This window comes from Malaclemys terrapin, chromosome 12 (assembly GCF_027887155.1).
Source record: "Malaclemys terrapin pileata isolate rMalTer1 chromosome 12, rMalTer1.hap1, whole genome shotgun sequence".
NCBI lineage: Eukaryota > Metazoa > Chordata > Testudines > Emydidae > Malaclemys > Malaclemys terrapin.
Window position 1 is genome coordinate 26840065 of NC_071516.1, and position 101564 is coordinate 26941628.

General features: G+C 48.5%; 2 protein-coding genes across 2 annotated transcripts; both read right to left on the minus strand.

The window, feature by feature from the left end:
* Positions 1-15998: 15998 nt before the first annotated feature.
* Positions 15999-57244, minus strand: MAP1LC3A (microtubule associated protein 1 light chain 3 alpha). Its single transcript, XM_054045847.1, has 4 exons — positions 57051-57244; positions 36631-36686; positions 18986-19092; positions 15999-17121 (listed from the first exon to the last, which is right to left on the minus strand). Exons 1-4 carry the CDS (start codon positions 57088-57090, stop codon positions 16959-16961), a joined length of 366 nt encoding a protein of 121 aa, XP_053901822.1. The 5' UTR covers positions 57091-57244; the 3' UTR covers positions 15999-16958.
* Positions 57245-71230: 13986 nt separating this feature from the next.
* DYNLRB1 (dynein light chain roadblock-type 1) lies at positions 71231-79051 on the minus strand. The gene is made up of 4 exons (XM_054045599.1): positions 78945-79051; positions 74649-74724; positions 73107-73274; positions 71231-71778 (listed from the first exon to the last, which is right to left on the minus strand). The coding sequence occupies exons 1-4, from the start codon at positions 78945-78947 to the stop codon at positions 71735-71737; spliced, it is 291 nt and encodes a 96-aa protein (XP_053901574.1). The 5' UTR covers positions 78948-79051; the 3' UTR covers positions 71231-71734.
* Positions 79052-101564: the final 22513 nt, after the last annotated feature.

Here is a 101564-nt window from a genome sequence, read left to right on the forward strand (position 1 = left end):
CCCTTTTCATCCTCTTAATCCTAATCTCAGCTGGCATGCGGGAGCCCTGGAGCTGCAGTGTCCTGCCATGGGCAGTTGTCATGGCAGCAGCCACTTTCTCTCCTTACCCTCGGTGTGGGATAAATGAGGTTTGTTTTGTTCCAAAGCGGATTGCCTGGCACAGGGGCTTCTCCTCCTCATGAGGCACCTCTCCCTGCTTGTGGAAGGCAGGATCCTGAGTTCAGACCCAGCTGCTCTCGTGGATTATATAAAACCTAGGGCCATGGGCTGACCCTTTGCTGATGCTTTTTTAGAAAACATTTCTGCCCGTCTTTGGCATCCTTGAGGTTTTCAGAATTAGAAAGCCAGCAGCCTCGATCTCTTTCTGTCGGATTACCCAGAATGGGCATGTTTCCTCCAAGACCTGGGGCCCATCTGGGCTGGAGGGAGGGGCGAGCTGTGGGTATGAAATAGCTTGTGTGTGTCTCTCTTGGGGTCAAAATCAGAAACACCCACCCTCTTCCCCTCAGAATGGCTGAAATCTTAACTGAGATCGCTCCAGGCCTATGGCTGGGGTCACATGTTCGCAGGCTTGGCTTGATTGCTTTAAACCCCCATCGTGTTGCGGAAAAGGCTCTATGCAGCCTGTTTGACTGATGCTGGAGCTGGCTAGCTGAATGTTTGAATGGCAGCTGCCAATCTGTGGGGTGCAGGCTGCCGTCTGGCTGGGACTCCCCCATCCTGGAACCCATAATGAATTTTCTCTTGCAATGACATTTTTTGCTGCTTTCAGCTCCATGGCCTTATACTGGCAGGTCTTATTCTAGGCAGCTACATTAGTTCCAGCATTGGAGGGTGGATTTGGAATCTCACTTGCAGTCTGGTCCTCACATCTACATCTTGTGTGATTTGACAAAGTGAGTGATTTAATATTGGTCCCTGAAGGTCCCAAACTGCTCTAGGGATCACCGGTGGCCTGCAGACAGCTGGCTGGGGGCATGGCACTCGTTGCCTTCTAGCTTGGAGCTTTATACTGATGCCCATCACCATAGTCTCTGGGCATCTTCCAGGTTAAATCAATAACACATTAAACCAATCCCTAATGGACTTCAGGGAGTCTCTGGCCCATCTCCCTTTATGGGGTCAGAACTCCCCTTGGAGTCATAGGTGCTGACTCTGTGAGTGCTCTGGGGCTGGAGCACCCACAGAAAAAAAATAGTGGGTGCTCAGCACCCACCAGCCACAGCTGTTCAGCAGCAGCCGCCAATCAGCTGTTTGGTGGCTGGGGGAGGTACTGGGAGGAGGGCAGAGAGCAGCAAGCGGTGGGTGGGCAGGGCCTCAGGGGAAGGCTTGGAGCGGGGGCAGGAAGAGTGGGAGTGAGGACAGGCCCTCAGGGGAGGGGGCGGAGAGAGAGTGGGGTGAGGACAAGGCCTCAGGGTGGAGCTAGGGTGGCCAGACAGCGAGTGTGAAAAATTGGGACGGAGGTTGGGGGTAATAGGAGCCTGTATAAGAAAAAGACCCAAACATCAGGACTGTCCCTATAAAATCGGGATAGCTGGTCACCCTACGTGGAGCACCCCTGGGGAAAAATAAAACTCAGTGCCTATGCTTAGATTGGTTATTTTTAGGAGGCCGGCGGCTTGGGAATGAACGGGGTGCTTGCGTTGTGAGTGTCACTTAGGTGGAAAGACTTTCTCAAAGAGGAACACTTTGCAACAGCGTTTCCTAAAGATGGTCAGACTTGGGTTCACCTGAGCTCTTCTGGCATGTTGTTCCACCACTGGATCCCCGCAACAAAGCACCCTCTGTCCCGAGCTGTCCATGCTTCATCTTGGCCTTTGTGATCTGCATGGTCTCAGAGAGCCACTGTCCCAGCGGCTGATTGATCAAAATTTGCTCTTTGATGTAGCTGGGGCTTGCTCCATGCCTTGCTCTGAAAACCATTCAAAGTAACATTAGGAAAGTTAGTTGCTGTGGTTGCCACCTGGATGCGATGTGTTTGGTGCCCATAGCCCCTCCCATTTGCAATCTATTAAGTCTCCGCAGGGGGGAAGAGAGCTTGTTCTGTGCAGAGCGTGCAGCTAACTCCATGGGTTGGCTGCCTTTGGAATGTGATCTAAGATTTCCCCCAGTAGTTTTGGCTTCACTCCAGAGCACGTTGTGGGCTGTACTGAACAAAGTCGCTTAGGGGCTACAGAGGGAAAAATGCTGGAATGACCTTTCTGTGGCTGACCTGAGTCTTTCCTAGAAAGAGCCCGGGCTCCGCAGCACCAGGAACCCAAGGGCCGCTCCAGCTGGCCTCCCTGGACAATGGGTAAAGCAGGAGTCCTGGGGGTGGCCTGAGCGTCAGAAGCACGACGCAGAGCTGAGCTGCTGTGCCGATGAGCTTACAGCCTGATTCTGCAAGGGGAGGAAGGGCCAGCTAATGCGTGTGTGCATTCAGCAGCAGGCAATGTGGCTAAAGGGACACCGCCAACATGAAAATGAAATCCCTGCGCTGCATTAACAATACCCCTGCATGTTTGAAGAGCACATCCCATTTGTATTTCACCGTTTCTCTCCTTTTGGTACAATGGGCCTAGTTCTCCTCTTGCCTCACACCTTGGATCATCCTTCACACCAGTGCAAAGGGACTCACTCTCCAATCAGAATCCTCCAGTCCTATGGTTGCCAATTTTGATTGGACGTATTCCTGGCGACTCCAGGACAATCCTGGAAGGTTGGCAACCATATCCACACCCTCCCACCACTGATGGCTTCTTGTAGCCACTTGGCTCAGGTGTGGATTACAGCACAAGGTACCAAATGGTGCTAGCCTGCTTGGTTTTGTTTTGGTTCTGAGCAGTTTCACTTCCTAGGCTTGCTGCACTGCCTCCCTGTAGGGAGGGGTAAAGGACAGTTATTCACCTTCTCATAACTGTTGGTCTTTGAGATGTGTTGCTCAAGTCCATTCCAATTAGGTGGGCACACACCACGTGCACAGTTGTCGGAAAGTTTTTCCCCTAGCAGTTTCCCCCTCGAGTTGGCTGTGGAGCCCCCTGGAGTGGCACCTCCATAATGCTCTATATACGACCCAGCGCCTCCTCAGTTCCTTCTTGCCGGCTACTCTGACAGAGGGGAAGGCGGGTGGGTTTGGAATAGATATGAGCAACACATCTCAAAAAACAAATTACGAGAAGATGAGTAACTGTTCTTTCTTCTTCGAGTGATTGCTTGTATCGATTCCAAGAAGGTGACTCCCAAGCCTTACCTAGGCGTGGGATCGGAGTTATGGAATCGCAGATTGGAGCACCGCTCTGCTGAAAGCTGCATCATCGCTGGACGATGGCGTAATGAAAGGTGAACATATGTACCGAGGACCAAGTCACTGCCCTGCAGATTTCTTGGATTGGGATTTGGGTCAGGAATGCTGCCGCTGAGGCCTATGCCCATGTGGAGTGTCCTGTAAGTGCCGGGGCTGGGATCTTGGCCAACTCGTAGCATGTGCGGATGCAGGACCAGGAAGATATTCTTTGAGATGATATCGGGAGTCATTTCATCCGGTCAGCCACCACGATGAATAGCTGGTTCGACTTTCTGAACGGCTTAATGCGTTGGATGTAGAAGGCTAGCGCCTGCTGAACATCCAGAGAGTGCAGCCTCTGCTCACGGTTACTGGCATGAGGCTTAGGATAGGAAACAGGCAGGAATATGTCGTGACACGATCTTAGGAAGAAAGGCCGGGTGAGACCTAAATTGCACCTTATCCTCATGGAAGACCGTATAAGGTGGGTCAGAGGTGCGGGCCTTTAACTCAGACACCCTGCGTACTGAGGTAAAAAGCTACCTTGCACGACAGATAGAGGAGGGAGCAAGTCGCTAGCGGTTCAAACGGGGGCCCCATTAGTTTGGAGAGGACCAAGTTAAGGTCCCACACAGGGACTCTCCGTCTAATCTGGGAGTGGAGGCATTCCAGGCCCCTGAGAAAACATCCCACCATGAGGTTGGCAAATATGGAGCGTCCAGACACTCCTGGGTGGAAGGCTGAGATAGCAGCGAGGTGTACCTTGATGGATGACGCTGCCAGGCCTTGTTGTTTTAGGGGTAGGAGGTACTCTAGGATGAGTGGTATAAGCACCTGGATTGGAGGGGTGTGATGCTGGGCACACCAGCAAGTGAACCTTTTCCACTTAGCTAGATAAGTGGCCCTGGTGGATGGTTTCCAGCTGCCAAGTAGGATTTCCCGTACAGGTTCCAAGCACAGAAGTTCCATAGGGTTTAATCATGAAGCTTCCAAGCTGTGAGATGGAGAGACTTGAGGTCTGGGTGGAGCAGGTGACTGTGGTCCTGAATGATCAGGTTCGGGTGGAGTGGCAATGCAATCGGGGCATTCACTGACAGTTCCAAGAGCGTGGTGTACCAGTGTTGTTGAGGCCACACCAGAGCCACCAGAATTACCTCCACTCTGTCCCTGCAGGCCTGGAGAAAACCTCGTGCACCAGAGGGAAGGGGGGGAAGGCGTACAACAGGCGTCCTCCCCAGGGTAGCAGAAATGTGTCTGTCACTGAGCCTGGGCTGTGATTCTGGAAAGAACAGAACATTGGGCACTTCCTGTTGCTGGGGGTGACAAACAGGTCGACCTGGGGAAACCCCCACCTTTGGAAGATGGAGTGTTGACGTCCAGATGGACTGACCACTCGTGACTGTGGAATGATCTGCTGAGGTGGTCTGCCAGGTTGTTCTGAGCCCCTGGGAGATAGGACTCTTCCAGGTGAATGGAGTGAGCTATGCAGACTCCCAGAGCCTGAGGGCTTCTCAACACAGAGGGGAGGAATGGGCTTCACTCTCCTTCTTGATGTAAAACACGGCAGTGGTGTTGTCCAGTCTCACTGCCACGCACTGGCCTTGCAGCTGGGCCCGAAAAGTTTGGCATGCTTGGTGTACCACCCTGAGCTCATTGATATTGATATGAAGGGAGAGCTCATCCCGAGACCATAGTCCCTACGTTTGTAGATCTCCCAAATGCACACCCCAACCCAGAGCTGATGCATCCGTTACCAAGGACAAGGCGGGCTGGGGGCTGTGGACAGGGACTCCGCACACCATTCGAGGTTCAAGTCACCACTGGAGGAACTCAAGTATGTGCTCTGGTACTCTCACTACTAAGTCCAGGTTGTCGCATCCCGGGCGATAGGCTGACACAAGCCACACTTGCAGGGGTCTGAGCCTCAGCCTGGCCTGCCGGACCACGTAAGTGCAGGCTGTCACATGGTCGAGGAGACCTAGGCAACCCCTTGCAGTAGTAGTTGGGAATCACCTGAGGCCTTGAATGATGTTTGACATGGCTTTGCATCATGTCTCCGGCAGAAATGCTCATGCCTGCAGAGTCCAGCACTGCTCCGATGAACTCTATTCTCTGGGTCGGAGACAAGGTTGACTTGTTCACGTTGAGGAGGAGGCCCAGTCTCTCGAAAGTGGATCTGACGAAACGGACCTGAGATTCCACCGGCTCCCTGGTGCACCCCCTGAGCAGCCAGTCATCTAGGTAGGGGTATACCACACCTGCCTCCTCCGGAGGAAGGCTGCTACAACCACCATGCACTTGGTGAACACTCACTTGGTGAAACAACCAGTGGGGCCCCTTGATGATCGAGATACAAAAGGAGGCTTAAAGATGATAAAGTCATTGCAGAGAAACTAAATGGATTCTTTGCTTCAGTCTTCACTGCTGAGGATGTTAGGGAGATTCCCAAACCTGAGCCAGCTTTTGTAGGTGACAAATCTGAGGAACTGTCACAGATTGAAGTGTCACTAGAGGAGGTTTTGGAATTAAACTTAACATTAACAAGTCACCGGGACCAGATGGCATTCAACCAAGAGTTCTGAAAGAACTCAAATGTGAAGTTGTGGAACTATTAACTAAGGTTTGTAATCTGTCCTTTAAATTGGCTTCTGTACCCAATGACTGGAAGTTAGCTAATGTAACGCCAATATTTAAAAAGGGCTCTAGAGGTGATCCCGGCAATTACAGACCGGTAAGTCTAACGTCGATACCTGGCAAATTAGTCGAAACAATAGTTAAGAATAAAATTGTCAGACACAGAAAAACATAAACTGTTGAGCAATAGTCAACATGGTTTCTGTAAAGGGAAATCGTGTCTTACCAATCTTTGAAGGGGTCAACAAACATGTGGACAAGGGGGATCCAGTGGACATAGTGTACTTAGATTTCCAGAAAGCCTTTGACAAGGTCCCTCACCAAAGGCTCTTAAGTAAAGTAAGTTGTCATGGGATAAAAAGAAAGGTCCTTTCATGGATTGAGAACTGGTTAAAAGACCGGGAACAAAGGGTAGGAATTAATGGTAAATTCTCAGAATGGAGAGGGGTAACTAGTGGTGTTCCCCAAGGGTGGGTCAGTCCTCGGACTAATCCTATTCAACTTATTTATAAATGATCTGGAGAAAGGGGTAAACAGTGAGGTGGCAAAGTTTGCAGATGATACTAAACTGCTCAAGATAGTTAAGACCAAAGCAGACTGTGATGAACTTCAAAAAGATCTCACAAAACTAAGTGATTGGGCAACAAAATGGCAAATGAAATTTAATGTGGATAAATGTAAAGTAATGCACATTGGAAAAAATAACCCCAACTATACACACAATATGATGGGGGCTAATTTAGCTACAAGAAGTCAGGAAAAAGATCTTGGAGTCATCAGGGATAGTTCTCTGAAGATGTCCACACAGTGTGCAGAGGCGGTCAAAAAAGCAAACAGAATCATTAAAAAGGCACTAGAAAAGGTTCAGAAAAGGGCAACTAAAATGATTAGGGGTTTGGAATGGGTCCCATATGAGGAGAGATTAAAGAGGCTAGGACTCTTCAGCTTGGAAAAGAGACTAAGGGGGGATATGATAGAGGTATATAAAATCATGAGTGATGTGGAGAAAGTGGATAAGGAAAAATTATTTACTTATTCCCATAATACAAGAACTAGGGGTCACCAAATGAAATTAATAGGCAGCAGGTTTAAAACAAATACAAGGAAGTTCTTCTTCATGCAGCGCACAGTCAACTCAGGGGGCTGTTGGTAGACTGAATGGGAGGCCCGTGAACTGATAATGTTTGTGGTCGACCACAAACCTTAGAAATCGCCTGGGCGTGGGGCAAATGGCTATGTGAAAGTACGCGACTTTCATGTCGAGGGCAGTGTACCAGTCTCCCGGATCCAGGGAAGGGATAATCGTGCTCAGGGGGACCATACAGAACTTCAACTTCACCATGAATTTGTTGAGTCCTCGCAGGTCTAGAATGGGTCTGAGACCCCCCCTTTGCCTTGGGGATTAGGAAATAGCGGGAGTAGAATCCCTTTCCCCCTGAGGAACCTCCTCCACCGCTCCTAGGGCAAGAAGCGACTGTACCTCCTGGATAAGGAATTGCTCGTGAGAAGGTTCCCTGAAGAGGGATGGGTTGGGGGGGGGGGGAGAGAGGGGAGGAGCAGAATTGAAGGGAATATCCCACTTCTTCCGTGCGAAGAACCCAGTGGTCTGATGTTATTTGGGACCAAATGTGGTAGAAGTGAGATAGACGATTCAGAAAACAGGGAAGGGTCCGGTGCTGAGACAGGTGCTTTGTCTTCGGTCACACTTTCAAAATGACTGCTTTGAGCCCGACAAAGATTTAGTTGGGCCCTGTCCTGCCCAGACTGAGGATGGGATGGCTTGCACCAGCCATTTCTGCCCCTGTGTCTATAGGGATCCTGCCTCGGCCAAGGAGGATATGATCGCTGTTACTGGGGTTTGGGCTTAAAGGGTTTTCTTGGGGTTGCTGGGGTGTGCATACCCAAGGATTTCACTGTAGCCCTGGAATCCTTTAGACTATGCAGCCTGGAGTCTGTCTGTTCAGCAAACAGACTAACCCCATCAAAAGGCAGGTCCTTCATAGTTTGTTGAATCTAGGGTGGGAGCCCCCAGGCCTGCAGCCATGGGCTATGCTTCATGGCGATTCCTGAGTGCAAGGTGCGGACTGTCGAGTCCGCAGCATCCAGTGAAGCCTGTAATGAGGTCCGTGCCACTGCCTTGCCCTCCTCGACAATAGCCCCAAACTCCTCTTTGGACTCTGCTGGTAAGAATTCCTTAAACTTCAGCATCGAGTTCCAGAAGTTGATGCTGACTGGCAATCCTGAGTTGTAATCCCCCTGTGGAGTATACTTTGCGTCCAAATAAATCCAAGTGCTTGACGTCCTTGCATTTAGGCACTGGGGCTTGCTGTTCCTGCCTCTCCTTCTCATGCACTGCAGCCACCACCAGGGCACAGGGTTGCGGGTGTGTGAATAGGTATTTGTACCCTTTAGAGAGGACGAAATAGTTCCTGTCCACCCCCTTGGCGGTGGGAGGGATGGAAGCTGGGGTCTGATAAATGGTCTTTGCATTGGCCTGGATAGTTTTGATGAGTGGTAGAGTGACCCTAGATGGTCCCTCCAGTGCCAGGATATCCAACATAGGGTCCTCTGACTCTACCAACTCCTTGGCCTGCAGGTTCATATTTCGTGCCACCCTGCGTAGGAGTTCCTGGTGGGCACAGCTATCTATAGGGGAAGGCCCGGAAGTGGAGGTGCCCGCCACAGCCTTGTCCAGGGAGAAAGACGAGGAGGCCAGAGGGGGAACTGGGTCCTCCTGACCTTCCTGGTCTCCGGTACCCTCTGTCCTGCCTCTAATCCAGGGTCAGCCACCCAAGGGTCAGGATCAGGAACAGGGATGGGTTCTGGGGAAAGTGGTAGGGCTGGTAACTCCTCTGCACCCCTCGGGAGCCCCTGGACTGAATATCCTGGGCCTGGGGGTATGCCCAAGGGGTCCAAAATGGCCACTGCGCTGGCCCCCGCCATGGTGCGTGCCATGGTGTCATACCCCTGTATGGGCGGTCTGCCCTGTGTCGGCTTGCATCGGGCCCACACCGAGACTTTAGACCCCATCTCTGAGCCCGAAGATGTGGACCTAGACTGCGAGGCCAGGGCGGTGCCAAATGCTGTTGGGCTGGGGAGCGCTGCCGCGAGGCTGGGGAGTGGTGCCACGAGCGGGGTCTGCGCGGTGACCTGGAACCGTGCCGAGATGGACTGCGCCAGGACCAGGACCTGCTGCACGATGGCAATCGATGCCGTGATCGGCCCAGGGACTCTGAGTGGTGCCAGGACTCCAAGCAGTATCTTGTTTCTGGTGGCACTGAGGGGCGGAGCATTGCAGGCTTTCCATGGGAAGATGCTGCATGCTGTGGGCATCGGGGGCTTGGCGCGAAGGGCCGGAGACACGGTGCTATCATGTCTGTGAGGTCTCTCGCAGCCTCAAATGTGTCTGGGTGGAAGGCAGTTGTACCTCCTCCACCACCTGACATGGTGAGTCCAATTGCACCGAAATCAACTGTCCCACTTGCGGGACCGAAGTCGATGGTGCCAGCTCTGAGGTTTTTGGCACTCGGAGCTCCTTCTTGGGATGCGCCCCATTGGCCAGTTACGAGGGGTGGGTCCCAAAGTTGGGGAACCACTCCTCCCTTGTTTCTGACCCAGGGAATGTGACTGGGACCGAGTCCTCTCTAACTGTTTCCGCCCTGGCGAGCGGCAGTGCTGCGGGTCTTGTCCAGAGTCCTTCCATGGTGTTGTCTCTGCCGCTGCTGGGGCACTACACACTGATGCACTCAGCGCCAGGTCCTGCCACCCTAATGCTGGTTGTGGTCTAACTGCTGCCTCCACGAGGAGCTGTTTCAGTCTAAAGTCCTGCTCCTCCTTCGTTCTCGGGCGAAACCCTTTGCAAATCCTTCACTTATCCACCTTGTGTGTTTCCCCCAGATGCTTTAAGCAAGCGTCATGGGGGTTGCCCATTGGCATAGGCTTGTTGCAGGACCTGCAGGGTTTGAACCCCTGGGACGTAGGCATGCCCTAAGTCTCCAGGGAGAGCGCAGTCAGGGTGGAGGGAACCCCCCACCCCGACTGAACTATTAACACTGCACTACACTAATAACAAACCAAGGAAAACAAACACTCAAGTAGATAGAAACTAGGGAAATGGAGAGCTTGCTGAGCAAGATGACACAGTTCCAACGACCGTCACTGGTGGGAAGCAGGAACTGAGGTGGCGCCGCGTTGGCAGGGTCATGTATCGAGCACTATGGAGATGCCACTCCAGGGGGCTCCACAGTCAACCCAACAGGTGCTGCTAGGGGAAAAACGTTCCGATGACTGTGTAGGTGGTGCGTACACATCTAATTAGAATCGATATGCGCAGTCACTTACAGAAGAACCAGCGGTATCCCCCAGGGGTCTGTACTGAGCTCAGTGCTGCTCAACATATTCATAAACTATCTGGGAAAAGGGGTAAACAGTAATGTGGCAAAATTTGCAGCTAATACTAAACTATTCAAGATAGTTAAGTCCCAGGCAGGCTGCGAAGAGTTACAAGGGGATCTCACAAAGCTGGGTGACTGGGCAACAAAAAGGCAGATGAAATTCAATGTAGATAATCACAAAGTAATGCACATTGGGAAACATAAGCCTGACTATACATACAAAATGTGAGGTCTAAATTAACTGTTACCCTGCGAGAAAGATCTGAGAGTCATTGTGGATAGTTCTCTGAAAACACCTGCTCAATGTGCAACAGCAGTCAGAACAACTACCAGACGGTTAGGACCCCTTTGGAAAGGGATAGAGAAGAGAGAAAATATGCTAATGCCACTCTATAAATCCATCCACACCTTGAATACTGCAGTTCTGGTCTCCCCATCTCAAAAAAAGAGATTAGAACTCAAAAAGGTACAGAGAATGTGGGACTGGGGCAGCCTGCACTGGTAATGCCAAGATCAGGGCAGACTGCACAAGGGAGAGCAGATACTCCCAAGACTGGTGGGTAACACTGAAGTTAAACCTCTCAACCAGTCACAAACTGCGTTTCTGATCCCTCACACTGGTTATCCAGTAGCAAAAAAGAAATTTCCCAACCCCCTTTATTGCATTCCAGTCTCTGGCTTCCAATCAGCACCTAGGCCCAGTACAGTGAGATGTTATTTTAAACTCTGCTCACAGAAGGGCAACAAACATTATTAAGGATGTGGAAAAGCTTCTGTAGGAGGAAAGATTAAAAAGACTGGGACTTTTCAGCCTGGAAAAGAGACAACTAAGGGGACGTACGATAGAGAGCTATAAAATCATGAATGGTAACAAGAAAGTGACTAAGGAAGTGTTATTTACTCAGTCACATAACACAAGAACCATGGGTCACCTAATAAAATTCATAGGCAGCAGATGGACCTTTGGTCTGACCCAGTATGGCTGTTCTTATGTTCTTATGTGTTTAGGTTTCCAGCTCTTCTAGGAGAGTTTGCCCAGAAGGCGAGTGCCTGGCTGGCACCTGTATGTTTTTAAGTTCATGAAAGCATTATTCCTATTAGCGTCTGTAAACCCCCCGTCATTTAGAGCTTACACATGCTAGCCTGGCCCTTTGTAAAAACTGCTGTAACACTCTGTGCCTCTCCCCTCAGCACCCCTCAACCAGTGGGACTGTTTTGTTTTAATGAGGCGAGAGCAATGTGGGGGGAACATCTAGACTCAGCTCGTAGCTGAGGGGGACCAAGCCCTGTGGAAGGGTTACCTGGGCAGCATTAGCTTGCTGGTAATAAAGCAGTGCAGTATCGGGAGGTGGCCTAAATGCTCCTAGGGCTGCGTGGGGCTGGCTGTTCTTAAAGCCCATTGGCCTGCACAGCTTCCCAGACTGCTGGGGCAGGGACTTTTACTCACCCACTAGAGGCTGTTACTCCACTGAAACCTAGCGGGGCCAGCAGCACGCCCTGCTGGGCACTAGCGCAGCCATGTCAAGCGACACAGAGCAGGTGCAGCCTTGTGTGGCACTGCACCTGGCCACGTGGGCTGCCTGGCAGCTCAATTAGACCCAGCGAAGCGCAGGCCTGGGTGAAGGGCACTACCATTGGCTGCTCCCCTGAAGGGAGTTTGTCACTTTAGACTGTGGCGCCCGTCACAGCAGGGGTTGTGTCCTGTGCCGTATTTATACAGCACCTGACACTCTGGGGGCTGGGTTCTGACCGAGCCCTTTGGGTGCTATCACAATATAGAGTTTTACTGGGCTTTCCTCTCCCTCCCCCCCCCCACCCAAAAGAAGCATGCGGCAACTGCCCCGGCCCAGTGAGTTGGATGGGAGAAGTGCTGGCAACTCAAAGGGTTGTGGCAGGCCTGGGGGCAGATGTGGCCGCTAGCAGGTGCCAGTCAGGCCTTCGCATGTGCAGGCACGACGCAAGAGTGCAGGAAAAATCCCTCAGGAGGCTCGTTGGGCGGGGTGGGGAGGGGGAGAGCAGGGCCGGGGCTAGTGTACTGTGACAGAGGGCATGGTTGGTGGGTGGGGCTGTGCTCCCTTACAAGCCTCAGATTGGCAGCAGGCAGAAGTGGCCATAGCAACCACCAGGACACATGCAGAGCCCCACCACACCTGGCTGGCCAGTTCCCCAGCTGCGGGGCGGGAGCTGAACCCCCAGTGCCCTCAGATGGTGAGTCGGGGGCAGGGGGCTTTGTGGCTGGTGGCTACCAGAGCTGAGCGTGAGATCAGGCTGCACTGTGTGACCCAATGGCTTAGCGCAATGGGCACAAGCAGCTTTGCGCTTCCCTGGCCTGTGCTAGCCTCATGCACCTGCCACAAGGAGTGCAGCTGCTCCCAGTTGCTTTCTCTTTGGCAATGGGGGCAAACGGGAGGCAAGGCCCGGACTTGCTTGCCTCACAGAGGTGGTGAGATGCAGCTTTGCTGGCACATGAGCGCTAAGGAGCCCACAAAATGTGAGCTCAGCCCTTATCCAGCAGGCGCCAGGTTCCGAGGGCTCACCCTCCTGCTAAGTCAGACATACACAACACGTGGGAATGGGACTGAAGCAAGCAGAGTATCCCTGGCACACCCTTGAGGGGTACTAGAATGAGCGCAAAGGCACTAAGCATGAAGGATGCGCACGGGCAGAAAGGCCAGCACATGGGTAGGGCTGTCTCAAAGTGGCACGCAACGTGCGCCTGGCGAGGCTGGCCCCTTTGGTAACAAATGGCAGGGTGGGGTGTGCGTTTGGGTGTGAAAGAGTAAGTGTGACACACGAGCTGAGTGATTATGAGCCAAACAATTTTTTCCCCCTTACTGCTACAACAAAGTAACAGTCACTCAAGGAACCATGTTTTTGGCCAGTTCTGAGTTTTGTTTCAAACTTTGTCACCAAACGTGCAACTAGATGTGCCCCCCCCCAAAATGACACACTCTTTTTGGGGGTGAGGAAGGGACGCAAATTTACTCAGTCTTATAAAATGTTTTTCACCCAGCGCGATTTACTCGGCCATGGCTGATTACACTGTGGGTGATGGTGGGTAACCAGCTTGCCCAACAACTAAGCTGCTTTTAGGTGTGTGTGCATGAACTGATTAAGAAGGGGGCCAGTAAAGGGACATTTTTAGCACTAATGGACTGGCTGGGGTCTACCGAGGCCTGAGCCTGGTGATGGGCTGCCTGTAAATGCCCATGCTGGAGCAGAGCGTGGCTGGGTGAGGTAATAACTGCTATTGGCCCAACTTTCAAGCTTACACAGCACTCTTCTTCCCCTCCTTGAGAGTTTGAACACTTGGCTCTGGCACCAACAGCAGCTGGGCCAATAAAGCAGGTGGAGGATGAATGGCAGGGAATGGTATTAGGACCAGGATTTGTTAACGTCATCATTAATGATGTGGCAGCGAGCATAAACAGCAAGGTAATGAACCACCCAGCCACCGTGAACTGCAGAGGCCTCAACGTGGCAGTGAGAAGAGACAGAGAACACAAGGGTGCAAGCGACAACTATGATTCAGTTTGGGAAGCTGCAGGAACACATGTGAGGGGAGAATAACCAGTGCTGTAAGACCTAGCCAATGGAGTCTGCCGGTAACTCCCCCATGACACTGTACTGCAAGATGGTGGCAAGAGGCCAGTAAAGTTGGGGCTGCAAAGAGTGGCCCACGCCACAATGCTGTGCTCCATCATGAGCTACTGGTTCTCAGCAAGACGCAGGGTGGGTGGGCTGAGGCTCGGTGAAGAGGTCAGTGCAGCTGCAATATTTTCAAGCGGCCGTGGCTGTGCCTTTGTATAGCAGGGTGAAGCAGTGACAGTGTCTACAAAGATATTAACAGTAGGAGGGCTGGAGAGGAATTCTTTAGGTTGATATAAGCCAGGGCTTGAAAACACACAGGGGTGTCAAAGAGGTGAGGAACCGCTCCCAGATCAGTGGCATAGGTAGCATTTAAGCTTCCAGTTTTAAGTGGCTAGCACCTGTGGTCGTGAGGAAACCTTCCAAACTACAACCCCAATACAAGTCAGCTGCTCCTGCTCAGGGCTTCCCTTAACAGCACAGTGCAATTGTAAGTCACCCCCTCACCCAACCACTCTGTGCCACCATTCAGGACCCCATGTGAATGTTGCCAGGCTCGAGCAGTGAACTAGCATGAGATTGTTCTTTAAAATCTCATGATTTTTAAGCCAGCCAGAGCCTCACATCTGTTCTTGGCCTTCTGCTTTGGGCCTAACACACATTTCCTCCCCCGCCCCCTAAGCTTTTCTCCACTGCCATGAGGGCTAGAAACACACTTTGATATTCTCACATAATCGGATGACTCCTGGAGCTCTAGGACAAAATGCCACATAGTGCACTGAGGCAATGCTGTAGCCAGCAGTGAAAGGAACAAGACTCAGGTTGGTTTTACTCTGCCAGTGCAATGGAAGGTAGGAGCAGCATTTGGGACGAGTGATAGTCAGAGGGAAAGAGGACCAGAAATTAAAAGGTTGGGGGAACAGCTCCAGTAAAAACAGTGTGATCCTCTCCACCACCCATTCCTCCTTACAGCAGCTCTGAAGGAAGAGCAGTGAAGAAAGCTCCTTCTGTTCCAGAAGCCAGCACTGAGTAAGGCTTCAAATGTACCAGACACCCACTAGCCAGCAGCTTACATCAAAGAGACTGAATGGCACCAAGGGGAAGCATCCTCAGAGGAATTGCAGCTCCCCTCGGGATGGGAGATTCTTACCCCAGCTTCTCCCTGGCCCTTAGCTTCCCTATTGGCCTGGAGCAAGAAGACACCTGGTAACTTTTCCAAGCACAGGCCTGGGAGTGGGATGAAGATTTTTTAAAAAGGGGGATAAGTTAGGCTCAACATTAAGCAAGGCTTTGGAGCAGTGAGCTGCAGCGCGACCTGAAACTGCCTCCCAAGGGAAGCAGTGCAAACCCCTCTCTAAAACTAGCATGTGACTGAGCACTAGAATATGAACCAGGACCAATCCTCCCTCGGAGAAAAGTGGGGGATTCCAATGGCTTCCTCTTCTACCTTCTCTGGGGCCAATCGCCCTCTGGCACTAGGGTAACTCAGGGGGTGACTTCCGCCTGAGACCAGTGGGAGAGAAGAATCAGGCCCCTTTGTTGTAGAGAAAGTCAGGCCACTAGCAGGCATCCTACATGAATCTGCCAGCAGCAAGCAGGTTTAAACAAGGTACGAGATAGCAGGTAAGCAGCATCATTTCCCTCCCCCCTGGCAGACAGGCCTTCTCTGGTCTCTGCAGATGCCAATGCAGCTTAACAGCTTGGTTCAGGAGGGGACTCCAGAGAACTGAGCACAGGAGAGATATGTAATCCCCAGCGTTTACAGAGCACTTTTCAGCAGCAGATGTCAGGGTGCTTTACAAAACAGGATCATTATCTCATTTTACATATGGGGAAACAGAGGCACAGGCCAGTGAAGTGACTGATCCAAGGTCATCCAGCAGGCCAGTGGCAGAGCCAGGAATAGAATCCAGATCTCCTAGGGCAGCACTTGCCACCCTTGACCATACGGCCTGGGGAAACTGCGCCAGATCCAGTACCAACAGCCTTGTTTAAACCCAGATGCAGCTGGCATGGCTCCACTACCACCATGGGCTTTGGACCGTCCCTTCCCCAACTGCTGGGGGATGCTCACAGTGAAAATGAATGAGATGGGAAAAGAACATTCCTCAAGACACAACTTGAATTCATATTTATTTGTATGTATAATGTATATAGACTTTTGTATCGCTTTAACTGGGTGGGTTTTTTCATATACATTTCTTTTGGTATAGTACATGAAAAAAAGGAAAAAATGTAAATCAGTACATTCCTCAAGGGTCTCTGCCACAACGGGACCAAAACACCCCATGCAAGAGAGAGAGGGGGGAGGGGAGTTGTTTTTTTTTAAAACAATTCCAAAGAAGAAGAATAAAGGAACTCAAGGTCCAAAAGTTGCCAGAGAAGCAGTGCTGTATGTGTATAAATTAGGCTAACTCCACTCTGCTGCATTTTAAAGTGCAAAGAAGCTCAGTTTATTTATCTACAGAATACAGGCAAATTATTCCCCTCCCGCCCCCGGTTAAAAAATAAAAACCAATAATAAAATAAATCTAACAGATATACATTATCCACAGTCCTACAGACGCCTACACCTACTCGGTAGCACCAAGAATTTGATATGCGTGTAATTAAAATCAATTAAAACTCAAGAGCAATGATTTTGTTTGTTGGCTTGTTTTTTTTTTGCAGACTTCCTGCCCTTTAATTAAATTTTCAGAGGACAAGCCCGCCCACACACACACTACAAGTCAAGGAGATGGCCCCCCCTTTGACTCCATCACCAGCCCAGGCTGATTTGGCATTAGGCTAAGAACAAATACACACACACAGCTGAAGTTCCTGCTGAGGAGGAGGTGGGGTGGGGAGGTGAGGGACTAGTGCTGTGCCTGGGGCAGGGGGGTGGGGGAGGGGAGGCATGAGTCAAACACTAGCTTTGTCTGTGCCTTTACAGGGGTGAAGTCGATATGGGGGCTGGGGGGGCGGGGGGGGGAAGAGGGTCTGCACAGCTCCTGCGCCGTGAGCCTCTGGCCACGTCATCTTCCCGGGGTGGGGGCCATGTGCAACAGTTTCAGTTTGTCCCCGCGTGCTGCGCATCCGTTTCAGTAGCCGAAGGTCTCCTGCGAGGCATAGACCATGTAGAGGAAGCCGTCCTCGTCTTTCTCCTGCTCGTAGATCTCCGAGATGGGGGTGGAGACACTCACCATGCTGTGCTGGTTCACCAGCAGGAAGAAGGCCTGGGTAGGGTTCAGCTGCAGGCGGCGCCTGCGGGTGACAGAGGAGGGAGGGGTGGTTAGACCAAACGAGGAACGGCAGGGAAGGCAGTGGAGCAGTGACCTCCCTGGGGAGCTGGAGGCCCTCCAACTGTTCAACAAGGCCAGGCCTGGGCGCTCAGCCTCCCTTGGCGTGACCCAGAACTGCCCTCGTGGGAAGGGAGCCTTTGCCCATTAAGCTGGGCCCATTCCAGCCTGCCCAGCCAGGCCCACCTTCTACCAAGGCTCTTGCTTTGATACGTGGCCCTCCCCGTGCTTCTAGGGGGGAAGGGCTGAGCCGCTCTGGCGCTGGTGCAGCCGAGGGGGCTCGGAAGCCCCTTTCGCTGTGGCCCCCAAGCACTACAGCCTCTGGCAGGGCATGGGGGGCAGGAAGGCACTAGCTGTCCTCTCAGGCTGAGCTCTCTCCAGGTTTGAGCCATCACACTCAACCCCCTCGGGTTCCCAGGGCTCCTGGTAATGCAGCATTTAGGGCAGGAATGCCACTGTGAGGACGCTGAGAAAGTCACCGGGAACTCCGAAGCCTGAGCCGGGCACCCAACCTCCTGGTACAACCAATGGGGACAGACGGGATGCCTCACTTCAGCTAGCCAACGGGAGATGCCAAATCACTGGTGCTAAGCCCCGCCCCGCTCTGAAAGGAACCCCTCCCTTTCAGCCCAGTGGTTCAGGCACAGACCTGGCCCGTGGGAGAGGCCTGGTTCAAGTGAGGGCAGAAGGGATTTGAAGCGGGATCTGCCCCCTGGGCTATTGTGATGTGGGCTCCCTCAAGCTCTCCATGGCGGATAATGAAAAGAATCATTGGAGCAGAGGAAGTGGATCCTGGGTCTCACTTCCCAGGTGAGGGCTCTAACCACCAGGCTACACAGTCACTCTCATGCTCACTCTCTCCGTGGCCCAGTGTTGAAGCTGTTCCACTGCGGATACGATCCCTGGGCCAGAGAGAGCAAGGCCGAGCTGGTGGTCAGAGCACTCCCCGCCCACTAACATGGCACTTAGGCGCCCACGCCCTTTTGTGGCTCTAGCTCTTACTGCCTCCTGAAAGACTCTCCATCCGAGGCTGCTGCACCTGCTTCACCCCCTCCCATTGCACCCCTGCCCCTGAGCGGCCCCCTGAGGCTGGCAGCATCCTCCCACGATGCTTATAGCCTCAGAGCTACACTCACTGAATGGGCTTTCCGAGCAAGGCAGCATCAAGGGATCTGAGCGCTGGAAGGGGAGTCAACAACTTCCGAGCTCCAGTCCTGGCTCAGAAATCAACCCCCTCTGTGGCCTAGGGCCTGGCCCTACCTCTCTGCTCCCACCTCTGTTACCAAAGAGCCAACCCATGCCCCATCAACGCAGGGCATGCTGCAGAATAGGGCTCTCCCACCCTCACGCTGCCCTCCCAAGAACCCCTCTCCTGCCAGCCAGGAGAAGGATGACTATCACACTCTGGGCTGCAGCAGAGCATGGCCCCACAGGGAAATGGCGGACGGCAAAGGGCAAGGAATTGGAGAGGACGAGGTGGCTTTGCTTCTGGAAGCTCAGCACAGGCACCCACAGCAGGAGGGTGGGGATGGAGGGAGGACGATGGGGCTTTAATGTAGCCTGAGCCCATCGCAGCAGGCAGCAGACACGGTTGCTTCCTTCTGTAAGGCGATGGCTGCAGGGCCTGGGTTCCAAACCCCTCCCAGGCCCTAGAATCCATCCACCACTTGGTGACAGCCAGGCAGCTTGTCCATTGCTCCCTTCCCCCACATCGGTGGCCAGTTCCCATTGTCCCAACCCAGCACGGCCACCCCATCCTGCGCCAGGTCACACGGCCAGGGCGGGGCAGGAGGGGTCATGGTACCTTCGCTTTGGGCTGTCTCACTTACCGGATAATTTTTACCAATTCGCTCATATTGACATGGTCAGGGACTAGAAATTTGGTCTTATCCAGCACAGGCAGCTGCTTCTCCCCCTTGTATCTTTCAATGATGACCTGGGGAGAGAGAAATGGACAGAGTCAGGCCCCACCTGCAGCTGCCAACAGGCCAGTCTAACAGGTGCCACCATCTCCGTGAAGACAAGTGCCTGCATTAACCCTCTGAAAGCCGGAGAAGAGCGGCAGCTCCTCCAGCAACAACAAAGGAGTCTTTCAGCAAGTTCCCCCCCTGAACATTTTATCCCGGAGCCCCACAGTACTGACAATCTCCCCCCAGGGCCCCTCTGGCTGAATGACTTATTTTAGATCCATACCAAGAAAGAACAAATGTAAAGTTGCCACGAGAGCACTGGTGTGGCTCCCAGTTAAGTGTGTACTGGAACGAACACAACCAGCTGTCTGTTCCGTAGATGGCAGAGAGCTTAGAAATCAAAGATATGCAGAAAAGGGGCACCAGGACCAGAGCTGAACCCCACACACAGTTTAGAGACACTTATTTTGTTTCTTTTGCTCTAAGCAGAAAGGGAACAGCAGGAAATATAACCCTGCTCCCTAACCACAGGCTCAAAGCAACCTCTTCCTGCTCCAATCATCAATGAGCACAAGGCCTGCCCACCCTCCAAGGTGCACTGGTTTAATACCACACCTTTAGTTAAACCGGTGCAACTTCCATGTTTAGACAAGCCCCGACAGTGCTGGTGCGGCACCTCCTCCCACACCATGACAATGGTCTTGCTGCTGACAGCACATAGCTCCCAGGAGCAGTCAGGAAAAGCAGACTGACACGGGCCATTCTGTACTCACTCCATCCCCAGGAGATTGTTTGGAGAAGGGAGGACGAAGGACAAGTGAAAAAAGCACCCAGTGAAAGTGACATGGATGGTACAAACGTTTGGATTACAGGAAGCAAATAGGGTGCTGTGTCCACCCCAGAGGCAGCTACATTTCAGCTGTGGGTAAGTCTAGCAGCATGTAGAGTGCTCTGGGATCCTTTGAGATAAAAGGGGGCTAATAAATGTACGATTGCTATTTCACCATGTGCTACTGTGATAAGCAGACGGACAGGGAAACCTGTCCACAACTTCACAAAGTCTATCTAGGCTGCTCTCCATGAGGGTTAATGTCCCAATAGCAGAAGGGTTACAACATGCAGGGGGCTAGGCACTTGGGCAGGGGGTTACACAGAAATCAAAGCTACACAAGAGGAAAAAAATCAAATGATCCAACCCTTCACCCTCAAACCCTGGTAAAAGAATGAGGGGAATATTCAATAGGGAGAAGGAAAGGGCTTTAAAGTAACCAGACTGGATGGCTCAGGGGCTGAGCGAGACGCCCGAGTGCAGCTCAGAATGAATTTGTTTCTATGACCGAGTCACAAACCTCTTCAACCACACCAGGGCCAAGAGAGTTTGCTGTAACTGAAGGGCAAGGGGGCCAGCAAAAGGCAGGGCGTCCTCAGGGCAGGGCATCAGCAGAAACGGCAAGAACAGGCTCAGCCTGGTTTAGGCTGCTCCATACAGGAAAAAGTAGCTGGGGAATTTAGTCAGTCTGTGAATGGAGCCTGCAGCCCTTGTAAGCAGATCGGACGTGGAAGCGAGAAGTGACACAAAGAGAGAGCCAAAGCTGGGAGAAGCTGAACAATCCGCTGCGATGTTCCATTTGTTTTGTTGGTTTCGTTTTATTTGCTGCGGTCTGTTTTGTTGACATTTGGGCCAGGAGAGGATGAGAGATCAGTGGTGGTCTGCTGTAAAATGAGCCCAGCTCCACTGAAGTCAATGAAGCTATGCTGATCTACCACAGCGGAGGATCAGGTTCAAAGTCAAGTGAGAAAGCAGCCCCTCCCACTCAGCAGCTGCAGGGAATTTCCTTTAATCTAGCTCCTTCTGCCCCATTCTCTTTCCCCCTCCCCCTGGCCCATGTGGGGTGTCTGGGAGGCTCTTATTTCCTCTGAAGTGCTTTCCTTGCATCCACTTGGGCCTGGATACTCTCCAGGATTCCAACTGTCGCACGGTGAGCAGGATCTCGGAGTGCACTGTGCCCTCACATTACCATGGGAGAATGGAAGGAGCCAGGCCATCCTGCCCCTGCTGCAAAGAAAGCAGGGGTCCGAGGTGTGAACTGAAAGTGAGACAGGAGAGAATTGGTCATTTCTTTTGAAGGGATAAACTACAATCCAATTGGCTGAGGCAGAATCATGGAGTCATTCATTGCTAGCTGTGTAGTAAACTGGTTTTACCTTGTCTCAAATCAGCAGGACGGAGTTTGTGTGGATACTTTGTTACCTCCTCTAGAATGACTAAACACAATTAAAACATGCCTATTGTGAGGTGTGCACAAATACATACACCAGCTGAGCTGGATCACACAATCCAGTTGCAGGGAATCTGTGGCATGGGGCAAGACCTGCCCACTGCATACAGAATATGCAATGGGCTGATGACCATCTACCATCGTGCTCAGACAAAAATCTCTCCCCTAAAGAGCACGCTGCAGCCCAGGCTGGGCTGGACTGGACTGAACTGGCTCTCAGGGCAACCAGCACTCGGCTCAAGGAGGCTCCAGAGTTTTTGAAGAATCAGAGCTTCTGTTAGGCAAGATTTTAGCTCACAGAGCTGTGAAGGAACCCTCCCTAATGTGAAGCAATGCAGTGCCGTTTTCCTGACTCTGCAAATAGCCTGGAAAAACAGCTGCACACCAGACGTGGGCTACCCCAGTTATACAAATGGGGTGTGGCTGATACTGAAAGCTACTAATGACTATTTACATGTCACCACACAACTATTTCACTGACTGTTTTAGCAGAACACCCAGCTACTCTGGGCCTGAAGGCAGGGCCTGGGATTTAGGCAGAGATCAAGTACTACCCCGTTATTTTCTGGTCTGATCCCCACTGTCTGTTTCCTGACGCTCTGATGAGGTTACTTTGTTTTGCACATCCCAGAGGGACATTCTCTGTCCCTCCATGGGAGCAGAGCAAGCATCACACCTGGCAGAGCCGTGGTGACAATCAGATCAGGTAGTATGGAATGGACAGGTGCACACCAGAGTTCAGCAGCCTGCAGTCAGCAGGCAGGAAGAGCACAGGGAAGATATTACAGCATGCAGCTGGAAGGGGCTTGGGGCAGAGGGAAAACTGACTGAAGGCCCCAACCTATATCGCTTCCCTTGGAGCCCTACTGAACAGGGCAGCTCCCACATCCCAATGGGAAAACCAATTTTCGTGGCGTGGAGCAACCAAACGCTGCATTAAATATCCCATCAGAAACACCTCCCCGGGCCAGAGCGGGGATTTTTGCTTACCATCTATCAAGGCAGACAGTAGGATCTAGGACTAGCCACCTGTAGGGTACCTGCCCACTTTCAGATGACGCCAGCCTCAACTGCCGGGCAGCAGGAAGAGAACAGAGTAGGGATGCAGTGCCAAGAAGAGGAGTGGGGTTGTGCCTGGTTTGAGATGCAAGTGATCAGCAATGTTCAGAGAGCACTAGGAAATGGGCTGCAGGGAGTTGCTCTGTCCAGCACTTTATTTAGGACCAGGGTCCATGCTGCTGAAACCCTGAGGGGCGAGTCACAGTTTCTGACCCCGCAAGGGGTGCAATACAAGAGCGTCCCAGGCACAGAATCTCTGCAATAGTCTCCTCATTCCCTGTACAGCCATCTGGACTCTTTCCCTTCTGGCCAGGTTCCAGTATTTCCATCCAGAAACTGGAAGTGGGCCACTGGATTCCAACTAGTCAGCAAATGGCAGCACAGATGAGAGTGTCTGAGGTGGAGAAGGGCAGGACGGAAAGCTGGAAGTAGCTTAGGCAGCTAGGAGAGGCAGGAATTTCTCTCAGTGGTCTGAGAGCAGACTGTGTATATAAGTAACCCTTCCCTTCTGCTGCCCCAGCCTAGCACCATCTCCCATGGCCAGAAGATGCAGAGGCCACCAAGAGTCTGATATTTGTTGATGTTGCAGCAATTCCCAAATCCTGCTTCAGCACAGGGGGCTGCACTGGCTGCCTTCTTGAGGTTCCCTCCCACATTTCAGTGCTCAGACCGTGCAGGGTGTTTATTAAAAAGAAGGGACGTATTTGGAAGTTTATGCGGATATTTCCATGGATCCTCTTCTCAGCAGCCAGCAACTAGCGTCAGGGTATTTCACTGTCAGTATCCATCGATTTCCCTCCAGCCTGCCATGCTACAAACCTTAATTTCAGCGTAGAGATTTATAAGAAAGCTGCTTCCTCTAAAGCATCACAGACTCTAGACAGATTTTTGAATTAAAAGAAACAGTAAAGAAAAAAAGGCCAAGATTTGTTTCTTTAAAAATTCATCACTTATTCTTCCTCTTTAAAATAATTCAACTAATCTAAAGAACCAGCTTCATTTCACTGACAGAACAAAAGTAAAAGACGAATTTCAGTCTCCTCCCCTGCACATTGCAGCCTCAGGTGTCCGCTCCTCTCCCCACTTACAAACAGGAAGCCTCACAGTGACCTTTAATTGTAGGGGATTTGGGAAGGAGAGGAGACTGAATATTTGCCTATTAGGTCACATATATTATATGAAACTGAACGTGCATTTCACACATTTCAATACTCCAGTCCTTAGTATGGATTCTCACACATTATACATTTGTGCTAGAGGAATAAAAATGCAGAAGCATAGTTGGATCCCCAAGCCCCAGTGGAGAGGCACAGAGAGAATGTGAAGATGGGGCACATTAGGGAAAAACAAAACAAAACAAAAATTACAAACCAAAGGGGCATCTTTCTGTCTAGGCACAAAAATGTTTTAGTCTCAAAATCTTTCTTGTAAGAATTCCAGGGCTTTTGAGGAAAAAGTAACAAATTAAAACGAGGTAGCCAGACATTATATATATGCACGTATATATTACATACACACATATGAGAAAAAGAACGTACCAAAAAAATCCACAAGAACAGCAACTTCAAATTGTCCATTACAGCTGTCCCCCTGTTGGATTCCTTTCTGTTTGTGCTGAGTGGCTGGGCCCCCCCCCGGCCATGGAACTGAGCAAAGTCACAGCCTGGCCCTGCTCATGGAAATGGCTTGTGCAGACTGACTGGAGCCATTGCTCTGCTCAGGGAGGTGGGGGCTTTTTCGCTCCTTTGTCAAGCTTCTTTGTTCAGACCCGGCTGGGTGTAGGGTGCTCTGCCCAGGTATGCAAGACCTAAAGTGGCCACATAGCTGAGCATATGAGTCATACCTGTGACTCAGAACTTGCCCAGACATGTCCTGTGCCTACCTGCAGTTTTCCCGGTCTTCTCTCCTGCCCTGGATTAAGGGGAACCAATCAAAGTTACTGGCGGGAAACTGCCTGAGTTTGCCTTTAAAACCAGACATTTTCTGATCCGACCCCCGGAGAAGGTCCTTGCTTTGCCACCTGGTCTGATCAGCTAGGGGTCTTTGGGGGGCCCTCTCCCCGCTCTCATTTGTTTTTGAGCGTACCCCCGTTTTTAAACTCCCCTCCCACGAACAACAAAATTTGTGCCTGGAGATCTCCTGATTATTGTAAGCGAATCGAGTCCTCTCTGCGTCCTCTGATGCTACTGCCGTTCCTGCTGCTGCTTTGGGGATTGGTAAGGAAAAACCTCTTGCAGACTCCCCTGGTCCTAGCTGCTGGCTTTCTCAGGCAGACCCAAGCTAACTCCTTGGTCTGTATCTGTAATCTGCTTCTAGCTCCGCAGCGCCTTTGCTGCTAGAAATAAGCCTGGTTGCAGCCACCACTAGTTAAACACCCCCACTCCCCCTTGAAGCTGTATCCTGGGCACACACCACTCTGCTCTCTGGAACTACCCCTGGTATAAGGTGCACCCATTAGGTTAGATTTAGCCTTTAGTCTAGATAAATTGTAATTTCATTTTGCATAGTTGTGGTTAAGTTAGGTTTAGAAAATTGCTTGCATTGTACTCTGTAAGTTAGGCTTAAAGAATTGTTGCATTGTGTTTTGTTACTTGTACTTGCTAATTTGTGTAGTCTTGGTTAAGTTAAATCATAGATAAGCTTTTGCTGTGTTCTGTATAATTGTCTCTCTGCTGTTTAAACTTGAGGCCTGTCTGCTGTGTGTGTGTGTGTGTGTGTGTCTGTCTCTCTCTCTCTCTCTCTCTCTCAATCCCTTCCCCCACGTGCTCACCCTGCTCCTATTGCTGCCAAACCTCAATTGTATTACTGAAGTCTAGCATAAAACCCCATTGGTTACCCTTTTTCTCTCTAACACCCCTCACATTTTACATTTACACCACTGTGACACATTTTTACCTAGAGTTGTTGGTTATTTAACACATTTTACCCATAATTGTTAGTTGGTTATATGCTGCTGTGACACACCCTTTACATAGAAATTGTTAGCTACCTGTTACATTTATACTTCAGTGTTAATTGGTTACCAACTGTATTGTACCCCACTATTGAAACCCCCTATCCTATTTACTAAAAGAAACCCCTCCTCAATTGTATACCTTAAACCCCATACTCCTCACTATTGAATTTTCTGTTTTTGCATTTTCTTAATAAAGTTTATTTTGCACCCCACCAGTGCAATAGTTGTCCCCCAAAATCCCCTACCTGCTGGCAGGGACACAAATGTCTTTAGAAATAAAAGCATTGAAGAAAACGAATACTGTAGAAAGAGAAAGGATGAGGAAAAACTGGGATCAGATGCAGGATGTAAACCAGGGGAGGGTGGTGGTGGTGGTGGTAAGAGTCTGTTCTGTAGTAGCAAAGAGTCCAGTGGCACCTTTAAGACTAACAGATGTGCATCTGACGAAGTGGATATTCACCCACGAAAGCTTATGCTCCAATACATCTGTTAGTCTTAAAGGTGCCACAGGACTCTGTTGCTTTTTACAGATCCAGACTAACATGGCCACCCCTCTGATACTTGTTCAGTAGTAGTAATTTTTTGTATGCATTTCAAAATGAAAATCACATCACAGTATCTCAAATGAAAGCAAAAATGAAGCTGGAGATTCTTCCTTAAGTCCCCTGGGCAGATAGGAGCTGGTCATCCCCTCCTCCCATTCACCCCCAATCCAGGGGGAAATGAACATGTGGCTGGATAGGTCTTTATCCCCATTTACGAGGAAGAGAGAAAAACGAAAAGGAAGATGAGTGGCAATAAAGAGAAAGAAAGTAGTTGTTCACCCCATATGGGACTTGAACCCACAATCGCTGGCTTACGAGGCCAATGCCATATCCATTAGGCCACTGGGACCACACAAACTAATGTCAAGGAGGGCTCTGAAGAGACAGGTCTGAAGCTCCTGGGGCATGCCACAGGGGGAAAGGTCCGACTTAGAGAGTGCAGGATAACAGACAGGGCTGTGTCCACAGCACTGTTTTTAATTACTGCTATAAATCTCTTATGAGGTGTTTATATTTTGTCCAGTAAAAGTTAGTTTTGAATTTAACTGAAGACTCTTGTTCTCCACAAAAGTTGTCATGAATGTTTACTGGTAGATGCCTCTGGCCAATTACAAATCGAACAAACAGAACCTGCTGGCTAGCAGAGATTCCTCCACAAAAACCCATCGACAGTTTTGCAGAGTGGTTATTCATTCAGTAACCACTCCCTTTGCATGAAAGGAAATTACTTCATAATTGCGTGACTGAGACAGGAGTCCAAACCCATTGAGCTCTCAGGATGCAACAGACTCACACTTTGGAAAAGTTCTCATCTAGCCCAAACTTGTGTGGTTGGATCGCCTTTAATTTTATTGCATGCCGTATTGTTGTAGCCATGTTGGTCCCAGGATATTAGACACACAAGGTGGGTGAGACAGTATCTTTTATTGGACCAACTTCTGTTGGTGAGAGATGAATTTAAGCTCCCAGGCTCGAAAGCTTAACTTTGCTAGACACTAAAAATCATGGACTGAATAGACACACTGGATTTATGGCTTATTACAACCATCTATAGCCCTCTGACATACCCCACCCCACTACCTTTCCCTCCCTTCCATCCCCCCCACCACTACTGGAGAGGTGTTAAATGGCCACTTCACTTTGAGTGGTCCCTTGAAATATGTTAACTACTTCTTCTAAACTATCTGTTCCAGATTGCATTTAGCTGCAACAGTGAGTACATTTCCCAGACCTGAAGAAGAGCTCTGTGTAGCTCAAAAGCTTCTCTCTCTCTCATCAACAGAAGTTGGTCCAATAAAAGATGTTCTATCTCACTCATCTTGTCCCTTTAATTTTATTGTTTATTTTTAAAGTGACTGCAAGTTACAGTCAAATGTTTAACAAAGGAGTTTTAGAGTAGCAGCCGTGTTAGTCTGTATCCGCAAAAAAGAACAGAACAGGAGTACTTGTGACACCTTAGAGACTAACAAATTTATTAGAGCATAAGCTTTCGTGGACTACAGCCCACTTCTTCGGATGCATACAGAGTGGAATAAATATTGAGGAGATATATATACACACACACATACAGAGAGCATAAACAGGTGGGAGTTGTCTTACCAATTCTGAGAGACCAATTAAGTAAGAAAAAAAAAAAACTTTTGAAGTGATAATCAAGATAGCCCCGTACAGACAGTTTGATAAGAAGTGTGAGAATACTTACAAGGGGAGATAGATTCAATGTTTGTAATGGCTCAGCCATTCCCAGTCCTTATTCAATCCTTTGTTGATTGTGTCTAGTTTGCACATCAATTCCAGCTCAGCAGTCTCTCGTTGGAGTCTGTTTTTAAAGTTTTTCTGTTGTAATATAGCCACCCGCAGGTCTGTCATTGAATGACCAGACAGGTTAAAGTGTTCTCCCACTGGTTTTTGAGTATTATGATTCCTGAGGTCAGATTTGTATGCATTGAAAAGAAGCCCTTGAGGAATTTCACCATGATTTCAATAATTTCCATCCCACCATCAACCTCAGCCTAGATCAATCCACACAAGCGGTCCATTTCCTGGACACTACTGTGCTAATAAGCGATGGTCACATAAATACCACCCTATACCGGAAACCTACTGACCGCTACACTTACCTACGTGCCTCCAGCTTCCATCCAGGACACACCACACGATCCATTGTCTACAGCCAAGCTCTAAGGCTTGGTCTACACTAACCCCCCAAATCGAACTAAGGTACGCAACTTCAGCTACGTGAATAACGTAGCTGAAGTTCGAAGTACCTTAGTTCGATCTTACCTCGGTCCACACGCGGCAGGCAGGCTCCCCCGTCGACTTCGCGTACTCCTCTCGTTTAGCTGGAGTACCGCAGTCGACGGCGAGCACTTCCGGGTTCGACTTATCGCGTCCAGACAAGACGCGATAAGTCGAACCCAGAAGTTCTATTGCCAGCCGCCGAACTAGCGGCTGGGTATAGACGTACCCTAAGATATAACTGCATTTGCTCCAATCCCTCAGATAGAGACAAGCACCTACAAGATCTCTATCAAGCGTTCTTAAAACTACAATACCCACCTGCTGAAGTGAAAAAACAGATTGACAGAGCCAGCCGAGTACCCAGAAGTCACCTCCTACAAGACAGGCCCAACAAAGAAAATAACAGACCACCACTAGCTGTCACCTTCAGCCCCCAACTAAAACCTCTCCAGCGCATCATCAGAGATCTACAACCTATCCTGAAAGATGATCCTTTACTCTCACAGATCTTGGGAGACAGACCTGTCCTCACTTACAGACAACCCCCCAACCTAAAGCAAATACTCACCAGCAACCACACATCACTGAACAAAAACACTGACCCAGGAACCTATCCTTGTAACAAAGCCCGATGCCAACTCTGTCCACATATCTATTCAAGTGACATCATCATAGGACCTAATCACATCAGACACACCATCAGGGGCTCGTTCACCTGCACATCTACCAATGTGATATATGCCATCATGTGCCAGCAATGCCCCTCTGCCATGTACATTGGCCAAACCGGACAGTCTCTACGCAAAAGAATTAATGGACACAAATCTGACCTCAGGAATCATAATACTCAAAAACCAGTTGGAGAACACTTTAACCTGTCTGGTCATTCAATGACAGACCTGCGGGTGGCTATATTACAACAGAAAAACTTCAAAAACAGACTCCAACCAGAGACTGCTGAGCTGGAATTGATATGCAAACTAGACACAATCAACAAAGGATTGAATAAGGACTGGGAATGGCTGAGCCATTACAAACATTGAATCTATCTCCCCTTGTAAGTATTCTCACACTTCTTATCAAACTGTCTGTACTGGGCTATCTTGATTATCACTTCAAAAGTTTTTTTTTTTCTTCTTACTTAATTGGTCTCTCAGAATTGGTAAGACAACTCCCACCTGTTTATGCTCTCTGTATGTGTGTATATATATCTCCTCAATATTTATTCCACGCTGTATGCATCCGAAGAAGTGGGCTGTAGCCCACGAAAGCTTATGCTCTAATAAATTTGTTAGTCTCTAAGGTGCCACAAATACTCCTGTTCTTTTTAAAGGAGTTTTAATTAACATAGAGGTTAGCTGAAAACTGAGATTGCTACGCTACATATGACCCTTGTACAACACACATAACAAGAACTTTATAATTCAAATACCCTAGGCCTTAAGAAGTATGGCTATAACCAGTCAAGGTAACTTAAATAAATATTCCATTACCACTACAGCTCCAAACTTTCAGTTAACAATACTGATATGTAAACATTCACTTTAGATTAGAATTTCAACCACCTTAATTCTGCCCCTGCCCTCCAGGATACACACACTAATTCATACACTATATTCTGCTTTTGTAAAGCCACCCATTATAATAATCTGAAATAAAACCTTTACAGTTCATTACCCCTTGTTGCATGATCTGTGTAATCCTGCAGTTTGCAAGGACAGTATGGCACTAGGTCAATATGAACATCAATCCAGAAAGACCATCTTGTTTCATCTTACAGAAGATCGTTGACCCCTTGCCCTTTGTTCCTTTAGCTCATGAATGACTCTGGGTGTCCCTAAGCCTCTGATTGCCAGAAGCTGGGACTGGACAACAGGGGATAGATCACTCCGTAATTGCCTTGTTCTGTTCATTCCCTCTGAAGCATCTGTCACCAGTGACTGTCAGAGACAGGATACTGGGCTAGCTGGACCATTGATCTGACCCAGTATGGCCGTTATACGTTCTTATCTGCCTGTGGGAGAATTAGTAGTTAGCTGCATTATTGTAGCATGCAAGAGTGCTGATCTTGAATCGGGACCCTGTTGTGTTAGGCACTGTACAAACACAGAACAAAAAGACAATCCAGGCTCCAATCCCCCACACAGCACAGCCCACACAAGCTTGTCTCTGTGGAAGACATGGCTGGCAGTAGTGTCTGGAACTCTCCACACTTCTGGACTTGTCTAAGCCTTTAGATCATGGCTGGACTTTTCCAACTGTACCATACCTGGGCAAGAGGACAGCACAGCCTCCAAATCATGGCATTCTCTCACCTTGTGCCTGTTCATCACATACCCTGCTGTTACTCTAGATCACGGTCCTGAACCTGCAGGTGCAGACAGGTGTCAGGATCACCCTGCCCTTCTCAGCTTGCTAAATGGATGAGGTGGTCTTGTCCAGGCCCAGCTAGATGGGGCCTGGAGGGAGAGGAGGCAGCTAGGAAGGTGCCATTATGCAAAAGGTTGAGAGCCCCTGCTCCATCAACACTCAGCTGAACATGACATGCATAAAGTAACAGAGGGTCCTGTGGCACCTTTAAGACTAACAGAAGTATTGGGAGCATAAGCTTTCGTGGGTAAGAACCTCACTTCTTCAGATGCAAGTAATGGAAATCCATTGATTACTTTTTACAGATTCAGACTAACACGGCTACCCCTCTGATACAGGACAAGCATGACACTGCTCCCTGTTCTCAATAAAACTGGCTCATCTCAAATTCATTATGAAACTACAATACTACAAACGTGCTGGTAACGTCTACCTAGCATCCCGGCCAGCCAGGCCTCCTCCAACCCTCCAGCAAGTCAACTGTAACTTCATCACCACCTTCCACTAAGACACACACTGGGTGGCTGAGCTTGCATCTGAACAACAGAGACAACAGGGGAGATTTTCAGAGGAAGTTGCATGCCTGACTGCCCTCTGTGCCTTTGAAAACATTCCCCAGATCAGTGTGTTCAGGGGAGTGAAGTTATAGGTCACAAGACAATCACTAACCACTCACCAGGCACGTCACAGGCTCTAACCTCCGACATGGGTTCTGGGACCAGTCAATCCATTTCCACTCTCATCACAGACCCTCTCCATGCTGGATAGAGGGGCAGAACTATGGTGCTGAACAAAGTGCTGCATCTAGCAGAGGACTGCTCCATTACGAGGTCTGATGACAGCACTGCCCCTTCCATGAGACAGGCCTGCGGTCCCCTTGAGGTTGCAAGATTTTGTGATGGGCTGATTTTCTGTGACAAACCAATAGAGGATTTAGGGAGGATCTTGGAACTGCAAAGGAAGGGGGATCTCTAAAGAATAGTCCCTCTCTCATGGCTGCTCCTGCTCCCCCCTTCCCTTCCATCTATACTTCACTTTGACAGCCAAGTTCTTTAGCTGCAGGGAAGAAGCGATTAGAAGGTGGCAGCCAAAATAAGAGGACCCGCATGTATGGATGCAGCTCTAGTTATTATCTGGGATTCAAATAGATGCAAACAGCAGCAGATCCTGCAGGCATAGGTAATTCATATGCTAGGACTACAGACCGGAGAACAATAGCACAACTCTGCACTCTCTAGTGCCTTCCTTTATGGACATGGTCCATTCATCTGGCAGTGGTTTGTTTCTCAATCATGTCTAATGGGAATGGAGGCAGACATCTCTAATTATCAGCCACTGCAGCCGATAGAAACTGCCATCTCAATTACAATGGCACTAGTCTGAGAAAGATGCCTGGCTGTTGGGGCGGCAGCTGGTTAGTGCCTCCAGCATATGGTCCGTCGCAACAACTTCTAGGGATTTTGTTTCAAGGACTCAGCTAACATTTGAATAAGCAGACTAAGGGGTCGCAGGGCCAGGTGGTTTGGAGGCAACTGGAACATGCCTTATTCAGCTATGGATGGAATTATAAAACCAAAGATTACACCCTAAAAGAACCACAAAAGACACATATAGAAGTGCCTCCCTCCTCCTTTCGCATGTTGCTCATCTTCTTAGATTTCAAGTGCCTCAGGGTCTACTCTGTAGAGTGCCTAGCACAAAGCAGCCCAGATCCTGATCAAGGCATCTGGGTGTTACCTAAGGAATAACGGGAATGTAATGCAGGCGAAAGGCCCTGAAAAGAGCCCTGAGCCAACACTACAAAATAGCACATGCGGCCTCACACCTCCTCATCCTGGTTTTGGAGGGACAGGCTACGGGGGCGAGGGGATATTGCCATCTTCATAGAATCAGAACTGGAAGGGACCTCGAGAGGTCATCTAGTCTAGTCCCCTGCACTCATGTCAGGACCATCCATGACAGATGTTTGTCTAACCGGCTCTTAAAAATCCCCAATGATGGAGATTCCACAACCTCCCCAGGCAATTTATTCCGGTGCTTAACCAGCCTGACAGTTAGGAAGTTTTTCCTAATGTCCAACCTAAACCACCCTTGCTGCAATTTAAGCCCATTGCTTCTTGTCCTATCCTCAGAGGTTAAGAACAACAATTTTTCACCCTCTTCCTTGTAACAACCTTTTATGTACTTGAAAACTGTTATGTCCCCTCTCAGTCTTTTCTTTCCCAGACTAAACAAACCCCATTTTTTCATGGCCCACCCAATCCTTGGCCTCTCTGTTCTAACGGTGATTTGTCCCAGCCCACTCTGTACTGAAGAGGGGTCGATATCCTATTTCGCTCTACTCCAGTTCAGATACTCCCCTCATCCCCCTAGTCTCTGAGCTCCTCTCAGAAGCGCATGAATACATTGTATGAAGTATCAGAGGGGTAGCCATGTTAGACTGGATCTGTAAAAAGCAACAGAGAGTCCTGTGGCACCTTTAAGACTAACAGATGTATTGGAGCATAAGCTTTCGTGGGTGAATGCCCACTTCGTCGGATGCATGCATGCATGCATCCGACGAAGTGGGCATTCACCCACAAAAGCTTATGCTCCAATACATCTGTTAGTCTTAAAGGTGCCACAGGACTCTGTTGTTTTTTACATTGTATGAAGTCAGTGCATTATGCAGGGCATATACATCACATTCCTTTGGGAGGCAGGTTTCCTACTGTAGCCACAGACCTGCATGCTGGGCGGAATACAGCAGCTCACTCAGAAGGTATTTTAAACCCCACAAGCCTCCCATGAACAGGCTTGGAATCTGGAGTAGCTGCCTAAAGAGCATGGACTCAGACCCAAGAGAAGAGCCTATGGAGAAAGACAATTGGGGCAGAGGGAGAGTAGCTTGGCAAACTCCTTAGAAGCCATCTATTGCTCAGGCTGGACAGAAAACAAACCTGTTGTACTCCCCCAAGGAAGTCACAACCTCACAAAGCTCAAGGACCAGGTTCACTGCAGTGCAACAGGACTCAGCACAAGGAATCATCAGTTAATGGTCCCAAACACGACCTTACAATAGAGTTAATGCAGTATTATCGATACAGGCCTAAATTTTCAGAGACCTCTTCCAATGTTGCTGGAGCAATTTTGTATCCACAATTAAATGCAGGTGAAAAATTGCTATTAACTGGGCCCACAATCACTCCCATTTAGAAACCTGACTACGTAACTGCATCTGCATCTACTTGCAAGCACACAAAAAGCATGTGCAATAGCAGAAGGGCTGAGGCCTAGTTCAAAATCAGGCTCAATGTAAGACAGAGATCCTGTTCACATCTGAACTGGCACTTCCCAACAAAAGCACTGCCTAACACCAAACTGGGGCAGGAGCCCGGCAGGATGGTAGCCACTCAGAAATTCAGGCTTTCCTTGGGTTTCCCATCTAAACAACGACCTTACTATGCTTTGCTTTTGAGATGTGACAAGATCACAGCCCAGAGTGACATGACTACAGGCTTTAAACTATTGTTGTATGTAAAGTAAATAAAGTTTTTAAAATGTTTAAGAAGCTTCATTTAAAATTAAATTAAAATGCAGAGTCCCCCAGACCAGTGGCCAGGGCCCGAGCAGTGTGAGTGCCACTGAAAATCAGCTCGCGTGCCGCCTTCGGCACGCGTGCCATAGGTTGCCTACCCCTGTTCTATCCCATTAGCACCCCACACTATGCCATAAAATCAGCTACTAATACCCAGCATAGACAGGGGAGCTGGAGGGAAGGGAGATGGACTCACTTCAACCGTCATAGATGACCTTCATGCCATGACTCCATGAGACAGCAGCGAATTTACACAAGAGAATTCCATGTGGTCATGTGTTTGGAAGCCGGTGACCATGGCCAGTTCAGCAAGGAGTGATGGCGCTGGGTGTATGGAAAACCAGAAGGTGAGCGGCCTGATGTGGAGAACATTGGAGGGGACCAGAGGAAGAAGATTCTACCCAAGCAGTAGAAGTGCTGAAGGATGCTTTGGGTTGGCAGTAGAGTTTGGACAGATAAGCAGCCTCGCAGCACAGTCAGAAATGGAACTGTGACTCAGCCATGAAGAGGTGCATGGCTGCACAGTTTTCTTCTCAATCTCACAAGATAAGTATGGTTCAGCCTTATCAGAATTTGGATGGGAGCCCAAAGAAAAGCAGCTGCAGGAAATGGGTTTGGTGACTCAGGAGGGGGCACTCTTCTCCACAGGTCTGAGGAACCAGTGCTCCAGTGTGGATTGAGAGAGCCCTGTACTGCTGGTACCAGCTCCTGGATGAGAAAAGTTGACGTCCTGACAACTTATTGCCCAGAAAGATCCCCCAGCACCTTTTAAGTGTAAAAGTGCTAACCTCAGTGTCCTGCCAAGTTCTGTTTAGGGAATTAAATTCCAGCCCGCAATTTCGACAGGGCACTTCATCCACAGATTATAAAGCCAGAAGGGATGGTTGAGTTTGAACTGCTGTATATCACAGGCCTCCCTGAATTGATTCCAGTCTGACTAGAGCAAAACATCCAATCTGATTTTAAAAGTGCAGTGAGGCTGATGTGTGGAGAGGTTATGTGATTTGCCCAAGACCACAAACTGGCAGTGGCAGAGCCATGAAGAGAGTCTGGGAAACCTTAATTGCCAATCTTGTGCTCTCACATTGAGCGAAAAATCCATTTCTACAATTAAACATAGGGTGCTTTGGGAGCTGAGCAAAGTCCTGTCTCCCGCCATGTTGTTGTCACTTACTGGTATTACACTAGCACCACACATCAGCCTCACTACACTTAAAAATGGATATTTTTACTTATTTGTGGGATGGAAAATTAGTATTTGAGAAGTGCTTTGACTTGGAGATCCTTGAGCGTAAGGTGCCACACAGACAAGCTAAGTACCATCCCTGTATTAATAATGGGGTGAAATTGCCCATGACGGCAGGAATGGTGTACACAAAGCAAGACGCAGTTCCTGCCTTAAAGGGCTTACCATGCAAGTAGACAAGACAGACAATGTGTGGGAGGAGGGAAGCAGTAGTATCCCCAACAGAGACAGTGATTCAGTGACTTTGCCCAAGGTCACATAGGGAGTCTGAGCTGGGAACTGAACCCAGATGAGACGGAACCAGAAGCCTGAAGCCATCCAAAGACAGGTGCTAACCAGACAAGAAGCAGATCCTGTACTTTCACGTGGCACGTCCCCCAGCATCACGAATGCCAATTCAAGCCAGTCCTGGGCCCGTTTTAGTGGAGTTCAAAAGCAAGCAGCTACCGAGCAGAGAATATTCCTCCCCACTGACGGGCACGTCCACTGCGGGGCTAGAACAAGCTCAGACAGGCCAGAGAGAAAAGGAAGTTATGGAGGGAGAGCGCACGTGAACCTTTCAATTGCTGACAGTATCCTAAGAAACATGCGGGAAGCCAGGACATAATCCAACAGGGACAAATCTAGACAGTCAAAAAGCAGCAGAGGCTCTTGAACACCTTCTGGTGTGTCAATAGCAAGGCTTTTGGCCAGCACTTCACTTCGATACCATTCAATCCTGGGTGTCACCTGCACGTTCTATTAGGCCATGTTGTGTCCAATTAAGCAATTGACGGGGGGCATACCACATAATGGATGCAAAGAATTATCCAGCCCAAAACTCACTTAAATAGAAGATACCCTCCCCCTGTCCTCAGTTGATCAGGCTGAAAAGAGGAGCCATCAAATTACCCAGGACAGGTTAAAGGGTCAGTTACTGCAATAATCAAGCAGGGCATTTTAAAGTCTTGTTCTCAGGCAGGGATGCCACTTAGGTAGTTTGTAGATCAGATCAGCTGTTTGACTCTTAGTAAGGCTGGTGCAGGAAGCGGAAACAGTAATGGCCATCGGTTTGTTCTGTTCACAATGAGATTCTCTAGCACTGAGCAGAGCTCATGTACACAAAAAAAAGACTGGGGAGAAAAGTCCTTTAAACAGTTTAGCGTTGGCTTTGGTGGCCGAAGCATTATAACCATAGCTACTGACTGCAGAGGCTCTGCCCTATGCAGCACTGTCTAACGGACAGCTCTGCTCAGATATCCAGTCAAAATAACTGAACAAAAAACACACAAGAGGGAAGTCTGGCACTTACCGGGATTTTGCTTGGATGCTGCTCTCGGATCTGCTGCACCTCTTTCGAACGATCCGCTGGGAAGGAAAGAGAACAAAGCTTTGAGAAGGAGTCTGAACCAGCGCAGTCGGGCGTTTCAGACCAATACAAAGCAATATTCGTAAGAGCTGAATTTGAAAGAGAGGGACGTGTTGCCGACAGAAGCAGAAATGGAAGCAAGATTGACCCCAGTATTGATAAAACATGCAGAACCATAAGACAGACACGCTCCAAATGTACAGAAGACCACTTAGCACTTCCACAGCCCTTTATAGCCCTAAAACTTTCTACAATACTGACCACTTCTGAGAGGTGAGGACACATTATCTCACTGCGTAAAATGGGGAGACACCTAGGTGAAGTGATTTAAGATACACCACAGGGCGCCCGGATTTTCAGGAGGAGTATAAAGTCAGGCTCCTAAATCCACACCTAGCCACTGGCCTGATTTCGAAGAGTACTGAGCACCCAACACCTCCCCCTTGATCTGAGCAGAGCTCAGCGCTTTTCCAAGTCAGGCAACAGCCCAAATTTTGGGTCCTAATTTATGAAGGTTTTGACCCTCGACTTCCTGGCTCCCAGGCCCACATTCCATCTACACACCCATGTTGCTTCTCCAAAGGAAGAACTGGCCTCAACTTTGATACCCGCTGGCAGGGTTTTAGATGTCACAGCCTAATCTGGCATCCTAAATGATGCTTCTTAGCAAGAACCACTTGTGTCACCATCACAGATTTATAGCTACAAGCACTTTCTGTTGACCATGAGAGAATTCACTCCCAATCTCACTACTGAAGCAGGACAAAACAGAGAGGAAGAGATAAAGGAGAGGAAATTTTTGCACAAACATCTTCTCCATTTCAGTTCTGTGCCCTTCAAAATCTGATTTCCCACAAGGTGTGGCTCTTATTCCAGTGAAAGCAACAGGCAACAAGTCAGATTCTTCATTTTAATTTGAGAATTTCAGAGACGCCTTTGGCTCAGGACGTTCCCCATTCCCTTCAGTACCTTTAGAAACAATGGGACTACCAAAATAGAGACCCCAGACATAGCCACCGAACACACTGCTGGGCAGGCTGGGTAATAGGGGGAGCAATCAATGGAGAATACAGACTCTGGGTTAGTTTAGAGAACAGAGTGACCACCAGCTCCATCCTTAGGAAAGACTAAACAGCCCATCCTACACCAATCAGCAGGCATGCACGGGATGTAGCAGTTATGTTTCTAATGTTTGTTTTATGTTTTTCATCTATTGGAGCTTTTATTAATGCTTCTGAGCGCCATTTATGGGGCCAAATAAAGCAGGGTGTCATCTTCTAGTGGTATTTCAGTTCCTGGATGGTGAAAATATCACAAGACAACCAGATTTCATGATATTTCACTCCAAAGGTGCCTCCCCCTTGGGGAAAAATATCCCTTTTATACCCATAAAAACTAAATGTAAATACCAAGATGTTTGGGTTTATTAATGTTTATCCAAACACTAAGACAATCCTCGCAACACACCCATTCCACAGACACCTACAGGACAAAGACACTGCTTTACCCAAAAATGGATTGGCTGTTTCTCCATTTCAGTTTTGCACTCTTCAGAGTTTGCTTTTCTGCAAAAAAAGCAAGGAATCATTTCCATTTCCCAAATTACTGCCACACAACTATAATCTCGGGAAACCCTTTTGATCTGCAGTAGGTTACACAGAAACTAGCATTATGTTAGGAGGAGCCATACAGTACCAGTGATCCAATTCCAGCAGAATTCAGCACCTCAGGAAAAAGAACAGGAGTACTTGTGGCACCTTAGAGACTAACAAATTTATTAGAGCATAAGCTTTCGTGGGCTACAGTCCACTTCTTCGGCTGCATATAGAATGGAACATATATTGAGGAGATATATATACACACATACAGAGAGCATGAACAGGTGGGAGTTGTTTTACCAACTCAGAGGCCAATTAAGTAAGAGAAAAAAAAAAAACTTTTGAAGTGATAATCAAGCTAGCCCAGTACAGACAGTTTGATAAGAAGTGTGAGAATACTTACAAGGGGAGATAGATTCAATGTTTGTAATGGCTCAGCCATTCCCAGTCCTTATTCAATCCTAAGTTGATTGTGTCTAGTTTGCATATCACTTCCAGCTCAGCAGTCTCTCGCTGGAGTCTGTTTTTGAAGTTTTTCTGTTGTAATATAGCCACCCGCAGGTCTGTCACTGAATGACCAGACAGGTTAAAGTGTTCTCCCACTGGTTTTGAGTATTATGATTCCTGATGTCAGATTTGTGTCCATTTATTCTTTTGCGTAGAGACTGTCCGGTTTGGCCAATGTACATGGCAGAGGGGCATCCGAAGAAGTGGGCTATAGCCCACAAAAGCTTATGCTCTAATAAATTTGTTAGTCTCTAAGGTGCCACAAGTACTCCTGTTCTTTTTGCGGACACAGACTAACACGGCTGCTACTCTGAAACCTGTCACCTCAGGAAAGCAGACCACAAGTGACAAAGGACAGAGCTACATCCAGTATTGCGGCCCACATGCTGCTCTGCACAGTGAAATACATAAAAGGTCTGGTCCTCGTTCTTTGCAGACCTAAAGCTCCTACTGAAGTCAATGGGCGTTATGCACATGCAAATACAGGATCAAGTCCAAAGCGTATTTGTGCCACAAACAACACTATTTCAATGTGAGACTCAGACAACTACAAACAACCCCAGGCAGCTGCATACGTCAATTTAGCAAGACTTAAGTCCCCCTTTGAAATCGGTTGCTAAGAGATTATCAGAGTCAGAAGGAGAAATGTTTTGTTATGGCAGATTCTGAACGGCGGCATTTTATTATTCCTTAGGACGAGCAATGTAAATAATTTCATTACAGTGTCAGACTAGTGCACTTAGGTGCCCCCACCCCCAAGTCAATCAGAAACTTCAGCACATACACCAAGTCTTCTGTGCACTTCAGGTCCCTCTTTATCGGCTGGAGATGATAAAGTCTCTTTCGACTCAATCCTGAAGCAATGCTAATTGACAGGGGACCGTATCCCAAGAAGCAGGCAGGAGTTATGGCTGCCCCTTCTATCTGGCAGCAGGGATGGGGGGCAGTGCCTTTCCTTTGCCAAGATGCATCTCAGTTGCTGCTCCTGAGTTATCAGGTAGCAACAGCATGCCACAGTGGTGCTCTCTCTGCAGGTGGCCCAGAGAGAAGGATGGCCTAGTGGTTAGGGTGCTAACCTGGGTTATTGGAGACCCAAGTTCAATTCTCCACTCTGCAACAGACAGTGTATGGAACCTTGGCCAAGTCACTTGGTCTTTCTTTGCCTTCAGTCTCCTATCTGTAGGATTGGAACAACAGCTCTGCCCTCCTTCCCAGGAGTGTTGTGAGGATAAGAACATCGAAGACCATGAGAAGCTCAGATACTGTGGTGACAGGGACCCTGTAAGTACCTACATTACAGAGCTGGCTAAAAGGCTGTAGCCTTTCCTCTCTGATCCAGATTCTGCCACAGCCCTGCCTTTGTCACTCTATAATGCGCTATACCAAGGGCTACCCAGCGGGCACCACAGAGAAGCTTCAGCTAGCGCTGGGAGGTGCTGCCCATTCCAAGTAAGCAGGCAGGCTTCTGCGTCACCCTCATGCTGGGCTTTGCTGGATGTCCCTTCACTTTGGGATGAAATTCCAAGGGCTGGTGGTCACAATCTACAGAGCCTGCAAGGTCTAGTGGCAGATTAGTAAAGAAGTCACCTCTATCTTTATGCCCCATCATGTCTCAACTGCTGTCAGTTCCTGGAACAGATGGCTTCAGGGTTTGCTCAGTGCAGCGCCCTTTCCTCTGCCAATTCACCAGGCTTCAGGGCACAGTATAAAGCATGCCTGTTAAACAGGCGTTTGGATGAGTTTTCACATGGCAGAGTGGAAAGATGTGCCAGCTAAGGACAGCAGCCACTGGGTGAAAGCAGCAAGTGCCCTCAGACCTCTGTAGACAGGTGGCGGTGTTTGTTAACTGCAGTTAAGTAATGCAAGGATCCCAGACAATTTATCCTTGACCTACATGTCACCAAACCGGAAACCTTTACATTATCAGAGCTGCAACTATACCCTCTTCCCCAGACCTCTCACTGAAGGGACATGCCAGCAGCTCTGCAATGCTCCTGGCACCAACAAGAGAAGCACCAGATTCAGATGTCACTGAGACTCCTGAGTGAAACATTAAGATCCTGAGCACACGAGCTGAGTGAAAGAGCAGCCTGTTTCCTTGCTCTCACATACATTAATAATTAGGAGGCTAGACCTTTGATTAGTTCCATGGTGTAAGAGTTCAACATGGCAACAAGATGAACACACAAGCTTCTGATTGGTTCTGCCAGGTGAGACTTTATTGCTAGAGCCCCTTGGAAGCCAGGAATATTCTTGTAACATTACATAAACGAGGAAAACGGCTTATTTCTCTTCCAACTGCCGCTTCAGTTACTAGGGAGTTTCTGCAGCGTTTGCAGAGTGCACAAAATGAAGTAATTCAGAGAACAAGCAAGAGGACAATGCCAACTCAGGGCAGGGCCAGAATGCAGGGGTGATACAAAAGTGTTAGTTTTCAAGGAATGATTGTATTTCAATGGAAAAAAAAAAATTTAGGTTGCTCCCTCGGCAGAGAATCCCAAAGCAGCAGCGTTGTGCTAAGGGAAGGGAGACTGATTCTAAAACAAACATTTAAACTGACCCCTGTACTTCCATTGTCTAAACTGACTGAAGTGTAAAATAAAAAAAGTAAACCGCCCATCCAGAAATAGGGAGCATCAAATCTGGTTGTTTAAATTCTTTCCATTTTAATTTGCTGACGGCTGTCAGAAACACTGGGAAGAGGTCAGTTATTTTTAAATGGAGTATTTTAAAACTATTGCTACAATGGGATGCACACACCCTGTCTCTGGGCTTGCCAGAGTTACAGGGACCTGCAATCAATGCAAAAGCACTTAGGGTCATGCAACTGGTCAAATCAGCTCCTGGAGTCAAACGAACGGAGATTCTCATGCAATTTCATTTTTAGACAAGATGTAACTTTCTAGCCCTCAAGGCTGTGGAGAAAAGCCTGGGGGGAAAAAAGATGACTTGGGTGCACCCCAAGAGCTCAAAAACCAGAACGTAAATAAAGAACCCCCAATTTATTATTTTCTTAGAGTCTCATGGACTTTAAACCAATCTTGTTATTTTGGGGGACAGACATGATTTTTGAATGTTTAGGGGTGGCAAACCTACGTTTGTCGCTTTGCTCATAAATAATGAGCCAGGCCACAAATAAGTCGTGCAACCCAAACTCATGTCACTATAACCAGTGTACCACCCTATTCCATCACGTATTCTCCCTAACCGTATATACAGAATACACACAGGTATTATACACGTATTTGTGTTTTTACACCAACACAATTCACATAGGTGCTGTACACACTACTGTGTGCAACCCAAACTCATGTCACTATAACCAGTGTACCACCCCATTCCATCACGTATTCTCCCTAACTGTATATACAGAATACACACAGGTATTATACACGTATTTGTGTTTTTACACCAACACAATTCACATAGGTGCTGTACACACTACTGTATGCATGCCACAGAACCCCTATAACTAATTTAAAGCCACATAAATATTGTATGTTCCAGTATGCATTTTAAAATATGAACAGAGACAGTACATTCTGAAAAGCAATTCTGGATCCATTTAGATGTGAGGAATTACAGAAACATGCAGTCATTATTATTAATATACCTCTGAAAAGGAGTCTTAATCTATCCTTCGGGGGTTCTGCACTGAGTTGTGGCTAAGCGACATCTGCTCAATGTAGTTGAAGCTTTACTGCTCCATTTTTCTCACACAACCACATAAAAGCTTAACCCAGATAACTTATTGGAGACGAGAGGAAAACGCTCACCTGCCTCTTTGCAGAAGGCAATTTACAAAATGCTGCCAAATGAGTCAGGCAGCCTGAAATCAGGAGGGATGAATGAAGGGAAGCAGATACAGACTGGAATTAAATCCATCATCCAGTTGTAGCTATTACCTTTCTCAGTGGAAAGTGATTAGACTGCAAGCAGAAGGGAGAGGAAAGAGTAAAAGAGCAGAAGACAACAGGAGGGCACGCGGTGGTAGTGGGAGCATCACGAGTCCTGATTCTCAGCAATGAAATAAATAGCCTCCCATTGACTTGAAAGGGACATAGATCAAGATTTGAGAATATAAACCTTCCCCTTGGTTAGTTTCAAGTGCTGGCAATCAGCCAGCAAAGAGCTGGAAGCATCTAGGCTCATGCTAGGAAAAGGATGAGTGTGTGATGTTCAGATAGATAAAAAAAACCCTAGATTTTCAACCAGAAACAGATTTTTCCTAATATATACGTTCATTCCTCTCACCAAATCCCCACACACCTCAGCACAAGAGGCAGCATGGAACTAATCTGTGTGGCAAACAGCTCTGCTTCCCATGGGAAAGTGAGGCGCAAAGAAAGTTTAAGACTTGGATGGGCTGTGGAACAAGACAACAGATGTTTGGAACACACCATCTCCTGCCCATCTTGCTAAGCAGGGATGACAAGAGCTAATGGTCTCCGCACAGTGTTTAAATTGGGTTTGGATAATTTACAAAAGCGCTCGGGATACAGATTAGCTGGGTGCCACCAGACTCTTTGTTGTTTTTGTAGATTAGCTGGGCTTTCACTTAGTCGTTATCATTGTTCCTATTTCAAGACAAGGGGAAGAGCAAGTTCCCTCCCTGAAAAACAGACAAAGGTTGTCTTCTGCAAGTGCCTCTCTGTAGCTTTTGCTGGCCTGCTCCTCAGTCTCTTTATTTTCAAGATATTTATAAACTTAAAAGTTACTTCTTCAAAGCAGAAAACCACTTCCAAACAGACAGCTTTAAAACTTACCAAATTTCAAGAGCAAAACAAACAGTAGCATAGAGGCCCAGAGCCTAGGACAGCTTATAACTAATGGACAAAGAAACCATTTCATTTCTAGGGCAATATTTTAAGCCCACACAAGCTCAAATCCACATATGCAAAAACTCACATTTGGTAATGGCTAGAAAGGATCTGAACTATTTGCTTTGCATACAAATATGCCAGACTGCATGCGCACATTTGCAGGGCTTATACTGGGGAAACCACTGAAAAATCCAGCCTTTAAAGTCTCAAGTTTCCTTTTTTGTGGGGGGGCCTTTGCAACATCTCTCTAAGCCATCTTGCAGAGCACAAAAGGCATCAAATCATTTCTGTACAACTGATGATCATCAATACACTTATACAGCACTTTTCATCCATGGACCATGCTTTACAGAGGTGACATCTGTCTCCAAGATGGAGAAACAGACAGTAAGTGATGCCACTTCCCCTATGGCGCACACTAAGCCAGTAGCAGAGGCAGGAACAGCTCCCAAGTCTCCGGCCTCCCAGCCTGGAGCCCCATTCATTGGATCACCCTTTCCCTACTGCTGAGTCATTGGAGCAGTAGATCTGTCTGACCGCAACATACACCTCCCAAGAACAAATGACTGACACGCAAGCCTTATTTTTCCTGGCAGTCAAATTGGTAGTTTGTGTCCTGTGCTCTTGTTATCAGACAGACTTCTGGAACATGGATATTGATTTAACTGGAATGAGAGAGATTTGTTTAGTTTTTCTTGTACACGGTATTTTGCTAGCATCATTAATCAACCTTGCATCATACAACATAAAACCGTGGTGGAGACAACCTCCATCGTCACTGCTATGACCAGATCTACATAAACAAGTGTGGCTTTAAAATTCTGTGCTCAACTAAGGTCCTGCCTAAACTGAAAGTAACAGTGAGCCTTGCTCCAACTAATCAAGCTATTTCTCGATAGCAGTTTTCAATGTGTGCATGTGCAAGATATAAAGCAAGGGAAAGCTAATTCAAAGACAGGAGAACTACATTTAATTCTCACCATTCCTCCAAGCCACCTCCTTGAACCTCACCATGGGAAAACCTGTCCCGGTTAGCAGGATCCTTACCACTCCGCACAGGGCAGAATTTGACCCTACGTGCTTCCTGTATCAACAGCTGCCTTTTCACCAAACAAAAATAAAAGAAGGGTTTGGATTCCCAATGCTAAAGGCTGATGATCAGCCAGAGAAATGGATCTGGGATGGGAACATGTGACCCACAGCCCGGAATTTGGCTAAGGAAGTCTAATGTGATTTGGTGATGTGGCTATCACCTTGCGCTGGTTACCCCCTGCAGGATGTGTGTGAGAGAACCAAGGTGGATGAGGTAATATCTTTTATTGGTCCAACAGATTGTTGCAACAATGGATATAATGTAATAAACCATAAATCCATTACAACAATCTGTAACCCAAACACCCCCTTTTTGTCCTATGACTAGGGCCCTCACCAAATTCACAGTCCATTTTGGTTAATTTCATGGTCATAAGATTAAAAAAAAAAAAATCAAATTTCATGATTTCAGGTATTTAAATCTGGAATTTCAGTGTTGTAATTGTAGGGATCCTGACCCCAAAAAAAGTGGGGGGAGTGGGGGTGCCACACGCAAGGATATTGTAGGAGAGTTTGCAGTACTGCTACCCTTACTTCTGGGCTGCTGCTGGCGACAGCGCTTTCTTCAGAGCTGGGCAGCTGGAGAGCGGTGACTGCTGGCTGGGATCCCAGCTCTGAAGGCAGAGCTGCCACCAGCAGCAGCACAGAAGTATGGATGGCATGGTATGGTATTGCCACCTTTACTTCTGTGCTGCTGCCTGCAGAGCTGGGCCCTCAGTCAGCAGCCGACACTTTCCAGCCGCCCAGCTCTGAAGAGAACAGTGCAGAAGTAAGGATGGCATGATATGGCATTGCCACCCTTACTTCCGCTCTGCTCCTGGCAGGGCGCTGCCTTCAGAGCTGGATGCCCAGCCAACAGCCACTGCTCTCCGGCTGCCCAGGATTGAAGACAGTGCAGAAGTAAGGGTTGCAATACTGCAACCCCCCTAAAATAAATTTGTGACCCCCCCCCACAACTCCCTTTTGGGTCAGGACCCCCAATTTCAGAAACCCTGTCTCCCTCCATGAAATCTGGATAGTATAGGGTAAAAACACACCGAAGGCTAGATTTCATAGGGCTGGGGGGGAGAGGGACCATATTTCACTATCTGTGACCTTGGCTACACTCGCATGTTATAGCACAATAAAGCCGCCAAGAGCGCTCTACCTCACTCCCCGTCCACACTGGCAAGGCACGTAGAGTGCTCTGACTCCACAGCTACAGCGCTGCTGGTACTCCACCTCCCCGAGAGGAATAACGTTTGTTGCACTCTCACTGGAGCGCCGCGGCGCCAGTGTGGACACCTAACCATAGACTATCAGGGTTGGAAGGGACCTCAGGAGGTCATCTAGTCCAACCCCCTGCTCAAAGCAGGACCAATCCCCAGACAGATTTTTGCCCCACATCCTTAAATGGCCCCTTCAAGGATTGAACTCACAACCCTGGATTTAGCAGGCCAATGCTCAAACCACTGAACTAATGCACTCTGATTGGCCTCCGGAAGTGTCCCACAATGCCTGTTCTAGCCACTCTGGTCATCACTGTTGAACTCTGCTGCCCTATCCTCAGGTGACCAAGTGTCAGACCCGCCCTTTAAATTCCCTGGGAATTTTGAAAATCCCCTTCCTGTTTGCTCAGCCAGGCGGGGAGTGCTCTCAGTGCATCTTTCCAGGTGGCTATGCCTCCACACACCAGGCGATCCCCAGTATGGAGCAATGGCGAGGTGCTGGACCTCATCAGTGTTTGGGGGAGGAAGCTATGCAGTCCCAGCTGCGCTCCAGCCGTAGGAATTACAATACCTTCGGGCATATATCAAGGGCCATGATGGACAGGGGCCATGACCAGGATGCTGTGCAGTGTCGGGTTAAAGTGAAGGAGCTATGGAATGCCTACCGCAAAGCCCGCGAGGCAAATGGCCGCTCCGGTGCTGCCCCCGCGACCTGCAAATTCTACAAAGAGCTGGACGCGATACTTGGGGGCGATCCCACCTCCACTTCAATGACCACCGGAGATACTTCTGAGCCCAGCACAGCAAGGGGGGGGGGCGGGAGGAGGAAGACAGCACAAGCAATGGTGCTGAGGCGGGGGGGAGATACCCCAGAATCCCTAGATGCATGCAGCCAGGAGTTCTTCTCGAGCCAGGAGGAAGGCAGCCAGTTGCGGTGTCCACTGCTTGGGGTAGGACAAACAACAGAGGAGGTTCCTGGTAAGCAGCTTTCTTTTAGGGAAGGAAGTTTTTAGGTACGGGCTCTTTGGGCGAGGAGGGGGGACCATTGCTGCACACAGGCAAGCTGCATATGGGCCAGGGCGGAAGCCGCATTGTAGGAAAAGACCCTCCCTTGCTTCCCTGGTCACCCTCAGCAGCGAAATATCTTCCAGGACGAACTCCTGTGGAAAATGTTGGGACAGTGATCAGTGTAGGTGCCCCCTGCAACTGTTGGCTCTTCCCAAGGCACAGAAACCCGGAGGACAGTATGGCCATGAAACAATCAGTCCCCATGGACCCTGTGCTTACTCACCATTTCTGGGGCTCCCGTGGGTTATGTGCGCTCGCTTTGGGACAGACAAAGTATGTTTTTTGTGATTGCCCTCCTTAAGTGCAGGGGAGTCATTGCTCTGTTTGGTGTATACAATGCTGCCTCTGTGAAGTGTTGCATTTTGCCTGTATAGGTGCAACCTTGAGATCTCAGACGTCATTCTTATCACGGGCCAACAGACTGAGAAGACTCAGGAAGAGGCCGCATAAAAGCAAAGATGACATGCTGCATGAAGTCATGCAGCAGTCCGTAAACGAGGATTGAAAGACAGAAGTGAAGGGAGAACGAAAGGAGGATCCATCAGGAAAACGCGACACACCGGCGGCAAAGCACGGAATGGCTGATTAGCGTAATGGAGCGCCAAGCGGACTCTATCCAGGTACTCGTCGCCATGCAGGCGGAACACTACCACGCTCACGCCCCTCCCCACCCCAAAAGCAGCCCTTGTCCCAAAACTCTTCCCCTTGTGCCATTTCCCCGCCAACCCACTTTCCCCAACATCCGGGTTCTTACCGCCCCCAGTAGCTTCACCACCCACCCACGAAAACTGCAACCCTTATCCACCGCACTCAAGCCCCCTCAACGTGCCTTATAGCCATCCTGAAGTGCAGCACCCAGTGCACAGCACTCCAGACAGGATTCGGGAGCATGAAATCAGGACATACTCAAGCCTATGAGTGAACCAGTCCCCATCCCACCCCCTTGCCTTTTTGGTATTTCTGTGTTACTTTGCTTTTTTTAAATAAATGAATTTTCTTTTCAATAAATCGAGTTTCTTTACTTTGAAAACATACTTTATTAGTGCATAAAGCAAAAATATACCTTAGCCCAGGAAAGCAACAAGCACTGCAAGTCAGTGTACCAAACACAGCCACTGCACTTAACTCCCGTGCAGAGCACCAGACATTACTAGTGGCTTTCAGCCTCAAATTGCTCCCTCAAGGCATCCCTAATCCTTGCAGCCCCAAGCTGGGCCCCTCTAATAGCCCTGCTCTCTGGCTGTGCAAATTCAGCCTCCAGGTGTTGAGCCTCCAAGGCCCATGCCTGAGTGAAGCTTTCACCCTTCCCTTCACAAATATTATGGAGGGTACAGCACGTGGATATAACCGCGGGGATGCTGTCTTCAGCCAAGTCCAGCTTCCCATAAAGAGAGCGCCAGCGGCCCTTCAAATGGCCAAAAGCACACTCCATAGTCATTCGGCACCGGCTCAGCCTGGAGTTGAATCGTTCCTGGCTGCTGTCCAGGCTCCCTGTGTAGGATTTCAGGAGCAACAGCATTAAAGGGTAAGCAGGGTCTCCAAGGATCAGAATGGGCATTTTGACTTCCCCTATGGTGATCCTCTGGTCTGGGAAAAAGTCCCGGCTTGCAGCTTCTTGAACAGGCCAGTGTTTCGAAAGATGCGTGCATCATGCACCCTTCCGGGCCAACCTGTGTTAATGTCAATGAAATGACCACGGTGATCCACAAGCGCCTGGAGAACCATGGAGAAATATCCCTTTCGGTTAACGTACTTGGAGGCTAGGTGGGCTGGTGCCAGAATAGGAATATACATCCCATCTATCGCCCCTCCGCAGTTAGAGGAACCCATTTGTTCAAATCCAGCCACAATGTCATGCACGTTACCCGGAGTCACGGTTCTTCTGAGCAGGATGCGATTAACAGCCCTGCAAACTTGCATCAACACAATTCCAACCATCGACTTTCCCACTCCAAACTGGTTAGCGACCGATAGGTAGCTGTCTGGAGTTGCCAGCTTCCAGATTGCAATAGCCACCTGCTTCTCCACCGGCAGGGCAGCTCTCAATCTCGTGTCCTTGCACCACAAGGTGGGGGCAAGCTCAGTACACAGTCCCATGAAAGTGGCTTTTCTCATCCAAAAGTTCTGCAGCCACTGCTCGTCATCCCAGACTTACAGGACGATGTGATCCCACTACTCAGTACTTGTTTCCTGAGCCCAAAAGCAGCGTTCAACGGTGGAGAGCACATCCATGAATGAGACAAGCAATTTCGTGTCATATGCGTTACGCAACTCGATATCGGACTCCTCACTGTCACTTTGGATCTTAAGCAGTAACTCGACTGCCAAACGAGAAATGCTGGCGAGACTCGTCAGCATGTTCTGCAGCAGTTTGGGCTCCATTCCCGCAGACCGAAAGGGAAGACATAAGAACAGCCATACTGGGTCAGACCAAAGGTCCATCTAGCCTAGTATCCTGTCTACCGACAGTGGCCAATGCCAGGTGCCCCAGAGGGAGTGAACCTAATAGGTAATGATCAAGTGGTCTCTCTCCTGCCATCCATCTCCACCCTCTGACAAACAGAGGCTAGGGACACCATTCCTTACCCATCCTGGCTAATAGCATTAATGGACTTAACCTCCATGAATTTATCCAGTTCTCTTTTAAACGCTGTTATAGTCCTAGCCTTCACAACCTCCTCAGGTAAGGAGTTCCACAAGTTGACTGTGCACTGTGTGAAGTTTATTTGTTTTAAATCTCTTGCCCATTAATTTCATTTGGTGATCCCTAGTTCTTGTATTATGGGAATAAATAAATATCTTTTTCTTATCTACTTCCTCCACATCACTCATGATTTTATATACCTCTATCATATCCCCCCTTAGTCTCCTCTTTTCCAAGCTGAAAAGTCCTAGCCTCTTTAATCTCTCCTCATATGGGACCCGTTCCAAACCCCTAATCATTTTAGTTGCCCTTCTCTGAACCTTTTCTAGTGCCAGTATATCTTTTTTGAGATGAGGAGACCACATACGTATGCACTATTCAAGATGTGGGCGTACCATCGATTTATATAAGGGCAATAATATCTTCTCCATTTTATTTTCTATCCCCTTTTTAATGATTCCTAATAACCTATTTGCTTTTTTGACCGCCTCCGCACACTGCGTGGACATCTTCAAAGAACTATCCACGATGACGCCAAGATCTTTTTCCTGATTTGTTGTAGCTAAATTAGCCCGCCATCATATTGTATGTATAGTTGGGGTTATTTTTTCCAATGTACATTACTTTACATTTATCCACATTAAATTTCATTTGCCATTTTGTTGCCAAAGACAAAGCACGTTCTGCAGAGAAACCGTTGAAAGATGGTGCCAAATGTGGACGGAAACACAGGGATTGCTGGGATGCGAAGCAATGCATCACAGGGCATTGGGACAGAATCCAGAATGCCCCGCACTCCACGCCCCCTTCCCACAAGCCACAGCACCAGAATGGGAAGAGGTGCTCTGTGGGATAGCTGCCCATAATGCACCGCTCCAAATGCTGCTTCAAGTGCTGCGAATGTGGTCACGCCAGTGCGCTTGCAGCTGTCAGTGTGGACAGACTGGAGCACTTTCCCTGGTGCGCTCTCCGAAGGCTGGTTTAACCCAAAGTGCTCTACATCTGCAAGTGTAGCCATGGCCTGTGATGCATTTTGTGTGTCCGTGAATTTGGTAGGGCCCTACCTATGATGGCAGAGGTGTTAACGGGCCACTCTACCTTGAATGGTCCCTTACAATATGCGCTAACTACTTGTGCTAAACAATCTGTCCCACCTTGCATTTTGCTGTGATGCTGGGAGTACCTTTCCCAGACCTGAAGAAGCGCTCTGTGCGGCTTGGAAGTTGGTCCAATAAAAGGCTACTTCACCTACCTTGTCTCTACTACTACACTGACTTTGGTGGACTAGTTTCAGGTCCTTCTTCCAAGCATCCACCTCACCTACTTATGGCACCCACATTGGCTGCTTCAGCAGAGGCACCAAGGAGTCAGTGGGCTAAGGAGATTGAATACTTTTGTCATTAAAGGGTGGTCCCTCCAGATCATGATTGAGGCTGCCCTGCCAGCGTGCATGGGAGAAGCTTGCACTGCTGCTGTACCTAGGCTTGGAGGCCTTAAGACGCCAATACCTTTCACCAGCAATTCTCAGGGCCTGACTCTGCAAGTCCTGTATGTGCAGACACCCTGCTGGAGTCAGTGAAAGGGCATACAGGACCAGGCCTGCATACAGGGACAAGTTCAACACTTTTGTAAGTGGGAGCCATTCTGTTCACGCCACAGCCATCCAAAGGGAAACTGACGAACTAAATAAGCTGAAATGATGTTTCAAGCTTCCAAGAGGGAGGCAGAATGGCAGAAAGCAAAGAAAATACTAAATTTATTTTATTAAGATAGCTGAGTGTGTGTTAAAGAATTTGCTGACTGGAAAGAAAAGCAAGTCTAAATACAGACTAACACGGCTGCTACTCTGAAGTCTAAAGGAAAGAGCTGATCTACCATGAACTGCCACTCCTATGACTAGAAAGGTGTTCACTGGCCACTTTACTTTTTATGTTTTAACTATTTATGCTAAACAATATGTTCTACCTAATATGTAGCTGTGACACTGAGTACATTTTCCAGACCTGAAGAAGAGTTCTGTGTAAACTTGAAAGCTTGTCTCTCTCACCAACAGAAGTTGGTCCATTACCTGTCACGCTGTCTGATATGTGGCTCAGAATTGAGAGTGCCAGATTCAGGCAGGCTGGCAGAAAACAGGGCAAACACTCAAACTGGTGGTATATTCTAGAATTAGATTTTACCAAACCAGTAACAAGCATGCACTCCTGGATTACTACATTAGCCTTACCATGGAGCCACAGAGGGTCCCCTTAGGTCAGTGGTCCCTAACCTTTTTCGTCTGGCAGGCACCAGATGACGAGCCACGGAGGACTGTGGCGGCGGACAAGCATCCGCCAAAATGCTGCTGACAAGCGGCAACGTCAATAGGCATCGCTGCTGAAACGCTGCCGATTTTCAGCAAAAATCGGCAGCGTTTCAGCGGCGACGCCTATTGACGTTGCTGCTTGTCAGCAGCATTTCGGTGGATGCTTGTCCGCCGGCAAGTACGTGGGCGCACTTAGACGTCCCGGCGGGCACCGCAGCGCCCGCAGGCACCGCATTGGGGACCCCTGCCTTAGGCTTTCCAGCAGATCTTGCCATTCAGACAAACTGGACTTCCTTATAAAAGGTTACTAAAACTAAAAATCATCTCACCTTCTTCCAACTCAAAGGTTCGGTCACTCACCCCAGGTCAACAGATGCTCCAGATCACACACCAAAGACAATTCTGACAGCCAATTTCTCTAGTAAACTAAAGATTTATTAGCTAAGAAAAAGAAATATGAGAGGTTAAAGCAGGTAAAGTATATAACAGGTGAGTCAGTGTTTGTAAATACAGTTGATAGCAGAGATGTAATGTCTGTTAATGTCCAAAAGTCTCTCCGGGTTACCCCAAAATGGCTTTGGGAACCTCTGTCCAATCACTCAGGATTCCCCATCAGAATCCATCAGTCCAGAAATGCAGAATCACTCGCAGGGTTATAGTTGAAAACAGTCTGGCAAGCTGTTAGGAACACAGAGGAAATTGTGGAAAAATTAAACCTTAGGTCTTAAGAACACTAAAAAGGAGGGAAATAAATGATGGGAATATGACCCAAGGGGTGGTGGAATACTCCACAAGATCGCATCCAGGATCATACAACCAATGTCAACAAGCAAGGGCGAAATGTCACAAAAAGCAAATCACATGCAAAGCACTAGATTAGAAGGACAGCGTGTGTGTGTGTAGTAATCAGCTATTTTCATAACCGTGCTCCTCATTTTTTGAGACTGGTACACTTCTGTAACTTTGAGTCTTCTGAAGAGACACATGCTGGGAATATAGCTTGGGTGGAGATGTTTTCCATAGCATCCTCTCCCCCACACTGTAAACAATCGCTTCCTGCTCCAGTTGTGCAAGGATTCCAAGAAGAAAACATGCTGTATTTACTTTCTCCAACTGACACTTCCAGCCCTGAACCAATGCAGATGCGTGGGCCACCTGATCCTCCTCCCCCAAAGTGCTCAGCCAGCCAGTCAGCTGAGGGAGCAAAAGGGCAAATGGAAAGTACACAGAAACAAGCAGCACTTGCAGCTGCCTGATCCAACCTCCCTACCCCACCCCTATCCCTCCTAGGCTATTTTAATCCTGTTTTCTTTCAAACCCAAGGAGCCTTTTTGGGGAGCCTTAATAAAGGCTGAGCAAACTAGTTAGCAGGTCTGTCCATGGTTTCTGAAGCATAAGCAGCTGCCCCCGACACATCACAAGCAGGCATTTGCTAAAGGAACCAACTTGTTTTTCTGAAGGACTTTATCAGCTTTTGATATGCAATTAAAGAAAGAGTATAAAATACAGCAACAGCCCAACCAAGCACACATCATGCATGCTATTCCCGTTTGTTTAGAGTCACCTTTGATTCGCTGCATTATACAAAGAGCAGGCATATGTCCAAGAACACAGGCTTCTGTGATAAGCTATTTTTAAAAAATTATAGTTCCCAAGAGACTGGTGATTTGAGAGTCAGATCAGCAGTTTGAGTGGGAAGGGGGAGAGAATTTATTGTGTAAACTATGAGGTAGGGGCTGTCTCCTCATGCATGTTTGCTTAGTGCCTAGCACAAGATTCCTAAGGGAGGCCTCTTTTATCATAATAAAAATATAAAAACAAACAGTTAATATTGCACTCCGGCATGGGAAACTTCCATGAACCTGCAGCATGACGAATTACTGCCTACGGAAAAAAACTTAAGAAAAAGAAGTTTCAGACAGTTTCATCAGCTTCCACTGATACCTATAAATAACATTCCGGTCAAACATTACATGTTTATAGTAGTTTTATTGTTCTCTTGCTTTCTGCACTGATCCAGCCTTCCTTCAGTCTGCCTATCGCTATATTTAAATTTTCTTATTATTATTAAATATCTGCGTCATCACAGCGCCTTCTGTGCTTTGTTACAAAAAAAGGCTGTATGGTGTGAGCAATATACATTCTGAACTTCAAAAATATTTTCAGGAAGAACAGTACCAACAGGATCTTTAAAAGGAAAGGGAAGGCTTTCTTCATCTCACTAGGGTTGAAAGATTGGAAAAGGCACCCCGGTAATAAAGGCTAAATGTATTGATGAAAAGTGGTTGATAAATTTCAAAACACCTTATAAAGAGGAGTAAGCAGCATTAGTCCTATTTTGCCAACTGGGAAACTGAGGCACCAAAGAAAAAGTCACACAACAAGTTGGTGGTACAGCTGAATACAGAAAACAAGTCTCAGGTCCCAATCTGGTGCCTTACCCACTAGAACACACTTCAAGACAGGACTCTTGCTCATGGTAAACCACGCCCCAGCCCCCAATTTGGGACTTGCATGATAAGATTTTTCAAAAGGACAAATACAAAGAGCTAAGTTCAAATAAAATATATATGTAGATACTGCATAAAGGGAGAACCACCTTTACCCTTTTGGAACAGATATTTAGAGTGGCACACATTTAAAAAAATGTATACAAGAATGTGGGTGTGATTAATTTGCACATGCAATTACCCCCACCATATTCACACATAAGGTACGTGCGTGTGTGCAAGTGCAACCACACAGTTGTCATTTGTTTTTGCAGATACCTGTTCTGCACACAACGGTCATAATTGTGCCAAAATGCATTTCTGCACAACATTTTTGTAAGTCTGGTCGTCCAAGGCTTGTTTATATATTAGTGATGGGACCCAAGCCAGAACAACTCCCATGAGCTAAGTAAGAGCTGGAGCTGAAAATTACAACTCAGGCCCATCTTGAAACTAAAGTTTTCCAGGCCAGACTGTTCTCAAGCCTCACTATGCTGGTTGGGGCCTGGTACATTCACCCTGGCCTGCATTTCATATAGTCTCATTGTATTTATTACTTGCATTTTAAAGTGCCCATCATCAAAATTCCTAGGTTCCATTTATCCCTCAGAATTGGGAAATACAAGGTCATAAATGGAGGTTTATGAAAACTACATACAGCAATTATTAACCCTCTCCTCCCCGAAGCAGAATATTTAAGGTAAAAAAAAAATTACTGATCAGCCACCTTTTTTATCCCCTAGTAGAGAAAACAGGATGAAATGTAAGCCCACCTTATCAGTATTTCCCTCAAAAGAATGGAAATAAAAGACTAGGACTATCACTTATTTCTAACAATACAAAACTAAATTGCATGAAGTTAAATCCAAGCATGCCTTCCATTACTGTCAATACATTTACAGCATGCTCATTTAAATCACAGATTTGTTTCCTATCCTTATTACATGGTGCGCAAGGGAACATAGGAATGTATTACTGCTTCTCACGCATTTCGCCAACCACGTCAGTGAAACAACAGACCCCAAGGCAGCAATCGCCTTCCTCTTTGAATAGGACAGACTATGATTTGGAAAGCTTGTTTTAGACTTTAACTCATTGCCTTCTGGGATTAGAAAGGAAGCTTTCGGAAGACATCATAAACAGACAGGCTTGGGTCTTGTCATCTTTGGTTAATAAAACCTCTCTTTCTGAATGGAGGTAGCAGAGAAAAACAACAAGTTATTGCACATGTAACAATACTCGTGTACCATATTAAGGACGTAGGAACAGTATTATCCATCAAGAGTGACTTAAGAGAGCTAACTGCTGCAGATTTGTGGGTATTTTTGTGAGCTCTGAAAGAAGCAACAACTGGAATAGCTAAAAAATACAATGGTTTAAAACCCCCATTATTTACTACACTGCATACAGATTTCTAAGTGCACATCAAGGAAAGCATCGAGTCTTTAAATAATGACAAACTGTAAAGGGGACCACATTTTCTCTCCCTGATCCAACAGGCACAGGAAGATTATCACCAAAGGAAAAGCAAATGCTTATAGCATCATTACTCCCTCCCCCGAAAAGATGTTCTGGAGGCCACCCATTAAATATTGGCTCCTTCTAGGTTCCTTGCTCCATGAGCTTGGCACTTGGAGCCTGCACTCTATTCCCCACCATTGCAGTGACTTGAGCAAATCAACAATTTTTTTTGTTGTTGCAGGGATTACATCACCACTAGGGCAGGGCTGCAGCTGCTAATTACCTCTGGCTTCCTTCCTCCCATCTCATCCCCTTCTCTGCACAACTGAACTTCAATCTGAAAACAAAACAAAGAGGCACACCTTGCTACAGCCATGCCGCAGCCAAGCCACTAGCACCCCAAGAGCTGAACCCCTGGACGCATTGGCAGTCACCCGCACAGCGCTCTTGACGGACACACACAATAAAACCCGTCTTAAGCCACCACTGGAGGAACTGGCCAAGACAAAAATATAGATAAATGGCTGCTTATCGGAGGTGGCCTTCTAATAACAATAAAGGTGGAGCGGAGCTGCCTGGGACGCTGGTGAGACAACAGAGTGGTCCCTTAGGACAGGTGACTGACTGGCTGCCCCTGGAGAACCAGCTCTGTACAGGTTTCGAAGTGGAAAACTCAGCGACACCATGGCTGCACCGTAGAGCGATTCTACCCCATGCAGATCCGCACAGGGTCTCGCCTCCATCCCTGCGCACAGGGAGAGCCACCCCAGAGAGCTTGGCTGGCTGGTTCTTGCGCCCCTGCTCTGGGTCCGGCTGATCGCCCCATGAGGGGGTGCAGGAAGGAATCGCGCCCCAGGCCAGACGAGCAGCGGCGGGGGTCGCTTCTTGTGCAGCGCGGGGCACAGGTGCTGAAGCGGTTTCCAGCCTATACAGGGGGCACAGTTTGGTTCAGTGGCTCTCAGCCCCCCCCTGTTCCAGCGCCCCTGGCGCGGGTCACCCCCCGGGCGAGCTGGGGCTATGTCCCCTCATCACCCCCTGCTCCTGCTGCGGGCTGACCCCGGGCTCCCACCTGCGGGTCAGACCGAGCGGCCCCGGGCGGTGCCTGCCCCGGGGCTCGGTCCCTACCCGGGCAGCCCCCCACGCCCGGCCCGGCCCCAGCCGCACTCACCGAAGCTCCGCCGCTGCTTGAAGGGCCGATCCGACGGCATCGCGGCCGGTCGGGCTCCGCTGCAGCGAGAGCCGCTCGGGGCGGGAGCCCGACAGCCCCGGGCGGGGCGCGAGGGGCAGCGGGCGCTCGGAGAAGGGGGCTCCTGGTGCAGCCGCCTGGCACCCAGGCTCCCGGAGCAACTGCCTGCCCCGAGCGAGCGGCGGTGACGTCACCACCCAGCCCTTAAAGGGGAGGCGCCCAGCGCGTTTGGCCGACACCCCTCCCCTGCAGTAGCCCCGCCCCTACTCATCCCCTACACCCCCTCCATGTCTCCCCCATCGCCCTGGTTCGCTCCAGTGCCTCCCTCGACGGGTCTAGGGTGACCAGATGTCCTGGTTTTATAGGGACAGTCCCACTTTTGGGGTCTTTTCCTTATATAGACTCCTATTACCCCCCCACACACCCCCTTCCTGATTTTTCACCCTAGACGGGTCCTATAGCCTCCCCTGCTGTACCACTGACCCTTACTCCCCCCACAAGGCTTCCCCCCTGCTGGACCACAGGCTCTACTTCCCCCTTCCATATCCCCCCCCCCAGACCTCTACCTCCCTCCTCCATACCTCCCCAGGCCTCTACATCCCCTGTCTATATTCCACCCCGCCCCCCGTCACGGCTGAATCCCCACTCTGTTACTCCGTGTGCAGGAAGTGGAGGCCAGTAAGGATTTTAAAAATTAATACTTGCCCCTCCAGGCTTGTATTAAACTCCCAAGGTTGCAGCTTCTCTCTGACCTTGGCTTGGTAAACGCTGCCACCATCCAAACGCAAAAAAAACCCTTGACTCAGGAAGGAGCACTTGGGAATTCCTCCCTGTAGGATACCCTCAAGGCCTTTCACCCCCCTCCCTCCTCCGGGGAAGAGCTGAGAAAGAAAAAGGTAATTTAGCTGTCGCTACCAGCTAATCAAACCACATGCACAAACCTCTTAGGACACCAAAAATCCCATTCTGTTCTTAAGAAAGGAAAATTTTATTAAAAACAAAAAGAAAGAAAATACATCTGGAATTTAGGCTTTTGCTAGATTTTAAAAGAGCAATTCCAAAAATCAAGCATCCAAAATAGCTTTCTTGGGGGTTCAGCTAAAAGGTTACAAGCAAACAAAAGCATCTGGGGTTAGCATAGAAGAGATCCACAAGCGTTAAAAAATAAACAGAAATAAACCTGATCGCATCTAGCTAAACATTCTGATCTACTTACACCTTTGGGTTGTTAAAAGTAATTCTAAATATGATCTGATGATTTTCATATCTGGTTCAAACTTTACACAGCATTCCTGCTACCCCATCTCTTCAGCCCCAAGAGCCATAGACAAAGGGAAAGTTTATTTCCCAGTTTTAAAAAGTTCTACCATCCCATTTCTGAGTGGTAGCCATGTGAGTCTGTATCAGCAAAAACAATGAGGAGTCCTTGTGGCAACTTAGAGACTAACACATTTATTTGGGCATAAGCTTTTGTGGGTTAGAACCCACTTCATCAGATGCATGGACTGAAAAATACAGTAAGCAGAATATATATTATAGCACATGAAAAGATGGGAGTTGTCTTACCAAGTGGGGGGGGGGTCAGTGCTAACGAGCCAATTAAATTAAGGTGGACGTGGCCTATTCTCAACAATTGATGAGAGGGGGTAAATACCAAGGGAGGGAAAATTACTTTTGTAGTGCTAACGAGGCCAATGCAATCAAGGTGGCCTGTTTCAAACAGTTGACAAGAAGGTGTGAGTATCAGCAGAGGGAAAATTACTTTTTGTAGTGACCCAGCCACTCCCAGTCATTATTCAGGCCTAATTTGATGGTGTCCAGTTTGCAAATTAATTCCAGTTCTGCAGTTTCTCATTGGAGTCTGTTTTTGAAGTTTTTTTGTTGAAGAATTGCCACGTTTAAGTCTGTTATTGTGTATCCAGGGAGACTGAAGTGCTCTCCTACTGGTTTTTGAATGTTACAATTCTTGATGTCTGATTTGTGTCCATTTATTCTTTTGCTGTCTGTCTTTGGCCAATGTACATGGCAGAGGGGCATTGCTGGCACATGATGGCACATATCACATTGGTAGATGTGCAGGTGAATGAGCCCTTGATGGTGTGGCTGATGTGGTTAGGTCCTATGATGGTGTCCCTTGAATAGATATGCAGAGTTGGTAATGGGATTTGTTGCAGGGACTGGTTCCTGGGTTAATGTTTTTGTTGTGTGGTGTGTAGTTGTTAGTGAGTATTTGCTTCAGGTTGGGGGGGGCTGTCTGTAAGCAAGGACTGGCCTCCTGGCTTACAGAAAGTGCAACTGACCCTCAACGAGAGAGAAATATTGATTACATATCAAGTGTGTCAAATGCACAGAATATATAAACTATGGAGACGGGTGTGTGTGTAATAATTCTGTCTCTAATCTCTTTCGGTTCTAGTTACCTTGAGGCTTCTTGTAACAATAGTAGGTACATTTTCTAATGGTGTGGCTTTAATTCACTAATAGCTACAGGGTGCTTTCAGCTCACCAGATGGAAAGCACGAGAGAAGTATTGTTATTAATCAGTGCCTAGATACTACAGTGACTGGCACTTCTATAAATACTATAGATAGCTACTTTGAAGTTGGCAGTAAGGTCATTTCCAGGCAATAATATGATAGTAAAGAGGCTACATGAACAATTTACCAATCATCCACACTGTATTATTTATTAAGACAGACCAGGAAGATCAATGGTTCCCAAGCTGCAGTCTATGGAAAGCTGACGTTGCTTCTTCTGTAGGGATAGCTAAAGTACATTGGTGCTGGAGATCGCCAAGGAGCAAGGTGCCAATGAGAATTGGGTACCTGACTCCCTGCCTCGCCTTTGAAAATTCAAGCCCAAATACATTCATAATGGTATTACTTCCCACACATACACACACTTAACTTCATCGTAGCTAGTACCAACACCAGTTGAAAAAGGAGGGGGGTTGGCATCAGGCTGGCAGCCAGCTGTCCAACTTTGCCAAAGAAATTCATGAGAAGAAGAAGAAGATTGCTTTTTCACTTAAGTAATTGCTGTAGTCAGCACAGGAATGTATGTGATTCTGAAGGATAGGGGTGATGAAGTGTCCATGAGACAATCTATTGCAATGCAGTCCAGACTGAGCAAGTTTGAGAACCCCTGAGCTTGATAAAACCAGACATGAACTAGGGTTGTGGATCTGGTCAGATATTTGTACTCTTCATAGCTGTCTCTATAATTTATGTTTGCAGTGTTATAGCAGTGTTGGTTGCAGGATATTAGAGAGATGAGGTAATATCTTTTATTGGTTCAGTATATAAAAGATATTTATTCCTGGGGGAATTCTGCATCACTGCATGTGCACAGAATTCATGTCCCCTGCAGATTTCTTTGCTTCCTGGCAGAAAAATGACTTCTGACAGGGAAGCAAAAGAAAGCCACAAGAGCTGTCATGTGCTCCTCCGCAGCAGCACTGGCAGGTGGTTTTGGGTGCCCAGAGCAGCTGGTGGAGAGGTAAATCACTGCAGGGGTGGATCTAGGGATGCCCCAGCTGGCGGCTCCTACCCTGCATGGGGTTCAGCTGCTAGTCCCAGCCAGCTGGGCTGGGGAGGATGGACTACTTCTTCCCCAGCAAGGAGCGGCCAGGGCTGGGTCAGACCCACCCCCAGAAACTTCCCCTGGCTGCATATCTCCCCAGCTTCCTGCCCCCATCGCTCCCCAGCTGCAGGGGGAGGGGTCAATGTATGGGAAACTGCTCTTCTGTCTGCCCAACTCCCATACATCTAGACCCCCCCCATACCCAGACTCCCCAGCAAGCCACACACCCTGCACCCAACTCCCCCCCTCCACTGAGCCCTTCCCCCCTGCATTCGGACCACCACTCCTGCACCCAGACCATCACCCTGCACTCAAATCCCCACCCCAATTAGCCCCACACCCCCTACACTTGGAACATCCTGACAAGTCCCCTGCACCTGGACCCCCACCCCCTGAGTCCCAACTGGCTACACTCAGATCCCCACCCTACCAAGCTCCACTCCCCTAACACCCAGACCTCCTTCCCGCTCAGCCTTCCATACCCTGCCTGCTCCCTCTGCTGAGCCCCAACCACCTTCACTCTGCAGAGTCTCATTCCCCCTGCACTAAGAACCCTACAGTAAGCCCCTGTGCATCCAGATCCACCCCCATACCCAGATTGTCCCACACAGAACCCTCTCACCACACTCCTGGATGCCCCCACACTAAGCCCCTCCTCACTTGGATCCTGCCACGCTAAGCCTGCCTGCCCACAGCTAGATCAGGCACCAGGGCTGGCATGCATGCAAGACTATGTCCCTCATGCTCTCTATCTTAGTGTGCCTGGCACAGAAGGGCAGGGGCCCAGGGTGTTTCTCAGGGAGGCCTGGCCCTTGCGCTGTGTCAGGGTCTGGTGCAGCCTCACCAGCGAGTCCCTGTCTGGGGGAGGAGACGGCCTGCAGGGTGATCGAATAAAATATTGACAAATAAAATATGCAGAATTTTAAAATATCATGTGCAGAGGGGTTTTTTTTTATGCAGAATTTTTAATTTCTTTTGGTGCAGAATTCCCTCAGGAGTAGATATTATCTCACCTGCCTCGCGTCTCTACAATTTATGAACAAATCAATTTGTTATGCTTTTATTTTGCCTGGTAAGTTTACAGCTACTTCTGTTTTGAACATTATAAAGAGCATAATGTGACTAAAAAGGAAAATATGCTACTTCCTGAAAAATTTAATTTTCCTTGTAAGCATATGCTGCAGCAAAGGCAATGTTATGCCACTTTAATGTATCATTATTTACAAACAATCTTAATCAAGAACTCTGCGTTTGTGTGTGTATAACAGCGTTTCTCAAACTGGGGGCGCCACTTGTGTAGGGAAAGCCCCTGGCGAGCCGGGCCCGCGCCGCTTCCAGCAGCTCCCATTAGCCTGGAGCAGTGAACCGCGGCCAGTGGGAGCTGCGATCGGCCGGACCTGCGGACGGGGCAGGTAAACAAACCGGCCCGGCCCGCCAGGGGCTTTCCCTTCACAAGCGGCGACCCCAGTTTGAGAAACGCTGGTGTATAGTATTAAAGAATAACAATATTTTCACTAAAGCAATTCCGTTAAACATCCCAATCTTTTTTAAAACGGACCCTTCTCAAAGCTGGCAAAACCTAAAATAGTAGAAATGTTACCATTAATAGAAAAAAATCCCAAAGGAACAGCTGTTTTAAATTATCTCTGCTAGTGTTTATATTGGATTAACTGAAATTGATTATAAACGGAAGAAATTGACATAACTGATGTTCATTGTCCAATGAAAAAAAACACATCTTAAGTAATGAAAAGTAAACTTGACTCTTTGAATTCAGTTTGACTAAATTTAAGGTGATGTTAAAAATACAAGTAAAGACCCTCCCCGCCCCGTTATACGATTTCAAGTTGGAGGTTCCTTTAACCTTAATACAGAAAAGCAAACTAGTCATAATGAATTTGATCAAGCAAACTAAATAACTTTATGCCCTGCAGACACAGGCCTTTTTGTGTAGAGTTTTCTTCTTTTTATTAGGAGGGAGTTAGCTTTCTTGCTTATTTATTTTGGTCCCTGATCCTGTAGTCAAATCTATGTAATCAGTCTCTTTCAATGCCCCAAAGTCCACCTATGCAGATCTGGCTGTGGCATTGGGCCAGTAATTCTATATAACTCCATCCAAATAAATCAGCAGACCTGATATTTATTCAGGCATGCCAGGAGACGACAATCCAGCTTCCTATAGCGGGTGCTTTTGCATAAGAGAGGTTCAGATAAATGAGGTTCTCCTGCTAATACAACAGTATAACATTTCTAGTGATTTCTGCATCTCTAAATTCCAATAGCCTTCCGCCTTCCAGTGATCCAGGGCTCTGTTCTGCTCCTATTGAAGCCACCGGCAAATCTCAACAACTTCAGTGGGACTGAGATTAGATTTAAAAACAAACAAACAAACAAAAGTACAGGAGGGAGGGGTCCAGCTATTCCTACTAGCTAGTATAGGAGGATCCTTGGGTGATCTAGAACCAATGTAGCCTTTGTTTATATATGGGCAAACCTTCTAGTTTGAATGCAGTTTTGTCTGTAAATTGCTTATACTGGTATTATTTATGCTGGTGCAAGGAACTGCTGTATTTTTCTACACCATTATAAGCAGATATACTGGTATAACTGCATCTAGACTGGGGCTTTTACTGGTAGAGCTATTCCAGTTTAAAAAAAAATCACATCCCTCACTGATCTAGCTATGCTGTTAAAACTTGAGTGTAGATGAGGCCTTTGGGCCTTGTACGCCACTTCCTTAAAGCAGACGAGAGGAGGAGAGAGTAAGGCCGGGTCTACAATAGAAACGTCTATCAGCAAAGCTACGCCGGACAGGGGTGTGAGGTGGTGTGATCCCTAGCCAACATAGTTGGGGCTGCAGAAGCCCGCAGCGATACTGGCAAAAGTACAGTTTTGCTGATACAAGCTGTGTCCATGCTAAGAGTGCTTTGCTAGTGTAGGCCTGGTGTAGGTCTTCCATGCACCTCAGCAATCTCAGGCTGCCATAATGGCCACTTGTGGCTCTTGTAGCTGGTACAAATTAGAGCAGCAATTAATGCCCAGGGACTAGCCTAGCACAGACCAACTATAGGTGCAGGGGAGTACAAAGGTAAATCCCACCTTTGCGCCCCCACCCAAGCTGCATCAACCACTTCTCAGCCAGAGTGAAGCACTGGGGCTACAATACCTATTTTCATATTTATCTTCCTCCTTTTGCAGCCGCTGCTAACTTTTCACAGGAAACAGCCCTTGTGAAAGAACTATCATCATCAAAGCCAGGAAATGAAGTGTCACTCCCATAACCTGTGATGTTCTTTACCTGCACTGAACGTTCTTTCCTACCTTTGAACACAGAGGCCTAGATCTTCAAAGAGATTTAGGCACCTAACTCGCATTGAAATCAGTGGGAGTTAGGCACCAAAATCTCTTTGAGGATCTGTGCCAAGGAAACTATTTCCAACCTACACTACTGATCAGCATATGCTACCGATCGGAATCAGCATGGGACAAACACACCAGAACCAATAAGAAATGGCTTTTGGAAAGTAGGGTTTGATTCATCAAGCCAAGCGATGGGGTCAGTCCAGCGACCCTTACTCACATGATTAATCTCCTTGAAGTCAATAGGACTTGAAAGAGCAAAGGTTGCACGATCTGGTCTAGTCACTGCAAGCAGGGCTCCACCATGTGACCAGCCAGATCTCTGCTGATTACAATTTGAGAAATGCTCCTCCCTGCACAGTAACAAACGTCTTTGAGATCCTGCAAGGAACTGAGCCCCCTCAACTCTCATTGACTTTAATGGGAGTTGAGCAGCATTCAACACTTTGCAGGGTGGGACCCTATGGAAGTGTGTATCACCTTGTCAGACTGGACCCTTAGTTCTGCAGCAGAGCTACTGGGTATTTTTTTTTAAAACAGATGCAAGACCCAAGACCATCATAAAGGGTAATTATCCTAAAGGACCATACTAAACCAAGTTACTGAATACTGCATTAAAGAAATTCTTCACTATGCACAGCAGTAACATTGCCAACAATGTGTGAAAACCAAATGAACAGGCCATAATCTCCATCCGGAAACATTTCTCTGGTTCTGAACGATAAAGCATATGCATGAGGCTTGTGCTAAATTGTTTTCTTCTATCTTGTCTCCACATTCAGTTGAAACACTGAGACTCCAGTCTGTTCAACATTGTTTTATGGAGTGAAAATTCAATTAAAATAAATTATGACCATTTACATGCATTATGTAATCTCTGCTGTATATTAAGAGCAGTGCTAGCGGCAAGATGTAATGTAACAGTATCTTCGAAGCCACTGCCTGATGCACGGTTGAAGCTACAGAGACTCATTAAAGAGGATGGAGACCGAGTTTTGAGGACTGGAATACTCTACAATAATTAGCAACCAGGTTTTCTAACAAATTATAAATGAGCATCCATCACATCCTAGGTGGGAATCAGCAGCGGCACCAGCGCTCCAAATGCGTGCCTGGGGCGGCAAGCCACGGGGGGTGCCCTGCCAGTCCCTGTGAGGGTGGCAGTCAGGCAGCCTTCGGCAGTGCGCCTGTGGGAGGTCCGGCAGTGCTGCGGATTCGGCGGCGGGTACGCCGAAGCTGCAGGACCAGCGGACCTCTCACAGGCATGCCACCGAAGGCAGCCTGCCGGCCGTGCTTGGGGCAGCAAAAAAGCTAGAGCCGCCCCTGGTGGGAATCAAAGATAATAGGCAACACATTCGGTAAGTTACCTAGGCAGGACTGGGTACATAGAAGACATTTGTTTACAACATTCACTTAGTTGCACAACTGACTCAACATTTAATTTTTTAAAATCATTTAGATTAAGTGTGGTCAGAATTATGGTGCACGAGGACCAGCTGATGGGCATAGAAAAACTAGGCAAGGCAACAACATGGCAGTTGAGACATTCAGTATAGTCAAATGCAAAATACTAAGACCAGAGCTTCATGTATTCTGTAATCATGAAATTTGCTGCAGCATTTGCCCCTTCATGCAGTGTTGAGCTACAGAATCGCAGCTTGTCTTACAAAAAAAAAGGTTCCAGCCCTTATGTTTGCAAAGATTATCTCAAAAATTGTACATTGATGCCAGCCTGAGTCTGCAAAGAGCCCAAAACAATGGTTCTAAGAGGTGTGACCCGCCCTAGTCATCTCACAGCAACGAGCCCTGCAGACTCCATTTTGCAGCCACTGAATTTGGCAGTTTTCCAAAGATACCACAGAATTCACCATTTTTGCTGTAGAATCCATCATTTTGCTGCAGCCAGGCACCTGGCACTTTGTTTTCAGGGACCTGCCTGCAACCACCTCTTCCCAGGGCCGGCGCAACCCATTAGGCGACCTAGGCAGTCGCCTAGGGTGCTACAATTTGGTGGGTGGCGACCACAGCGGTATTTCGGCGGCGGGACCTTCCGCCGCCGCCTCTGTGAGGGGGCGGCATTTCAGGGCGGGACCTTCCACTGCCTAGGGCGGGAGAAAAGCTGGCGGCGCTCCTGCCTCTTGCCCTGCACCTTTCCCCACATAATTACAGTGCCTGCTCCCTTCACTATTATAGAACCAGCCTAGGTTTGCCAACTTTCTAAGAGCACAAAACCGAACCCCCGACTCCTACCCCCTCTTCCCTGAGGCCCAGCCCCTGTCCCGCCCCTTCTCTAAGGCCCTACCCCCACCCACTCCAGCCCCCCTCTCTCCGTTGCTCACTTTCCCCCATCCTCACTCACTTTCGCTGGGCTGGCGCAAGGGGTTGGGGTGCAGGAGGGGGTGAGGACTCCAGCTGGGAGTGCGGGCTCTGGGGTGGGGCCAAAAATGAGGGGTTCAGGGTGCAGGAGGGGGGGAGCACTGGAGCCAAGGGGTTTGGAGTATAGGAATGGGCTCCAGGTCTGGGGCAGGTAGTTTGGGGGAGTGTGGGCTCTGTGGTGGGGCCAGGGATGATGTGTTTGGGGTGCAGGAGGGTGCTCAGGGCTGGGAAAGGGGATTGGGCTGCAGGAGGGGGTGCAGGTTCAGGAAAGGAGTTTGGGTGCAGGAGGGTGTTCGGACCTGCAGCAGAGGTGCAGTGGGCTCCAACCAGGCGGTGGTTACTTCAGGTGGCTCCCAGTTGGTGGTGCAGCGGGGCTAAGGCAGGCTCCCTGCCTGCTCTAGCTCTGCGCAGTTCTCTAGAAGCAGCCAGCATTTCCCTGCGGCCCCAGGCGAAGGCGTGGCCAGGCAGCTCTGCGCGGGGTGTACACTGCCCACACCCACAGGCACTACCGCCGCAACTCCCATTGGCTGCTGTTCCCAGCCAATCGGAGCTGTGGGGCCGGCGCTGGGGGCAGGGGCAGCTTCCCTGATCGCCCCTGTGCCTAGGGCCTGTGGAGAAATGCCAGCCGTTTTGGGGAGCTGCACAGAGACAGGGCAGGCTGGGAACCTGCCTTAGCCTGGCTAGGCTGCTGACCAGACTTTTAACGGCCTAGTCAAGGGTGCTGACCGGATCCTCCAGCGTCCCTTTTCAACCAGGCGTTCTGGTCAAAAACTGGACGTCTGGCAACCTTAATACCAGGCAGCAAGGAGGGCAAGGAGCCAGAGCTATAGTCCAGTTTGAAGCTCTGGAGCAGGGGATGCCGGAAGTACAAACAGGGGAGCTATGCTGCCAAGAGAACAGAGCAGCAGCTGAAGCCTGGGTAGCTGAGAAGATGAAGCTGTTTGCAAGCTCCCCTCCTCTCTGGCACACACAAGATGGGGACTGTTCAGGCAACATCATAACCACTGATATTCAAAGAGTTGACAGGTTTCAGAGTGGTACCATGTTAGTCTGTATCAGCAAAAAGAACAGGAGTACTTGTGGCACCTTAGAGACTAACAAATTTATTTAAGCATAAGCTTTCATGGGCTACAGCCCCTTTCATCGGATGCATGGAGTGGAAAATACAGTAGGAAGATGTGTGTGTGTATATATATATATATATATATATATATATATACACACACACACACACACACACACACATACATACACACACACACACACACACACAGGACATGAAAAAATGGGTGTTGCCATACCAACCATAACGAGTGTAATCAGTTAAGGTGGGCTATTGTCAGCAGGAGAAAAAAAAACTTGTGGCGATAATCAGGATGGCCCATTTCCAACAATTGACAAGAAGGTGTGAGTAACAGTAGGGGGAATAGTTCTACTTTGTGTAATGACCCATCCGCTCCCAGTCTTTATTCAAGCCTAATTTAATGTTGTCTAGTCTGCAAATTAATTCCAATTCCAACACCCATTTTTTCATGTTCTCTGTGTATATATATATATCTTTCTACTGTATTTTCCACTGCATGCATCTGATGAAGTGGGTTTTAGCCCATGGAAGTTTATACTTAAATAAATTTGTTAGTCTCTAAGGTACCACAAGTACTCTTGTTCTTTTTGCCAAAGAGTTGAGTCATCCAGAATATGCAGTGCAAAAAAAAATAAATAAAAAAAAATCCACCATCTAAAATAATCACTGCTGAACATAATCACTGATTTACTACACATCACTGAGTATCTTCAAACTATGAGCTGGGAGAGGGATGGGGGATAAAGAATATTTCATGGAGCTACAATAATAAATTAGCTTTGCTGCAGAACTTTGTCCAATTGTGCCAAGTACATGAGGCCCTAATTACCACACAGCAATTAACAGTTTCAACAGCTTGTGCAGAATCATAGAAGATTAGGGTTGGAAGAGACCTCAGGAGGTCATCTAGTCCAACCCCCTGCTCAAAGCAGGAACAACCCCAAGTAAATCATCCCAGCCAGGGCTTTGTCAAGCCGGGCCTTAAAAACCTCTAAGGATGGAGATTCCACCACCTCCCTAGGTAACCCATTCCAGTCCTTCACCACCCTCCTAGTGAAATAGTTTTTCTTAATATCTAACCTAGACCTCCCCCACTGCAACTTGAGACCATTGCTCCTTGTTCTGTCATCTGCCACCACTGAGAATAGTCTATATCCATCCTCTTTGGAACCCCCTTTCAGGTAGTTGAAAGCTGCTATCAAATGATGGGTTCTGAATTAGTAACCCATTAAGAACAAGATGTTTAGCGTTCTTATATAGGGTTGCCAACTGTCTAACCACACAAATCCAAACACCCGTGCCCCGCCCCCTCCCTTTTCTGAGGCTCCGCCCCCACTCACTCCAGTCCCCCACCCTCACTCACTTTCACTGGGTTGGGACAGGGGATGGAGTGCAGGCTCTGGGCTGGGTGGGTGGGGTTTCGGAGTGTGGAGGGGGCTCCGGGCTGAGACTGGGGCAGGGGGTTCGGGTGGTGGGCTTGGAGTTCGGGATGCAGGCTTACCTCAGGTGGCTCCTGGAAGTGGTGGTACGTCCGGCAATGGCTCCTAGGCTCACGGGCGGCCAGGCGGCTCTGTGCATTGCTTCTGCCTGCAAGTACCGCCCCCATTGCTCCTATTGGCCACGGTTCCCCCTTTCCAGCCAATGGGAGCTGCAGAGTTGGCACGCGGGACGGGGGCAGCGTGCGGAGACCCCCTGGCTGTGCCTCCTCCTGGGAGCTGATGCTGGACATACCGGCCGCTTCTGGGAGTGGCGCAGAGCCAGGGCAGGTAGGGAGCCTGCCTTAGCCCCACTGCACTTTTGGTGGCCTAAAATCTCCCAGATTTCCCAGAGGCTACTGAAGCCAATTGAGCCTGATTCTGGGAGACTCCCGGCCAAACCAGGAGGGTTGGCAACCCTATTCTTATATTGTGAACTCCTTAAGGCAGAACTTCCTATCTATCCACACACCTACACACTAACTACAATGTGCTAGGGGCTGTCCTACACATCCCACCATCTATATCGGGGTGGCCAAACTTACCGATCCTCCAAGCCGCATACAACAATCTTCAGAAATTTGATAGCTGGGGCACACTGTGCCCCCTCCCCTGATTTTTGCCAGGGTTTGCTGGCTCCACTCGGACAGATGATGTGGCCAGGACCCCTCCCTGCATGGCAGCTGCTGGAGCCAGCTGTGAGGAGAGGCAGCAGTAAACAGCTGGGAGCTGCAGGGAGAGCTGCTGCTTTTGCTGCTGCCTCTCCACACGGAGCTAACACCTGGAAGCTGCAGGGAGGGGCCACTGAGGGTAAGAGGGGGCACATACCTGGAGGTGTGCGACTCCAGTCCCCACAACCGTTTAACCTTTACATTGTGCTGCCCACTCTCAGCAAGTACCAGTTGTCTCTGGCAGTAGCCGCTAGTCCCCCGACCCTGCTGCAGGGCAGAAGCCCTGAGCTCCCTCCCTGCAGTCTGGTAGGCGGAGAATGAGGGGGTCAGGTGTGGGAGGCTCCGGGAGCCGCACTTTAACTATAAAAGAGCCGCATGTGGCTTGCGAGCCACGGTTTGGCCACCCCTGGTCTATATACATATATGATAGCCCCTAGCACAAACCATGGTTGCCACCATGACAAACAAATAGCATTCAATGGGTGGTGCCAGCCAAAACTGTGACCAAGGTAGGGAATAAACAGACATACTGGAACTATTACAGAGGCCATTATGGCCATCACTGCACATCGTCACGCTGAATAGTTTTCTGTTTTAGTCACCTCATCTAAGAAGACACAAAAATAAAGGTCCTCCCAAAAGGATAAGTGAATGTATGCCTGGAAGACGAATGGTCTCAGATAGGAGAGATTAAAAATCGGGGATATTTCATTTGTAAAGATGAGTAAAATCAGACATAATAAAAAATGGTACAGAGAAGTCCACTCAGGTGCCCCTATTTACCCTTTCCCATAATACAGGGACAAGAGGATGTGCAAAACTAAAGTCAACATTTAAAAAAAAAAAATCTCTATATAGTTACCATGAGAACTCACTCTATAGGGTATTGGGGCAGATAAAACAAGGTTTTAAAAGACTGATTAGACATTCACAGCCTTGTTTTTAAAACAAGAGGCATGCTCTGACACATGCATTTGTGCATCTAGTTTGCCTGAAGAATTACTGCAATTGTATAGTCACATCATGTTTGCAGGTTACTGTAACCATTTGCACAGGCAGGTATCTAATTTGCATGCCTCAATTGTTTACAAACCAAATCCATTAATAGCAGCTGCATGTACGCTGAAAACAAAGAGCAACCAATCCTATTGCTTCAGCGCATAAGCTGATCACTACCGGGAGTCAGAAAAGGATTTTTGCACCCTCCTCTGAAGCATTTGCTGTCAGTCAATGCTCAAGACTGAATACCTGATTAGACAGATCATTGGACTGTACTGGAACGGCAATTCCAACAGATGAAATCCTGCTGTTCTTACTCAGAACAAACCCCTAATAAGTCAATTGTATTTTTCTTCTTTGTCCCTGGTTTAAAGACAAGTGTATGGGGTGAAAATGGATGAAAATAATGGGCCACTACTAGTACAGAGCCCGTTCACTTTGAAAAAGTCACCATTCAGAGAGATTATAAGATTCACCATTCAGAGAGATAACAACATTGTGAGGTTGGAACAGCCTCAGGGAGAGTTCAGACCTTTTAAAGATTTGCAGTAAGAAGTTCAATCAAAGGGCCACTGAAAATTTCACAAGAGAAGGAATAGAGACATGACAAAAATAATCACTGAGACACTTTTATTGATTTGATAAGGCAAAACCTTTTCAAAATAAATCATAAAAGCGGCAAAAAAAAAAAAAAAAGACAAGAAGGTAAGTTGTGAGTAATCAAGCTTCGTATTTACAGTCATTCAAAACCAATAAGGTAAAACCATATTTCAGACAGAATTGACAGGAGTGTGCAAACCACAAAGATTCATTTTTTAGATCACACTATTAGAATTTCTATTATATTAAGTTATCTTCTTGAACACTAAAAGAAATCTGTCCATTTCTGACTGCCAAAGTCACTTGATTTCAATCCTCATACCCCTTCCACGGAATGCCATTTTAGTGATACAAAAGAAAGATACTTTTACTTCTTTGTAAACAAAAAAAAGAGCACAAGGTTGTCCTCCTGGTCATTATTAAGGTGGCACAGTAGAATTAACACTAATGCTTTGTTTTTGGCTATTAAATTAAAAATATTCGGTAGTGGGGGAAAAACCAGACTAATTTAGGACAATCTCATTCTGTTGGATTCTGGATGACGATCAGGAAATAGTCTTTATCTGCAAGGGAAAAAAAGGAAGTTATTCCTCCATTGCTAATGCTCATTCACGGATTAAGAAAAAAGTTGTTTTCTTGTTTTACCTTGCACGTTTATCATACATTGACTAATGACAGTAAATGTCACCTACTTAAATGTTCATCAACTCTACCTTGACTTTAAAGTAGTATGAGAAAATTAAAATCCCTGACAGCAAGTGTTCATCAGTGAGCGAGGTGGGCTTGACAGGTATTTCCCATGGCTAAATCAGGTCAGTCTCTCTAATCTTACTGTGGGGGAATAGTTCCAGCCTCCCTAGAGAACGGGATGCACCAAGCCGATGTAATTTAACGCACATTCCTACATACTGGAACAACTCTCACTACCCCTCTGCATCTTCCACGTGGGGATTCCGGACCACTAGATCCACATCAGCATAAATCTCTCAGCCATTCCCCCAGTGCAGCCACAACCAGCGCCTCTGGGCCAGCACAAATAGGTTGTTATACAAAGAGCACCCTTTGCCCTGTGCAGTCACTCAAACTGAACAGCTCCCTACTTATCACAGCTCCACCACAGATCTTAAGTGATGTGGAGGGACGTATCTGAGCCCTCTACACCTGGGTGAACTGCATCATACTGCATCAGTTTCCTCTGTGACACGAGTTGGTGATTTAATGAAACATTCTGGCCTTCTCAGCATGAGGCATTTTCTCCTGACATGTCCCACCAACGCTAGATCATTGCAAGTTCCAGTGTTTCCAGGCTGCTGGTGTTTTAACCACTACATTGTCTAGACATGCTCTGACCAGTGGCGAGAAATTAACAGAGTCTAGTGTAGACACAGACTCAAATTGAGAGATTCTAGGACCAGCAAGTACTGTAACAATATGCGTGCTCCTCCAGTCCTGAGAATCAGCCAGCCCCCCACTCTGGTTCGTTTCAGTAGTTATGCTAGCAGTGCTGGTCTGAAGCAGCTCATAAAACGTGTTCTGCTAATTTCAGACTCTTCTGGTCTTATCTTGAAAAAGGCAAAACACAAGATAATCTTCTTTCAAATTTACAGTTTGACTGGCAGTGAGATGGGAAAACTGATTCCTTCCCACACCCAACCATGAAGAGGCAGTCTCAGTTTAATAGAAACAGACCCAGCTCTGAACCAAGTATACCACCAGAAATTCTTTGGCTACAGCTACAGCATACTAAATTAGACAGTCGCTGGGAGGATTCACTTCTTCAGGCTCTATAGATTTTGTGCCATGGAAAGCTTGACAGGGAAGGATGAGACAAATGCCGCGAGAAAGGAATTTCAACAGGAGGCTTGGAAGCCTGATGCTGAGGGGCTTTTACCTGGAGCAATCATGATCTCATTTTTCTTGGAGCGGATCCGCAGGAACGTCAGGTCGTTCTGGGGATCAATGTCTCGCACAGTGCTCCTTGCCTTCATGATGAAGCTGTGCATTAGGCCTGCGTATTGCACTGTTGTGGAGTTGTCCACCGTGCTTTTGATAGGAATACCTGCAAAGAGAGACAGTAAGTGTGGTGAGCTAGTTAACGATGGTAACCTCTGAGACTAACTTAATTCCTGGCTACCCACTAGACACATCTGTACAGTCCCTTTAAACCTCAGTAGATTTTATGCTTAAAATTTAGCATATTTAAAAAAAACTTTTTGAAACAAAGTGTGACTAGAAACGCTTCTGTGAGTGGTGCAGAAACGTGGGGTGGGGCTGGGTTGTAGGCACTGCCCTGCAGAGTAGGAAACCCAAACAGTACTACAGTCATGCAACAATTCCCAAGCTGTGCACATTGGGGGCTGCCAGTGACATGGTGCTGGTTCCCCCGCATTTTCAGCTGCTTCTGCAGACCTCCAGCCTTCCTTCCAAAGAGCAGCTGGAAACAAGGAGAAACTTCCACTAGGAGCCACCAATATGTACAAAAAAGAGAAGATATAAGAAAAGCCCTTAAGGAACATAGATGGGAGCAGAGCAGAGTTGCTTGCCACCACTGGGACCAGAGCCCTCCATAGGTTTGTGCAACATTAAGAGTTTTTCATTGTTTTTCTGTTTGGGGGTGGGGGGTCCTTTATAGCCAGGCGCCACGTGAGCTGGTCCACTGGAGGCTGCTGACGGGATGCACTGAATCAGTGCATCACCTTGGCTAGGACCGATCCGTAAGGATGGGGAGGTAGCAGTTGCTCTCCTGCTCTCCTCCAGAGGGGGTTTTCCAGTACCAGCGCCCCGGCAGAAGCCAAAGGGCCAAGCTCAGTCCACATTTATCGTATGTTGTAGTATGAGACTGATGCAGCAGCAAATTGCTAACATTTCATCTGTCGGTTTTTCTAGTACACCGAAGATGTATACCCCCACAAGCACAGCCCAAACATTTGACCTTCCTCCCTGTCCTCAGACACCAGCACTACCAAGGAAGGGCAAGCCAAGTGCTGATTTGTAAATGAGGTCACCAATGATCAGATCTTCCATAGAGCCTCCACGTATTTACCGAATGTCTTTTTTCTAAGACACTTACCAGTTAAATTAAAATTAAGTGTTAGAAGATTTACTGTACATTACATATGATTAGAAAAACGTTTTTGGCAAAATGAGCTTGTCTTATTCTACATTCTATATATTTTGATATTCTTCCTCTTGACTGCAAAGTTATTCTTAAAACGCATGGGGACAAATTCTGCTCTCAGGTACATCTGCTCAATGCCACTGACTTCAATAGGCTTGCAGAGAGGCAGCTTGACGTAACCTGCCTCTCTAAAGGAGAGAAACATATCTGGAGAGACATTTAATCTCTTTATAAACAGCAAATTCATCGATCTTTAAAGTGCCCTGTTCTAAAAAAGTAACATCCTTAGGAAATATAGCCAGAGTGGCACAATACCTTCCGAATTAACAACAATGATTCCTTGGACGCCCTTTTGGCTCTGAATTCGCTTCAGTGTTTCTTCCACCTCAGCCTGCAAAAAACAAACAACAAAAAGATTAGGCAACGTGATGTCTTGAAGGTGCAATCTGCCTTCAAATAACGCTTTGTGATAATATATCTGGAAATAAAACTGAGCCAAGATAATTCCAATAGATATTACTCATTTTCTCAGAGCAAAGCACAGCTATCTTTGGCACCATCATATCGCCAAAGCCTTTTTAGTTGTTTTCAAGCCCATTGTTGCCTGTCAGTCATTTGCCATAACAAGCTTTTGGAAGCCTGAAACCTGTTCCCAAATACATCCCTCACCCTTTCTCCCTACCCCCCACTGCAATACTGGTTTCTCATTACAGATTTGCTCCTGGGCACAAGGCCACACTCACACAGAGTTTTGTTATTATAGGGTTGCTCATTAGGGCTGCTAGCACTTTTATTATTATTATTTTACAGTTATACAAAGGACAGTGCTGCAGCACTTGTTTTGAAAAAATGCACAGAATTTACAAATAAGTAAGAAAAAAATATCGAGTTTTGGGTTAAAGACTCTCCCCCTCCTTTTATCAAAAATATGCTAAAGGCAATAAACAAAGCAAATGAGGGGAAAGAGCCTGGTTTACAACCATTAGCCTACAATAGCAATTCATGGTGGATGGGCTATTGGTATCTATTGCCAACAGTTTATTCTACTACTTTAAAAAGTCAATATACAAAGAAATCTGCAAAGGTATTATTATCTGTTTGTTGTCTCTGTAAAATTAGTGTCAACTCTGAAAGATTTTGAAAGTTTCCTTAGCAATGCTTGCTCTTACATCAATCACAACTCACTTGGGATCTCACTAATGGAGCCTGATGATCTGCGTGGCCTAGGTGTGATTCTGCATGGTGCTGAGTGCTCCTTGAGAGGTGCTGGGCACTATGAACTCCCATTAAAGAGAACGGGGGGCTGGGGCACTCAGCACCTTGACTGACTGAACTCCATAATACAATGTCAGGCAAAACAGACTTCTACAAACAAAGAAACATGCTTGTCTTCACAGGAAGAAGGAAACAATTGCACAGGAGACTAGGCACCCACGTCTAAAACAATGTAATACTAACTGCTGGCAACCATGGGAACCATGCAACACTGGATTTGTTTTGTGTCTGCAAACTACAGTTTGTCTTATCCAGCACGGAAAATCAAGAGCTACTTAAAAATGATGATCAGACACGGAAAATCATAGCGCAAATTTCAAAATGAAGGAAAGGGGATAGTAACTAAAAGCAGATTGTAACAAATGAGTTGTATGCTGGAGAAGTGGAAAAATAAACAGCTTGAGACAGCACTTCTAAAAATTCTTTCAGATTTAATAGCAATTGTTTCTGTTTAAAGCCCCAACCCTGCAACCTGTTCCATGCATCCGGGCCCCACTGACTTCCAAAGAGTGTTGCCTGAGTATAAGGATCCATCCGTGCAGAACAACATCTAATTTTGCATTTCTTCTCACATAGCAAGCAAGACTAGTCAGTTTCTCTTTTGTTTTTAGCTCACATACAGACTGAGATTTTAAAAGGATCAAAGGGAGTGTCAAGTATCAGGGGGTAGCCGTGCTAGTCTGTATCTACAAAAACAACAAGGAGTCTGGTGGCACCTTAAAGACTAACAGATTTATTTGGGCACAGGGAGTGTGGTGCTCAAACACCAGTTCAATAGGACTTGGGTGCCTCACTCCCTTGGGCTCAATTGAAAATCCCAGCTGTAGACTATTTCATTTTCAGGTTCTCATCTGCAATGCAGGGGAACATCTGTTTGTTAAGAAAATATTTTAGCTGTATTTTTTGTAAACAGAAACAGTTTATGCTGCTCTTTGTAAAAGTTTGTTTTCAGTGTCCCCTTTAATAGAATTACAATAAATACAACAACAATAACCCTTCCCTCCCAACCCCTAAGATTTCCTCAGGGAAGCACCTCATAGATCAACGTGCGTGGATGACTTGGTACATTCCAGTGCCCACACTTCTTTGAAAAAAGACACTCAAGCCATACAGTCAATGGCATTTATTAAAGTGAGGTTTTTTTCACTCACCTGAAGCTGTGCAGTTAAGGCAGTGGTTCCCAAACTTGTTCCGCAGCTTGTACAGGGAAAGTCCCTGGTGGGCCGGGATGGTTTCTTTACCTACCACGTCTGCAGGTTCGGTCGATCGCGGCTCCCAGTGGCCAACGAGAGCTGCTGGAAGTGGCGGCCAGTAAGTCCCTCGGCCCGCGCCACTTCCAGCAGCTCCCGTTGGCCTGGAGCAACAAACCACGGTAAACAAACCAGCCCGGCCCGCCAGGGGCTTTCCCTGCACAAGCAGCGGAACAAGTTTGGGAACCACTGAGTTAAGGGATAGTGAATTGGACTGGGAGTTAGGGATCTGGGTTCTATCCCTGGCTGTGTGGTCTTGGAAAATTCACAGAACCTCTCCATTTCCCCATGTGTAAAACAGAGATTTCACTTGCCTTCCTTTGTAACGTGCTCAATCACAAATTATTAGCTTGAGAGCATTCAATTATGTATCATGGAAGAATAATTCCTTCCATTGCAAGAGTTACTGTGTAGAATTCTATGGTCTGTGTTATGCAGGAGGTCAAACTCAATAATCATTGTGGTCCTTTCAGGCCTTGAAATCTAGGACTCTGAAGATATGTCTACATTGTAATAAAACACCCATGGCTGGTCCTTTCCAGCAGACTAAGGCTCACTGGGCTGTGGGGCTACAGAACTGCAGGGTAGATGTTCAGGCTTGGGCTGGTGTCTGGGCTCTGGAAGCCCACAAGAGGGTATAGATCTACACTGCCGCGTAAGCCCAGGGTTCAAACTCAAGCTCAAGCCTAACCCCCCTTCCGTCTACATACAAAGCGTGCTAACCCAGGGCTCAGACTCAGGGTACCAGGAGCCCATTGGGGTGGAGGTCTGAGCCTGAGTCAAGCTGAGACACAGAGTTCAAGCCCTATTGCTTTGAAGGGTATATGCAGCCCCACTGGACTCATGCTCTGGGAGTCGACCCACAATCCCATGGGCCGACTTTTTTTTGTCTTTTGGGTAGTGAAGTTTGGAGGACAATCAAGTTTTCTCACACTGCACCACGAACAAAGGGGTAGAGCTGCCACATTTTGGGAGGGTACTAAAAAGTCTGGATATAGGTGGCTGGACTCAGGCTGGCATAGTGCAGTGTAGACACTGGAGCCCCTTGATGATGTTACGTAGGACCCAGGGTTCAACAATTCCTAACCTGCGGGTTACAAATAAATGCAAATACTCAAGCCCTAGATTCATAGGGCCCGGCTTCCTCTGGGCCCGGGGAGTGCTCAACCCACCGCTCCACACCAGGCCCCACTCCCACCCGACCCCTTCCCCCAAACCTCCGTCCCCATCCTGCCTTTTCCTGCCCTGCCCTATCCCTTGCCTCCATCCCCACCTCTTCCCCCCCATTCCGCTCCCTCCTACATGCCCTGAAGCAGCTGATCGCAGCAGGTAGGAGGCACTGGGGGTGGGAGCTGACTGCTGGTGGGTGCTCCAGCCCTGGAGCACCCACAGAGTCGGCGCCTATGGCTAGATTAACAAACCCAGGGTCTGCTAACTCAAGTTCTACTAACCCTGGGCTTACGTTTCAGCATACATGCACCCTAAAGCACACTTTGGACGGCTCATATAGATGGGGACATGAGGAAAATTAATCCCTCCGAATTAACGAAAGATGTGACTTTGAAGTGGATTAGCGAAACCACATTAAACCTCTGTGTGACTACAGCTATTGAGAATTACAGTGGCCTTAATTCAGTTTATCTTAATTCACTTTGGAGGTGAATCAGCCCAACCCAATTTAAGGCCCCTTTTGCTCGGAATGCCTGTGCTTACGCAGCGCTTGAATGCGGTTTAACTAATCCCCATAACTACTGGAGTGGTGCTGTCAACAAACCGGACTGATCTGAGATGACCCCCCCCTTGACTGAGCCCCCCAGGGAACCCCCACTTCCTTCCCCCCCTCCCGTCAGCCCCAGTCCTCAGGCCCCGACCCCCCTCACGTTGCTCCAGGTTCCCCCCACTACCCCGGGCCGCGCCCATAACTCCGCACCCGGGTCCCCCGACCCCGGGGCTCCTTAGGCTGACACGGGGTCTCGAACCAACGCCCTGGGCACGGCACGGCACGGCCCCTCTGGCCCTAGCCCCGCCCCTGCCGCAGGTGAGACGGCGGCCGCGGGACAGGGGTGCGGCCCCGCCCTTCACTCACCATTTTGGGGGATCTTCGCCTGAAGCAGCAGCCGGACCCCAGCGGCACACAGCCCCGTCACGGCGCCAGCACGCATGCGCGGCCCCGAGTTGGGGACGGGCAGCTCTGCCAGCCAATGAGCGGTGGCAGCCAGACAGCGAACGGGGTTTCGACTCGAGTCAAGGGAGCGGGTGTCGTCAGTTCCGCCTCTGCTAGTTGCCCCGGAAACGTTCGGGGGGCGTTCCCGGGGCTGGGGGACGCCTTGGGGTTTCTTCGCTGGCTGGGGGCTACCTGGGCATGGGGGGCCCACTGGAGCCTGGGGGCACCTGGGCCTGGGGTGCTGGCTGGGGGGGGCACAGGGCTCTGGGATCGCTGGCTGGGGGAGAGGGGGCTGCTTGGGGTGCCGGCTGGGGGGGCACAGGGCTCTGGGATCGCTGGCTGGGGGAGAGGGGGCTGCTTGGGGTGCCGGCTGGGGGGGGCACAGGGCTCTGGGATCGCTGGCTGGGGGAGAGGGGGCTGCTTGGGGTGCCGGCTGGGGGGGCACAGGGCTCTGGGATCGCTGGCTGGGGGAGAGGGGGCTGCTTGGGGTGCCGGCTGGGGGGGCACAGGGCTCTGGGATCGCTGGCTGGGGGAGAGGGGGCTGCTTGGGGTGCCGGCTGGGGGGGCACAGGGCTCTGGGATCGCTGGCTGCGGGAGAGGGGGCTGCTTGGGGTGCCGGCTGGGGGGGCACAGGGCTCTGGGATCGCTGGCTGCGGGAGAGGGGGCTGCTTGGGGTGCCGGCTGGGGGGGCACAGGGCTCTGGGATCGCTGGCTGGGGGAGAGGGGGCTACTTGGGCTTAGGGTGCCGGCTGGGGGGGCCATAGGAGTCGGGGGGGGGCTGTTTTGTAGGGTCCCTCCCTCGCCCTTGTGGACACATCTGGGCCGACTGGAGTCTTGGGATCATCTAGTCTGAGCTCCTGCCTTGCTCAGTTGAGAGTGCCAAGCCGGAGCCCAGCCTGAAGTTCTACCGGCCGGGTGAGACCAAGTGGCATAGCTAGGAAGACGCCCCCCTCCAAAAAGCATCACAGCCCTGGTGAGACATTCCGGTGGCTGATTAGTCAGTCATGCCTCTTGACGGTCAAGCACATGATCCCCCATCCCCCAGCGCACATGCTCTTGCCGCTTGTTGGGGGTGGTTTAATTATGTCCATGGGAGAGTTCTCTCCCATTGGCGTAGAGCAGCTACACGGGAGATCTTTCAGCGGTGCTGCTGGAAGGTCTCTAGTATAGACATAGCCTTAGTCTCTTTGTGCCTTAATTCTCATTCTGTACAACAGGGGTAAGAGCATGTGTACTGTGAGGATAAATACATTCAAGACTGAGAGAAGCTTAGACCTTGTCTTCTACACTACAGGGCAAATTCGATCTAAGCTACGCAATTTTAGTGACATGAATAGCATAACTCAAATCAATGTAGTTTAGACCTATTTACTGCAGGTCCACGTTACGCGATGTCGATGGGAGACACTCTCCCGTTGACTCCTCTTACTCTTCTCTATCAGGTGGAGTACAGGAGTCCATGGGAGCGTGATCTGCGGTTGATTGAGCAGGTCTTCACTAGACCTGCTAAATTGACTGCCAATGCATTTATCGCTGCTCATGGATCCCTCGGTAAGTGTAGACAAGCCCTCAGATACTATGGGAATGGGGGCCATAGATGTACCTAAAATAGATGGTTTCCCAGGCTTAAGGAATGGCCATGCTGTTAAGCCTCACGGAAGAAAATTCACTCTTGGGGATAGAGACTGAGAAGGCAATGTACATAAGAATGGCCCTATTGGATCAAACCAAAGGTCCATCTAGCCCAGTATCCTGTCTTCCGACAGTGGCCAATGCCAGGTGCCCCAGAGGGAATGAACAGAACAGGTAATCATCAAGTGATCCATCCCCTGCCACCCATTCCCAGCTTCTGGCAAACACAGGCTAGGGCCACCATTCCTGCCCATCCTGGCTAATAGCCATTGATGGACCTAACCTCCATGAATTTATCTAGTTCTTTTTTGAACCCTGCTATGGTCCTGGCCTTCACAACATTCTCTGGCAAGGAGTTCCACAGGTTAACTGTGCATTGTGTGAAGAAATACTTCCTTTTATTTGTTTTAAACCTGCTGCCTATTCATTTCATTTGGTGACCCCTAGTTCCTGTGTTATGAGAAGGAGTAAACAACACTTCCTTATCTACTTTTTTTTTCATGATTAAGCTGAAAAGTCCCAGTCTTATTAATCTCTCCTCATACGGAAGCCGTTCCATACCCCTAATCATTTTTGCTGCCTTTTCTCAACCTTTTCCAATTCCAATATATCTTTTTTGAGATGGGGCGACCGCATCTGCACACAGTAGTCAAGATGTGGGCGTACCATGGATTTATATAGAAGCAACATGATATTTTCTGTCCTATTTCTATCCCTTTCTTAATTATTCCCAGCATTCTGTTTGCTTTTTTGATTGCCGCTGCACATTGAGTGGATGTTTTCAGAGAAGTATTCACAATGACTCCAAGATCTCTTTCTTGAGTGGTAACAGCTAATTTAGACCCCATCATTTTCTATGTATAGTTGGGATTATGCTTTCCAATGTGCATTATTTGCATTTATCAACATTAAATTTCGTCTGCCATTTTGTTGCCCAGTCACCCAGGTTTGAGTGATCCTTTTGTAGCTCTTCGCAGTCTGGCTGGGTCTTACCTATCTTTAGTAATTTTGTATCATCTGCAAATTTTACCACCTCACTGTTTACTCCTTTTTCCAGATCATTTAAGATTATGTTGACTAGGACTGGTCCCAGAACAGACCCCTGGTGGACACCACTATTTACCTCTCTCCATTCTGTAAACTGACTATTTATACCTACCCTTTGTTTCCTATCTTTTAACCAGTTACCAATCCATGAGAGCACCTTCCCTCTTATCCTGTGGCAGGTTACTTTGCGTAAAGGCCATATGGCAGAATTCAAGTCCACTGACTAGGGAAATGCCTTATTCACCATGGCTGAGTTTAGTTTATGAAGTCTCATTCTGGTTCATGTTCTGACCACATTCCATCACTGCCATTGATTGGATCAGTTAATTATTTCTGTAAATGAGTGTTTTATTCACCAGGTTGTTCACAAAATCTTGAATGCTGGTGCAAATAACTACCAGGGAGAACCACCATTCCAGAAAGGAGGCCTGCCACCATTTTGAAGAGCTCCATCTATTATCTATTACACTGTGGATAGGGCCCTACCAAATTCACAGTCCATTTTGGTCAATTACACTGTCACAGGATTTTAAAAATTGTAAGTTTCAGGATTTCAGGTATTTAAATCTGAAATTTCACGGTGTTGTAATTATAGGGGTCCTGATCCAAAAAAGAGTTGGGGGGGAGGGGTCACCAGGTTATTGTGTTGGGGGGGGGTTGTGGTACTGCTACCTCTAATTCTGCACTGCAGCTGGCGGTGGCACTGCTCTCAGAGCTGGGCAACTGGAGTGTGGCAGTTGCAGGCTGGGAGCCCAGCACTGAAGGCAGAGCTGTCACTAGCAGCAGCACAGATGTAAAGATGGCATGGTCTGGTATTGCCACCCTTACTTTGTGCTGCCTTCAGAGCTGGGCACCCAGCCAACAGCCACTGCTCTCCGGCCACCCTGCTCTGAAGTCAGCACAGAAGTAAAATTGGCAATACTGCGCCCCCCCCCCCCCTCCAAAATAACCTTGTGACCCCCTTGCAACTCCCTTTTGGGTTAGGACTCCCAGTTTGAGAAATGCTGGTCTTCGCTGTGAAATCTATATAATATAAGGTAAAAGAACACAAAAGACCAGATTTCACGGTCCGTTTTTTGTGGCCGTGAATTTGGTAGGCCCCTAACTATGGAGTTATAGGACAATTGTAAATTTCGTTGATCTTTTGAAACGGAAGAAGGCTCACCTGTTTCAAAAGCTTTGGTCACATGGCATTGTTTCTGTTCTCTGATCGGAAGATCTGTCACACTGCCTGAACATCAAACAGAGCCAAGCAACATTGCTTGAAACTTAGAAAGTTCAATGAAAAATCAAAAATATTTTTGCAAAATTGTTTTCACCCTTTTTTGATCAGCTCTAATAATGAATATTGAATGTTCATTGCAATTAATTTGCAAACAGATTAGAGACCAAAATGCAATCACTCTCACCAAACAAGTGAATAAAAATCACAACGGGATGACACGTAATTCATGAACAATAAAAATCCACTAAATTCGTAGGAGAAATTATTTGTAATGAATAATTCATCCAGCTCTCCCAGTCAGGAGACACATGATCAGCTCAGCCATTATTTTTCCAACACAGAAAGAGAATGCAAAAGCACCATGCTGCATGCTCAGTTCCAGGCATCTAAGCCATCAGGATTCTCACAGCTCCCACAGCACATTCCAGTCAAATCCTCCACCATCTGCAATGAACAGGGAAATATTGATGTTACATCCGGAGATGGGGAGATTAATGGACTCAGTTCTGGTATCAAACTGCCTGCAGAATCTAGAGTAACCATATAAAAGCCCCATGCCATCCCCTCTTGAGCGTCACTGCATTGCACAGATAATCCCCTTCTGCACGGACCTTGTGCTACTACACATGTTGGGAATTCATCTCCCCCAGCATTTCCTGTAATGATACCGGGATAGGAGCTGCCCTTGCACTACATGAGCGGGTGCCAGCAGACTCTTCTCATTCCCTCTCTGCATTCAAACAGCAGATCAGGAACTCCAGAGTGCCCAAGTAAGCCACTTACCAACCTGTACTGTAACTTGTTCTTTGAGATGGGAGTGCAGATGTGTATTCCATTTAGGTGTGTGCACACCTACCACCCTGAAGCCAGAGAACTCTGCTGGCAGTACCCATGGGGGCAGCACTTGTGCCCTCTGGTCCTGTAGCTCCTCCCATGTCTATTGAAGGGCAGCACCACCGTGACCCCCCCCCCCAATTCCTTTGCATTGTACATTAAGAGTTGAAACTCTGGTACAGAGGGAACGGAGGGTGGGTCATGAAATACACATCTGCACCCACAACTCAGAGAACCACAGTTATAGAACAGGCAGGTAACCGTTTATTTCGTCTTCAAGTAGTTACAGATGTATATTCTGCTCTGGTGACTCACAAGCCATATTGGTAGGAGGTGGGACTCAGTGTAATTAAAGAATGACTATAGAACTAATTGCCTTCCCCAAGTTTGCATCTGATCTAGATGCAGCTGTAATACCACAGTGCTTGGTACAAGTATGTACAGAAGAGCAGGTAGCAACCCTACATTTCTTCAATATTAAAACATTGCTGAGGAATGCAATTGAAGTCAATTGGGCCCTCGTTGCAGGTGCCCGTAGCCTCTGTAAAGGCATGGTCTGAGCTACTCCATAAACCATCGCAATTCAGAAGTTATCCACTTGGAAATCATTTGTATGGAAACCACCTGACCCTTAATTTGATCCGCATAGGAGACAAAAAATCAAGGTGACAAATGAAATGGTTTAGTCCTCTCCAAATAAAAACGCCAAGCATCATCTCACATCCAACGTAGGCGCTGCTCATCTGCGTTTGAATGCAGTTAGGAAAGAATACCGGTAAGTATATTATGTGGCTCAGGTGTAACTTTGAAACCACTTTAGACAAAAATTTTGGATGCCACCATAGAGCCACTTTGTCTTTGAAAAACTGCATATCTGGGGGCTGTGCCATTGAGGCCTGCGGCTCACTTACTTGCCTTGCAGATGTCAAAGCAACAGGACAGACAGAGAGCAGCCCTGTAGAGGAAAAAGGTGCAATTTTACATGCTGGACCTTGTAAGTTCATGCAGCCAAATGAGCTAACAACTTTAGGCATACACAGATCGTAGTTAAAGGGTGAGAGTGGAGGGGCAGACAGGTGACAAATTGCATGAAATTGTTCCTTTGGCTGAAACACTCTCATGGTTGTAGGGTATGTCTACACTACAACATAATCCCAGGGTTGGTAGAACTCCACTTAGCAGACCCTGGGTTTGTTAACCTAGGGTTTGAACGTTTACACTCATTTGTAACCCCAGGTTAGGAATTGTTGAACAAAAGCCGCCTGCCTGCCATGCTTGGGATGGCAAAAAACATAGAGCCGCCCCTGTTTACAGCTCAGTGGGAGGCCAGCAATACATCAGGTTTGGTAAGTGCGTCAGATCTGATTGGAGTCACAGAACTGGAGCTCCTCTGCCAGTTGACACGGAGGATAGTTTAGGGTCCCACTGGCCATGGCCAGGAATTAGCCCTGAAGGACAAGAGGACAGCATCCCACTGGCCCTTCTGCACTCAACAGGAACTTGTCCTGGGGTCTGACTAGTGCACTGGTTGGCCAGCCATGAGGCCCATAGGCAACCAGCTCCAAGGCATTGTGCAACCAAGGCAAGGGGAAGAGACTAAGACGGCTGAGGAATGTAACTGAGGAACGACCAGCAGGTGCTGGTAGCCAGGCCACTGGAGAGAAATTTCAGGCTCTGGTACATCATTTGCTTCCCCCCATTTCATTAGTTACACAGATGTTTTGGGGCCTCCCTGAGCCCAGAATCTTGTTAATTTCCCCCTTCCCCTTTTCAGCCCCCCCGGCAGCTGCCCGAGGATCTCTCATCTTCCTCTAGCATCCATCTCCCTCATGCCTAGCGGTGCCTCGGACAGGAGCAGCAGGACATTTTATAGACAGTGACCAGCCCAGAGGAGCCCTCAAGTCCGTACCCTGAGACGTAAGGGAGAAGAGTGACAGATGCGGGGGCGAGGGCTGCAGAAATAAGACCCACCAGGCCGCTAGGGATGTGCACAATACATAGGGCGTTGTTTGGCAGATGAGAAGTGCATAGGATGGTAGCACGGAGGGACGGCAGCCACCAGGAGATGCCTAGAAGAAGGATCAGAGGGGGAGGAGGAGACACAAGGTGGCCAGCTGCCTGGCTCAGCCAGAGCAATGGAAAATGCAGGTTCTCGGCTCAACCAATTGCACCCCTCACACACACATTCAGCACTTAGTGAACACAACTGAATGGGATTGAAGCGCAATGCTGCCCCCTAGTGCTCCATCCGCAGAGGGACTGTCGGAGGCATCATAACTATTAATAATACTCATCTCCATAAGACCTTATACCCTGGGCCTGACACATCCCAAACTTCCAAACACAAACATCCTTGTCCCTAGTGCTGAAATGCAGCTGCCCCAGGGGTCAACATAACAGTTATTTAACAGCCTAGAGAAAAGCTACACAGCAGTTTAGGACAGGAAGTGAAGAATACAGTATCGAGTCAGTGAAACTACAGAAGCAATTTTTAGGCAGGAAGAATGTAATTACTAAAATTGCAGTTTGACCAAGACTGGGGTTGCGGCAGAATCCTGCACCTGCAAAAAACACCATGAGGGGCTTTGATGATCCCACATTTGTAGGGTCTCAGATTTGCAACCCATTTGAAAGACAGCCCAACACCCCTCATACAATACTGGGGAGTGTGCGTTCATATCGGCCACCTTCTGAATCAGCAACGCCACTTCCTGCAGCACATGCTTTCGCCAAGCTAGTCTGACAAGGCCAGGCCCTGCTCAGCGTCTGGGATCAATGATGGAGGGGATCTGGCTTTATTACTTCCTATTTACCCATTTAAACCATTCACAGAGTCCCAGTCAGTCACCCGGAGGCATGTAACCATTTGTAGGCTGTCATATCCAGAGCACATAACTAGTTCAATCAACTGCAGTGAGCCATCTCCTCCTAATGCCTCGTGCCATCGGCCGCTTTGTGGAGGAGGGGTGCAATGCTGCCTGTCATGGCTCTGCACAATAGCCCTTTCAGTTCTCTATGCATTACTTAATTCCCCATTCATCTGCCTCACCCACTCCTGCCCCTGTGCCACTTTCCATCCACCCCACCCGTTGCATGGAACGCCTTCCCCATTCCAGTGCACTAAGCCACCTCCCTTCATATCTGAGCCGCCGCTAAGGATTCAGGCTGGGATGTTGGCATCCAGATTTCATTGGGAGTTTGGTGCCTAACTCCCTAAGGCTCCTTTGAGATCCCCAGTCTCAGCTCTTCCGTAGTGCCCCACAAAAGGAGAAACACACATGTAAAAAATGAGAATCCTCAAGGCTTTCCTTGGATTGCTTTCTCCTGAGCCTGAGAGCTCTTCTGGGCAGGGATTGTCTCATATGTGTTTATACAGCACCTAGCACTGTGTCCAGGTTTACTAGAGAACACTGAGGCTATGTCTGCACTGCACTCCACTGGTGCTGTCATGTAGGATACATGACAAGCAGGCTGTGTCCATACTGCAGTGTGTGGCTACGCCCATCAGTGAAAGGGTCAGGCAGACGGGGGAGCCTTTCCCTGCTGTCTCCTTCTTGCCAAAGCCTTTCCTGAGAGGCAGAAGGACATAATGCTGCTAAAAATAGCAGTGGAGACGTGGTAGGCCTGGCTTGGGTATATAGGGAGGTAGGGTACATACCCACAGGGTTCAGGTGTGTCTTTACCTGCCTAAGCAGCACCTCAGTGTCCATAGTGCTATTTATACCTGTGTTGGGGGGCCGCAGTGTATGTCCTCTGCATGCCGCTGTAAGCTTGGTGCAGTGTAGACATACCTTCACAGGCCAGCTAAAGCTCCAGAAGCACCATACTCCTTTGGCTCAGCAGCACACAGGATCACCCCCCTCAAGTGTTCAGAAATCATGAATCAGGCCCCCGAAATCACAAGACTGGCTTAAAACTCCTGAGCTTTTAAAAAAGTTAGGGGTGGGAGTTGATTTGCCTCTGGTTTCTCAGCCTTTGGAGTGCATTCGTTTCACAGTTGCATGCTTTTTCTCCATCCATGAGGGCTAAACACTTACCTGGTTAAAAAAGAAAGCGGAGAGTCACATGCAATCACATGACTCCCGTAGCTGGGGCTTCAAGAAAGCCACCAAGTATAGCAAGACTGGGGAAACTCCCCTGAGCTGGCAGCACAGTGGGTTTAATTACACACCTGCTTCCAGTTCGACAGCACGGCTCACTCTTTGTAATGCTTATTTTCCTCTTAATCAATGAGGACTTGCAGCTGCTAGCTGCTGTACCGGTGTGGTAAAGTTACAACCATACATCCACAATGCAGGTCAGAGGAAGTTACAGTCAGCAGCTAGTTGTGTTGAGGCCCCAGGCCAGCTTCTGAGCTGGAGAGGAGCCAACAGGCAGCGCTCTGCAGTAAAGGAATGAGGTGGAAATTGCTGCTATTTTTTGCTTAAATTGTCTATTGTTGTTTGGATTTGAAATGATTTTTTTCTTCCAATGGCAGGACCGCCCATTTTAAAAACACAATGCAAAGTAATACCCCTCCTTGCTGTGCCCTTGCATCTCGCTGTCTCGGTCAGTGGATTTACCAACATATTCAGACCGTGCTGTTCTGTCCCACAGACACAACAGGAGAAACTGACTAACTCTGCGGGTGACGGTGTGAAACAGACTCTGCACAAGGTGCTGCTAAATGCAGCTTGAACATAAAGGTTTTTTTCTCCCTCTAGTACATTTTACTTATAAGGAGCTTGTGTGTTACTCACACCAAAATGTTCAGACGGCAGCCTAGAGAGGCAAGGTGGGGGAGGTAATATCTTTAATCAGACCAACTTCCGGTGGAGGGAGAGAGAAGTTTTTGAGCTACACAGAGCTCTTCCTCAGCTCCAGGAAAGGTTCTCACCCACCTTGTCTCTCTAAGACCCTGGGACCAATGCAGCTACAGCAACACCTGGCTTTTAATTGGACTGTGCTCCTGTCAATCTATTATTTATTACTAGTAAAACGTTATCTTATGGCAGTTCCCAGGGCACAGCTGGGATCAGGGCCCATTGTGCTAGGTGCTGTACGAACACAGAAGAGAGACAATCCATGCCTTGGAGGGTGTGCAGTCTAAACACTGAGAGATGAAGGGCAGGGCACGCAAAGGAGTCTGCTGAAGAACTGGCCTCACCTGGTTAGTCCCACATGGCAGATATGTTTTGTTTTTAATTTGTTTAAGGCTCTACACAAACTGCTGTCTGTGTAAAACCATCAGTTCAGTGTGTGCTATACGGCGTCACCTAGGGTGCTACAATTTGGGGGGGCGGCGACCACGGCGGTATTGTGGCAGCGGGACCTTCCACCGCCTCTGTGGGGGGTGGCATTTTGGAGCGGGACCTTCCGCCGTCTAGGGCGGCAGAAAAGCTGGCGGCGCTCCTGTTTATACCCCTAAAGGGCCTAGGTTCAGGTGCTTAGCTGACCCATGCTGGAGAGATCAGTACACGCAGCTTCCTAATGTGCTGTTTTGGGCTGACTCACATGGAAACGCCCTGTCCACTCTCCCTGGCACCATCTGCTGGCTTTTTATCACAGCTCTCCTGCATTACTCCTCCAACCCTGTGGTAAGAACAGAATCCTGGGCAGCTGTTTTTAAAAGCTTTTTCCTCATGGTCACCCAGGGGTAGAGCTGGGTACCAGAAAACTCCAGCACTCTTTTGATGCTACCTACTGACTAGTAGGTTAGTGGCACTTTGGGGAGCCAGGAAGCCCATCCATACAAGAAAGCACAGACCGGATGGGGACTGGAGCTCTCCTGAATGCATGGTCCAGGGAGAATATTCTTGATGGGTTACATGTTGTGTATGTGTGATACACAATTCTGTCATGGCCAGGCTTGCCTCTCTCCACCCCCCACCTCCCAAGGCATCTCTGCTGTCCGTTAGTGCGGCATTTGCAGGAAGAAAGACTCAGCCCAAACCTCTCACTTGGGGGAGAGACCAGGATCCAGAAACATTTCCTGATTCCTCACAGGCAGCGCCCCTCCCATCCTGGCAACACAAACTGTAACACAAGCCAACCTCTCCCATCAGAGCTAAGCATGCACCCATTGGCTTGGAGGGGAAGGGAGGGAACTAGGTCTGACTGGCCAGAAGAATACCACTACCTAGTGCTAATAAAGCACTTTACAAAGGAGATCAGGAGCATGCTTCCCATTTTACAGAAACCAAGACACAGAGAAGTGAAGCAGCTTCCCCAAGGTCACCCAGGGACAGAGTTGGGAACACAACCCAGGTCTACTAAGGCCCAGCAGTGTGTTTCATCCATTAGACCACACTGGGCTGGTTTATCACCTGCCGTTTCTTACCCCCTTCTATGCGTTGATGACTTAGCTGTGCACGTCCTTGTCATCAAATCTCATCCAGATCCCCATAGCAGCTCTCACCCCAGCGAACCCAGCTACACAAACTGCACCACGCTCACTGCACGCTCCCTCCGGGCCTGCATCGCACACAGCACTCAGCCAGGGGAAGGAGCTCCAGCAGAGCAGCCCTTTGCCCCAGAGCCTCTTTGAAACCCAAGAGACTTGAGCTCCATAAACAGCTCAGGGGGTTTTCAGGGAGGCCAGGCGTGGGATGGATACAAACGTGTCCTGGCAAAGCCTCCATCCCATCCCAGCAGCAGCCGCCTGTTCCGAGTGCCCTCATCCAAATGTAGACGTTTTCCTAGGCGAGTTTCAGCTGCTGTTGGTTTCCCAAGCAGAGAGAAACCTACCCCAGTTCTCGGAGGTGGCAGCAGCTTGAGTCCTGGAGCACTAACTTGTAGAAGACCTGAGCTTTAACCAATTGCACCCAAGGACCTGTGGGCTGAGAGCAACTCCACTCCTGTTTCTCTCCTCCCCACCAATTTGCTCTTCCTGTTGACTTCATCTGCTTCCCAGCCGGTCCTTCCCCCACAGGACCCCATTTAAGCTATTGTAAGACAGGTGCAAAATCTTCCACTCCCAACCCAACTACCCTGGAGCATGGAGCCACTTCCGGATACACGTGCATTCCACTGCTTCTGAGGCTGCAAGCCCCAACCCCTCCTGGAACAAGGGCAAGACAGCCGTGGGAAGCAGAGTAAGCTCTCAGGAACCTGGGGGATTTTGGGCCAGGTATTGTACATTCGGGCACACTGCCCCCTAGTGCCCTCTCCGAAGGCAGCCCCTGAAGGGTTCAAATCCCTCAGAAGGATTCACCTGCGTACTAAGGTTTAAATAGTCTTCAGAGTGGAGTGTCTCCCTCCATAACCCCTGTGCTCACTCTGCGCATTTCCCCCTTGGACGGGATATTGAAATGGCCACTGCTGAGCTAGCCCCTGGACCTGGCTTGGCAGATGTCACCGTTCATGAGTGGGATATAAAGTGGAGACTGGATTCAACAAGAACCAGGTTGAGCAAAGCTCAGGTAGCATCTTCCTGCTTCACCCGACTATCTCGCATTGGGAATCCATTCTGCGGTGCTACTGGCTAAACTGCATCTTGCAGTCTCCAGTGCAATCAACCAACCAGCCAGCACTGGCTCATGAGGCAGGGAATGGCGCATTTTTAGAAGGCTGGGGTCCCAGCGGGGGCACTTGGAAATGGCCCTTTTACAATGACCCACTCCTCCGTTACAAGGAATTCTGCTTTTTAAAAACCTCTGTGATTTAGCAATCACTATTAACATGGTGTTTTCCTGCAGTTTAAAAACAGCTAAAATTAACAGGGCTGATTAAAAAACTCCAATCCCCACTCTAGATAAAACAGTGTAGGGAACAATGCTGTAGTTCCAGTTGGTAGACTAAAGCCCTAATAGGTCTTTTCATCTCTGGGATACTCTGAACGAAGGATTTGCCATCACAGATCAGCTCACTGGCCCATCAAGCCTGGAATCCTGCCTCTGGCAGGGGCCATTAGCCGATCCTTCAGAGGAAACAGGAAACTCCTCTAATGAACCTAGTCACTTGTGTAATGCTGCACAGTTGATAGAGGAGGAGGACAGGCAGAGGAGCAGGGTCATGTGAGGATTCATCCCTGGTAACACACACAGGATCAAAGCAACAGCTGTCATAACCCTCACTAGCTTAACGTGCAAAGATACAAATAGCCAGTCCTTTTTAAAAAGTAATTTTTGTCTCCACACTCCAATAATGAGTTCTCTTGGTTGACTATACACTACATCAAACAGTTGTACTTTGCTGTGGCTTGATCCAACCCCTAGGGAGGCCAGCGAAGACTGAATCAGACCCATGGTGTGCAACTCACAAATCGGTATCAGCAGACCCAAACTGGCAAGGTGCTGAGCACCTGAGGTCGATGACGCTGGGCCAATTCTACTAGGCAGTGACAACACACTATCGCTCTAAAGCAAAGGGATTCATTTAATGCTGCGGGTGTCCCCTCTGCTGACTCCACAGCCAAAATGAGTTGTAAATTTTACATACAGAAGAGCTTTTTCTTTAATTGAGATTCTTATTTTAAGGAGATGAGATGTTCCCCCGGCTTCAATTATTTTAAAACAATCTGAAGTTTACAGTCTACTTTCAGGCCTAAACAACTTGATAGTGTCCCTTTAATTATGAAGGTCATGAAAGTGATGGAGTAACCATCTTAAACCCCACTTAACATGCTATGCAGAATAGTAGTAAATGAATTAGCTTTCCTGCAATTAAATACAAGTAATCAATTAGAATTCCTTCCTTGCTAATTAAGTGGTGCTAAATGAGCAAGAATTTGAGAGGCGCTACAGTCAAGTGCAGTGAGCAGAGATCAGGATATGCCCAAGGAGAGCCTGCATGAAGCTTGCCCCTGTGCAGAGGACAGTACACAGCCTAGCCACCACATAAGTCCTCGAAATAGGGGGCCAGAGGTGGATCATGACGCTTGAGTATGACTGTGCTAAAGTACCATCGGAGAAGAACTCCCCTGAACACAGGCTAACATCCTCAGCTCTGCTCTGAGGCTCTTTCGATTATGGCTTGGAGCAGCATTTCCCAATCTGGGGCACGGACCCAGCCTGGTGTCCCCAGACTAGTTCATTGGAAGAATAAGGCAGGGGAGTTATGAATGTGGCAAAGGCCACATGCCCATGTATCTGCCCCATGTGCACTTCCATAGAGAGAAGTGAGGGGACACATTTGTCAATGTTAGAAGTCGGGCCCTACCAAATTCACTGTCTATTTTGGTCAATTTCATGGTCATAGGATTTTAAAAATAATAAAATTTCATGATTTCAGCTATTTAAATCTGAAATTTCAGTGTTATAATTGTACGGATCCTGACCCCAAAATTGTGTGTGTGTGTGTGTGTGTGTGTGTGTGTGGTGTCACAAGGTTATTGTGTGTGGGGGCAGGGGTTGTGGTACTACTACCCTTACTTCTGCGCTGCTGCAGACAGCAGTGCTGCCTTCAGAGCCGGGCAGCTGGAGAGCGGCAGCTACTGGCTGGGATCCCAGCTCTGAAGGCAAAGCCACTGTCAGCAGCACCGCCGAAGGAAGGATGGCCTGGTATGGTATTGCCACCCTTACTTCTGCACTGCTGCCTGGAGAGCCAGTCAGCAACCGCCACTCTCTGGCTGCCCAGCTCCGAAGGCAGCCGAGCAGAAGGATGGCATGATATGGTATTGCCACCCTCACTTCTGCACTGCTGCTAGCGGGGTGCTGCCTTCAGAGCTGGGCGCCCGGTTAACAGCCGCCACTCTTCAGCCCCCCCTAAAATACCTTTGTGACTCTCCTGCAACACTTTTGTGTCAGGACCCCCAATTTGAGAAATGCTGGTCTCCCCCATGAAAGCTCTATAGTATAGGGTAAAAGCATACAAAAGACCAGATCTCATGATCCGTGACGTGTTTTTTATGGCCGTGAATTTGGTAAGGCCCTAGTTATAAGGGAGCAACCACTGGCCTAGTAAGAACACACTGGGCTGCTTTAAATAAAACAAACCCATTTGCTATTATTTAAATTATCTTTGCTGAGGCCACTTTTTAAATCACCCTTTGGCAAGGAAGCTGCTGTACTCTGCTAAGATGCAATACACCAGATCTATTGCTCTTGGATTTGTCCCACTGAATTTCTACCTACTGCAATACATCCAGAGCTTTCTGGTGCTGTTCACTGCACTTCCCTATTAGCCAGTACTCTAGTTTCTTCCTCAGTATGGGTTTATTTTGTCCTCTGTCACAGCAGCAGTAACAGGAGCCTCGGAAGGAGGTTTATTCTCAATTGTGTTATGACAGCTATGCTTTGGAACGGCTGGGGGGGTCAAGAAAAGAGTTGTGCCATTCAGAATTTGGGTGCAACTTGGCCTCCATTATGGCCTACAAAAGACAGACCAGGCCTCAGCCTGCACTGCTGAGAAGATGGTGGTCTTAGCCATGCAGTCCAAAATCCCAGGGACACTTACTGCAATCATATGTCTGTTATGACATTGATGGTATTTTCTAACACAGCTGAAACACCCGAATCAGATTTCCAAAACCTCCGTTGCCTCCTTCCAATGGATGACCAGGTCACATCTCTGGATAACGGACTAACTAATGCCTTTTCCATATTGACGCGAGTACATTTTTTACACTAGTTCTTGACACCCGTCATGCCAGCTATGTTCTGTAACTGGTCTGCTTCAGATGAGTGAGGATTTAACTTGCATCCAGATCTGCTCTGACTCTTTAAATGGTCAAACTACCTTCCCTGAGTTTATCAGACTCTACATGAGTGTTTATTTTTGATACCAGGGATTGGCTTGCTGTGCCAGGGAGATCTCAGGGGCTGGCGCTCGTCCACGGATCGGTCATTGAGAAACATTGCTCTATCATTACCCATATAGGCTCCCAATGGCCAAATAGAAGTTTCTTTAATTTAGTGAACCGCTCACTATTTTACTGCCATTGCCCTTTTCAAGAAATGTGAAGGTAGTGAAAAGCTGCCTTGCCCCTTCAATTCCTTGGTTTTCCTCCATGAGGAAAGAAGCAGGGAAAACTGGAGGGAGGAACAGACAAGGCACCAGAAGAACCAGTGGGAAGGGAAGTGGTGTTGGAAGCAGCCCCTTGTGAAATGACCGGCACAATCTGAGCAGCCTTGTTGGCCAGGAAACTGCATCTGTGCTAGCAGCAGAAAGGAACAAAGTCATGCTGTCAGGGAGTCAGGTGAAGAAAGGGACCTGAACAAAGAGGTAGAGAGCTGGCCAAGGCATCCAGGCTGATCTAAAGGTCGCAGCTTTCTGGGATCAGTACTTACATTGACCTACAGTTGTTCCCTGGAACTAAAGGAACCATTTGTCCCAGTGGTTGTCTGCCATAGAGCTCTCCAATGAGAAAAAACGGTTACTCACCTTCTCGTAACTATTGTTCTTCGAGATGTGTTGCTCACGTCCATTCCAATTAGGTGTGTGTACGCGCCGTGTGCACAGTCATCGGAAAGTTTTTCTCCTAGCAGCACCCGTTGGGTCAGCTATGGAGGCCCCTGGAGTGGCGCCTCCATAACGCTCTATATACGACCCTGCTGACTCAGTGCCTCCTCCGTTCCTTCTTGCTGGTTACTCCGACAGAGGGAAGGCGGGTGGGTTTGGAAGGGACATGAGCAACACATCTCAAAGAACAGTTACGAAAAGATGAGTAACCATTTTTTTCTTCAAGTGATTGCTCATATCGATTCCAATTGGGTGACTCCCAAGCCTTACCTTGTCAGTGGGGTCGGAGTTATGGAATCACTGATTGGAGCACTGCTCTGCCGAAAGCTGCATCATCTCTGGCATGCTGGACGATGGCACAATGAGAGGTAAACATATGCACTGAAGACCAAGTCACTGTCTTGCAGATTTCTTGAATCGGGACCTAGGCCAGGAACGCTGCCGCTGAGGCCTGTACCCTAGTGGAGTGTGCCCGGGCTGGTGTCTTGACCAGCTCATAGCATGTAAGGATACAGGACGTGATCCAGGAAGATATTCTTTGAGATGAGACTGGTAGTCCTTTCATGAGGTCAGCCACCGTTATGAACAACTGGTTCGATTTCCTGAACGGCTTGGTGCATTCGATATAGAAGGCTAACGCTTGCTGAACATCCAAGGAGTGCAACCTCTGTTCACAGCTACTGGCATGAGGCTTTGGATAAAAGACAGGCAGGAATGTGTCTTGGCTGGTATGGAAATGAGAGACCACCTTAGGCAGGAAAGCAGGGTGAGGTCTGAGCTGCACCTTGTATTTGTGGAAAGCTGTATAAGGTGGGTGGGAGGTAAGGGTCTTTAACTCGGACATCCTTCTTGCTGATGTGATGGCAATTAGGAAGGCTGCCCTTCCACGAGAGGTAGAGAAGTCACCAGTGGCTCGAATGGGGCCCCGCCCATCAACTTGGAGAGGACCAAATTAAGGTTCCAAGCAGGGACAGGCTGTCAAATGTGGACATGTAGCCATTCTAGACCCTTGAGGAACTGTCCCACCATGGGATTGGCGAAGACAGAGCACCCAGCTACTCTGGGGTGGAAAGCCAGATAACTGACAGGTGTACCTTTATGGATGACACGGCCAGGCTTTGCTGTTTCAGGTGCAGAGGTACTCCAGAATAAGAGGTAACGGCGCCTAAAGTGGGTGTGTATGACATTGGTCAAGTGAACCTCTTCCACTTCGCCAGATATGTGGCCCTCTGCTGCTGAGTAAGACCTCCCTTACCTTCTTTGAGCACAGAAGCTCCATGGGGTTCAGCCATGAAGCTTCCAAGCCATGAGGTGGAGGGACCGTGGTCCTGAGTGATTAGGTCAGGGAGGAGCAGCAATGTGACTGGGCATCGACCAACAGATCCATAAGCGTGATGTACCAGTGTTGTCCAGGCCATGCTGGTGCCACCAGAATTATTTCCGCTCCATCTCTGCGGATCTTGAACAGGACCTTGTGTATGGCAGGGATTGGGGGAAAGGCGTAGAGGAGACTGCCTCCCTAGCGTAGCAGGAATGTGTCCGCGATTAAGCCCGGGCTGCTTTTCTGGAAGGAGCAAAACATTGGGCACTTCCAGTTGCTCTGAGTGGCCAACAGGTTAACTTGGGGAAACCCCCACCTCTGGAAAATGGAGTGAATGACGTCTGGCTGGCTGGACCACTCATGCCTGTGAAAGAACCTGCTGAGGCGGTCTGCTAGTACGTTCTGGACTCCTGGCAGATATGACGCTTCCAGGTGAATGGGGTGGGTTATACAGAATTCCCAGAGTCTGAGGGCCTCCTGGCAGAGGGGCAAGGACCAGGTTCCACCCTGCACCTCCTGGATAAGGAGTTGCTCGTGAGAAGGGTCCCTGAAGAGGGACAGGGAAGGTGGGTGGGAGGGAGGGTAGGAGCAGAATTGGAGAGAATATCCCACTTCTACCACGCGGAGAACCCAGCGGTCCAAAGTTATTTGGGACCACGCACGATAGAAGTGAGATAGATGATTAAAAAAACACTGGGAAGGATCAGGCATTGAGACAGGTGCTCCGTCCTTAGGCACATCTTCAAAATGTCTGTTTTGAACCCGACGAAGACTTAGTCGGCCCCTGGCTCTGCTGGGGGATGGGAAAGCTTATGCCTGTCATTCCTACCCCGGCGCCTGTAAAAATCCTGCCTTAGCCGAGGATATGGGCGCGGTTGCGGTGGTTGGGGCTTAAAAGGCTTTTGTTGGGTTGCCGCAGTATGCATAGCCAAAGATTTCACTGTCGCCCTGGAGTCTTTGAGGTTATGTAGTCTGGAGTCAGTCTGTTCGGCAAACAGGCCCACCCCCTCAAAGTGTAGGTCTTGCATAGTTTGTTGAACCTCGGGTGGGAGCCCTGAGGCCTGCAGCCATGAACTACGCCGCATAGCTATCCCTGAGGACAAGAACAACAAAGAGTCTGGTGGCACCTTAAAGACTAACAGATTTATTTGGGCATAAGCTTTCGTGAGTAAAAACCTCACTTCTTCGGATGCATAGAGTGAAAGCTACAGATGCAGGCATTATATACAGACACATGGAGAGCAGGGAGTTACTTCACAAGTGGCGAACCAGTATTGACAAGGCCAATTCAATCAGGGTGGATGTAGTCCACTCCCAATAATAGATGAGGAGGTGTCAATTCCAGGAGAGGAAAAGCTGCTTCTGTAGTGAGCCAGCCACTCCCAATCCCTATTCAAGCCCAGATTAATGGTGTTGAATTTGCAAATGAATTTTAGTTCTGCTGTTTCTCTTTGAAGTCTGTTTCTGAAGTTTTTTTGTTCAATGACAGTGACTTTTAAATCTGTGATAGAATGACAAGGAAGATTGAAGTGTTCACTTACTGGCTTGTGTATGTTACCATTCCTGATGTCCGATTTGTGTCCATTTATTCTTTTGCGGAGGGACTGTCCGGTTTGGCCAATGTACATGGCAGAGGGGCATTGCTGGCACATGATGGCATATATGACATTAGTGGATGTGCAGGTGAATGAGCCCCTGATGGTGTGGCTGATGTGGTTGGGTCCTCTGATGCTGTTGCCAGAGTAGATATGGGGACAGAGTAGGCAACGAGGTTTGCTACAGGGATAGGTTCCTGGGTTGGTGTTTCTGTGGTGTGGTGTGTAGTTGCTGGTGAGTATTTGCTTCAGGTTGGGGGGTTGTCTGTAAGCAAGGACTGGCCTGCCTCCCAAGGTCTGTGAGAGTGAGGGATCATTTTCCAGGATAGGTTGTAGGTCGTGGATAATGCGCTGGAGAGGTTTTAGCTGGGGGCTGTATGTGATGGCCAGTGGTGTTCTGTTATTGTCCTTGTTGGGCCTGTCCTGTAGTAGGTGATTTCTGGGTACCCGTCTTGCTCTGTCAATCTGTTTCCTCACTTCCCCAGGTGGGTATTGTAGTTTTACGAATGCTTGATAAAGATCTTGTAGGTGTTTGTCTCTGTCTGAGGGGTTGGAGCAAATTCGGTTGTATCTTAGGGCTTGGCTGTAGACAATGGATCGTATGATGTGTCTTGGATGGAAGCTGGAGGCATGTAGGTACGTATAGCGGTCAGTAGGCTTCCGGTATAGGGTGGTGTTTATGTGACCATCACTTATTTGTACTGTAGTGTCCAGGAAGTGGATCTCTTGTGTGGACTGGTCCAGGCTGAGGTTGATGGTGGGGTGGAAATTGTTGAAGTCCAGGTGGAATTCTTCAAGGGCCTCCTTTCCGTGGGTCCATATGATGAAGATGTCATCAATGTAGCGCAAGTAGAGGAGGGGCACTAGGGGACGAGAGCTGAGGAAGCGTTGTTCTAAGTCAGCCATAAAAATGTTGGCATACTGTGGGGCCATGCGGGTACCCATAGCAGTGCCACTGACTTGAAGGTATAAGTTGTCCCCAAATCTGAAGTGGTTGTGGGTGAGGACAAAGTCACAAAGCTCAGCCACCAGGCTTGCTGTGGCCTCATCAGGGATACTGTTCCTGACAGCTTGTAGTCCATCCTCATGTGGAATATTGGTATAAAGTGCTTCTACATCCATGGTGGCCAGGATGGTGTTTTCAGGAAGAACGTCAATGCACTGTAGTTTCCTCAGGAAGTCGGTGGTGTCTCGAAGATAGCTGGGAGTGCTGGTAGCATAGGGTCTGAGGAGAGTGTCCAAATAGCCAGATAATCCTGCTGTCAGAGTACCAATGCCTGAGATGATGGGGCGTCCAGGGTTTCCGGGTTTATGGATCTTGGGTAGCAGATAGAATACCCCTGGTCGGGGTTCTGGGGGTGTGTCCATGTAGATTTGTTCCTGTACTGTAGCTGGGAGTTTCTTGAGCAGATGGTGTAGTTTCTTTTGGTATTCCTCAGTAGGATCAGAGGATAGTGGCCTGTAGAATGTGGTCTTGGAGAGTTGCCTGGCAGCCTCCTGTTCATAATCTGACCTGTTCATTATGACTACAGCACCTCCTTTGTCAGCTCCTTTGATGATAATGTCAGAGTTGTTTCTGAGGCTGTGGATGGCATTGCGTTCTGTACGGCTGAGGTTATGGGACAAGTGATGTTGTTTGTCCACAATTTCAGCCTGTGCGCGTCTGCGGAAACACTCTATGTAGAGGTCCAGTCTGTCATTTCGACCATCAGGAGGAGTCCACGCAGAGTTCCTCTTCTTGTAGTGTTGGTAGGAAGGTTCCTGTGGGTCAGTGCACTGTTCAGTGGTGCGTTGAAAATATTCCTTGAGTCGGAGACGACGAAAGTAGGCTTCCAAATCACCGCAGAACTGTATCATGTTCGTGGGGATGGTGGGACAGAAAGAGAGTCCCCGAGATAGGACAGACTCTTCTGCTGGGCTAAGTGTGTGGTTGGAAAGATTGACAATGTTGTTAGATGAGTTGAGGGTACCATTGTTATAGCCCCCAGTGGCAGGTATTAGTTTAGATAGCTTACAGTCCTTTTTCCTCTGTAGAGAAGTGAAATGTGCATTGTAAATGGCTTGTCTCATTTTTGTAAAGTCCAGCCACGTTGAAGTTTGTGTAGAAGGCTGGTATTGTATGAGAGTCTCCAGTTCTGAGAGCTCATTCTTGATCTTCTCCTGTCTGCTGTAAAGGATGCTGATCAGGTGGTTCCTCAATTTCTTTGAGAGTGTGTGGCACAGTCTCTCACCATACTCAGTGTAGTATGTGCGCTGCTGAGTCCGCAGCATCCAGTGAGGCCTGTAAAGAGGTCCATGCCACTGCCTTGCCCTCCTCGACTATCGCTCCAAACTCCTCCCTGGATTCTGCTGGTACCAGGTCCCTAAAATTCAGCATTGAGTTCCAGGAGTTAAAACTGTACCTGCTCAGGATTGGCTGATCCTGAGTTGCAAGCCCCCCACGGATAGGGTTACCATATTTCAGCAAGCAAAAAAGAGGACGGGAGGAGCCCCGCCCTAGCCCCGCCCCTGCCCCTCCCACTTCCCGCCCCCCCAGAACCCCCAACCCTCCCCCGTTCCTTGTCCCCTGACTGCCCCCTCCTGGGACCCCTGCCCCTAACTGCCCCCCAGGACTCCACTCCCTATCTAAGCCTCCCTGCCTCTTGTCCCCTGACTGCCCCAACCCTTATCCACACCCCCACCCCCAGACAGACCCCTGGGACTCCCACGCCCCATCCAACCACTCCCCACCCCCTGACAGCCCCCCCCCGAACTCCCAACCCATCTAAACCCCTCTGCTCCCTGTCCCCTGACTGCTCCGATCCCTCTCCGCACTCCTGCCCCGACAACCCCCCCCAGAACTCCCAACCCATCTAAACCTCTCTGCTCCCTGTCCCCTGACTGCTCCGATCCCTCTCCCCACTCCTGCCCCCTTGACAGCCCCCCCCAGAACTCCCAACCCATCTAAACCTCTCTGCTCCCTGTCCCCTGACTGCTCCGATCCCTCTCCCCACTCCTGCCCCCTTGACAGCCCCCCCCAGAACTCCCAACCCATCTAAACCTCTCTGCTCCCTGTCCCCTGACTGCTCCAATCCCTCTCCCCACTCCTGCCCCCTGACAGCCCCCCCCCCAGAACTCCCAGCTCCCCACCCCCCTGCTCCTTGTCCCCTGACTGCCCCTTCCTGGGACCCCTGCTCCTAACTGCCCTCCAGAACCCCACCCCTAAGCCTCCCTGTTCCTTGTCCCCTAACTGCCCCCTCCTAAGACCCCCCCCAACTGCCCCCCAGGACCCTACCCCCTACCTGTACCCTGACTGCCCAAAACTTTCTCCACCCCCCCCCCCAAAAGCCCCCCCCGTTTCTTGACTGCCCCCTCCAGAACCTTCCTGCCCCCGGTCCCCCTTACCCTGCTGCTCAGAACAGGGTGTTGGGCTCTGTGCGAGCCGAGCCGGACACGTGGCTGCGCTTCCCAGCACAACAAAACCGGGTCCCTGGCCCTGCACAACAAAACCCGGTCCCTGGCCCTGCACA

Excerpts from the sequence above, each read along its gene's own strand:
- DYNLRB1 (XM_054045599.1), bottom strand. Across the intron at positions 73,275-74,648 it reads CATTGTTGTTAATTCGGAAG|GTATTCCTATCAAAAGCACG; the intron begins GTATTGTGCCAC and ends CTCTCTTTGCAG. Across the intron at positions 71,779-73,106 it reads TGAGATCATGATTGCTCCAG|ATAAAGACTATTTCCTGATC; the intron begins GTAAAAGCCCCT and ends TTTCCCTTGCAG.
- MAP1LC3A (XM_054045847.1), bottom strand. The coding sequence starts at position 57,090 with ATGCCGTCGGATCGGCCCTTCAAGCAGCGGCGGAGCTTCG. Across the intron at positions 36,687-57,050 it reads CAAGCAGCGGCGGAGCTTCG|CGGATCGTTCGAAAGAGGTG; the intron begins GTGAGTGCGGCT and ends TTTCCTTCCCAG. Across the intron at positions 19,093-36,630 it reads AGCATCCAAGCAAAATCCCG|GTCATCATTGAAAGATACAA; the intron begins GTAAGTGCCAGA and ends CTCTCTCCCCAG.